General features: G+C 35.9%; 3 protein-coding genes across 3 annotated transcripts; all 3 read right to left on the reverse strand.

The window, feature by feature from the left end:
* Positions 1-26,944: 26,944 nt before the first annotated feature.
* LOC149553781 (2-alkenal reductase (NADP(+)-dependent)-like) lies at positions 26,945-102,645 on the reverse strand. The gene is made up of 6 exons (XM_089789136.1): positions 102,366-102,645; positions 89,797-90,039; positions 54,408-54,585; positions 53,213-53,379; positions 52,641-52,723; positions 26,945-27,677 (listed from the first exon to the last, which is right to left on the reverse strand). The coding sequence occupies exons 2-6, from the start codon at positions 90,022-90,024 to the stop codon at positions 27,296-27,298; spliced, it is 1,038 nt and encodes a 345-aa protein (XP_089645262.1). The 5' UTR covers positions 90,025-90,039; positions 102,366-102,645; the 3' UTR covers positions 26,945-27,295.
* Positions 70,126-71,089, reverse strand: LOC149553782 (uncharacterized). Its single transcript, XM_089789138.1, has 2 exons — positions 70,700-71,089; positions 70,126-70,557 (listed from the first exon to the last, which is right to left on the reverse strand). The coding sequence occupies exons 1-2, from the start codon at positions 71,087-71,089 to the stop codon at positions 70,141-70,143; spliced, it is 807 nt and encodes a 268-aa protein (XP_089645264.1). The 3' UTR covers positions 70,126-70,140.
* On the reverse strand, positions 70,967-72,795 carry LOC149553783 (uncharacterized). Its single transcript, XM_089789137.1, has 5 exons — positions 72,739-72,795; positions 71,881-72,553; positions 71,509-71,741; positions 71,242-71,393; positions 70,967-71,100 (listed from the first exon to the last, which is right to left on the reverse strand). The coding sequence occupies exons 2-4, from the start codon at positions 72,519-72,521 to the stop codon at positions 71,308-71,310; spliced, it is 960 nt and encodes a 319-aa protein (XP_089645263.1). The 5' UTR covers positions 72,522-72,553; positions 72,739-72,795; the 3' UTR covers positions 70,967-71,100; positions 71,242-71,307.
* Positions 102,646-144,179: the final 41,534 nt, after the last annotated feature.

The following is a 144,179-nucleotide window of genomic DNA, read 5'->3' on the forward strand; positions in this document are numbered from 1 at the left end:
AAAGAGCATGTGGCTGACATCAAGCATGATAGGGTGTACAAATCAGCTTTAGCTGAACACTCTTTCTCTTCCAAACATCACATATGTTTGGAGAATACACAAATCATTTCGAATGAGGACAACTATTTCAAAAGAAAGCTCAAAGAAGCCATCGAAATCAGCAACCACCCTATCAACCTTAATCGTGACCATGGTTGGGCCCTCAACCCCTCATGGCTTCCCTTGTTGTTCTCCAGGGATAGACACCCTCGTTGTATGGGTTAGTTCCCCGCTCCCTCCTTCCCTCCTGCTTGGCTGCTCTCCTTTTTGGTTCTTCCTTCCTGTTTGTGTCTTTTCTTTACTAATTTTTCGATTATCTGATGCTCTCTTTTTATTGTTCTTCCTTTCCGTTTATGTCTCTTCGTTCTTATTCCTAATTTCTTATTTCCTTTCTATTTTGTACTGGTTTCCTCCTTTCCTATATATATTCTTACTTAAATATTTCATTCTTGTTCTAGTTTATATTATTCTTGCTTGTTAGAGGCTTATCATATACTTTTTTGTGCTTAATTTTCACTAGTGCATTTCCCTGACATATTATTTATTCGTTGTTTAGTTTAGTCATTTAGCAGTTTAGTATATATATATATAACGTGTTTTAATTTGTGTCGATACCTCATATATTTCATAAAATTCCTATATATATGCAATATATATATTTCTATATAGATATATAGAAATATATATATATATATATATATATATATATATATATATATATTACATATATATTTATATGTAATATATATACATGTATATATATATTACATATATATTTATATGTAATATATATATTGATATGTTTAATATATATGTTCTCATCGCATATATCTATACATATATAGATATATAACGTATAGATTACATATATCTTCATATGTAATATAGATGTTTATAGGTTTAATATATATGTTTATATTACACGCGCACACACATTTACATATATATATATATATATATATATTAATGATAATGTAAATTTCAAATCTTAATATAACTTATATTATCTCTAAAAGAACAATATTACCTCCACATAATACCTAAAACTTATAATTCCTCAAAAGTGTAAAACAACATGACTTAATAACCAATAATTCAAACACTACTAAATTATTATTTTCTTGAAAACCCAATGATCTAGAAATTAACTAAGTTTGTTAACAATTAAGTTAAGCACTAAACTTTAACTAACATGATTTAATAATAAAAGATCAATACTAACAACCTAGGTTCCTTAAAAAATAGTTTCCATAACTCTAGGCGTTTCTTCCCAAATTACCAAGGTGAGGCGCTCAAGGGAGGGGGAATCTGACATGGAGTCAGAGGTACATCCCATTGAACTGCGCGAGGTGTCTTGTCTAGCGCTAGGCACAAGTTTTGTTTTATTTTTATAAAAATCTCCAACATGGGTCACCTAGTGATACAACTCCCAAGCACTTTATTTGATGGAAGTAGACATGGGCGACAGGTTTAGGTGGGTAGATGTGCCATCTTGCACTTTTAGGGAATCGCCCAAAGACAAGTAAGGGCTTTCTGACTTTGTCAGAATTAAGTCACATTTGAATAAAGTTTTAAACTATTAGCTTATATCGCCTAGGAAAAATTCCCAAGGCGACACATTTTAAGAGGGGAAGTTGTTATGCGTTTGGGAGGAGTTGGTGCATTAACTAAAGCCAAGGTCACATCAGCCTTTTTCATCAACTAATGCATTCAATCATATTAGTGACCTCTGCCTTATATGCGTTCTAGCCCTAATGAGAGTGCCTTAGGTAATTTTAGCGGGGCTCCCTCCCACGTGGGAGATGGGACATCACGGGTTAATACCAAGGTCATATCACCCTCGGGATAGGTTTGCAAGAGTGTAGACGTTTTGATTATTCTTTTGTTTATTTATATTTATATATATTTTACATGATAGGACATGTGGGTACTTTTCAACTAGATTAGGGAGTATATTATCATTATTGTTATATCTATATCTATATGTTTAGCTAGTATGCACTAATATAATTATTATTAATTCATCTCTTTTCAAGTATTATTGTTTTGATTATAGATTGTGACATGTAGTCAAGTCAGATGGCTGGCATTGTCATAACATTCTTTTATAACTTGTATATTCTTTTTTTTTTTTTTTAAATATTTGATGTACCTATTTAGTTCATGGGACATGGGGACCAGAGTTGATATCTTGAATATTTTATTGTCTGTAATATTGGGAAATCAATTTATTCCTCTCCTCGTACATTTTCCAGAGGCTTAATAAGCACCTACAGACTTGTCTCATTGTTACTAGACATTCACTCTTGAGCTATATTCCTTCATTCATACCATGGTATTGAGTATGTCAAAGATGTGATAGTGTTATCAACCTAGGGAATTATTAAATCTTGATAAATGAATGCTCTATCTTTCATAATTTTGATCTACCAAGATACATCAACTTCTTCTTATATATGCTTTTACAAACCAACCATCAATGTTGAACAAATTACTTTATTGGAAACATCTATATTCTCAACCATGATAGGGGTACACTAGTTTTCTCATTCCATAAATCCATTGAGAGAAAGTTCTAAAACATAATTCACAACTACTTTTGATTAGCTCCCTAAAATAATTTCAGGTACATCTCCAGTAATATTCATATTAAAGATTTTAGCTTGCAACCTCATTACATCCAAATGCATTCATTATAATGAAACCTTAATGAAAATTCATATCAACTAGCTTCTTCCATGAGCAATCACAATCGAATGCCTCTTAAATTTGTTATTCTAAAATATAATTATGACTATTTCTTAACATGAAACTATCTCATATATGACAGAGAAGATAATCAACTTCCTTTATTCCAGTAAAGCACATAAAGATAGAGTCTTACAATGTATTCAATATGAGAACTTCCAAATTCTTTTCTCTGCCCATGAACCCATACATCACAGTGGTATATACAAATGGAGATTTTCTTTTATAGCTCAACACACAAAGCAAAAAGGGTAGGAACTATAATTTTACAAATACAACATTTGATGCTGTGAGAAAACAATATCTCCTTCCAAAAAAAAGACATATCCCTTCTTCTCTACTATGCAATCATTCATTTCAACTACATGAACAATATGGAGAGTTCACCTTTACAATTACAAAGCAAAATGACAAGTTTTATCTTCATGCAACGTCCATAAGATGATCATTCCAAGCTTGTTCCATTGCTCCCTTGAGCACAAAATCTGTAAATGCATCACAAATAAAAAAACAAGGACCATGGGTGCTTTCCACCCAACCATAGGCCTCCATAGAGACCACCCCCGCGCTAGGGGAACAAGGCTCAAACTAGGTTACACACATACATCAAAAAAAATTGCACGAAGACACAACACAAAACACAATCAACACCCTTCGAAGGCTTGCACAATGATTCACCATTGGAATCATAAAATGTTGGGTGAAGGTGGGCTCTTCAAGGAGGAGAAATTCATAAATATCATATTGCCAATACATTTTTCCTCTCAAGGCCACCACAACATAAACAACATATTACCATTGCATTGCCTCTCAACGCCTTCAAAACAACCATCTTCTCCTCATCCACCAAACCTCCTTGTACCTCCCACACAACAAGATTCATGGCCATGAAGGAGCCCATGCTCCATAATAACAACCTCATCATGAGGTAAAAATAAAATTTTCTTTCTCACCTGCAATGTCAAGCCCAACTTATGCCCTTCACCCAAGGCTTCTCTACCCTCCCAAGGGTGAGTGAAGCCTTCACACCCATAATCACAATCAACACTCACATTCAAACAAGAACAACAACAAAACAAAACCAAGAAAGGATCTCCAAAAGAACAAAACACATTCACTTTCCATTCCAACAAAAACAAAACCAAGACGATGAACCAAGAAATTTACAAGAACATCACACATTCTCACATTGTCACAATACATAATCAATGCTCATAATGCAACAAGAACACCACACCTTCACACAATACTCAAAAATCCATATCACAAGTTTTACAATGCAAATGCATACTCTATTAATGAACTCTCACACTTGCAGATTTGTTTAACCATGCTAAAAGCAAGAAATGAGAAAGAAACAAGTTTTGAGACACCAACCTTGGTCCAAGCTATGGTAAGGATAGTTGTAGTAGAGCTCCCTTAATCTCCCTCCAAAACCTAACAGTCTCTAAAATTAGAGAGTGGGTAGACACCTCACTAGTTTGGCCAAGACCCTCTAATAAAGCTTTCTCACTAACTTATTTTAGCAAAAACACTAAGCCACTACTTCTTACAAACTTGTCTCCTCTAACTTTTCTATTTTTGACTAAGTGTGAACATGGATATGACAACTCCAAATTCGAATTGATGGAAGAATGCATGGGTAAAGGGGCCCTCTAGGTTGTCTAGGCACTCACATGGTCAAAAATAGGTTCCTAACTTGCTATACTATCATATGGGTAGCTTATTCTCTCATAAAAGACACTTTGGGACCACCTAATGACCCCTAAAAACCCTAGCCAAGTCCAAATTCGAATTTCCTTTGATTGAGACTCCTCGTGGCATTTTTTTCTATGTGAGGTTAACATGGGTTCTTCATTGGGGTTAGGTTACTTCTTGACCAACCTTGAATGACATGGCATCTCCACATGGACAACACAAGTGTCAAGTGACACACACAAAATATCAAATTACATTAAAAATGAGTTGTTTACAATAATGCATGAACTAGGCTATTACACACATATACAATTCACATATATGAAATAAAACACATCTCAATGAGGTTTGAATCTTTTCCTTTGATTCAACCTTGGCTATGTCATGTTTGTAGTAGTTTGAGCCTTAATTCCCCATTAATCCCATGGTCAAATTTCTGCATACTAAACTCAAGTATCAGTAGTCCAAGAAAATCATGTAAACAATAAGTACATAAGTGAAATAATCATTATCTCATTCAAAATTAGACTTGCATATATTTCATCATCTCAAATTAACTTTCCCTTTCTTAATCATTTCAAATATAACTTTCAAAATATTAAAATATCAAAACTTACATATCACATTCGACATTTGAGTTCCATACTTCATTCTTTTTAATTAAATTACTTTTTTTTCTAATAATTTCCATGTAAAATGCTCAAAATACTATAACATAAAACTTTACTTATCATAACATGGTCAATTTAATATTTTGAATAGCTTCATAGTCTATTTTTACCATTGCGACAAGATGTTGAATCCACAACTATTGAATCCCTAGGTATGCGGGTTAGGTCTCAATGCATAAAAAAATTTATCTTTTAACTCTAATTTCAACTTTAAACATTACATTCTTACATTACAAACATTTCTACCATTCAATTTCTATTAAAGCAATGTCAATAGCTTAAAACATGAATAGAATCATTAAATGCATCAATTAGGTCATAATATGCATAAGTAATTGTGAATCATCAAAATGTAGATATTAAAATGACATAACCCTACAGTCTAATGTATCAAAACATAGGATTAGAATCACCGTAATGCAGTTATCTCATTGGTACTATGACGGATCGGGTGAGGCCTCACACTAGAGATGCACCAACTGATGGCAAATCAATCAACCTTAAGGGATCAATATTTGGGTTTTTAACCCATGCATGGATAAATTCCATTTCTCTTTGAATGTTTGGTGGTCCTATTTCCATAGATGTGTAATTTTTATTTTCATCATCTTCCTCTATTTCAAGTTCTACTAACAAGATATCATTTGATTTTGAGTCAAACTCAACATGAACTATCTTTATCTTATTGAAAATATTGTTGTCTCTATCTTGTTCAACATCATCCAAAGAATGATCATCTACTTTGACATCAAAATAAAATTTATTATTACTAATCTTATACTTTAGTGCCTCATAAACTCGATCTCTATTGACTGTAAAGTCATAATTTGTACCTTGCTGATCCTTTTTCCAGACAATTATCATTGGCAAATCTTTAGTTGGATGTGGAAGAGTTTTATATATTCTTTCTATATCTTGGGGAAAGCTTATTGTGTGCCCTTTGTATTTATATTGTCCCCCTGTTTCATGTGTCACCTGCAATATTGGACCGACACGTGAAATCAACATCTCTTCTACTTGAATTAAATTTGCAAGTTCCTTTGGTTGCGAGCCTGGATCCATATTGTTTGATGCAGAGAATCTTTTATTTCCTTTTTCCTGTTGACATCTTGAACACATCATACCTTCTCTTGAACGTCTTACTTTTATGCCGGGATAGCATTCTTGACACATATAGCACATTTCTAGGTGTACCAAACTATCAAGTTGATGTCGAAAAAGTACTTGAAGGTTATGAAAACTATTCCCAAAGAATTCATGATAATTCTCATCCATTTCCACATTACAACTATGAATTGTTTCATTATTGTTTTGATGTTGGAGTGCTTGTACTATATTGTCTACCCTTCTTATATCACTTCTTTGTCTTTCTTGTTGGTTTCGGTTCAGCCTTTGACATTTCCTTTCTATATCATTCATTTTTTCATGGCGTCTCTTTCTATATTCCCTTTGATAATTTCTTCTATATTCTCTTTGCTTTGTGACATATTGAGTATTTATATTTCTAGTACAATTGTGTGTATCAGTTTCTATTTTAGGCACTATGTGTTGTTGTGGATTTATTGTATGATCCATTTCAATAAGATTTCTGTCTATTGAATTTTCATTATTCATTCCTCCAATATTCATTTCTTCACTTTCTTTGACAATTCGTTCACTAGGGTACAAACTTTGAATTTCTCCTTCAGTTTCATTACTTTGATCTTGTTCTCTTCTTTTATACTCTTCTTCACTTCTTTGTCTTTCTTGTTGGTCTCGGTTCAACCTTTGACATTCCCTTTCTGTATCATTCATTTGTTCATGGCATCTCTTTCTATATTCCCTTTGATAATTGCTTCTATATTCTCTTCCCTCTATGGCAGATTGAATATTTATATTTCTAGTACACTTGTGTTGGTCAATTTCCATTTCAGGTACTGTGTGTTGCTGTAGAATTTTTGTACAATCCATTTCACTCACATTTCCATCTACTAAATTATCATTATTCATTCCTACAACAGTTGTTTCTTTACTTTCTTTGTCAGTTCGTTGGCTAGGGTACAAACTTTGAATTTCACCTTCGATTTCCTTCCATTGTTCTTGTTCTCTTCTTTTATAATATCCTTCATATTCCCTAACACATTCGGTTTAGTGCCTATGAGAGTGAGAGTCATAACCTATTGTTTGGAGATGATTCCCATTTTCTCCTTCGATGGAAACCCATTTTTGTGGACATATATTATTAGGAATAGTATCTATATTTCCTTGAACATTGTTTGTATCATGTAATTCTTCATGCAGTCTTGCTATTTGTCTTCTAGCATATCTTTCCCTATCTTGTTCATTACGAATGAGACGTTAGTTTTCCCTTGCTATAGCACTCATTTGTTATTGTTTTCTTCGTCTATACTCTCTTTGATACTCGCTTCTATGTTGTCTTCATTCTTCATTAGTTTGAGATCCATGTGTCATTACTATGAACATCAAATAATTAAATAAGAATATTTCTAATATAAGATTAAATTATGTGATATATAATATAGATAATTTGGGGAAAAAGTGTTTTTAAAATACTATTAGATAGTTGTAGACAAATTTAGAACTTAGTTATTATCGACAACAATGAATGTGAAATAAGAACATAAAATCAAAGTGGATATATAATATATATTTTATCAAAATATAATTTACAAAATAGTACTAATTTTTCTAACTCTTGTGTCTCATAAATCATTTTAAAAGTTAGTATTCTATTAGTCATACAATTAATAAATAATGGTAATTTATTAACACCCAATTTCTTTAATTTAAAAAAAAAAACAACATAAAATTTAACATACAAAACTTGTTTCATTTATTCACGTGATATACAAAATTGTCACATAAGTATATAATGCACAGAAAACATTCTATTTTTCTTTAAATAAAAGAAATAATTACATTGCAAAAGACAAGCTTTGAATGAAATGTATTGCATTAGAAATTCTACATAAAGAAATAAAAATCATATAACACCACTATGTATATTGAATTTTAGCAAAAACTCTAGACAAGAATTACATTCTATGATTTTTGTGCAGTTTTAGCCTCATATGTCCTAATGACTTTCATTATTTCATCTTCTTCCAATCCTAGCTAACACTTCATCTTTACCTATATAAATACCAAAACTATTTTCATCTTTTTGGTTGTTTCGTCTATTTGTATGCAATCTTTTTCAAATTTATAGATAGTAAACTTCTTTTGCATCAAATTGCCAATGTTCTCTTTACATGAAAACTTTTGAATTGAGTTTGAAAATTGTTGAAAAATATGTTCTTCAGATTGAACATTCAATGGACATTCCCAAAAAGGACACCCGAGATCTTCTCCAAACATCTAAATTAGTGACAAACTATTTTTTGACATATCCTTAAATGCATCCATTTTCTTATTACAAGTTAAAAGTATCATTTTCCTCATGTTAAGTATTGTAAGCTACTCTGAAAGAATCTCTTTGCTATGTAGAATACCCAAATCTTGTAGCTAGACATGGGAGGAATCTTGTCAATGTTCTAAAAATTAGAAATTTTTATGTACAAACCAATAACTCTTTTTAAATTTTTTCATCTACATCCACCCCATCATTTGCAATCTCCATTATATTCTCATAATATTTTAACCCCCTATTTATGAATTGGCTACCCAAACATTGAAGTTCATATTTCCATTCTGTGAATGCAAAATATATTGCTTCTTTTTCTGGATTATGAGACAATGGCAAAGAATGTGAAGGAGAAGAGATAGTGCAACATTTGGACAACTTCAATTGAGCTACAACTTGGAGATTGTTCAAGTGAAATTTTGGAATGAGAATTAGAAGTCGAATGTATAAAAGATGATCCATGAGAAGTTGATTCTTGTAATTTTTCACAGTAACACATTCTTCCTCTAATCTTTTCCTTTTCAATAGATCTGCACCATTACTAGCATTTTTATGCATGCCATGCACATGTGTGTCCTTTGAAGAAACAAGATCAACCTTTTTTACTATCCTTGGAGTCATATGTTTATCATCATTGATCATAATCACATCAACTGGATTAGAGCCTCTATGATATGTAGTGCAACCTGATAATGTTAGGAACCTGTGTGTTCCTTCTGTTTATTTTGTTAGAGTAGTGTTGTTGGACGCATATGCTTTGTAAGTCCTCCCGTGAGTATATTTTATTATCCCACATGCATAGGTAGTATTACTTTTCTAGATCGTACTCAGTATATAAGAATAGGTTGAGGCCCTTGATGGGCACGGACGAATTTATTGTATTGAGCTTGCTCAAAGGAGGTTACCCCCTCGAAGTGGCCTGCGATCAGTAGATTCATTCTGAGTTCTGCTATCACTTTGTATTCTGTTATTTCGAGCATTCTCACGATATTGCTATAAGGAGGTTCATCACATCTGGTATCAGAGCACTCTCTTGGGCTCGCTGGGTGGAAATTACATCAAATTTTTTTTTCTGTCGTGGCCTTCAGGTTCCTCTCACTTCTAATATCTCTTGTTATTGCAATAACTCTTTTCAGTTACTCTGTCTGTGAGTAAAAATTTTTCTGTTTTTTAGTCGTAGCTTCCTTGTTTGCTTTCTGTTTCTGCTCATACTTCCGCAGAACGTCTGCAATATCATTTCGCACACTTCCTTCCTTGGCGACCCAACCTCAAATTTTACATATCAAAGCCCTAAATCCCTCATTTATCTAATTTTAGGGTTTGCCCTATCTTTTTCACCTCTCATCCAATCGCCACCAAACTGAGCCACAAGATTCAATTCCTCATTTTGCTCCCTTATCCCTCTTGGACTGTTCGCCTCATTTCGCCTCCCTACCCTTGAAACCCTCATTTTTCTGTTTCCCTTGTCCCCAGATAGTCTCCCACCACCCGTCGAACACCCATTTCCTATCTGAGTTTTACCCAAATCCAAGTTTGCCGTAACTAAAAAAGTTTTTGTTTCTCATCTTCTACCCATTCCAAAAAAAAAAAAAAAAAAAAAAAAAACCTTGCTTTATGGTTGTTACGCGTACAGGAGCAAAAATCATGGAAGAAGAAATGGCATCCCTCAAAACCAAACTTCAAGATCTGGATGACAAAATTCTGGGTCTTAACTTTCAGCAGTCAGCCATGAGCCGAAACCATTCAGGAGATACTGGGTCCTCTTCTGGCAATTTCCGTGGACCAAAGCTTGATTTTCCACGCTTCGATGGTTCTGATCCGATTGGATGGATCTATCGGGCAGAGCAGTATTTCAGCTTGCATAATACTTTGGATAACCACAAAGTCCCCCTTGCATCTTTTCATTTGGAACATGAAGCTCTTCAATGGTTCCGTTGGTACATCAAGGCTAATGTAGGCCCAACGTGGAGAGAATTGTGCACCCTCATTTTGGAGCGCTTTGGCCCTAGTTCCTTTGATGATTTCACAGGAGCACTCACTAAACTGCGTCAAACAGGCACTGTAAGAGAATACCAGACAGAGTTTGAAAAATTAGCTAATCACACAGAGGGCTTGTCTGATGAATTCTTCCGTAGTTGTTTTGTCAGTGGTCTGAAGGATGCACTTCGCTCAGAAGTCAAAATGTTTCGACCTACTACAATGATGGAAGCCCTTGGGTTGGCTAAGTTAGCGGAAGACAAGATTAGTGCTCTACAACGCTCCAGATCTAATTTTGTTCCATTCAGAAATACAGGTTCTCACAACCCTCCAGTCATACCAGCTCCCAGAACTACTCCGATCAAGCACTTGTCTGAAACAGAGATGCGAGTCAGGCGAGACAAAGGGCTTTGTTATAATTGTGATGAGAAATGGTCTCGGGGCCATAGATGTGTTCAGCAAAAGCTCTATCTCTTGGATGTGGATTCTCCACCGAAACTGGAAGAATATGTAGATGCTCAGGAAACAGTGGATGATGAGGTTGAGCCTCACCAGCCTGAACCTCCTTCACCAGAAGCTCCACCAGAGATATCTGTCCATGCTTTGGCAGGAGTCACTACTCCACAAACCATGCGGGTCCAGGGTTTCTTCAAGAAGATCCCTCTTACTATACTCATTGATTCTGGTAGCACTCATAACTTCATTGACCCACGAATAGCCAAACAGGCTGATTGCTTTATCCATCCCTGCTCTAGCTTTGAAGTCATGATTGCCAATGGGGGCACTTTACCTTGTAAAGGGAAATGTCGCAATGTGCGTCTCTCTATTGGCGATTATAACATGCGCTCTGACATGTTTGCCTTACCCTTAGGTGGCTGTGATGTGGTTTTGGGTGCCCAATGGTTACGCACTCTTGGCCCCATTCTCTGGGATTTTGCTGAACTTTGGATGCAGTTTTCAGCCGAGGGGCACCAACACACTTTGAAAGGCTTACAACCAGGGTCTCTCAGCATCATCAGTTCACACCGTATGGAAAAACTTCTTAAGAAGAATTCACATGGTGTCATCGCTCAGCTCCATTCCATTCAGATGCAGCCATCCGCAGTCTCTAGCACTCCTGCCGATCTCCAACACATTTTGGACAAGTATTCTGGTGTATTTGCTGAACCTGTGGGATTACCTCCTTCTCGTCCAGAGGACCACCGTATTCAGCTCCTTCCTGGCAGTGTTCCGCCCAACATCAGGCCCTACCGCTACCCATTTCATCAGAAGACCGAAATCGAGATACTTGTCCGTGACTTACTGAAGCAAGGTATTATTCACCCTAGTACCAGTTCCTTTTCTTCTCCAGTTCTGCTTGTTCGCAAAAAAGATGGGTCATGGCGACTCTGCATTGATTTCCGAGCACTTAATCATCTCACTATAAAGGACAAGTTTCCCATTCCAGTTGTTGATGAACTTCTTGATGAACTTCATGGGGCTCATTTTTTTTCCAAGTTAGATCTTCGTTCTGGGTATCATCAAATTCGGGTTAATGAGGAGGATATACCTAAAACTGCCTTCCGCACACATGATGGTCACTATGAATTTTTAGTCATGCCCTTTGGCCTCACGAATGCTCCTTCAACATTTCAGGCAGTGATGAATAACATATTTCGACCATACCTCCGGAAATTCATTCTGGTCTTCTTTGATGATATCCTCATATATAGCAAAACTTGGGCTGAGCATCTCCATCATCTGGAGCTTGTCTTGCAACTTCTCTCTGATCATCAACTCTGTGCAAAACTATCTAAATGTGTGTTTGGCCAGGAGGAAGTGGAGTATCTCGGGCATATTGTTGCACACCATGGAGTGCGGGTGGATCCTACAAAAATAGATGCCATGAAAACTTGGCCGCATCCTAAAACTCTCAAGAGCCTTCGGGGTTTTTTGGGGTTGACTGGCTACTACCGCAAGTTTGTCAAAGATTACGGGAAAATTGCAGCACCATTGACAACTCTGTTAAAAAAGGATGCCTTCTCCTGGACCCCTGTTGCTGAGACTGCATTTGAACAACTGAAACAGGCTATGTGCAGTACACCTGTTCTCGCGATGCCAGATTTTTCCAAACCCTTCACTATTGAGAGTGATGCTTGCGGCAATGGATTGGGTGCTGTTCTCCTGCAAGATGACCATCCTATTGCATTCACTAGCAAAGCCCTCTCTGGTAAGAATCTAGCCCTCTCTACTTATGAAAAAGAAATGATGGCTATTTTGCATGCTGTACAGAAGTGGCGGCCATACCTCTTAGGGAGTCATTTTTGCATCAGAACCGATCACCAAAGTCTGAAATACTTCCTGGAACAACGGGTATCCTCTCCTACACAACAGAAATGGGTCAGCAAACTCATGGGGTATGATTATGAGATCACCTACAAGAAGGGTAAGGAGAATATTGTGGCAGATGCTCTTTCTCGCACATTTGATAATCAAGCTTCCCTTTCCGCTATTTCTATGCCCATTCCCAATTGGTTAGCGTCTGTTCAGCAGGGCTATGACAGTGACTCTTCTTTATCTCAAATCATTCACCAGCTAGCCAATAATCCTTCTGCTATACCACATTACTCTTGGGATGGTGCTTCTCTTCGATACAAGGGTCGGCTAGTGCTTCCTCAGAACCCAGCTCTACATCAAGCTATTTTTTATGAACTCCATGCTTCTCCTTCAGCAGGGCACTCAGGCTTCCTCAAAACTTATGAGCGAGCAAGGAGAAACTTCTTTTGGAAAGGGATGAAACAGACGATTCAACAGATGGTGGCTGAATGTGATACTTGCCAACGCCACAAGGGTGAAACGACCCTCCTTCCTGGCTTGCTCGAACCATTGCCCATCCCTACACGGATTTGGACTGATATTTCTATGGATTTCATTGAAGGGCTTCCTAAATCCGGTGGCAAGACAGTGATCTTGGTTGTGGTTGATCGTCTCTCGAAATATAGTCATTTTTGTGCCCTCAGCCACCCCTATACTGCCTCCTCTGTTGCACAAATCTTCATGGACCAGATATTTCATCTTCATGGACTCCCTTCTTCCATTGTCTCTGATCGTGATGCAACTTTTACCAGTCATTTTTGGACTGAACTGTTTCAGAAAACTGGCACCAAACTGAAGATGAGTTCGGGCTATCACCCACAAACTGATGGTCAAACTGAAATTGTCAATAAATGCTTGGAAACTTATCTTCGTTGCTTCACTTCCGAACAGCAACATCAGTGGGCCAAGTGGCTCCCTTTAGCTGAATGGTGGTACAATACCTCTTACCACACTGCCTCTAAAATGACTCCATATGAAGCAGTCTATGGTCAGGCACCTCCAGTGCTCCTTCCCTACACTCCCAACAGCTCACCAGTCCAGGCAGTTGACATAGTTCTCCGCAGCAGGGATCAGATTCTTCGTACCTTACAGGATAATCTTCACATGGCCCGTAATCGGATGAAACAACAAGCAGATCAACACCGTTCTGAGCGCTCATTTCAAGTTGGGGATATGGTTTTTCTTCGTCTACAGCCATACAAACAATCCTCCCTAAAGCTGAAAGGGCGTCATAAGCTGGCCCCAAAATTTTATGGGCCTTATAAGGTTCTGCAGAAGATTGGTTCAGTTGCTTATAAACTGGAACTTCCTCCTTCTTCCCGCATTCATCCAGTCTTTCATGTTTCTTGTCTAAAGAAAGTTCTGGGTACCACTGTCAGAGCACAAACTACTCTCCCTGAAATGGATACGGAAGGATCCATTATCCTGGAGCCGGTGGCAATCATTGACCAGCGCACTCGCCAGCTTCGCTCTCGCTCCATCTCTGAGGTCTTGATTCAGTGGCATGGCATGCAACCAGAGGATGCTACCTGGGAACCCCTTCTTCAGATTCAACAACAATTTCCACACCTTAAGCTTTGAGGACAAAGCTTTTTTCTAAGGGAGAGGGGATGTTAGGAACCTGTGTGTTCCTTCTGTTTATTTTGTTAGAGTAGTGTTGTTGGACGCATATGCTTTGTAAGTCATCCCGTGAGTATATTTTATTATCCCACATGCATAGGTAGTATTACTTTTCTAGATCGTACTCAGTATATAAGAATAGGTTGAGGCCCTTGATGGGCACGGACGAATTTATTGTATTGAGCTTGCTCAAAGGAGGTTACCCCCTCGAAGTGGCCTGCGATCAGTAGATTCATTCTGAGTTCTGCTATCACTTTGTATTCTGTTATTTCGAGCATTCTCACGATATTGCTATAAGGAGGTTCATCACAGATAACTCAGCATAGGTATTGAAATTAAAGGATATGGCCTTTGTAAATTGATGTATCCTCAAGAATGTACCAATTAACTCTTGGGATATCTTTTGCTGAAATATTTCCTGTAGGAAATAGAGGATTTAATTGATTCCCATCCTCTTTCATCTCATCATCTATATTCTTAAATTTACATGCTCTCATCACATCAATGCTTAATCTACAATTTTCTCGAATTGAAATCTCCAAATCATTCTGACAGTTTGTCTAGTGGCCTTCCAAACATGGTCCCTAAACATAGACTGAATGTACCTACTGGGTCAAAATTACATCTTCCATTTCCAAATTTATAGATATGAAAAGGGGATAGATTTGTTTCTGCTATTTTAGCAACATCAATATCTGTACATGAATAACCACCAATTATAATTGGGAAATCAAAAAAATTGGTTACCTTTGCACCATAAGGTTTTATGGCATCCACAATCTATCTACACAATTCAAGTAACAAGATTCTATCTGAAGGATACCTCGTTAATTTTAATGGTATACCATGATAACTAGAAAACTCTTAGGTATGAAGAAGTTTGAAATTGAACATACCAATTTCCAAACTTTATTATTTCATTACATGCTTCTATTGATATCCTTTTTCCTGCATCATTTTCAAGTTTTCTTGTTATGCAATATAAGAATGCATCATTGACTCTGCAGAAACGTCTTTCACTTTCAATGAGTTCTAATTGTGGAAAACATTCATACACCCTTGGCTTTCTACCACTAATATGTCCAACCCTTGTAAGACCTGGGTATTTCCCCTGCAAAGCCAACATGTACACCAAATAGGAGGCCATGCAGAATTTGTTAGTTGATAACACATTCACTAACTACTTATCTAGGTTATCGCTGATTATTGTAGCCCAATCTATTTGTTTTCTTTTTATCATTTTCATGATAAATAGGCACATCCATGGTTCAAAATTCTTTGCCTCTATGTCCATGCACCTATGCAAGAGAGTGATGTAATCTTTTACCTCTTCCCTAAACTCATATTTATGTTGCCCTCTTGCCATCCTCTTGACATTGATATTTTGTTGAAGCAACAGTTTTTCATAAACAAAGCAAATAATTTTTTCTTTTTTTTTCATATAGTTCTCATTACGTCTTTCCAAATCCATGGTCTCATATTTAGAATGTTCTTGTATGGAGAAGATTTTTCATATCATGATAGGACTAATATCCAAAATGGTTTCTCCATTTGGAGTGAAGATCTTTCTATTCTCTTTATCATAACATTGTGCACATTGTAAAACCAAATCCACTAACTGCACAAAATTAGGGAATGCTCCCACTTCAACTAAACTAGAAGCTGCCAAGCCTTGCGACAAAATTGAAGTCTACTCCACATTTCTCATCCTTTCAACAAATTCGAATATGTCAACATGACCTAAGTCAGTACCCCATTACTCCTCAAACTTAGAAGAAAATAAAGAATGATAAATTATGTTGTTATATTTGAACTTCATGATATTATAATTTCCTGAAGAAAAGAGAAAATATTGGATTCATAAAAGAAAAAATTACTATAATGACAAACCAAACTAAAATGTAGAAAATAAGAAATAAATTTTTACTATATCAAAACTTTAAATAAAGTATTTAGGAAATAAGTAATTAAAGCATCTAATGATTTAGGTCAAGAAATGCAATTGTATTAGCTTCTATAAGAAAAATGGACAAAATCTCTAACCAATAACTCTTTTCTAATTTGTTCTATTTTTTTGTGAGTTACTAAAAGCTTACTCTTCAAATTTTAATTAAAGAAAGAACTTGTATCATTCAATTGTAAAATGACAAGATTGGAATAAAAACAAAATGAACAAGGAACTTGAATATATTAGTTGAGTTTGTCCTCTGTCTATTTCTATTGTGTCACAAGCGAATTTAATAAATAATTTAAATAAACTATTAACTAATCATTTTTTTCATGTTAGTAAAAACATTGAAGAGAATATAAAATAACAACAAGCATAAGAATTTTATAGTGTTGATCATTTCTTGTACACATTTTTAAAAATAACTAATCATAGTCAATTTCTATTTTAAAACATAAATTTCTATTACAAATATTCAAAATTATCCTCTCTAATCAGTTATAAGAAAAATCTAATTTTATTATCTTTATTCAAATATATGATTTTGAACTTTTTAAATTTTTTTTTTAAATTATCTTTATTTAAAACTATTTATTATCTTTAATCAAATATAAAATTTTGATAATAATCAAAATAAGAGGACTATCCCTATGTCCATTGATATTTTCCAAATTGATGTTTATAAGTAATATAACAATCTAATATTTAAATGCATACATATCATAACAATAATATGATTTTATTCTATATGTAATATAGCAGTCGAATCAAATGTTTTAATGCATACTTTACTCTTGAAGAATTTTTATTGATTCTTATTTATAATTAATATAAGAAGCTGTTCAAATGTTTTAATACATTCATATCATAATATCAATTATATGATTCACCTTCTATACTTTTTAAAATACCAAATTGCATTGATGTGATCCTACAAATATAACCTAATTTTCCCACATACTGAATTTTCTATATAAAAGAACATCCTAATTGGTAATTTAACATATTCAATTTTCTATGTAAAAGAAAACCACTAATTGATAATTTAACATACTGAATTTTCTATGTAAAAGATAACCCTAATTAGAAATTTAAAAGACATAAGCGAAGTCTTGCATAAGCGAAGTCTTGCAATGTGTAGACACGGACAGAAGTTTACAGCTCACCCAAGAAGAGTGTGAATTTGCCTCACATTACGTAAGAGGAATATGTATACATAAGTGTCTAGCAAATTTCTTTAGAATAGTGTCAGAAAGAATATTTATGAGAACGTAAAATCCACAGTACTCTATAATTCATGAAAATCACTAACCCTAATGCCTCCCAAGAAATGCACCATTTTATCTGTCGACCCATCCCACCCAAAAGGACATGCAACGTTTTCATCAATCACCGCGGAGCCAACATGAAAGAAACCCTAGCAAGCCTCATTTATCACAATATCCAAAACAAAGGGTATAGTGCTTTCTTAGACAAGAAGTCATTTCAAGTGGGAAAGAGAATACCCAAATCCACAAAGCAAGCAATCCGCACATCCTCTAAACCAAAATGGTAAATAAGACCTCTACAAATGGGAACCAATACCTTGGAACGAATCATGTTTACAGTTTAAATAAGATTGTGACCTCAGTTCAACACCAAACTATGCTACTCGTAGATTTTGTATTTCATTATGCATGGCTTAATATATAAAGAAGTGGATATTCCAATTTTATATCAAGTCCCCTAATGATCAACATGCACAAAACAATTGCAATATTTACATGAGCTACTACAATAGGCACCAAAGCCAAGAAAAACTTAATGGCCACAAGAACTTCATAGCAAACTCACAATCTATAATCCTTGTATTCTGTATTCATACGGGTTAAAAGTGTATTGTAAATGTGATCAATTTCAGGCTTCCAAAATTATAGTATCCAAAGAAGTATTATAAATAATTTGGAGTTAGCTTTTCCATTCACACATACAACAAGTAAAACACCCTATAGTTTATTTGTTAACTACTCCAATTCAGCCAGGCGGCACTAGTATTATCAATTGACAAAGAAGTCAGTCTTGTCTTGGCAGTCTGATTAGAAAATGTTGATAAAATGAATTCAACACTTCTTGTTTTACTCTCCTTTGCCAAATTTCTAATACAGAATGTATACAACTGTCTTCATAATCTGATCTTCACAAAACCTGTTTACCTCTCATGGAACAAATGGTGTTTTTATCATATGGCCTTCAGTTCTATTTATAACAGAAGCAAACTTCCCAAGTAAGGTTGTTCAAAAAAGTAGAGTCTTTTGCAAAATATAACTGACTCATGAGCTGAACACAAATATGCCCACTGCTATTGGTAAACATCAACTTGACAGGTTTAATTTGTAACGTGAACACAAATATGCCCAGTTCTACTATTGGTAAACATCAACAATCTGACATACTTATAATGCAACTGGTCTTAGCACAAAGAACTCAACATTGGATGATCGGTAGTACAAATAATTTGTCAAGCGGAGAGAACAAAAGACATCTGTAATTTAACATTCTCATAATCAAATGAACGACTTTATCTATAACTGTCCACACTCAACTTATAATTTTTGCTTGGAAGTTTTCAAATATAAATTTCGAGTCACACAAAATTTGGTAATCTAGAAACTATCAATGTTAACCTAGAAATAACATAATAGCTTATGAATTTAGGCTAATTAGAAAATTAGGTACTGTAATTTTGAAAGGCCCAACACATGAAAACAAGAATGTTAAAATAAAAATAAAGTACGATATCCATAAAATGAAACTAAGTTTCAGAAGCTTTTTTTATCGTAACATTAAAACTCAAAATAGTGTCAGAGAGGGAACCTGGTTCTCTTCAAATCTCTAAATCTTTCCAATTCTTTTCTCCAATCTATGTGTAGTTTCACACTCTGTAATTTTGCATCCACAATATGAAATTTGATGTGAGCAACTCATTTAAGTGTTCTCAATAAACTCAACAGACAACATTAAGAAAATGATTCAATAACATTATAACTCTAAATATAATTATAGAAAAATAGACTGTTGACAAGCACAAATAATGTGAGAGGGAACCTGGTTTCCTTCCAATCTTTGAATCTTTCGACAATGTGTGAAATTTAATGTTGATAGAGATTTTTTGTTTTGTGAAAGAAAAATAGAACACTGTTAAAGAATTATCAACGAAACAGTAGAAATTTGTTACTATTTAGTTATATGAGATCAGTTATATAACGTTGTTAACATATCTATTGTCTTTAATAATTAAAATACGTTTAAGACTATTGCCTGAATTTCACGGATTTCAGGTCCTTCATCAATTTCTGGTCCTTCACAGATTGGGGTCCTTTTAAAATACGTTTAAGACTATTGCCTGAATTTTACGGATTTCTGATCCTTCACCAATTTCCGGTCCTTCACCAGGAGCCTCTCGGCTAAAAAATTGTTTTAAATTCTTAAATTATATTTACAATATAAAAATCTAATTGAATTTTTAACAAATTTTGATTATAAAAAAATATTTTTATATTATATTTAAAACAAACAATGTAGATCTAAGTAGAAATTAAGGATAAAGTAGAAAAGAATATGGGGATTTTACTGTAACTCACAATGAAGTTTGTTAACAACTAATTTAATGACTTGAACTAGATAAAACATCTAAAACTTTAGAAGATCCCAACTCTAAGTTAGGAAAAGAATTTCAGGAACAACAAAACAATAAAGACATGACTTAGAATATCCAAGAACATGCTAATATACTTGTGGAAATGGAATCCCTTTATAATATATCAAGTTGTCCCCCAATTTTAGATAAAGAACAAATTATTGAAGGATATGGAGAAGTATTTTTGAACCAAATAGAAGGAGACAACTTTGAAAACATTTCAAAGGAAGATATAGACAATGAAATTGAACCAAATATGAACAATGCTAAAAAAAAAAAAAATTTAAAAATTGAAAAGTTTTCAATTGAACTAAATAAGGATCCTAGGAAGGAATTAGAAAATGAGAAGCAACAATCCAAAGAGATTAATTTGGAAGGGATTTTTTTTTATAATAATATAGAAAATAATGAAATGAATGAGAATGAGGAAAACTCAAACTGGAAAGTGGTAAAGTTTGATACTAAAAATTTATCTATTATTCTGGAAAAGTGAATTAGAAAAGAAATAGAACTAGATGCTAAACAAAATCAATAAATTTAGGAAATAATTAATTGCATGAACAATATACTAACTCACATACAAAACTAGTTCTTGCTTCCATTGTTGAATGGATAGAATATCCAATAATAAATTTAGGAAATAATTAATTGCATGAACAATATACTAACTCACATAGAAAACTAGTTCTTGCTTCCATTGTTGAATGGATAGAATATCCAATAATATCTAGAAGTCATAAGAAAAAGTGAAGGAAATCTCCAGCTGAATTATGAAATAAAGACATCTCAGCAGAAAACTAAACTAAATTCATTGATCTTTTTCATGCAAGGAAGGGGAAGGACCTTCTCAAGGACCAATGAAGATCACTACATGAAATAAATGCCACCAACAAACAATGACATATTAAACTATAATTTGAAACTTTTTTAATTTAGATATCATATTATTACAAGAAAATAAATTAAGTAAAGAAGAAGCAAAAAGATTCTCTCAAAAGTTGGGAATGTGGAAGTTAGATTGGGTAGAGTCAAACAGAGTGTTAGATGGCTTAGCCATTTTATGGGACCCAAGGAAAGCAGATTATGAAACTAAATTAGCAAAACAAAATTGGATGACTAGTATAATCATAAGTACAAACAATCAATCAAATTTTTGTATAACAATTGTGGTCTCATTAGCATTATTAGTAAAAAAGAAGTATAGTTAGACATAGAAAAGTATATAAATAAGAATTACCAAGCTACCCATATTTTAGGGGGAGATTTTAATGAAATCTTAGATTGTAGCGAAAAATATGGAGGCTCCTACTATATTTCTGAATCCTAGAAAGATTTTAATATTTGGGTTAATAACAATAATTTAATGAATTAAAAAATATGAAACAAAGTATATACATGGAATAATAGAAAAGCAAGTTTTATCCAAATAGCGCAAAGATTGGATATATTTCTATTCAAAGGAGATTTAGGCACATTTGATTCACATTTATAATAAAATAATGTTGGATTTGATCATTCCCAGTGACATTAGTGTTAAGAAGTAAAGTCCACACACAATTGAAAGGTGCATAAATCAATTGTGAACAAATATAATTAAATCCAAACTTATAAATCTTATCTCCAACCATTAAAACAATGATGCACAACAATAAGAAAGCATACATCATAACACAATGATTTGTTAATTAGGAAAACCTAAAACCCTGGTGGAGTTGGTACCTACAAGATAATATACTAATATATTAATTCCATGTGAAAGGATGTGGCCTTGTTAGGAGTCAAATACAACTCATTTAGTACAATAGTCCCTATTAAAGCATAGATCCATGTTAGGAGACCTTAAACCCTTTTTAGAAGGTTCTAACCATGTTAAAGGCTTATAAGAACAAGTAGACTCACTGTCCAAATGCTCCAACCAATTTGTGACTGATAATAATCTCATGACGACATATCCAAATAACCCAACCTAACTGCTTTGCAACTTACTTGCCAAAAATGTTCCTTTGGAGTCCACTTAAATCAACCAACATCATCTTTTCTCTGCTCTGATTATCCAACATGAAAGCTTGCATCATATGTACCAAGACATACAAATCTCACACATACTATCTCAATTTTTAATTAAGGAAACCAACTTTCCTTTATAACCTTTACAAATACTTAATTAGCTTGATATGTTAGAGCTTCCCCAATACACAATTAATTACATAGTATCGTACTAAGGAATAAATGCCTTCATAAATATTATTACAACCATTACATTAAGGTTCCCACACGTTACAAAAATGATATTACATTTTCAATGATAATTCATACACTTTCTTAACATAGTTGGTTGCGAGTAAATTATGTCATACATTTCACACTAGTTACCTTTCCAGAATAAACCAAATGAATTTCACTTCCAAACACACACACGCAAACAAGTGTTCTACCACCTTCTAAGCTCGCCAAGGCTAATTCTTGTTTTCCAATAAGACATAGTTGAAATGCTTGCAACTATCTCTATAATTATTTCTTGTGTACCAATTTGTTATCAATCTTCACCTAATAACTTGTAACTTAACCAAATCATCACATAAATCATAGTGAAAATAGATATGATATCTATACTCATTCTACTATACATGTGTAATATCACATGAATAATTTTGTCACCAACTTTGTTGAACTGATAAATATCATGTGATATACATAATTTGTGTGTGTCATGAACATAAGAATATATGTTGTTATCAGTGGAAAAACTTGTCATCAATACAACATCTCAACAACTCATCCAAGCTCCAACAAAAGCCTCAATTCCCAACAATAACCCTCTTCGGCATTGATGGCAACATATAGTGAAAAAACCATTAATCCAAAAGTAAACTCTCCTTTGGGGCGAGAGAGAGAGAGAGAGAGAGAGAGAGAGAGAGAGAGAGAGAGAGAGAGAGAGGAATATATGTTGTTATCAATGGAAAAACTTGTCATCAATACAACATCTCAACAACTCATCCAAGCTCCAACAAAAGCCTCAATTCCCAACAATATCCCTCTTTGGCATTGATGGAAACATATGGTGAAAAACCATTAATCCAAAAGTAAACTCTCCTTTGGGGGGTGGGGGGGGGAGAGAGAGAGAGAGAGAGAGAGAGAGAGAGAGAGAGAGAGAGAGTATTCTTCTGGAGAAGGCTATGTGTAAAGACAATGACCGAGTTGTTGAAGAGAGCATGATTAACATGAAGAATGACATAAATGATGTTATGGACCTTTGTAATGTGTTTGGATTGGACCTGCTAGGAAGTTATTAACATCAAGGGTAGGTAAAAGTCTTTTGGTAACAAGCTTGATTGTCTGGAAGCCATTGGTCGAGGCAATAATCTCTCTTTCCCATATGCTCTAACTAACCTCTCCAAATCCATCAATGATGTTAAGGCATTTGTTCTTACTCTACGATAACTAAGGAGGTTGAGTCGAGGCTCTTTCTTGTTGAGAACAAGATTGTTGGTGTTGAGGAGATCCTTAAGAAGATCAATTAAAAAAGCTACAAGATTTTGAAAGCCTTGGCTGGTCATCTTAGGATTCTTATTTCTAATTTTGAAGGTTTTCGTCGAGAGAAATCTATTGTGTAGTTTGATCATGATAATGACCTCAATGAAGCTTTTACTAGTTCGAGTAAAAGCACTGGGACAAGTACTAAGAAGATGAAGCAACGAGTAAACACAGATATTGAAGACTTAAATAATATTGTTGACACTGTGAGATTCTTGGAGCTTCAAGTTGCTAAGCTTCTTAAGAATGTGGCCTAGGACTTTGGTGGGTTGTTTGGGTTTTGTTGGTGGTGTGTTTATTTTCAATGGTCTTTTTTCTTCTCTCCATGGGTGTTGTCTCTATCTTGTCTTTTGTCTCTAGTTGCCAGTCTATTGGTTTTTTTGGTTTTTTTGTTTATATGGGGCCTTAAATGCTTTGTCTTTCTTATCTTTAATGTAAAAGATTTTAGGGTTCCCTTCAAAATCTATTTTTTACATAATAAAAAATAGTCCAATATCCATTTTTTCCCCAAATCTAAGTACATGCATCTTCAATTATTGTGCATATGAAACATTATTTGCAACCTCACAAATTTAATCCTACTAATCTCATAACAAAAGGGTGCTCATATGACCAACACTTTAATAATGCACCTATGATAATACCCTAGTTGTGATTATAGTATATATCATGATAAAGATGCACAATGACATATCACCCAAGAGTGCATTCCATTATACCACTACATGCTTGCAATCATAATTTTTATTCCATTAATAAAGACACACCCTTTCCATTTAAAGATGCAAAGACATTTTGATATCCAACGCCCATTGATGCCCATACACCCAACATCGTGTTGATTTAGCCATAATACCAAAATGCTTCAACCATTATTTCTTTCAATTTATTGGAAATAATCTAACATTTGAACAAGTAATCTTTGAATATGTTGTAACATAAAGATTGTTAAAACTTCAACCAATAAATGTGTGTTATGAAACCTTCCACAAGAGAGATCTAGATCTAGTATATTTAGAAGTGAGTAAATAAAAATCAAGCTAAAACAAAAAGCAAGATAATTCCAAGATAACACAACTAAAAAATCTCTCCACTACCACATCCAAATCTTATATAACCACCCATTTCTTACACATATATTGTTTGAAGTCTTTACCTTTGATGAGATTAGAATTATAAATAAAACTTTGTTAAAAAGAAAATATTGTTTGCCTAAAATCATGTACTATTTAGAAAATGTAATGATTTAAACCTCAAGAAATCCTATTTAAAGGAATTACTTGAAGAGGGTTAGAACAAACTCCCTTGAATAAAAAATTCTTTAGTTTAAAGTCAATACCTACAAAGGAGTCTCCTCTACACCTATAAAAATAATGAGGAAAAATCACTTTTATTTTAACTTTTGTGCCTTTTAGATAGAAATTCTCTAGTCTTATGTCAATACCTTCTATAGAATCTCCTCTACACCCATCAAAATGATGATAAGAAATCGCTTTTACTTCACCTTTTGAGGGGTCAAACAAATTCATTTAGAACTAATGCTTTGTAAGTATGTAGTCCTTATTATAAGCATTCAAAAATAATATTCTTCAACATAATTAATTTTATTACTATGTTTATTTTCTATTTCTTCTAAATGCAAATTTCTCATTGAATATTAAGGTCCGTGTCTAACAAATCCAAAAAATAATAGAAAATAAGGTTTAAAACATAATAAATAATATCTTTCTTAAGGTAGTGATATCCTAGTTTCGACACATAAAGAAGTTAATTCAAAACCATACTAAAAATATTGCACTGGATATATATTTGTGTTCAATTTGCAATTATTCCGAATTCAAAAGTTAGCTATAAATAACATGTGCCAAACTATAAAAATAAGTTATTAAAGGTTGATAAAAAAAAGCACAATATTTTTAGTCTTTAAAAATATATATATTTCAACCTCAAAAATCTCACAATATTTTAGCTTCTTTCTTCTTCAAATTTACAATAGAAAATTGCCGAAGAAGTATAAGCCACTATTATGAAATCACCCTACATTACTTATTTTTCATCTTACAAAACTATTCATGACATAGTAATATAACCAAATTGATGAAATGTGATAGTAAATAAGTTAATTGAAAATAATTATTAATTAATAATAATTACTATCTTTATTATGAAAATTTCATTGAAAATAAATATTAAATAATTTACTTTGTTTTAATAATGCTTTCTCTAAAGAAAGCATTATTAAAACAAAGTAAATTATTTAATATTATAATACAAGACTAACCCTTTCAAAGAATGCTCGTGTTAAAAAAGGTTACATAGCTCAAATTAGTCATTTACAATAATCTAAAGTATCTTTAACCGATAATGTTAAATATACATAAAAACATAATGAGATTCGAAGGACATATTTTAGTCTTATGTGATGCATAATAGCTTTCTTATTATGAGTTATATTCACCTAAATTTCTATTATTTAATAGCAAAGGGTAAAAATGATTGATAAACAAAAAGATAGAATTATCTTGCTCCATAAACATTTTGATTGCAAGGCTTGTTCAAGTTGTGTGTTTAGCTGGACAAAGATTATTTGTGAATCAAGGTTTCAAGTGGTGGTGACTTTGTTAGCACTTAGTTTTGGTAATCAAACATATTTTTTAGTTGTGTCGCTACTTGGAATCACTTCTAAAAGAGTGGAATAGAGTTGTAAATTGTTTGATCAAATCAGCTTCTCATCATGTGGAGGGCTCATATATAGTGGATAGAAGAATTATCTTTAGAAATGTTCCATTTATGCAAACGCTCAGCAGAAATCGGAAAGATTGTGTCATGTCATTTTCTCAAATAAAAACAAAACTTTTTTAAATAAAAAAATGTCCCATATACAATCCAACCAAGAGAACATTGTGCTAATATAATATCAATTTATGATACTTTACATATGTAAGAAACAATTTAATACATTGATTTGTATTTTGATTCTAATGATGAAATATATAATATATTTTAAAAATTGATTTAAAAAAATTACATAAGATATTTCAAAAATCCATTGAGTACACAATAGCTACTAAATATGATAATGATAAACAAAGCTTCCCTAAGCTAGGGACCATCTTGATGTCACCAGTGGATGGGTTGTTCCTCCTGAGTATGCAATCTATTGTAGAGTTATCTTGTATAGCTTTCTATAGCTTCTTTTACCAATATAACATATACTTTAATTAATACTTTCTCAGCTCAACAGTGATAATGCATACATCAATTGTATCACGAGATAGCTATAACTTAATTTTTAAGCATTCAACTTAATGTTTTCAATCAACATTGGGCATATTTGCAATAAATAAATAACTCCTAGTCGTCAATATTTGCAGTTGTTTTAGAAAACATCTCGCAACATTGTTTATTATAATCTAAAGCCCGCTTCACAGTTATAGATTTTGTACTTTACAAAGGTTATTCCAAAACCAGCCACATCAATAAAAAGCACCAACAGCCAAAGTAAATTTCATAGTTCATTCTCTCATCATTAATAACTCCTCGTATTATTTGCATTTAATGCCACACAGCTTAAAATCCTTTGGTACCAGACAACTGCATCCACAAGGCCTTTTTTTTCATTTCAATCATTTGTCATCACATATGCGCACAATCTGTTTTCCTATGTTTTTACCTTGAAAGAGACCAACAAAAGCAGCTGGTGCGTTCTCCAGACCATCAGTAATATCTTCGATGCAAACAATTTTCCCTTCTTTGATATAACCTCTTACCTTCTCAACAAACTCCGGATATGTCTTTGCAAAATCAGTTTCAATGAAACCTTCCATTCTAATGCGCTTGATAATTATTTGTGTCAGATTCCTTATACCTTTACCCTCCTCCAGATTATATTGTGAGATCATCCCACAAACAGCAATACGGCCAAAGGGGTTCATATTTTCAAGAACTGCTTCAAGCATATCACCACCCACATTCTCAAAGTAGATATCGATCCCATTTGGCAGGTACCTGAACATAAATGAAAATACATGTTTATCAATGCTTTCTACAACAGGAGAAATCATTAGCTATAAAAATCAAGTAAACCGTAAATGTTGTCAGAAATTGGTCAATGTCTATTTCAATGGGATGCAGAGCTCAAGGAAATAACATGTGTTTTGAACATGTCTAGCCTCCTTTATAATGAAAGTAAAATTAAATAGGAAACCAAATTGTAAAAGTTGAAACAAAAACCATAAGATCTGTGTGGAGGATCCTCATACCACCTATGATTTTATAATGCATCACCGAGTTTCAGAAATAGATAGCACAGGATGTTTTTGGTAAAGAAATTTTTTTTCCTGATTTTTGGGGACGCCAAGGAGATGCTGGGGTTGTCTATTAAATAATACAAAACAAAATACTGGTTGAAATTTAAATATACAAATCAATTAAAAGATCATATTGCCATCAGACTTTTCTTTAATAAGTCAAGCACTGGAATAATACCATAATATGTAAAGAAAGTGATTACAAAAGGTTAGAGCTGAAGTAGAGTTTGAGAGAGTGAAAGAGGTTGGTTTTGGTCTACATGCATTTGTCCCTTGTTTTGTCTCTTTTCATATCACTTTACAATTCTATTGCGGGTTTGTTAAAATCTTGGTTGCATTTACTATGGAAGCTTTTAAGGTTTGTCACCCTTAGGCAGCTGTCCCTTTTGTCTAAATGGTGCACAAGCCTTTTCTATAGGTATTCATGCTTAAGTGGTAGGAATTTGAGAGAGCAATGGTGTTGTTGGTTTCTGATTTGACAGAATTTCTACAACCTCTTATATGATCAGAAAACCTAGGAATTAGCTAAAAACCATAATGGGTGTTCTGATATGCAAACTAAAAGGACCAACTGACAAGACTCTGAGGTCTTCTCCACTTTGAATTCTGCAAGATTCAGGCGGGTTTACCCAGGAATTCTTTCTTATTTACTTTAAATTCAGACTTGCAATATGAATTCTGAAATAACAGATGATTTAGCCCTAATTCTTCTAACTCAAAGACAGTAAAGAGATGATAAATTGCTATTTTATTAGACCCTAAACTCCATGAATCAAGCACAGATTGACGTTTTCAAACTTCAATAACAGAACATTAAATGATTGATTTTATATGAATTTCTACATTATAAGGAATTCCAACTAGATCAACTTTCAGAGGATGACCAGTGCCATATCTATTGGGCTACAAACACATAGGAATTAGACATTTACTTCTAGAGCTCATCTTGACACTTTGTGAAAAGATTATCAATGTTCATTTTCAGATCTCATACTTATCAATATCTTCAATGAAAACCATAAAGTTCTTCCAATTTACATTAAGCAATTACATAACCCATTAGATTATTAGCAAAACCAAATTGAAAAATGAATTACAACTAAAATTTAATAAACTTTTCCATTAAATCTCAGAGAACAGAATGGAAATAAGAGGAGACAAGATCCAAGATGAACAACAAACTTTCTACATTTTGCCTTAATTTCTTTGAAATTGTGTACAATTCAATGACCATCCCTATCAAAAAAATAACTTAAATAGACCAGCAATTGTTAACTTTCTATTCAATTTTGGAACAAAATTACAGTATGCAGGGACTAACTCAAAACATGAACAATACTTAGTTTAGCCAAAATGAATCTCGGACCCTCACTCCACATCTTGGAAATCCTTTTATAGAAAACAAGGATTGAAACAAACTTCAGATGGGAGAACACATGTTTAAAATTGGGTTACAACAACTTTTTCACATGAGACAAAACAATTACAAAAAAGAAAATTGGAGACAGCCAAAAATTGAGCAGTTGTCAATTCTGATGTTCAGGATCAACTTTGTTAATTTGTAATGAGAGCACACCCACAGCAGGTGAACCGCAAAGATAAGCTGTCTCTATCAAATAGTTGTCCTCCCTCTTGATGTTCTTTGGCTTTTCTCATGCTTGGTCACTATCTCCAGATAGAATAGCCTTTATGTCAGCAATCACCTCCCAGATGGTAATATCAGACTCTTCATCTGGCTAGTTGGCTCCCCTTTGCATCAGTTAGAACTCTAACCTTTGCAATTGCTTTGCTCATGTCCGCTTCCAGCTTGTATAGAAGATCAACAATATCAAATACTATTGCAATGTCTATTTCTCCATTTGTGTAAGCAACAAACCTCTCATACTTCCAAATAACATCAAAAGAATCTGACCATTCTTGCCAATCCTTTATCTTATTCTTGTCATCAGTTATCTTCTGGATAAAACCAGGTGTACCATTGGCAATGGTCTTCATTTTGTTTCTTATTAACTGCAACTTTCCAGAAAAGAATGCATTCAATTATTTCACTCTATTTACCATTTTCCTTGTGGAAATAATGGTTTCTTTAGGCAATTCCTTCTTTTGAGGCAAAATTTGAACTAACTTATCAAAGAATGGTATATAAGGACCCCATTTACTGAACAAAGGGGAAAGAATGGATAGTGCCTTTGTACACTGGTATTTTGCTCCTTGTAGTGCAATATAACTCCTATGAACACCCGAAGAAACCTACTTAAGGACACTAATCTTATGTGAGAGCATGCTCTCCATTGTTCTGATCTCTATCTCCATTCCAGTATCCAACTCATCTACTTCCATTTGTTGCTCTATACCCACATCTATTGTATCAGCTTCAATTTGGGTATCTTGATCCTTGACCTCTATAATAGGCCTGGTTACATTTCTCATATTCCTCACCTCATCCTCGAGGGTAGCCATTCTCTGCTCCAACACATATGTCTTCTTAAGCTCTTCCTCATAATTCTTCCTTGCATCATTTGATATGTCGTATGTTTGGTACAGTTGTTCTTCAAGCATATCCATTTTGCTCTTCCCCATTAATGATGCAATATTTATTAAATTGTGAATCTGGTCACTTGAAACAGTACTGACATTCCAGAATATCAATTTGCCCTAGGGTGAATCTCTTACCTCCATCAAAGTTGGCTTATCTGACTCAGGGGCCATACTCCATACTACCATTGTCTTGGAGTTCACATTGAATCCTAACCCCTGCAACTCTCCTACAATGTTTGTCTCCTCAAATGAGACAGATTTGTCTCATCTTCTTATTTGGTCGAGCATGAAAAATGAGCTGAGCTCCCATCCTGGGAAATCATTAGGATCATATGTCTTAGCAGGAGCAGTGGGCAATAGGAATTCACTCATATATGCATCTATCTCTTCTGTGGCATCCTTCCCAATGACAAAATTTCCCATCTTTATATTTCTAGGGACAAAGGAACCCTTCTTTACTGTGGGACCTAGGTACTCCCTATTCATCATTATTAACTGCCAAAAGAATTCTATTTGCCCCAATCTTTCTGGAATATATCTAGGCAGAACATAAGGGGGTTGGGGGCATCCATAAACCCTTATCAAGGAAAAATTATCAAAAGGAACAATCTAGCCCAATCATGGCCTAGTCTTCTATCACCATTAGGGCATGCAGAAGGTCTTATTAGCATTTTAACCCCCCTAGGAACCCTCTCTATTATATCAGCAAGCGAATTGGAAATAGGAAAAACAAAATCATTGTAAAAAGCATCAGCATTGGCATAAGGGTAAAACCTTTTCCATAACCTTGTCCATAGCTGCACGAGCAAGTTTTATCCATTCTCCTCAGTCGCCTCAATGAAATCAGGACTGATGTGCCCTATGTTCTTGTAAAGGATAATGTGCATTAATAATGAGTAGTGGTGGAATTTGAAATTCCCCATCTCTCCTTTCTAAGCAGCAACAATTTCATTGTGCATCACATTAATTATGTGTCACAAAATCATACCCGGCATTGTGGTGTGAGTCCTGGATGTCTAGGGCCATAATGTAGATATAGCCAAGAGCATTCATCGTGTCATCTAGTCCAATCACCTTATCCACTCCAAACACAGTATACTGGAAGTATCTGTTGAAGAATTTCAAAGGCATGAAATCTCCTACCTTCTTTGGTAGCTCGCCCTTCTCCTTCTTGTCCTTAGGGATATGCCTTCGCATAACCTTCCTGCTGAAGAAAATTTTCTGAATTTTGAATGTCTCATTCATTTTCTCCTACTCTATGAGCCTTGTCATTGGTCCTCCAAGGTCGAAGACTTCAATGAAAGTTTCTCTATCCAATTTGCACAGTAGACTAACATCTTTCCTATGAAATCCATGAGTGGTAGGATTATAGGACTTTATCTAGGTCTACATCAACTATTACCTCTTGCATAATTAATTTTGCCAAGTTCCTGGTCCAAGGGTTGCATATGGGTGGTTTCTCCAACCTGTTATGTTGGATACAATTGATTAATTGTGTGTTGTCTTTGATGTTACACAAATGTCATATCAATTGATAGACAATGCTTACCAAAGCTCACTTGGTCAGTGAAGATAGTTTTTCTTGTCTACCGAGTGTTCACAAGTTTACTCTGAACAAATGACAGTGTCTACCGAGCTCACTCGAGCACTGAAGGAATTGAGGCAGAAAAGAGTGTTAACCGAGCTCACTTGGTTAACGAAGGAAAATATGGATAGAGTTAGTATTCACCAAGTACACTCGGTTGCCAAAGGATTTTTGCAAGTTCGCCCGAGCTTCTATTGGTTAACATAGAGAGTCGTTCCAAAGTTAGTTTCTACCGAGCAGGGTCGGCTTTCAAAGGATTTTTCTTGTTTTGGCATATGAAGCTTAATTACTTTATGTATTGATTGTAGCCGACTATGATGATGAATATTGGTTATTGTAATTTGAATTTGGGCCAACTTGACAATCTGGAAGGTATAAATAAAAGGTCAAGTTGAGATTTCTAGTGTGTGCAAGTGTGTTGATTGAATTGAAAAGAAAAGAGAGGGAGCAAACTTGAAAGATAAGCAGGTATCCTTGTGGAGCAGAAAAGTAATATTCGATCAGAAAGGATCAAGTTTAAGAAAAAAAGAGATCTGGATTCAGCAATTCAGTTGCATCACAATCAGGTCATTTCATTGTTACTCTCTAAGCATTGTAGTAGTGATCTAAAATCTTTTAACAGAGTTGGTTTAAGAATCAATTGTAAATCCTCTAACAAGGTAGCAATTCCATTGAATTTTTTTAAGACCTCTAGCAAGGCCACTCCTAGCAGCGTGATTAAATCCTCTAACAAGGTCACACCTAACAATGTGTTTTGTAACCTTTAACAGGCCTGGCTCTTAACAGGGCTCACTTCAAAAGAGTGAAAAACAATAACTAGTTACATTGGCTTTTCCCAAATTGGGTTTTCACGTTAAATCCTGGTGTCTCATGTGTTCATGTTATTTATCTTATGATTGCAAGTTAAAAACTGTTAATGTTTAAGATCTGCTAAAAGTAATTCACACTCTGCATTTACTGAGTGACAACATTTTCTGTCTGTTTACCGAGTAACAACAGTAATCAGTTCTCTCAGTCTAAAGTTTATTGTTGACATCTAATGGATCTGGGATTTAGTTTAGTAGTAACTGATTCACCCCCCCCCTTTCAGTTACTCCTATATTGCCAACAACTGGTGTCAAAGTTTTTGGTGCTTTTAGGAAAGGTTTCAAGGACCTAAGCTAAAGATCAGGATGTCTTACAAGAGAGAGATTCCAAAGTTAAACAGAGACAACTTTTCAACATGGCAAGGACTCATGAGACTTCATCTGGCCACCATTAGTGATTCAGGCTGCAAATACCTTGATGAAGAATACAAAACTCCTACTGGTACATTATTTGTTGGAGATCTTGCTGAGAAAAAGAACCGTAACATTATGATGATTGATATTAAATCTTCTCTCAGCTATGATGAATTTGATGAGATCAAAGACTGTAAAACTGCTTTTGATATATGGAACAAGCTAAAGGAAATCTATGGTGGTGATGACAATGTAAGGAGAGCCAAAGCAGAAAGCCTTAGAGGACAGTTTGATCAGATGAGAATGAGAGAAGATGAAAATGTTGCCAAATATGTGGAAAGAATCAAAGCTAGTGTCAATGCAATCAGAGCTTCTGGAGGAGAAATCAAAGAAGAAACGGTTGTAAGTAAAGTTCTCAGAACATTGCTTCCTATCTATGCAATTAGAGTATTTGCTATTCAAGAAAAGAGATGTGACCCAAATCACAAGTTAAGTTTGGATACCTTGGTAGGAAAATTGACAAATTTTGAGCTAGATAACTTTGGCAATTATGTTCCAGCTTCCAAAAATGTTGAGTCTGCATTGAAGCCAAACTTTCACTCAAAGAGAAAGGCAAGAAAATAAAGGACATTCAGTCAAAAAGTGTAGAGGAAACAGAGGAAAATTCTGATAGTGATCTTGAAGTTGTTGAAGCTTTACTTGCAAAAAAATATTCTAGAGGTAGAGGAAAGTACAAAGGTCAAGTTCATTTAATATTTTTTTCATGTGAAGAAATTGGTCATATTGTTGCCAAGTGCCCAAACAGAGAATGAAAGAATGAGAAGAAGAGCCACAAGGACAAAGGCAAGAAGGAATCCAAAAGTCACAAATCCCTCAAAGATAAAAGTAAGAAGACTTGCTTTATGGCTAAAGATTCTGATAACAATGAAGATGAAATAGTGTACATTGTTGTAAAAGATGAATCTGATGAAGAAGAAGATAAGGTGGCACTTATCTCTCATGTCAGCAAAAATGACACATGGATCATAGATAGCGGATGCTCACATCATATGACTGGAGACAAGACAAAATTTGAACACTTTGAACACTATGGTGGAGGTAGTGTAAGGTTTGGAAACAATGAACCTTGTTGTATAAAAGGGAAAGGCCGAATTTCATTAACCAATGAACTTGTATGTGAAAATGCCTATTGGGTTGAAGGGCTGAAACATAACCTACTAAGTGTGGCACAACTAATCAACATTGGACTCAAGGAAGAATTCATGCATGGCAAGGCAAGACTGTTGGATGACAAAGGAAATCTGATTGGATCAGGCAAACAAACAAGAGGTAACCTATTTTATCTTAATCTTGGTGATTGCTCATATTTTATTGCTCAAATGGAAGAAAGTTGGTTATGGCACAGAAGACTATGTCATGTAAACTTTGATAATATGGTCAAGATAAGCAAATTCAAAAAAGTAAGAGGTATTCCTAGTTTGAAAAAACCATATGTTGGATTATGCAAAAATTGTTAGATTGGCAAAATGGGAAAGACTAGTTTTAAGAGGAAAAACTATCAATCTGAAGATGGCTTGGAAGTTGTGCATACTGATTTGTGTGGACTCATTGGAATAGAAAGCTATAGTGGAGAAAAATTCTTTATTCTTTTTGTTGATGACTATTCTAGGATGATGACTGTCATGTATCTTAGAGAAAAGTCAGAGCATTTGAGAAATTCAAATGGTATCTAGAAAGAGTAGAAAAAGAAACAGGAAAAAGATTGAAATGCTTAAGATCAGACAAAGGTGGTGAATTCATCTCAAATGAATTCAACAATTTCTGCATTGAAAGAGGAATCAAAGGGCAAGTATCAGCCCCTGGTACTCCTGAGCACAAAAGAATAGCTAAAAGAAGAAACAGATGCATCATTCATTGTGTAAGGACTAATGATTGAAAAAATGTTGCTATCAAATACTGGAAGGAAGCCATCAACGCTGCAGTCCATACTTTGAACCAAGTATAGTTGAAGGACTCACATAAAACTCCCTATGAATTATGGTATGGCTACAAACCCAATGTAAGTTACCTGAAAGTATTTGGCAGTAAATGTTATGTCTTGAAAGAGTCTAGAAAAGGCAAATTTGATGTGAAAGGCGATGAAGGTATATTCTTAGGATATTCTTGCAGAAGTAAGGCATATAAATGTTTGAACTTGTCTACTCATAAAATCATGGAAAGTGCACATGTAAGAATTGATAAGTTTGTAGAGAAGACTGAAGAAGAAAGCAAAAGGGAACCAAAAGATTACAAAAGATTTGTTTACTTCAAACCTGATACATTGTCAGGCACATCTAACAATAAGGAGACTTCACCCCTAGAGTCTTCCTCAGCGACCGAGTTACAAGAAGTACAAACTAAGTTACAGGGACCTGAGTCACATTCTGAAGCTACCGAGTCAATACCTACCAAGTCTAAATGACCCGAGCCTGAAATTGAAATTCAAAATGAAGACAGTGCAATTCATTCAAAAAGCAAAGAACCTGTATTGGCCAAGTATGTCAGAAGGCATCATGCACCTAATTAGATCATTGGAGATAAATTAGAAGGTACTATGACAAGAAGCAAATTAAAAGGTACATGTTTACTTGCTGATTTTGAACCTAGAAGTGTTAAGGATGCTATAGAGAATAAAAGTTGGATTGAGGCAATGAACGAAGAAATAGAACAGATAGAAAAGAACAAAACTTGGACTCTTGTTCCTAGGCCTAAAGATAAAAATGTGATTGGAACAAAATGGGTATTCAAAAATAAGCTGAATGAAGATGGACAAGTATCAAGAAACAAAGTTAGATTAGTGTGTAAAGGCTATTCTCAAGAATAAAGAATTAATTATGGTGATACTTTTGCTCCTATTGCAAGATTAGAAGGTGTTAGGACCCTACTTGCATATACAGCTCACAGAGGATTCAAAGTATATCAAATGGATGTTAAATCTACATTCCTGAATGGAATTCTTGATGAAGAAGTCTACATTGAACAACCAGAAGGTTTTGTTGATTATGACAAAAGGGATATGGTCTGCAAATTACATAAAGCACTATATGGTCTCAAACAAGCTCCTAGAGCCTGGTATGAAAGACTACACAACTACTTGATACAGATTGGTTTTCAAAGAACAAATGATAATAGTAGTCTGTACATCAAGGAAGGACCAGATAACAAAATTGTGTTGGCAAAGATATTTGTGGATGACACTCTATTTACAGGAAATGATGATCTATGCAAAGCATTTTCAAAACAAATGAGCAAAGAGTTTGAAATGTCCATGTTTGGTGAAATAAATTTTTTTGTTGGATTGCAGATTTAGCAGAACAAAAATGGTATCTATATCACCCAATCCAAGTATGTAAAATAGATACTAAAGAAGTTTGGTACTGAAGATTCTAAACCAATTGGTACCCCTATGTGTATTGGACTCAAGCTTACCAAAGATGATGATTCCAAAGAAGTAGATCAGACCTTATACAAATCAAAGATTGGAAAATTACAATATGTAGTTCACACAAGGTTTGATATTGCCTTAGCAGTTGGGATAGTAGCAAGATTCTTAGCCAAACCCAGAGAAAATCACACGATGGCAATCAAAAGAATTTTGAGATATCTGAAAGGTACTGAAGACTATGGCTTATGTTACAAACTTGGAGGAAACCTAGACCTAAAGGTATTCACTTATGGTTATTGGGAGGAAATCTTGATGACAAAAAAAACACAAGTGGTGGAGCTTTCTTTCTTGGTAAAAGGTTGGTATCTTGGACAGGCAAGAAGCAAAACTGCACATCCCAATCTACAGCAAAAGCAGAATATGTAGCAGCAGCAGTGAATTGTTCTAACATTGTTTGGTTCAAACAATTGCTGGAAGGAATGAAGGCTGTAATCAAAGAGCCAGTAGTCATGTATTGTGATAACACCAGTGCAATTAACATATCAAAGAACCCAGTGATGCATTCCAAAACAAAGCACATTGCTATAAAATATCACTTTGTCAGAGAACTGGTGCAGGACAAAGAAATCAGATTGGAATATGTCCATACAAAAGAACAAATTTTTGACATATTCACCAAACCATTACCTAAGGATGCGTTCTTGTAGCTAAGAGGTAAGCTAGGGGTCATTCCCCTATTTGAAGCTCACTAAATAAAGTTTAGTGATGCATCAGTTGATGCAGCATAATCAAGAGAATATTGCATATGAATCAGTACTCAAGGTACATTGATACAAATTTGGCATGTGTTATCAAAGAGGGAGAAGTTTACTGTCATATATTTATCTTTTTGAAATTTTGTAGAGGGAGTCTTGTTCTCAAAAATTTCATTGTGCTATGACATGTTGTGTTGCCATCAATGCCAAAGAGGGAGATTGTTAGATACAATTGATTAATTGTGTGTTGTCTTTGATGTTACACAAATGTCATATCAATTGACAAACAATGCTTACCGAGCTCACTTGGTCAGTAAAGATAGTTTTCTTTGTCTACTGAGTGTTCATAGGTTTACTCTGAACGGATGACAGTGTCTACCAAGCTCACTCGGGCATCAAAGGAATTGAGGTAGAAAAGAGTGTTAACCAAGCTCACTCAGTTAATGAAAGAAAAGATGGACAGAGTTAGTATTCACCGAGTTCACTCGGTTGCCAAAGGATTTCTGTAAGTTCGCAGTGTTAACCGAGCTTCCGTTGGTTAACACAGAGAATCATTCCAAAGTTAGTTTTTACAGAGCAGGGTCGGCTTCCAAAGGATTTTTCTTGTTTTGGCATATGAAGCTTAATTACTTTATGTATTGATTATAGCCGACTATGATGATGAATATTGGTTATTGTAATTTGAATTTGGGCCGACTTGACAATGTGGAAGGTATAAGTAAAAGGTCAAGTTGAGATTTCTAGTGTGTGCAAGTGTGTTGATTGAATTGAAAAGAAAAGAGAGGGAGAGAACTTCAACGATAAGCAGGTATCCTTGTCGAGCAGAAAAGTAATATTCAATCAAGAAGGATCAAATTTAAGTAGAAAAGAGATCTAGATTCAGCAATTCAGTTGCATCTCAATCAGGTCATTTCATTGTTACTCTCTAACCATTGTAGTAGTGATCTAAAATCTTTTAACAAAGTTGGTTTAACAGCCAGTTGTAAATCCTCTAACAAGGTGGCAATTCCATTAAATTGTTTTAAGACCTCTAGCAAGGCCACTCCTAGCAGCATGATTAAATCCTCTAACAAGGTCACACCTAACAGTGTGTTTTGTAACCTTTAACAGGGTTGGCTCCTAACAGGGCTCACTTCAGAAGAGCGAAAAATAGCAACTAAGTTACATTGGTGGTTTTTCCCAAATTGGGTTTCCACGTTAAATATTGATGTCTCATGTGTTCATGTTATTTCTCTTAAGCTTGTAAGTTAATTACTGTTAATGTTTAAGATCTGCTAAAAATAATTCACACTCTGCATTTACCGAGTGACAAACATTTTCTGTGTATTTATCGAGTAACAGCAGTAATCAGTTTTCTTAGTCTAAAGTTTATTGTTGACATCTAAGGGATCTAGGATTTAGTTTAGTAGTAACTGATTCACCCCCTCCCCCCCCCCCCAGTTACTCCTATATTTCCAACATGTTATTGTATAAATACTAGAACAACTTGTTTCCATTGGTTTCTAGCACGGTGGCATCCCTACAGAAGTTGTATGTATCCTTGAAAATGCGGGAATTCATTGTCTGTGCATGTGAGGATCCTGGTAAGAAATAGACCCACTCCTCGGCATACAAGCTAGCCAGCTTTGTCTTTGGTTGCTCAACACCTTAAGAGGCTTCTCCCACATTGACTTGAGCGATTATTTTTCTTCTTCCTGCACCATTTCCTCTAAATTCAACTTCCTCAAACACTCTCTCTGCAACTATAAACTCTGAAAACTACGAAAGCAACTTCGCACTCAATCTTCTTTGCTTTGAATTATATGAATGTTGTAATTAGAAATCCGTTGCATCACCTTTTAATAGTAGTTGAGCAAAAGAATGACATTAATGGTGTCTTTAAGTCAGCATGCATGAGAAATTTCAAAAACTCAAAAAGCATAACTATCTAGCTTTATGACACTTGTACTGTCGGCTTTCAAAAAAAAATTGCGCTTTTTCAGATAGTACCTATCTTTTTTATAATCATGAGGTTTCAACAATTACTTTAATATTAAAGTCTTATGTTGCAACCATGCGAACACTATGCACTACTAGTTGTTCCCGGCTTCGCAAGGCTCATTTACCATTTTATATTTTTCCTTGAAAATGTGCAAATCCCTTGGTCATTGCTTCGCGGTTTATCTTCATGTTTAACCTCTTAACCTTGCGACCCAGCGATCACTATTTTAAAAGCCTTATCGCTACTACACAGCTTCCTTTCTACTTCATGTTCTTTATTGCGTGACCGAGCAACCACATAAAACTTAACATTTTCTAATTGTGTCGCATGATCGCAACTCAGTTTTGTTTTTAACTCTTAAGGCTTGCAACCATGCGAAACCTTTTAGGTTTGAGTGATCGCTTGGTTGCTGCCTTCAATTCCTTTTAGATTTTAACTGCACAACTGAACGACCAAGCAATTCTTAATGAGCTCTTAACTATTTCACAAAGTTGCACATTCCTTTTTCAACTCAGGGTTTTGACTACTCTTCTTAATGTTGCGACCGTGCAATCAAAAGATCCTTCAAAGGTTACCAACCCTTTTTGCCAATTTGAACTCTTTCATTTAACTGCAATTTGTAAATCTGCGGCTATGCGATCAAGGAGATCGCCAAGTCATAGCTTCATTTTTCCTTTTACCACTTAACTGTGCGACTGCGCGACTAAGCATCTTTTGTATCTGTTGTGAGGTTTTCACACCATCGCCCCAAAATTTTGGGGAATCCTGGTTTTTGGTTGCCTTAGCAATTTTTCAGTCCAAAGGTTTCAAATTTGAACATTTCACACCTTGGATGCTTTCAGGCGAGGAGGGATTTGATTTACTATGATTTCTCTTTTCACTCGGTGTTAACTTGATTTTCCGGAGCATGTAATTTTATCCTGAGGACAAATAAATTTTGAAAACAACATTTATTTTTTATAGTTAAAACTTAAAACGAATACTTGGCAAGATAAAATTGCAAATTTTTGGACTTAGATTTTTGGAAATTAGATGTAATTGTATAGACTTGAACATTTTCAAATGAAAATTTTAGATTTAATTGTTTTGGAAAATCTTGAATTTTTGGTGAAGAGGGAAATTTCGTGATAGTAAAATAAAAATTGAAAAATTGATTTTGGATGCTAGAAAATGATTTATTTTGGGTTAAAAAATTAAAATTGCTTTGCAAAATTGGAAGGGGACTTAATTGCAAAATTTACGTTAAATTGGTTGAAATATTGCCTAGAAGATTTTTAAATGTCAAAGAAATTGGTAAATTAAAATTGAAAATCGATTTTGGCTTGCTAGAGTTGATTTTAATGATATTTTAATTGTTAAAACGCTTTTAAATGATAATGTTGGCATCTCCTAGGCTTTCCTAATTTAATTTTGCAATTTTTTGTCCTAACCGGCAGTTAAATGTGCAAATTTCACAATAGGAAAATTAATTTAATGTTGCATTTAAAAATGGACCATTAATTGGGGGGATTTCGAAATTTTAAAAGGAAGTGAAATTGAAATTAAAATCATATTTTTGGGCTAAATGTTTGTAATTTGGAAATTTAATTTGGCCCCCTTTGTGTGTTAAATTCAATGTATTTTAAGGCCTAAGAGGTGTGAAATTCAAGGTAAATTATTGGGTCCACAATGGGGAAGGTTTAAAGCTATATTAGAGGCCTACATGACTTTTTTTTAATTTTCAATTTTAGGGCTTATGGTAATTTGAAATTTCGGATTTGGCTAATTTAATCCCCCTTATTTAATTTTATTTCCCTTCAATGCAGGTAAGCCCTATTCAAGGAGGGAAAGTGGTATAAGAGGGCTCCTCCCTCTCCCATTTTCTCATTCCATCACAAGCCTTCTCTTGCTTGGCGATTTTTTTGAGCAGCTTTCTTCTCTAACTTTGCAATTTTTCTCTTGGAGGATAATTTCAGACTTAATGATTTCTATTGGAGCAGATTTCCTGTGGCTTGGCATCATTTTTTTCTTCCAACTAGGGCTGCGAATTTCCAGCCTAGGCGATTTTGAGGCAAATTCAGATTTTTCTTGCTTGGGCGAATTTTGTAGAGCCCTGATTTTTGGGTGAATTTTGTGGAGGCCTGATTTTTGGGCAAATTGAGTGGAGGATTGATTTTTTTTTTCTTGCAAAGGGGCTGCGATTTTATATCAGATCTGTTCATGGGCAACGAGCTAGGGTTTTGAGGCATATGTTAGCATCCATTTTTGGCGATAGAGAGGATAATTTTGGCACTTCTTCTTTAGCACTCCATTTTAGCGATTTTTGGGCAGGCATATAGGGTTTTGGCGCCTCCATTGTGGACTGTTCTGGGCAGCATTTGTTTCATTTCCAGATCTGATCCTTTGGCATCAATTCCAGTCTTCATAAGGCAGCAAAATCCATCACATTTGAGCATCTTCATTTTGGGCAATTTGAATGTGCCTGTTAGGGTTTTATTGGCGGCAACTTCTAGGGCATTTTGGACAGAATTTGGATAGTGTTTTGTAGGTCTGATTTATATCATTTATGATAAATTTAAAGGCCTGATTTGACAAGTTCTATTGCAGCACTTCATGCCCTAGCTGGGTCATAATCAAACTCTAGCAATTTTCATTGACATCTTCTACTATTGGCAACTTTTTTGAAGGATATTGAAGGCAGATTTGAGGACATTGTTTTGTACCCTAGATTAAGTATTTCAATGACAATTTCCAGAATTTGATCAAGTCTGATTTGGACAACATAAGGGCAGATTTCCACACATTTTGGTGCCCTAGGCAAGGAGTTTTAATTACCATTTTCAGTATTTGCATAAGTTGGACAGAATTCTAAGGTCTTATTTCACTTGCCATGACTTCACATTCTCGCTTGGAGGACTAAATTTTCACGTGCATGGGCAATTTCAAGAGCACCAAATTCTGATTTTTCCAGCTTGGGCCTCGAGATTTGCAAGGGATTTGAAATTCTTAAATCTGATCCTAAATTTCAAAAGAAGACCTGACTATTGCTAAAAGTAATTTCAAATCATTTAGAGTTGAAAGGGGTCCTTAAGCGGATTTCTCTCTTTCGTTCTTGTCTAGACATTGTCTCCCTTGGTTCTTGCATTCATCATCCACCACTTCATCATCCCATCATAGGTTAAAGTTTGGAGATTGATAAGTGTAGAATCCATGATAGGACATTCGAAAAGGCAGAAATAAGTTAGACCACCCTAGGTATTGGAGAGGGAGATATAAGTGTAGTCTATCCTAAGGCAAGGTGAGGTGGAAATAAGTGGTAGTCCCACCCCTAGGAAGAAGATTGAAGATTGATAGGTGTAGTGATAGGGCATTTGGCGAGGCAGAAATAAGTGTAGAATCCATCAACAGAAAGAAGATTGGAGATCGATAAAGGTAGTCCATATCACTTAGAACGAAGGGGCAGAAATAAGTGTTTAGGATAGTAGATGTTAGTGCAAGCAAGAACCCTAAGGGAACAAACACTAAGAAAGACAAAAAGGATATGATGCCCAAAACAACTTTCTTTTCGAAAATGAGGCAAATAACCGATACCAATATCGGTACAATAAATATAATACAGGTAAAGGACAGACTAAAGGGAGGACAATTCTCCATGGCAAAGATCTACAAAGGCAGGATTGGCTAACGAAGGCAAGAGAGGAGTCACTAGGTCATCAAGGCTCATCGTGGCAAATTTCAAATCAGAGTATGGGAATCTCATTTCACTTCTCAGCCGAATCATGGGCCTAGCTCAAGGTATGCAATTCGAAAACTGGATGTACTTCTTTATTGATGGAATTGAAAAAGGAAAAGAAGATTTGATCGGGCTAGGATCATAAGCAAGAACCAAGAATTGCAACTTAGGACCGTACAAAATCAAAAGCAATTCTACATGGGGTCCTACCTCTTTTATTTGATTTAGAGGCGATGAAAATTGAAAAGTGAATCTCAAGGAAGAGTGAATTTCAAGGAGAGCAAATTTGGAGGAAGTGATTTGAAAATATTTGGGGCTAGAGGCCAAAGAGGTTAATTCAAGTGGACAAGAGGAGAATGTCAATGAGGCAAAATTTGGGTCAAGATTGGATGAGTTGGGGAAGGTTGCCATCAAGAAGAAACATTTGGGCACTCTTGCCTCCGTCAATGCCTTTATCGGATATGCAAAAGAATATGAGAAGGATCATGAGAAGACATTGCAAACAGCAAGCAACATGATGAATTCAGTTGAGGTCAAGATGAGGCACACGCTTTGCCCTCCCATGAAGGAAGTCAACAACAAGCTAGCCAAGTTCATTGCTTCGGCTAAAAAGATGAAAAAAAGGGGTAGAACTATATTATAAGATCATTTGATGTAAGCCCAAGTGGCAATTTCTCTTTCTTCTAGGGTAGGACAAGTGTCTAATTCTGATTGGCTACCATTTTGGTGCCTTCTCATTGGTTGTCACTTTTCCTTTTTTCATTGGTACATCGACAAGGTGGCATCTTCTCATTGGCCGATGAGGTGGCAACCCTAATTAGGGTTTCTAGGATTCAATCTGGATCGTCGATTTTGCCTCTTTATCTCTACCGTCGGTTGTACATTTTGGCCTCTATATAAGGCCATTTTGCTCTCATTTGTGAGAGAGTTATGTTGGAGAATTGTTGCCAAAATACTATCGAAATTGTTCTCTATTCATTGTTGTGGTTTGAATGGTGGATATACATGATCATTTTGGTGTATTGCATGGTTCTTCTCATCTCTCAAATTAAAGTAGGATTTCATTTCATGTTGTTAGAGTAGAAGTAGATGGCTAATTGTATGGTGATGTTAGTGAATGTTTGATAGGGATCTACAACTAGGCCACTAGCATCTTAGCCGCTGGTTAGGGAGTCTTGTGTGGTAAACTAGTTCTTTTTTCCTTTGAATCATTGCATCTATGGAGGTGGAGCCGCTGGTAAGCTTTCATTAGATTCGATCCTCGTCCATTTGCTAGTCTTTCCCTTCATAGGAGTAGGAGTAGAATAGCAAGTAGTTGAGTAGTCGAATTTCACTCTAAGAAAGTTAGGAAGGTAGAAGTCATTAGAACCATCATTGCCTCCTCGCGCAATCAACATTATCTGGCGCTACATCCTCCACCTTCACTGTCACCATCAAAATCATTTGGCATTCACACCAAATCACCATCACCATCATTCCACCAAAGCCCAAGTCATCCTTGAATGAACAATGCAAGGCCGCCTACGTGATTACCAGCAAATCACGTCGATAACTGAGTTAGTATCCACAGGTGTAAGGAACATTGGAGTTATTTCTTATGTCTTCATAAGTATTAACTTTTCAAGAGAGGAATTGTATGTTTGATACTCTGTATCAAGTGTTCAATTGCTAATATGTTATGTGGTATAAAAACTGACATCAACAGTATCCTTCTTAACAACTTTGCTAAGTCACGGCTTTGGTTTATTATATGCTTTCTAATAGCGGGACCGCGCGATCAAACAATTGCTTCACAAAGTCATAACTGTGTCACCCAGCCGCAACTCATACTCCTTGCGACTGTGCAATTAAGCACTTTAGTTCTCTGTATTGACAGTTTCGCATAGTCGTTGCTATCTCGAAACACTGTATCTCTTGGCCTCTAATTGTGCAATCACAGCTAGTCGCTAAGTCGCTCCATCATTTTAACCTTTTAAACTCTAGGTAGCGAAACAATGATTCGCACTTTTTTAAACCTTGGTCACACAGTCGCACCATAACTTGACTGTTATGACAAGTCAATTCTTCCTAGATGCCACCACATGTCAAATCTTTGAAATGCTAAGAGGGTTACGACTAGGCGATAACCCCTTTTCGCGCAGTCGCAGCTTGATACTCTAACCTCAGATTTAACTGCACGACCACGTGATTGTTGCCTTTTTAACAGTTTCGCTCATTCCCTATCTAGTATGACCTTTTGCAATAAACCACTGCAACCAAGTAATCAAAGAGTTTTTAACTCTTTCCCATAGTCGCACCATAAAAATGTTAAGAGCTTAACCACGTAACAACAATGCGATCACCTTGGTCGCATGGTCGCACCTAAAAAATTTCAAAGGTCTTTTATAGGCACGAAAACACATTTTAAAAGAGAGGGTTTCTAATGAACACAAAGCTACGGATTATGGACTAGGGTTTTCCTAGGGTAACTTTGCACATGAAATCGCAAACCCTAACTGCTTAGAATGAATACTGGATTTTCACACTGAGATTTCCAAGATTCAAAGCAAGGTGAAAATTCAGGCCAACAGGTGCCACTATAGAAGAAACTTTGTAAATTTGTTCCAGGATTTCCCATGATGTATAGCTTCTAACCTACTGAATATTGGTCTTTTGATTCCTAATTTTCATAATACTTGTAAATGGTTTGAACAATTTATGCATATTGGCTATTTTTTGGTTACATACCCTTATGCTTTATAGCAGTGTAGACTCTTCATGGGTCCCCCCCATGAGGTCAAGTTTGATGTATTCGAAACATAAGCGAAGGGCTTTTCCTCTGCTACTTTGTGAAAGGTAACCATACTAATACTGTCCTCTGCCATGGTCCCTATTATCTGTGTAGCTCTTTCCTAATTTTCTTTTCTGGGACGACGTCTTTCATCTTGTATAACCAACAAGATCTTACAGTACCTATATGAGTCAAGTTCCCTAGGTTTTCATTTCCTTATTTGTCATTCCTCAACCATATGCGTCCTTACTTGGGATGTTGGTATGGAAGGTCTAAATTTGATGACTGTATTTACCAATTTTGCTGTAAAATACAATTTAGATTTTGGGAAGACTATATCATATGAAAGGGAAACTTTTGGATGGACAGTCAAAAATTGTAAAATTAATATTTGATCTATATCTGTACCTTTGAAAATGAAATATATTTTCACATTTCAAAGGCAACTTTGAATGGATAGATGACGTAAAGTTTTGGCTTGATACACAGGGTTAATTGGTAAATTTGTGTGCTGGTGGTATGACTTGAGACTGAAATTTTAAATTCAGCTGGACTGCAGTTTCCTATGTGCACCTTCTCCAACTCGTCCACACTCATCCATACTTACACATGGTGTTGATTCTCGTTTGAACTCCAAAATAGATACGTCTCTTTCACATCTTTTGAAATAGTTCTCCCAATCTAGCATCGATTTCTAAGTGGTGTGCATAATATTTGGAAATATGGAAATAATCCCCAACTCATCTGTCAAGAAGGAATTTATTTTAAAGGACTCTTCCAATCCACCCTTCTATAGTTATTTCTTCCTCAATTAATCTTTGTATAAACAACTGTATTGAAGATTCCTTCTGGATATTTCCAATCACTTTCCTCATTTTTTTCCTCACCTTCCCCAACTATTCCACAATCAAGTAGTGTCTACCTGAGAGTCACCATCAAAGTTTGTAAGTGCGAGATCATCTCATTTTAGTAAAGATGTATTTAGACAAAATTATCAAATTCTTCAATCACCTTTTCCTTAGTTGCATGTTCCAGATCATATGCTATCACATTATATTCCTCTGGAGTAATCTGATCTTGGCTTTATCAACCATAAGCACTACATGTTGATTCTTGGACCCTGATTCATCCCTGGTGATCTTGGAAAATCTCTTTGCATTTACCTTTTTTGTTGGATTATTGATTCAATTTAGGATCTTTTACGATTCCAATGCGAGATCAATTTCCTCTTCAAGCTCACTCTACATCCATCCCTTCAACCAATCTGGAGCAGTTATATGTTGATCATGTACTCATAACTGTTCTTCTTCATGTACAATCTCTTCATTGACTTTTGTAATTGGAATTTTTGGCTCTACCAGATCTCTGCCTAATAGTGTCAAGGCACTCCTCTATGATAGGTTCTTGCTCCTAATTTCCTTGCTAGAAAAATTCCTAACAAGCATTGATGCTTTGTCAATCTTGTACCGATAGAGCAATCTGACCTTCCTATGACTGTCTTCTCCTACTGGCTCGAACCTCTTTCACTGTGAAAGGATCAATTTCTTGCAAGCTTGAGGTAACATTGGGTGATGCTGCTACTATATCTAGTCTTTGCCTATTTTGCAAAGGCTTTTCACTTGGCACATTAGGCCTTTCCTCAGTTGCACATACTAGACATCACTCTTCCCCTTTTCTTGCTCGATATTTTTTGTTGGTTTCTCTTCTATCTCAGGTTCTAAATTTTGATGACTACGCAGGTCTATCATCCTATATCTCTTGATGTCCCATCAAATCAATAGGTCAATCAGACATGTGTTTACTGTATGGGGTAAATAGATTAATGCATACAGACAATGAACAAGAACAACAGTACTCCTTTTATTATTTGCATATGCCAAAGACATTACATTATGCTTACAATGATGATTACAACCATCTCGGATGGTGTACATATACCTACCAAAGGGCCTTCCAGCAGTTTCTCGAAGGGACCCATCGGCTACATGTCAGCTACACCATATCTACTGACAACATCAACCTGTCGGCTACACAATATCTATTGACGATGTCAACCCATCGGTTACACAATATCTACCGACGACATCATCCCCCCAAAACAAAAAAAGTCATCTCCGGATGACAATTACAAAATATTCGAGACAGATTAACAAAATTGAATACATTAACTGACTAACTACAACAAGATAGATCTGTTTCTGTCACACCACTTTCACCTTCGTCCCGTGCCTGCACCAAACTGGTCTCCAAACCACGTTGCATCTGTAGCCTTTGCTAACACAATACTGTTTCCTTAATCAAGCTGACCTTGATAGCCACCCGTGCTGCTTTCTCTACTTTCAACTCTTCGGTACCCTGAGCCAAGTGTCGTTGTACTGCCTTCAACTGAATGATCAACTCCTCCCGAGCTCTCTATGCATCCACCAAGATAGCTTCACGCCCAACACCTCCTCAAAGCGTATCACCCCTCTCAAAAGGCTTGCTCTATCCTTCCCTCCACCTCTGGTACACAAACACTCCATGCCTACAGCAGCTCCAAGTCTCATCAACCGGTCACACTTCCCACGATTGATAACTGCACCGACTGGGGGTCTAGGGGGCATCGCCCCCAGCGAGGTCGAGGGGCAGCTCCCTATCGCAATACAGGGCGAGGTCGAGGGGCAGGGCCCCCATTGCCAAGACCAAAATAGCACTCTCAAAGCCACACAAAACTCCATGGAATACACCATTTTTGTGATTTTCTTCCAATTCCACACTCTTTCTGGCAACTGATTATGTTTTAACTACCTATTTATGTCTTTCCCTTCCCTTGGGCATCATGCGTTATTCATTCTGAACATTTTTTATTTATCGTCATTTTTTTTTTTTTAGTTGTAGATTCTTCCTCTAAGTTTTTCTTCCACTTTCTCTTTCCTACAGACTCCATTTGTTCTTCCGCTTACTTAGGTCAGTTATCCCTTAGGCGCACAAAAATTCTTCTCCTTCCCTGAATTCCGTACGGCCCTCCTTCAAGACTTCATGAACATCTTCTAGCTTCTGTTATCCTCCTGTATTCGTCCAGTAAATGATTTATGTGCTTCTAACTTCACTATACAGTGTCCATCAATTGCTTCATAATTGTCGTACGGCCCTTGGATTAATATTTGTTTTCCTTTGCCGTACTTGGTCTCCTGGTTCTCACTATGCAAATCTTGTGTCGACTCCTTGTCGTACGGTGGTCAAAATATACCAGGTAATTGCCGTATGGCAGTCTCTGCAGTCCCGAGCAATCAAATTCCTCCCGCTGTTCTTTCTAAGCGTACAGCCTTTAACTTTCTTTACTAGCATACGGACTGCCTGAGATGCTTTCCTAATCTCCTGAATCAAGTTGTACGGTGCCCATTATAACCATCTCAGATGGTGTACATATGCCTACTGAAGGGCCTTCCGAAAGGTTCCCGAAGGGACCCGTCGGCTACACAATATCTACCGACGACGTCAACCCATCGGCTACACAATATCTATCGACGACAACATGTCTCCAGTCTGTTGACTTGGTGCTCAACCCGCCATCTTGTGAATTTTAAAACTAGTCTAGATATCAAATCAAGATCTATTATTTCATGTCTAGACCAATAATGTGGGTGGATGATCATTGTTCTTTCTTTCTCAGACTCAGGTTGGATCATATTTGCATCTTCTTTTACTTGATCTAGTACTTGTAGGATCATGCATGCTCTAATCATTTTGGGAGACAACCTAGAGAAGATCCTCATTTTAATCTTATACTCATTTGCAACATTACACAAAAATCTTCAAGATGCATCTTGTCTTGGTACTTTCTGCTAGCTACCACACTTTTTTTATTATAAAGATCATTATCCATCCTTTCTATATGATATGCTAAATTGTGGAGCTGCAATTCAGCTGTTGACCTCCTACTGCTTGTAGACATGGACACATTTCATCCAAATCCCCACGGTAATTAGGAGTTGAAGTCCTCCTTTCTTCTTATTTTTCTGAATTTTTTCATAAGTAGTTAACTGCCCAGTGACTTCCAGCAGCACCATTTAGGTAGATGGATACTTTGGAAGTCTATATAACTTAGACAAGAATCACTGAAGCCCCTTATAAGACAATTTGGGAATTGGATAAACCAAGATCCGTTAATTTCAGTAAGGGACTTTAGAGTTGACAATTTTACTACGTGTTTCTTGTCTCAAGAAGATGTTAGGTCAACAAGTTATTCCTTGTCCAGAGTTAGTTCCCTTTGATGATGAAATCAAGTCCATTTTGGAACCTGATGCTATCCTTGATATGCAAGAGCAGAAATTAAGGAATAAGGTTATTCCAAAATATTTGGTTAAATGGAAGAATTTTTTAATGGAAGATGGCACTTTAGGAAGGAGAAAAAATATTTGATTGTCCTAATTCAAAACTGTTTATGGACAAGAAACCTTGGAAAGGGCAGGGTATCGGGCCTCTGCCCAGAAATCACAACCTATATTAATATATTTGCTAAGGCATAAGCATAGAATCATTGAGGGGCCAACTGGGAGACATAATAAATAAAATAACTCCCTAATCAATTATCAAAAGGGGCTGACTAATCAAAGGAGGCTGGATGAATTAAACTGTTTAAAGGAGCAATTACCCAATCATCACCTCTAGGCAATGCTTCATTAAGACTGATAACCATTACAAAATAAAGGATTATTGATCCCTCTAGTAAGGAAGATATAAAGGGGATAAATCTCATTTTTTAGAGGTTTTTAATCAAGAAAAATCAGAAAATAGAAAAATAAATGCATTCACAATAAAAGTAAGCAAAACAGAAGAACATATTATTGTCAATCAGAATTGCAGCAGAATTTATTAATTTAGATATTGAAATATTATTCAAAAGAGTCATGTATACTAGACCATCATATTTATATATCTTCATCCCAAACTATATTTATTTATTTATTTCTCCAAGAAAGTGATTTCAAAGAATAAAAAGGGCATTTATTATCCCATATTATAGCAGATTTTCCTTTAACAATATATTTTGAATATTTATGAATGATTTGCAAATAGAAAGGATGGCCAGCCTTCAGAGTTCATGAGACCCACACCCACCACCTCAAGATGAATGTTATACCCATGGACGAAAGGGCATTGAGTGCCCCTAGGCTCAAGGTCCCATCAAGTATGAGACTCAAGATGGTTGGAGCCATACTCGTGGGCTGAGGGTGTTTGATGCCCCTAGTTCTAAACAAGGACAACCTCCATGGTTGACTGAGGAACAAAAGGGATCTTACTCCTGCCATATTCATGGGCCTATCTAGCATTGAGTGCCCTTGGGCTTGAGAGTCTCATCATGTACCCTACCCCAAGATGGTTGGATCCACCATGCTCATGGGGCAGGGGGTGTTGAGTGCCTCTAGCTTGAGAGTCTTAAAAAGTATCCTGCCCTTGGATGGCTTATTATTCTCAAGTGATTACAGCATAATTCCTATTATGTTCTTCTCTTCAGCAAGTTGTTTCATTACATGTTCAAACATGGTCCCTAAAAGATTCACAGAAAAGTGATGATGCTACTCCTTTGGCTGAGTTTGTTGAGAGTGCCAAGGATTCGTTTGATGGTGGATGGGGAACCCTTGATTTGCACACACCCACTCCCCTCCACCCCCCTCAGAGGGTTTTCAATGAGATGGGGAAACCCTACTGAGCATGCCTAGAATTTGCATAGTATTGTTATTTCCTTTGTTGCTCTACTAAGCGGATAACTTGACATTTATTTCCTGGTGGGATATGCTCTCATTGAGTTGTGGTTGTTTCTATTTCTCAGAGTCAATTGTTTGTTTTTCCCTCGGCTTTGCCAGATTGACTTTGGGGTGTGATCCCATGCTGCTTGTATTTTTTAAGGATCTGAATGTGTGTTTTAACTTGCTTTTTATATGATATTCTCATTAAAAAGATGCTAGAGATTTTCACGTGTTGTCATTTGTGAGTGATACTTAAGGCATATTTCACAAGTACGAAACTGGACTGATTCATAGTCATAGTAGAACACTGATACTTTACAGCAGTACCTATACTATTTACTAGAAAAGATAAACTTCAAAGTACAATAATGATTCATTAGCATACAACTCAGCTGTAATAATTGACATTATCAACACTCACTAAGTGGCTCCATTGATATGACAAAGGCCTGACTTTACACAGTTTGCATGATGACTCCCACAGAGATAATTGACAAAGCATCATTTCTTCTCTATTTGATTGCTTTCACAGAGCTTTTGGAGGCAGCCCCATTACATTATGAGATTCATGTATAACCTCAAGCATCTTTTCTTTTAGCATTTCTCCAGGATTTAAAACTTTGAAGATAGAGTTTTGGGGAATACTTTGGTTTTAATATTTCAAGTCTATCCTTTACTTGACTAAAAGAATGAAGACTGGTGGCACAGCATAAACAGTTGAGGACCAAATTAGTGTGTAAAAGGAGGCTGTCTCTAATCTTTTTAGGTTTTTTGTAGGGGTGGAAGAGTGAAGTTTTATCCCATCTCTAAGTTCCAGAAATATCCCAAAGAAGAATTTGTATCAGTAGCCTTAGGGACATATCCTAAGGATTCGGGGAAGATGCAACTTTAACCAAATACATATTGGACAATGATTTTAACTCTAAAGCAACATTGACAATGTTCACCTCTTAAGAGCAGCATTTAAGTCTGGTTCCTCCTTGTAATTAAACGCATCATCAAAACCTAGCTTGTTTTTCAGTAAGTCCACCTGCATGACACAGAGATATAAGATCAGTATAATTAGGAATAGAATTCATATCTAAATACACCTCAAATGAACCGTACAGTTCTTGGGATGACATAATTGCCTGTGATTTCAAGGTGGTGAGACTCAAGGATAGAAGCAATTGGACACTTGTTGAGAATCAAAATCAGTGTGCTGTGGAATGTCCGTGAGGATCTAACTGTTCTATCCCTTATGGTTCAGGCGACCTATGTTATACTAGATTATAAAAGCCTACTTGTCCACTTATGTGTCCCACAGAATTAGCAGGCTTGACTATTTGGGCATTGATATCCATAATTTTTGCTGTGCTCTACCGTCGAGTAATCTATTAAATGAAATTGTGCGTATTTAAAATTCCGATTCCTACCATGTCATTTCAAATGGAATAGCTTTTCAATTTCAAATGATAGTAGACTTTAAAATTGAAAACATGGAAGAGACCAAAATCAACAGCAGGTAGCTCAATGTCACCTTTTCTTTGCTTCCAGCACTCCCAACAACATAACAACCATGCAACTTGGCAAATTGGCCAACAAGCTGACCAACTGCTCCAGCAGCTGCAGAGATATAGACTGTTTCCCCTGGCTTAGGGGAGCTCACATTAAAAAAACCAACATAAGCTGTGTGTCCAGGCATTCCTGCAAACAATCTGGAATTAGAAAGGAATTCTGAATAATAGTTCTTAATTGTCTGCATAAGAGAAAAAAGAGACTTTTACCTTCAGAATAAATTATCGATTTATTCAAGGGTTTCATTAAATCAAAATAAGCCTGGAAGTGATAACAGATGTTTCTAGTTCACACAATGCATGACAAGACCTGAGAGTTTTCATGTACGAAAACCTTAAGGACCATTGAAATTTGTCGATCGCAAAGAATTCAGATTGAATATCACAGCATGCAATACCTCAGTAATAACAAGACACCATTTGCTCATGCCTGATATAGTTTATGTATTCAACCAGCAGGAAAACTTAGAAATTAAAAGCACAGATACATAATTATGAGTATAAAACCGAATATTGGTACCATCTTACACTCAACTAATTTATTATAATTCATGTACAAGATTGCTACTAATGACCCAATTTCTTTTACTACAACTTCTTGATCATCCTGTCGCTGTTTTCTTCAATCCCTTTCGTCATAAAAAATTATGCATGGTACAAAAAGATTACACACAGCACATGAATAACAGCTTATATACCAATGGTATAACCTTTACACTGTACCAATACAAGAGCACATAAATTTGTTGTGGAGTTTCTGAAAAGAATTTGTCATTGCACACAAAGGTATAGATAGACCAGGGGAAACATTTAATTTTGTCAACAGAGGCAGCCATAATACTCACTCCTTTGTGACAATGCATTTGATTCATGATTCGTGTTCTTCAACACAATTTACTTAGAGAAATTTGTCCTATTCATAAAAGTTAAATTACACATGTTTGTATCTACTTTATAAAATGCATTTCAGGATTATGAATAGAGGAAACAAGAACGAAAAAGTTATTCATGCAATGTTATAAAAGCTTCTTTCTAGAATATATTTAATGGTAATAATGAAATAATCATGGGCCCAAAAACTAAATTCAGACATGACATACTCATTGCAATCTAATACACAGAGAATTTGAAAATTAGCAGATGCCTATAAACCCATACCTAAAGCACCTATATAATAGGAAATAGGTACATCTGTATGTATGATCTTTTGCATCATCCTGCCTTCTGGTATTATACTATACTCTTCCCATCCAGTAAAGCCAGATACCAAATCCCCCTGTTCAAATTCTGGGTGATTTGATATTACAACCTTGGAGATACCATAGCCATTGATAACCTGCACACATAGTCAAATTTTCTCAGTATTAAAAAAGAATCCCATGAGTTTCATCTTTGATTATTTGTCTTGTATTTACTATTCTAATGAAATTAATACCAAACAAAAGAAAGACAGAAAGGAGTTGAGCATGTTGCTGTTTTTAAATCAGCTTATACTTATAGAGATGAATTCTTACCTCATTTCAGTGATGATAGTTCAGATTTAGAAGGAAATTCTCAAACGTATAATGTGTATAGGTTTGACTTCCAAATAGAACCTATAGAAAAGAGTGTCCCTAATAGCTCCAGGCTATTTGATTTAGAAAGTGACTTGGTATGTAATGAGCCTGCATTTTCAGATCAGATCCATCAGCTCACAAGTCCATGGGATACAGGTGGAGTACACCCATGGGAGGTTAGGATACATGAAGACTTTTCCATCATGAAGATACCCCATTTGGTTGACTTGTGGCATGAAATTACGGTATGCAACATTTTGAGTTCAGCTATGGCATATTTTCATAATTGAGTTTGCTTGCAGCATCTTGGCATGTTGTTTAAACTTTCAAGTTTAAGCATACCTAGTAGAAGGAGACAACATCATTATGGGAAGTTGAGGAATTGTGTTTAAGTTTTAAGAACCTCTAGAAGATCTTTTCATGATGACCACATGAAAACCAAGGTAGCATAGTATAAGCATGATGAGATAACTTCATTACATGCTATGCATGTGATCTCCACCAAAGTATGTTGAAGGAAAATTATAAACAATGGTATGTTGCATTGCAGTTTATAGATCATATTTTTAGATTTGGCACCACAAATTTAATACTAATCAGCCACCGTGCATTAAAGTTAGTTAACAAATATTTTCTGGTATGGAATGGGAAAAATTTCAATTGATTATTGGAAGAGAAGAAATTTCAGATTTCTTGGTCATCTCAAAGTACTCCCTGCCTATTCTTAAGTAGATTTCAGTATTGCAGCTTCCATCCTTCTTTCAGCTCACTAGTTTTGGAAAAAAAAAAGACTGATATGGTTTTCAGTCTTGGACAACGATTGCACTCAGTTTGACAGAAAATATTCAAGAGGGAGTGTACGCAATTTTTATTTGAAAACAACAATTATCGCTGCCAATATTGATCACATTTGGGACGCAGTGCAAGAGAAATAGTTTAGATGTTTGCCAACAGCACTGATTTTAAGATGAAAAACTTGTTATGGCAACTTGTTGAGTTATCCTTATCCTTTCAATTTCAGGATATATGATATTACCGACGTTTGGGTTCCAGGAATTCATATTATTATAGTACAGCCACAAAGGATAATGCACAATAATATAGTTGCTGGTTTTAGTTGTATCGGAGTAGAATAATGAATTCATGGTAGATCATTCATAAGATTGATTTGGGATCCTGGTATTGATCTAGGCATACAGGTGCAGATAGGTTGGGACAAGCAATCTTTGGGATGGAAGATTCTAATGTCTCCAATTTCCGCCCAATAAAAATAATTTAATTAAGTTGTCTAACTCTAAATTAATATGTTCAGACAAATTGTATTTTATCAACTCATTATTAATAGTTCAAATAATTTATTTTAAAATAAAAAATGCCTTTGCTTGTGCCAAAATAAAAATAAATAAATATTGTAAAATCACTTGGTGGCTGAATAAGAATTATAAAGTGACTTTATTATCTAAGGTAAATATTATAGGTCACTCTATAAAAAGAGCTTTATTGTGATATTGCTATCAGGATTTAACTGTGTGATTTTTGAGTCAAACTCATTGACCCATGTTTCATGAGTAGTAATTCAACATGAATCCATCTCTCATGAGAATAAATGGAACACTTAGCACTCATTGGATCTAGGTGATGCACCGGGACTTCCTAGGAGGTCACGCATCCCAGTACTACTCCAGCCTGAGTGCGCTTAACTACGGAGTTTCACCCTTGTGAGCATCACCTAGATCCAATGAGTGCTAAGTGTTCCATTTATTCTCATGAGAGATGGATTCATGTTGAATCACTACTCATGAAACATGGGTCAATGAGTTTGACTCAAAAATCACACAATTAAATCCTGATAGCAATATCACAATTTGACTTGCTGTGGAAATTATCTCCTACTTATCAAGAGCTTTATTGATACTTTATGGAAGTTTATTACTGAAAGTGAAATTAATTATATGTATTTTGAAATTTTCTAGGGAGAAAATAGATAAGAGGATAAGGGGATCTATTGTTCATTCTAGATATTCAATATTTTCTAAAGAAACCATAGCTGAGGAGACTGAACAGGTTTGTTCAAGCACAGCTTAGGACAAAAACCTTATAGCAAAGATCATGTTCAATGGTGGAAGATCCTTCCTTGTCAATATTGTTAGATCCATCTATCATTAAAATTGCCACGGAAAAGATTTGTAGATGGAATCACATAGGTTTCATGTAGGGGCATAATGGGAAGAAGTTTTATATAATTTGTGAAGTCTTGCAGGCAAGACAAATTATTTAATTTTGGAGAAATTATAGATTTTCCAAGATAAAGAGAGTGGATGTCATGTTTAATATTCACAGCAAAGTGTAATTGTTTACAGAAAACTAGAACTTTATTGTGTGAAGCCAAAGTTACCAATTGACTAAGCTTGATTGATAGAGGAGTTTCAGTTGGTAGCCATTGCTTTAGCAAGCAAAGTCTGTGAGTCAAAGGTTAGTTCAAAGGCTTTCGACATTTAGATCTTATTCAAAGGAAGGCATTGAAGGGCTTATGTTGGGCATTTCACATTGTTTCTATGCTGGGTATTTGGCACTAATTCCATGCTGGTGTTTGAATTATGGTAGGTGTGAGACATTCTAGCTGCTATCCATAAGTGTTTCTGCTGATTTGTGGAGCCTTCATTGCTTATTAATAGGATATAATAGTAGGGCTACACATGACACCTCATGCTAAAGGCAAATAGAAGCTTTGGTTGGAAGTTTAACATAATAGTTCTGGCATGAGATCTAAAATAGCTATAGCAGGGTGCCAAGAGGGACAAAAGGCTTGTAATGAGCTAGTTTGGGCTAGGAATGGTTCAAGAAGTATCAATGAAGAGTGTAATACTATGCTCCACAGACTTTCTAGGATGGGGACGTTTTAGGGGACAAGGACGTGTTTCTAGTATGGGGATGGGTCAAAGCCAACATTTAGGGAACAGGACCTCAGGGGACGGTGATTAAAAACATAGGGGATTTTTTTTTGTAGTGAGGCAAAATTCAAATATGCATATCAAAACAATGATAAACCATTCACCATAGACATTTTAGAAGACCTATACATGGAAAATTATCAAATGACAAATACTAAATACTTCCATTATAACAATATTACATACATATAAATTGACAAATTCTTCCTACCCATGTGGGAATTCTATATTATTGTTCATATTACATTCCAATGGTGCAAGAGCGGAAGTACGAGTGACGCAGGTATGGAGGGCACATGTCTTGAGAGTTTGCAGGTCAATTCAGCGGCAAAAAGGCAAAAAGGTACTATCAGAGGGGCCCGTGGTGTCTCCTAAGACTAGGAGAAGCAAGTCAAGCGTCAAGTAGCAACATGCGTAAAGAGGATATCCCCAGAAAATGCCAAAACCAAGATCCTGTCAGTAACAAATGGGGATTTTCCATGAATTGCCATGGGAGAAATGGTGGTCTACACCAGGTGAAGAAAAAAGTGTGGTAACCAAGAGAGGCAACAACGAATGACTATCTCGGGTTGTGGAAATCCGAATCAAGTCAAATATATGGAAAGACTATGTAAGTTCATTGTGTTCAAGAGATTTTTTCATAAAATGCGGAGGAGGTTGGCCTGCCTTCCCAAGAATCAGAAAATGGGTTGATGAAGAATGGGGAAGCCATTTTTCCCAAAAACCCTTCCCAATGGGTTCTTCTTGGTGATCGCGGGTTTAGAGAGGGAGAAAACCTAAATCACGTTCAGTGGGCCCTTTTTGATGGAAGAAGTAGGGTTCTACATTAAAGACTGGGTTCCAAATTTTAACCCTAAGTAGGTGTGAGTCGAGGAGATTCCAATATGGATCTGCCTATACAATCTTCCCTATGAATATTGGAACGAGATCTTTCAAGCAATACGGAACAAACTAGGAAAACTCATTAAGGCAGATGAAGCAGTTACTAAAGAGGGTTTCTGCATGTATGTGCGAATATGCATCATGCGGAAACCGCATCCCCCTTTACCTAAAGCTATTGAGATCAAAACAGCGGAAGGATCTTGGTGGCAACATTTGGAGAAAACTTCCCACCACCCTTCTCAATCAAATGTATTATGGATCCAAAATTGTTTCTCGGTTTAACTTGATTTAATTGTTTCCTAACAGGGGACATTACACACAATTTCCTAGTTCCTATGTTATATGAAGAGGTATAGGTCTACCTAGAGTACAATCCACTTGATTAAGAGGAACATGCTTACTTCTAAACAAGCAAAGAAGATGGTTGCAATTCATTGTGCCTTGAGACTTCAAGACTGGAAAACCCCTAAGAGTCTTAATAGATTCTAACCACATGTTGGAATGCCGATCTTGAAGATGTTAAATTGATGATGAGAAATAGCTAAAATCGGTTAGGGTTCCACCAATTGAGACAACATTTGATACATGAAATGACCTATATTTAGAGGGCTCTTTTGATATTGATAACTATTAAGGCCTGAAATTTGCACCCAACCAGATTCAATGAAAAGAACTGGAAATTTCAGGTAACATTGAACCACTTATAGGCAGTGGGATTTTCCTACGAAACTGAGTGGATCTCCTAGTTATAGGTCGGCTCCTTGGGATAATCACCTATGCTCTTGTAGCTAAAATGAACTGAATTCGATAGGAAAAGGGAGAAAGATGCAGAAAGAAACCTAAAACTGAACTTATCTAATAGGTGATGCACCAAAAACTTAATGATACTGAAAATATGGCTGGTAACAAACAGTGAAAACTTCCCTTATTGATCAACACTTCGATCCTATACTAGCTTGCAACAATATTTTATAATAAGGTCCTGACAATGAGAGTTAAGGAAATTGGGGATATTCACATAAAAATCTCAAAAAATAGGAAGACATATTATAACTTGCAACAAAGTACAAACTACAGCTAGATGATGACTGAGGCAAAATGATAAGGAATCATAAAATCCACTTTACACTTCATCAATCAGATAGTCTCACACATAGAAACAGAAGGAAAGAAGGCTAAATTTCAAGAACCAAAATTGTTGCAAGATGATCAGTCCATATATTATCTTCCAAAAATGAATTACAAAATATGCAGAAAGTATATCAAGGACACAAAACTGTCACGAAATTATCCTCTGCATAATTAGAACTCTCATTACAATCATAGTCCAAAAGACTAAGTACAAATCCTTTGGGGTCGAATCCATGAAACAAGGCTCGAAAAAGGGAGTCAATCCTTATCAAAAATGATGACTCACTGCCTCATAACCCCACTAAGTCATAATAACATCAATGACTCACTCAAAATTCCCCAAAAACCACTCTAACTGATCATAAAGACACTTAAATTGCCTAGTCAAATTCCAAATTCGACCCAAACCAACCCCTGAAATTATTCCTTAATCCCAAGTCAAACTTACTACTTGGCAAAAATACAACTCAGTTACCTCCTTATTAGGAATTCATCCAACCAAAAGACCTTTTCTTACTCAAAACCACCCCCATATAACCCAAAGAATAAGTCATACTCTTATCACCCCTAATCTAGAAACATTAATATTAATTTTGCATTGGAATTTTAATATTACTTATTTGACTTATAAATTATCAAAATAAGTACTTATTTGACTTATAAATTATCAAAATAAGTAATATTAATTACAATAGAAAATGCAAAAATCAATAAAACAAAACACTAACGTTTAAAAATTTCTTATGATCACCTAAACACATTATCGATGGAAAGAAGTATTGCAAGGTAAAATGAATAAAACACCACTTGGCCAGGAAAAGGTTGTTTACCGTACTGAGGTAAATGAATCAATGCACACAGACAATAGACAAGAACATCAGAACTCCTTATGTTATTCGCATATGCCAAAGACATTACATTATGCTTATGATGATGATTACAATGATCTCAGAGGGTGTATAAATACTTTCCGAAGAACCTTCCCGAAGGGGTCCGTTGGCTACATAACAAGAACCTTCCCGAAGGGACTCGTCAACTGATACACAATTTTACCGACGACAAAGGCAATGTGGCAAATTTTACTCCAAGCATCAATGAGAAACTCTAAAGACAAAACACATTCTTTTCATTCTTTATTTGTATTTTGACTTGTGTTTTTTCAAATTATCCTGAAGAGCTAGGGTTTGCTAGAAGAAGTTTTGCCAGCCGACATGATGGAATGTTTCTGCTGGTCGTGAGCTTCATTTGGGTTCTCATATTGAAGTTTGACACGATTCTAGGCTTAGAATCTTTTTGAAGCAATCATCACTTGCTATTTTGTCATTGTTTGTTTGATCTAAGCTGCCATGGTGGAGATGTACGCAATTTACTACGTTTTCTGAGGGAATGCGTGATTTCTCTATGTTTCTTACACGCCATTAGAGAGCTTGTTTCTTATCTTTTGCGGCTTCTCACTTTGCTTCTTCTCCTTTATGTCGTGACCTACCTTTATCTCTGCTACAGTTGTAGAATCGTTGGTGAATTTAACTTGTGATTGTATTATCATATTTAGTGGTTAAGCTATCATATTTTTGTTGTTTAAAATGGAGATCTTTGTTGTTTGAGTTTCAGAGTTTCATTGTGTTTTACTCATTGTATGCCGTCATAAGTGAAGGCTTATCTATTTTGTTGTTGTCATTGTTTTTCCCTTTGCATACTCTTTGGTATTTAGGCAAATTTGGGCATTGAGGGTATTCTAGGGTTTGTATTTGAAGGTCTGTTGGAGGCCACTATAATATTCTCTACTGGAATGAACAATAATAGAACACTAGGACTGATGGAAATTTCATCAAACAATTGTTGTGTAACCAATATTTCTTTGAGAAAACATAATACAATATCAAGATGTTTTACTGTTTCATAGACTAACACCAAGGAATGTTTACTTCAATCAATGACACTAGTACTACCACAACTCGGAGCTAGAGGAATTAATTCAAAACTCAATACTAATGGCTTACAACCAGATAAAGAAGTAATAACCTTTTTAACTATAGTTTTGAGAGTGTAGTACAATTTCAACAATAACATCCAATATACACAATCAGCAGGAATAAGTGAGTAAATTTACACAGACCATACCGTTGGTGAACACCATTGAGAAATTGCAATTGCAAAAGAGTTTCGTTACTTCACTGCTCTAAGCAGCTTAACTAGTCAGCCGACTCCCACTCTAATCTACTCGCCCCCTTTTGTGATGCTAGAGAATATTGTCCCGTAGTAGAAGTAAGTCTTCTCTCACTATGGTGGCCCAGTACTGATGTCTTGAGTGCCTACTTCATCTTCTGACCAAATGCAGTGTCATACCTTGTGGACGACTATGATGCACGTGAGCTATTTGTGATTATCCAATGTTGTTACCTTTCTCTACATTACCAGTGCAACCCAGCCTATAGTAGTGGTTTTGGTGTGCACCCTACCCGTATGAAAATGTTCTCATAATTTTCACCGTATTTTGTCTTGAGGAGTTTATTTTCTTAAACTATCGCTTCACTATTTCATGGTCTTTGAAGGTGCTAACACTGGATTTCTGAATAGTTTCCTCACCACCATTATTCGAATAACAAACTGATAAATCTTCAACACTTACTCGAGTTCCAACTAGAATATAAATATCATATGAAGACTGGGGTTACATCCAGCTTCAGGTTCTCTAAAGGGTTTTCGTCCCTGAGTTTACTCAATCACATTCAAGCAACTAGAGTTTCTAAATATTTGAGTTCATAAAATCTTTTGTGTTCAAATCCCAAGGCAGATCCCTTATTTATGACCTCGGAGTGAGGGAAAAGTGTTGGAATAAGAGATGTGGGATAAAACAATAATTTCGTCCTGTAGTCACTTAAGTCACTTAATAAGTAAAAGACTTTTAAAACAAAAGTAACTTTATCAAAGAACTTTTGATTTATTAAAAGATGAACTCAAGATAAATCTCCCATGTGATTGGTAACCATCCTGACTGTTGAAGCCGTTAATCTATCCGGATGTGGAGATAGATTAACCTGGTGCCATAGAGCTAGTGCGGGGAAAGGGACACGACAGCCACACTTGATGTGATATCCATGACTGTTGCAAGTTTATTTGACCTTACTATATTTTGAATGATGTCACCATTCACAAGGGTTTTGAGCATATAACATTTTATCTACTGCACATTTGAAAGCCGAATCTGGGTTTTAACTGCTAGCCATTGCTCATTTGAATCTCTTAGAACTATGCCACCATAAATGAAGTGTTTGGATTTTCTATCATTAAGAGATTTCTGAAATTAAGGTATGACGGTGACCTTAACCGCTGTTTGCTCTTATCTAGCGTTGTTTGGACGTTGGAGGCATGGTATGATTCTAGGCACATTTTCCTTGCCTCGAGCCACCATTTTCTTCTAGGTTCCCTTGCGGATGTCTTTGAAAATAAATCTAAAGCCTCTCTGCAATTCTTATTATTGCGGTTATGTTCCACTGTAGCCACCCCATAGTTTTATGGTTTATGCACTGAAACTTGTGAGGGATTTCCATTGAGATAGAAGGGCTTCTACTCTGTTTCAGGATATTTCTCTAAAACCTTTTCAGATTTGTCCAACATCCCTAAATTCTTGAAAGTACTAGCAACTATAGTAATAGATAGATGGTCTGGCTTGACCTGGACAATGCTTTTATATTTTGAACAAGTTTTGCTGATTTTGATAAGGTACCTATCCTTTTCCTTGTTTCCCATACTCAAGGTTTCCTTAGCTTTGGCTTTTTTGCAAAACACACTTTACCGAAATCCTGAGATAATCTATCTCCTTCAATATAGCCTTTTGTCTTTCTTTCGGCTAAAACATCCACTAATATTGTCTTCCCGGCTCCACTAACACCTATTAAAGCCGTTAGAACACCTGGTCTAAAAGTTCCAATGACTTTTTCTCAACAACAGGAGTTTGCATCTTTTGTCCTAGATGTTATGAAGTGTGATTGAGGTTGTAATTTAATTGCTGCATTATAAAGCCAAAACTGTGGCTGATGACACCATTTCTTGAAACTTCATGGTTATTGTTAATAAATGTTGTGCTAAGTTTACAGCCATGATTTAATCTGTTGATGTTGCTGTTTCCAAAAACAAATCTGAAGCTTCAAGGATTTCAGGATTATTTCTTTGCTGCTTTTATATTTTTCAGATTTTCTTGTTTGACAAAAAAAGAAAACCTTGCTGCTCCTTGCAATCTGATCCATTTATATAGAATGTACTTATGAAAATACATTTTATTGCTGCAATTTCTACAATTTAGAATTCCTTTCCAGTACAAATATTGTGTAATAGCAACAACAATAAATTTGCATTTCATTTATGTTTGAAAATATACTGCAATATATAAGTCCTCTGCTTGTAGTATCCCTACTGTAGCATTTCTAGAGGCTCTGTGCTGCTCTCTCTCCTGTAGCTCACTTGAGTATTGCTGAAACACGCTTGCATATGTTGAAACAAAAGGTTTCAAAACTGTTAGTAATAATGTCCCTTTAATGTTCTTTTCTTCTGTTCTTTTGTTGCTTTGTTCTTGATCAGCTTCATAAGTCTTGTTTCTAGCGGGCACGCTGGGCTCAATAACCCTTGTGGGAGCCTACTCTTATATTCACGTACCCACTAGGAACAAGACTCTGCACAAGAAACAAACATGTTAGTAGTAAAGCATATTAGTGTGATAGTTTTCCTTGCTGATATATATATTTATTTTGTGAAATTGAATGGCATGATAGGAAAATGATTGAGATGAATGAGGCGCTCTGCATTCCTTAGATCCATTGGATCTAACAACTGCCTTATGAATGCAGGGCTTGGATGCGTGGATGGAACACGGCTCGAGGCAATGGATGGGTGAAAGTGGATGGATGGAAGCCAACCAATCATTACAGGGAATGACTGGTGCCCATGACTTCTACTCTTTCTTTTCCCTTTCATGTTTTTTACTTTTGCAGAGTAGGAATGTATATCAGCAGTCTAGGGACTACTCTCATGGTCACTTGTGTGAGAGAATTTACTTTCAGCATTCATAGCATTATTACAGTTCTTTTGTAAATATCAGTTGTATATTCAGAATGAATAATACAAGAACATTTGTTATTCTTTTGGCTCATAATGAACATGATTTTATCATGCATGAACTGAACTAAGATGTAAAAATGTTTATGAAATTGTACGAAACCTTTGAAATCAGAACTAAATTTCAGCATGTGTAGAAATTTAGTAACAATAACCTAGATGAAGCATGTCTGTATTTAGTATTATAATTTTTTGTACAACTATCTATCTTCTTACACATTGAACTTGAACAACAAAGTCAGAAATTTCTATTTCAATTTTTAATTGCTTCTATACTACTATTCTCTATCAGCAATATCAACTACATTCTGAATTTTGGTTACAATTTAATTCCATTTTTTATTTGACACATTATTCTTTAATTTATATAAATAAAATAATAAATATAATGACGATCCATCCATTTGTGGGGTTAGGCAGGTTAATTTGTCTTAAGGGGTAAGAGAGGATATAAAGTGGAAGCCTCAAGATGAGGGTTGGATAAAGATTAACATTGACAAGATGAACAAACATAATCCAGGATTGGAAGGCACAAGATGTGTTATCAAAGACCATGAAGGGAAAATCCTGAGACTACTAGAAAAGAAGTTAGGCAGAGCCACTAATAGCAAAGTAGAATTCCAAGCATCCCTAATGGGTGTGAAGGACATAAGAAGATTGAGTTTCTTGAAGATCTACTTAGAAGGTGTAAAAGTACTGGTAAATTTCATAAAGACTGCAGTTATCTTATTTACTGAATACTGATTTTGTTGTCCTTTTTTTGCAAGTTCAATCGATCAGTCATAAATTTGATATTTGGATTTAAGGAGTGTATTTTGGATCTAAGGCCTTTTTGTCTCTGATATTTGATGCAGATATAGAACGATTGCATGTTTCTTATCGTCTATCTCTTGCAATTATATCCCATATATATAACCCTTGAAAAGAGCACTCATGACTATTAATTAGGGAGGAGACACAATGTTTCACTCTAACTTGTGATTAGCCCCAATCCTTAATCAGAGGTTTGACAAACTAATTTATACAAGCAACGATTAGAGACAACTCATGCAGATGGATCAATTATAAAGGTTAATGCATGATCGAACTCAAGAGATAATAGAAGGGTTTCATACTTGGGAAAATGCTTTCCGTCATAGTGCTGTTGAAGAATTGATGATGGTAAATCTAGTATGCTCATTAGATTTAGCATTCTCTCCTCTTGACCGATGCTACCAATTTTAACAGCAAATGGTTACCAACGCTTTGAGTGGGAATCACCTCAAACTGAAAGTTGTCGTCGGTGGATATCATGTAGCCGACAGGTCCCTTTAGGAAGTTTATTGTTATGTAGCCGACAGGTCCCTTCAAGAAGGTTCTTGTTATGTAGCCGGTGGGTCCCTTTGGGTTATGTAGCCGACGGACCCCTTTGGAAAGGTTCTTCGGAAAGTATATGTACACCATCCAAAATCATTGTAATCATCATAAGCATAGTGTAATGTCTTTGGCATATGCAAATAATAAAAGGAGTATTGTTGTTACATGTTCTTGTTTATTGTTTGTATGCATTAATCTATTTACCCCATACGGTAAACATTTGGCGCCGTTGCCCGATGGACCTGGAACGAAGGCAAAGGAATGAAGACTAATGCCGAATCAGTTGAATAAAAATAAGAATAAGCTGAGAGAAAAAGATGAAATACGCACAACACAAGGGAATTTAATTTTGGCACAACAGGCCGAATGCAAACGAGGGTTTCAGCAGATTGCCAACAGACACCAAAGCACTGAGGAATTGTTGGAAGAGACTCGACAGCGCTTGGATTTGGTGGAAGAAGCAAGAAAGGAATTTCTTAACCTACATATGCCGAGGGAAGAGAATCCAGATGGAAGGGGATTAACTCGCACGGCTCGGAGTGCCAAGGGAGCACGAGCGTAGAGTGAACTCTTCGTCCGAGATACACTTCCAGAACACGAAAACCCTTCTTCACCAAATAGCAAGCCTGTTAGAAATAAAAGGATTGTCCGAAACAGCAGCGCAGGTGTTCAGAGCAACGCGGGTGTTCAAAGCAGTGTGGGTGTAAAGAGCAGCGCAGGTGTGCAGAACAGCGTCGGAGTGCAAAACAGCACGGGTACACAACAAACCCCTCAACCTTGACTACTAATGGCATGACCAAAGAAAAAGTTGCCAAAGTTTGATGGTGATGGAATAGCCGATCCAATTCGACACTGTAAAACATGCAAAACAATTTGGAGGGCAAATGGCATAACAGATACAAATGAATGGGTCCGACAATTTTCGGCAACCCTAAGGGGGGTAGCAATCGATTGGTTTGCCAATACGGATCCCCAAAAATTAACCAATTGGGACGACGTTAAAAAGAAGTTTATCACGGAATTTCAACTATTGCACGATGACAATGAGACCATAGCAGAGATATACAACACAAAGCAGGGGAAAAATGAAACAGTCCGAGTATATGCCAGGAAATTAAAAGACTTAATAAATAAAATGGAAAGTAAGCCGACAGATGGGCTACAAAAGAGATGGTTCATTGAACGACTACGCTCGAAGTTACGGAAGAAAATGAAGATTGTGTCGCCATTGTCATACAGTGAAGCATACAATCGGGCGAAGAATTTAGAAAATGAGCAAAAAACAAAGAAGAAAAGTAGCTCATCCGACTCAAATGACACATCTTCCGAAGAAGATAGCAGTGATGATGAAAAAGGCAGCAAAAAGGTCCGAGCTCTTCAGAAGGATATGCTCCAAATGATGAAGGAATTTGAGAATATGCAGAAGGAGACAAAGGGAAATGAGCTATGGTGCACAGACTACAAGACAGAAGGACACACAAAGGGATCCTGCCCGAAGAACCAATTCTGTGAGATCTGCCAAATTATGGGACATTCCTTAAAAGAATGCCCCTTCAATATGAAAACAGGGCCTCAACAGCAGGCTTCTGCGTCAGGAGCCAGCAAAAACATCAACAACGATGGTGCCACTTCGACTGGGTACAGAAATAATAACAGAGGGCAAAACAACAATACCAGCAATAATACCAACAATAATAATGGGGGCCACAACCGAATTCAATACGATGCAAATGGACGCCTGATGGTTCAATGCTGAGCATGCAATTTTTGGGGCCACTTTGCCCGAAACTGTACATCAGCAAATGCACCAAAGTTGTTATGCAGATGGTGCGGTCCAAGAGATCATGAAGATGCCAAGTGCTCGAAATCAAGAGTCAATTTGATTACCATCAGAACGGATGAAGAGTAGATTTTGGCAATCACACGGAGACAAGCAAAATTGTACCCTAACTCGACCAAATAAAAGAAGAGATTAGAGGAAGCACGGGTGGAAATTGAGAACGCAACGCAAGCAAAGAAAGCACACTTGAAGGACACTAGCGGTACCTCAGCAAGAAACTGTGCAGAACAAAACATCATACGACAGATATTACAAATTAAAGTACCAGTCAAAATAAATGATCTGCTGCTCACAATGCCTCAACTCCAATCTGCACTCACAAACATCGCTCCAGCTGCTAAACTACCAGGAGAACATGGAAGGGAGTAGGAAAGTGGAGCAAGTACAGTGGACGGAAGGGAAAAGGAAAGTGGAGCAAGTGCAGCGGACCCAATACTGCTAGCCCTCACATCCGGACGGCATCCGACGGTCGTCGAGATGGGAATTCTAGAAACTATTCTGACAAACACAATTGTGGACGAAGGTTCAAGGGTAAACGTCCTACCAGAAGATACCTAGAAGAAGTTGGGACAGCTGACGTTATGGCCACCTACCTTCCAGTTGCTCACAACAGACCAGCACGGGATCAAACCGTTGGGAGTCTTGATGGCACAACCAGTAACTATCGGAACACAGTCGTTCCTACTCGATTTCGTCGTCATCTCGCTGAAGAGGAGAGGATATGACGCCATTTTGGGCCAGGGATGGCTCGTACAAGCAAATGTTAAGCATGACCAAAAGAACAATACACTATCAATGGAAAGTAGGGGACAACTATTCATTATTGATTTACACACACAAATGGTGGGCGAAGAAGCCGTACCATCTGATTCTGAAGAAGAGGATGAAGGAAAACCAAAGAAACGTGAATCGAAATCGGATCAGAATCGGCAAGGCCGAATCGAATCATGAATCGGCAATGAATCGGCGATGAATCGACAAATTTGAAAAAACCCTTTAAATTTAAAGATTTTAACAATTTAAAACTTATTTCATGCACCCTTTATTGAATATAACTTAAGCACACTATAACATCATCAAATAGAAGTTAAAACTTAACATACATAAACATGGAACATAAAATCCATCACATACGTAACTATGTTATCTAAAATGTAAATTGTAGGCTAGCTGAAGTAAATAGAAATCAAATGATCATAATGATTTAAATCATAGAATGTATGTAAGATGATCCATAAGACATCAAATCATAAATTTATGTAAGAATCTAAGATGAAGATCCATGAAAGTTTGAAACATATGTCTATCAATGATTCGGTATCAATATCTGTAAACAAAATATAAAAACAAGGCTCCAGCTCAAGCCTCAGGCTCATAGTCATCATCATCCTCAACATCATCCTCAAGCTCGGCTACAGCCTCAGCCTCAGCCTCTGAGTATCCAGTCTACCTAGTAGCAAGGCGTCTAATGTAGGTCCTAGAGGACTGTCAAGCCATATCTCCCGCATATAAGATGGGCTCACAAATGTCGCTAGGGCCTGTGTCTATGCGTGCACGTGTGCGTCTACCAATGCCTGAAGAACGTGCTCTAGCTGCCTCAGCCTCTATATCCACCTGGTCAATCCACGCACGGTCTTCCTCAGTGAAGACTAGATCTACAACCTCTGTGAGCCACTCTGATTCTAGATCAATCTCCTCCAGAATGATCGGAGAGGAGTCAGTGCCCAAAATCTGTCTGATCCTAAGACGGAGGTTGTAATGAACGAAGACAAGATCATTCAACCTCTGCACTGTCAACCTTTTTCTCCTCTTCGAGTGGATGTGCTCGAACATGGACCAACTGCGCTCACATCCAGAAGCGCTGCTTGGTTGACTCAGAATACGAATGGCAATTTTTTGAAGTTTTGGGGTTGTGGCCCCAAACATTTGCCACCATCTATCTGAAATAAGGGAAAATAAAAATAATTAGTCTCATTTACAAATTACAAATTACAAGTTAACTCTAAAATTACATAATAAACTTTAAGTTTAGAATCTAGATTCATGAACATTGAATATATTATTTAATTTTTACTTGGCTGTATTGTTTCCCGAGCATCTATGGCTACCCTGCTAGAGAAAAGTGGCCCTTCTTTATTATTGAACTTATCAAACTCAATAATTGCAGCACTGCTATCCTCATCAGTACTCAACCTCTGGATCACTGTATATAATCCGGTGAGAACCTCCTCATCTGCCTTGAAGTCAGGACGGAAACGAAATGCCGAATTCAAAAAGTAAGCTGCTGCATGGATGGGTCTGTGGAGCTGATTCTGCCATCTCCTATCAATGATGTCCCAAATAGGGGCATACTTCTCCTGCACTCCTGCATACTGAGCTCTAATGGCCTCCTTGGCCCTATCCATGCCCTCATATATGTAGCCCATAGAGGGCTTCTCCCCATCAGCAGTTCGTAGGAGAGATACAAGGGGCTCAATGGCCTACATATAAAGTAAAACAAAAATTTGAGTCAAAACTTAAACATAGAATAATTCAATAATATAACTTAAGGTAAAACTAAATCATTAAACAATTAGCATAGTAAACTGTAAAATATTAAATGTTAAATTGCAATAAAATTACCTTAAGGATTTCTCTAGCAGGTTTCCAAAAACCATCATCATCAGATATGCAATCTACCACATCTATCCCTGCAGTGGTCGTAGCATAGGAAGATGAAATCCACTCCCGCCCAACAAACATGCTCCTCAAATCATCCCTTGATGTCAACAAGGACTGCAAGGTGATGAAATTCGAGGCAAACCTCGTGATCCCTAAACGAGCTAACTCTTTGTCTCTTGTGTACTTCCTCATTGTGCTAAGGACAAATGAATGATTATAAATAAACTTGCATATGTTTTTTGCCCTTTCCACACATGACTTAACCCACTCAAGTTTGTCAATTTCCTCCAACATGAGGTCAAGGCAGTGTGCTGCACAAGGGGACCAAAATATGGTGGGGTGCCTCTCCATCAAAAGTTTGCCTACAACAATTTTAAGATAATTAGAAATTCAAATTTCAAACATGTTAGAACTTAGGAAACTTAGAAATTCTAAGTTAGAATTAGAAAAAGTTCAAAATTCAAATAAATTTATTTTCAAAACTTCAAAAGTTAAAAGTTTACCTGCAGCAACATAACTTGCTGCATTATCCGTCACCACTTGCACCACATGTTGTTCCCCCACCTCTTCTATAACTTCCTCAATAACTCACATAAGTATGTGGCGTTTTTTACATGAGCAGAAGCATCAATGGATTTGAGGAACATGGTATATCCTACAAGTAACAAAACAACGAATTATAATTACTATTAGCAATCAAAAAATCAAAATTTGAAATAGTCAATCACGATTCAAAATTATGTATGTAGGAAAGTAGAATGATCAATCACCTCCACAGGATACAAGAAAATTGAGGAGTGTTCTTCCCCTCCTATCTGTCCAACCATCAGTTATGATGGTGCAACCCTTTTCGATCCACTCCTTTCGGTTGTCCTCAAGCTCATGCCTAATATCCTCAACCATTTCCTCCAAGAGGTATCCACTCAATTCAGCCTCAGTTGGGGCTTTAAACCCCGGACCACAAATGGTAACTGCATCTATCATGTTCTGCCAATAAGGAGTCCTGTCACAAATAGATAATGATATTGATTAGAAATTTAGATGTCAAAAACTAAAATCATAAAACAAGTAGATATAATTAAAGTTTTACTTTTACTTTTAACTTTAACTTTGAAGATAACAAAGAAAAAAGAATCAATTACCTGGCTGCAATAAATGGAATGTTGCAAAAGTACCAAAATTTGCAAATCTCTTTTCTGGCAGCATCATGAATCTCCTTGTTCAAACCCATGCCCTCAAGCGTGGGTTGGGAGCCAGGAGTAGTGCGGAGCACAAAGTAACTATCCATTCTGTTTTTCCGCACTCTAGGCCGCAATAGGTTGGTGTTGGACTCTGTCTCAGTATGAGACCGACTACCACTAATACTCACATGAGCACTAGCACTAGGATGAAAAGGAGGCCTAGAAGAACCCTCTCCAACACAACCTACGGATGCGGAAGCTGATGCAGATGCACTTGCAGATGCAGATGCACTTGCAGATGTAGATGCGGTTGCGGATGTGGGAGCACGGGAGCCAATACCTCTTAACCCTTCAAGTTGCATTTTCTTAGTCAACTTGTCTTGTTCAATTTTTTCTAATGCCACTAAACAAGAGCGTTTTGCCTCAGCGGTTTGATGAGTGCAAACTGTGACATCATGGCCAGGTATGCCAACAATGTGGTATTTCAATCTATAGATACCTCCCGAATTTATTTTTTCTTTGCAAAATATACATTTTGTTTGATATTTGGTTCTCCCAAGAAACTCTTCATTATATTTCCAGCATTCATCTTTTTTACCCATTGTGGAAATTGGAAAATGAAAGCAAAGGGCTGCTGCAATAAAAAAATTCATGTAAAAAATCAAAGTTTGCAACTAATAAACAAAAACTACAAAACAACAAACCCTAGTTTGCAATTTAGTAAAAATAAAAAACATTCAAGATTTGCAAATGAACACTAAAAAAATTTAATAAAAAATGCATACTACACTAACATGCAAAAAAAAAACCAACACTTACCTCTTGCAAATGAGTTGAGGAGTGTTGATATTGACTCCTTAATGCTCCCAATGCAATTTATGGCCTCCCCAGATGGACTTCTGATCTCTTTGGTGCTCTTCCTTCTTGTCGGTTGGAAACCTATGGATTCTCTTTTCTCTTCTTCTCTCTCACTCTTCCTCTCTTCTATTCATACTAAGCAAATAGAAGGCTCTTTAGGGTTATAACAAAGAGGAAAGTCAACTTAGAAAGCAAATAAAACATGTGTTTTTTTTTTTTAAATTGAACTTTCTATCCTTGTTGCCGCGGCCGAGTTCTGGAGATTCACGATGGCGATTTTGGCGATTTTTGCCATGAATCGCTAATTTTGGCGATTCAGGCGATTCACAGGAAAAAATCGCCACCAGCGATTTCCGATTCCAAAAAAATCGGGAGCCATGAATCTTATCGCGATTTCGGCGATTTCGGCGATTTCATGGCGATTTTTGGAACTATGAGGAAAACAACGATTGGAACCCAACAAGGAAAAAGTCCTACAGTTGGAAGGTGAATTGACAGACAATGATTTGGATTCGGTGAACGGCATTTTCCACTGGCAGATGGAGGATTACAAGCTCTTTCCGAGTTGTAATATGTTAAGGGTCAACAAAGATGAGAAAGAAGAGGAAAATGAATGTCTAAAGAAATACAAAGAAGCAGAAAAAGGAAAGGCCGTTACGACTGAAGCTGAAGGGCAAAACATACAATACGAACCAAGAAAAAGAAAAGATTCCACTGTACGGAACACAGTGAACGGACCGCACGGAAAGAAAAGGTTACAACGCACCATGAATTTACTAGAAGGTGTTGGCAGCAAGGAAAACGCATCATATGGTCTGCACAGGAAACAAAGAGGAAGGGTTTAATAAAAGCTTCAGCAGTACGGAGTGAAGGTTCTAAAATAAAAAATACAGTTATTGATGGCAAGGAGTGGCAGCCGACGAAATTCATGGTATTGAATTTCAAGAATAAACTGGGCGATATGGAAAACCTAAGGGAGAGATCGTGTAACTTAAATAAACTCGATGAGGGACGATTGCAGGTACAATGGGCCATAGAGGTGACACAGAACAGGTGCAAAGCATAGCATGATAAACACCTGAAACTGAACAAGTTCCAACCGGAACAACTGGTGTTGAAGTATGACGGACGGAACGAAATCAAACTAGGCAAGTTTAAAGTAAAATGGGTTAGGCCATACCAAATCCGGGAAGTAGGTGATAACGGACCAATAAAGCTATGGACATTGGACGACCAGGAAATTTCGGAAGCGGTGAATGGTTCCAAGTTGAAAATGTATCATGCGCGACCTGTTCCCTCGTCTACGAATATCGAGGACTAGTAAATTTCAAGGAAAAAAAATGAAAAAAGGAAGAGAATCACTATACGGTAACTTAAGACAAGCTAGAAGACACCGTATAGTAGCTTCAATTGTCGTATGCCCATTTTAAAACCCCCATGTCTGTACTAAAAACGCAGCAAAGATTGTATTGTACTATATGAACTGTAAAAAAAAAGAGTTGCATGGTCGTACAACTTATAACCTTAAAATATCACCATACGGGTTCCTAATTAATGCCACCGTACGACGGTCTCATGAATTAACTGTACGGCCAATTAACGCAGGGGATATATAATCGCCATACAACCATTCTATATGACATGTTGGACACCGTATGGCTTCTTTCAGGTGATTAGGAAAACATCTCAGGCATTTCGTACACTAGTTAGGAAAGTTCCAGGCCGTACATCCAGAAAGAACAGTGGGAGGAATTTGATTTCTTAGGATTGCAGAAGACCGCCGTACAGCAATTGCTGGTATATGTTGACCACCATACGGCAAGGAGTCGACATAGGATTTGCATAGTGAGAACCAGAAGACCACGTACGGCGAAGGCAAACAAATATTAATCCAAGGGTCGTACAACAATTATAAAGAAATTGATGGATACTGTACGGCAAAGTTAGAAGCAAAGAAACCACTGAGGAGAGTGAAAGTCAAAAGCCGTTCATGAAGTCTTGAAGGAGGGTCGTACGGACACCAAGGAGAGAAAATTGTAGAACAGTTGGTTTGTACGGAGAGATAAGTGACCTAATCCACCAAAGGAATAAATGGAGTCTGCAGGAAAGAGGAAGTGGAAGAAAAACTTGGAGGAAGAATCTCCAGCTAAAAAAAAAAATGACGACAAATCAAAAATGTTCAGAATGAATAACGCATGATGCCCAAGGGAAGGGAAAGACATAAACAGGTAGTAAAACATAAGCAGTTGCCAAAAAGAGTGTGGAATTGGAAGAAATCACAAAAATGGTGTATTCCATGGAGTTTTGTGTGGCTTTGAGAGTGTTATTTTGGTCTTGGCAATGGGGGCCCTGCCCCTCGACCCTGCCCTGTATCACGACAGGGAGCTGCCCCTCAACCCCGCTGGGGGCGATGACCCCTAGACCCCTAGTCGTTGCAGTTATCAGTCGTGGGAAGTGTGACCAGTTGATGAGACCTGGAGCTACTGCAGGCATAGACCGTCTATGTATCAGAGGTGGAAGGATCAACAGAGGGGTGATACGCTTTGAGGCACTTGGAGTAGGTGTTGGATGTGAAGCTGTCTTGGTGGATGCATAGAGAGCTCGGGAGGAGTTGATCATCCAGTTGAAGGTAGTACAACGACACTTGGCTCAGGGTACCCAGGAGTTGGAAGCAGAGAAAGTGGCACGGGTTGCTATCAAGGTCAGCTAAGGAAACAGTATTGTGTTAGCAAAGGCTGTAGATGCAAGGTATTTTGGAGACTAGTTTGGTGCAGGCACGGGACGAATGTGAAAGTGGTGTGACAGAAATAGATCCCTTTTGTTGTAGTAGTCAGTTAAAGTACTTTGTTTTGTTAATTTGTCTCGGATATTTTGTAATTGTCGTCTTGAGAGGATTTTTTTCTTTTGGGGGGATGATGTCGTCGATAGATATTGTGTAGCCGACGGCTCCCTTCGAGAAGGTTATTGTTATGTAGCCGACGAGTCCCTTCGAAAAGGTTCTTGTTATTTAGCCGACAAACCCCTTCGAGAAGGTTCTTCGGAAAGTATATGTACACCATCCAAGATCATTGTAATCATCACACCATCCAAGATCATTGTAAGCATAATGTAATGTCTTTGGCATATGCAAATAATAAAAAGAGTACTGCTATTACATGTTCTTGTTTATTGTCAATATGCATTAATCTATTTACCCCATACAGTAAACAGAAGTTGTCTAGTTGGCTGAGGCAAGTTTTGGAGATCCTAGCTCCCTTCAACTTCTTGTATCCCATACAATCCAAAAAGGAAACAATGTGGCCAATGAGGTGGCAAAGACCTTGGTTGATATGCCAATGACAGAGGTGGAGATCACATCACACATCAATTGGCATGAAGTTCACATTCATGTCAAGTGATATCGCTCATTGATTTATGCTCGTTCACATGTGAAAAGATGGATGCCAACATAGTGCAAGTCTTAAATAAATGAGTGTGAACATCAACTTACTAGGCAATCATACCGCTCAAACTTTAAAAGGAGAACAATGCAGAGCATCGCAATGTAGCAAGTAGCTCCAATCATGCATACCAACATATGTCTTAGCAAATGGAAAATGACACTTTTTTGGGGATGTATTTGAACAAAGGTTGGTGGAGTTTAAGACCAGAGCGAAGGTTGTCTTGCACATAGTGAGAATGGTGTTCAAGAATGATTCTCTGAACAAAAAAGGGTAGTATCGAGTGAATTTTGACCTCGTCTCAACATTCATGATGATTTTGTTGGACTCCAAGGAATCAAAGAATTCAATGGATATTTTCATTTACAGGCTAGCATGATCAAAATGGTATGGTGAAACAAAGGATTATTTGGAGAGTGGTCCTTGGTTTTGGTCTGATCCCTGGCGAAAGTAGATGATCTAAGCTGGACAATGGTGATGATGTCCACTACAAATTCTAGTTGCATGTGGTGTGAGAATGCAGGTGAAAGAAATGAGCCAAGATCGTGTGGGAATCAATTCCCTTAAAGGCTATGTGAAAGGGGTGGTGGCCTCACAAGCTATGTGGAAGGGGTGGCAGAAAGAGTGTAATTAGGTCTCTGCATTGGTGAAGGTGGTATGAAGAGAGAGAACGTGAAAGAAGATGAATAAACAAGGTCATTATTGTAGGCTACATTAGTGCCTTTCTATAATGTAATTTTTTTATTGGGCCTTGTCATTGGCTTCTGGTAATGTGTAAAATTCTATTCATAGTATGTAGTTTAAAGGGTAATGTTGGGGTGGGTCAATTTTGTAGTATGTGACCATTAAGCTAATAAATCGAAGTATCTGTCTAGGTGTTTGGATTAGGGGTAGTCTAGGTGAGCCAATTTAGCAGTTTTGACACACCATAGAATAAACTATTATATCTTCCCATAGAGGGTATTTATTGAAATTTTCATCCTTTGAATTTCAATAAATGGACAATGGCCCCAAAGTGCCATAGTTACCAATCAAATACAGACACACGTGCATGCACACACACACACACACATAATTTTACAATATAATATTAGATTATAAATATACGCAAAAATTAAGCAGAGAGGACACATGTACTTCTAAGCACCAAACTAACCAAATGGTCTATGGATATGTTCAATCAATGATTAGTCCTACTACATTCATAGTTATGGGTTGGGTTACTTCTTTTAAAAGTTGATTCCAAACCACATCCAATTAATAATAATTATGGATATTCTTTTTGTACAAGTGTCAAAATCTTGTGGGGACTTGAAGCCAATTAGGTGTAATGACTTGGAAAGAAAAAACCTTAGCCATATCTAGTAATTGTATGGGCAATGAGTGAAACTTAAAATAGGAACATCAAAGTCAAAAGGGTATCTCAAATAACCAGATTCTTTTTAGGATCCATGGAGAAGTGCACATATGACATGGAACAATTATTGGCAAATACTATGGTGAAAACCTCATCAAGGTGGTTCACCTTTTGGATATTTATATCAAAGAGAGGTCAATGCTCGGTAGGAACTTGAGAAATTGTTGGGACCTTAATGTCTCTTAAAAAAGTGTGCTAAGTCTATCTCATTGTTTAATACAATGTGATAGAGGATATAGATCCACCTAAAAGGATGTGAAAAGAGATTAATGGTATGTGTGTGTTAAAAAGAAAGACTAGTTGAATAAAAGTTTGCAAAGGAGGATTCAATCAGATTTCCCATGTCTAATGTCATCACTCTCTCTAGTAAGAAGACAAATGTTGCTACTACTTGACAATTCTAGCTAAAGATTGCTTTGTGTTTTTGTTGAATAAGAGGACTCTTAAATGAAAGCCCTCACGTCAACAATTACATAAATTCAATTCTCAGTTAAATCAAATTGCATGCAAGCCAGTGTATGCAACATGGACCAAAATTAAGCATGTTAGAAGACATATTCTAGCTCCAAATTCCCTTGGAAGATGCTAAATTTAAATGGAATTGTTTCTAGATAGCTATATCCAATTCAAATTTCCATTAGTTGATACAATTACATGGTGAATCTAACAATTGACATAGTGCAAGGTGGAGTGAACCTCCAATGGAGGTGACCAAGCCCCTACCAAACAACCACACAGTGGATACACAACACAAGATACAAGATCTGATAGAGCATTGTAATATCCCTTTCCAAATTTTTTTTACTAAAAACCCTTGATATAAATGTGCAGATTTAAAACCGAACAAAAAACCAATATTTGATATAAATTCTAGAACTTAAATCGAATTGTAACTAGCAGATATGCATACAAGAAAACTCCGAAAAGATTGTTTGATTCTTCCAATAATCAAAAGTGCATAAATAAACCAACAGTTAACACAAATAGCCACCAAGTATGTTACTGTATTATACAACAACAATACAATAACTCACAACAATCCAAAGAAAATCCAATCTTATAAACAGCAATAACAGTCAGATTGGCAAATGTAGATAAAACCTGTAAGAAGGCTAGGTTTGCGTCCAACCTCCGAAATCCAACCTCCAAAAGCTTCTTCAAGGGTTTGCGTCCTCAAAGAGATAATCAGTCACTATTTCCAGCTCCCAGATTAATATTTGTTTAAATATTATAATCTTCATACCTCCAATGTGGAGCCTATTGTACCTTTATCACTTTTTCCAATGTAATGCATGCCCTTTTAGGCAATGTGGGATAAAGTACCTTTTTTGTCCTTTAGTCACTTAAGTGAACATAGTACTTTTTAAATAAAGTGACAAGTTAAATGAACTTTAAAAGTCACTTAGTCAGTAAACCATATAATCATCAGGCATCAAAATAACCGACCAAATGAACTTGGATAAGCACATGCAATAGCTCGTTGGAAAGCTCTCGACGAAATGCTTCCAAACCAACACTGAGATACCAAGAATTTTGAGCTCTATTTACCTACTAAAAATAGTAAGCATCCGAACAACCTACCAAAACTGCTCTGATGGGTCTAAAGCTAGAAATGTCTAGGCCAAATCTCGAACTGAACCCCGTAAAGAGCTTTTTCACCCCCAAAACCTAGGTGAAGTGAGCTGGCAACGCAAATTTATAATATCCTAGAAAAAGGGGACATTACAAAGCCTCCCTTCTCAAATTGCTTGCCCTCAAGCAATCCACTCATACCTGCAGAAACCAAATGCCAGGATCCCATACTCGCCTCAGAAAAGAGGTTCTACTCCTCAGCCGATGTACCCCAGTATGCATCTTCCCAAACTCGGAATGATGAAACAGTACAAGAGGGATCAATGTGCCAAATAACTAAATGTTAGGATCCCAAGTCTCACCATAAAGGGACACCAACTACCATGTGTTGTTGTCCTGTGTGCCAATTCCCTTAGTTAGAATAAATGCCTCACTCCATGAGTGACCTTGCGAGTCTCTACTATCAAGTGAAGATAGGAGCTCAACAATATACCAATATCCACCCCAAGATGATAGCAACCAAACTCTCCACCTAGCTCCCTGAAAAAAGGCAATACATAGGGATGCTCCACCTGGATCCCAAATAAGAACTCGTACGATGTCTGAGATACCACTGACCAACTCCTGTAATACCTATACCACTGTACCACTGTACCACCCCTGTAATATCTGTATCGATGACACTGACAGATCCAGCCAATCTGACTCCACCACCATCATATCACCCTAGTGAAAACGGAGTAATCCCAATCTCTGGAACTCTGATGCATCAGAAGGCTGAAACACACAGATCATAATCCTGTGACTGTGTAACAACACAACATAAACCACTAGATGTAAGATACTATTAATACCTGGATCCCTGATCACCCAACCAACATGATCTTGGGTAAAGGAAAGAGTGGTTGGTGAATCACCAACATCATGAATGCTAACACTGTCTTCAATATACTACTAAATAAAAAATGTAGACACCTCATGTGGAACGTAGGGTAATGTATGTTCTCCCCACTCATCTACAATTAACTAATTGACCCTTGAAGGCCCGATAGAATCAACGAAAATACTACTAACATACACAGGCAAATCACTAATAGCTGGAATATACCAACAAGTAAAATCACCAATAAACAACTAGGCCGTGGCCATCTCATAAGAGCTAGGTGATAAATCTCTGGATAGGCTAAAAAATCCCTAAGAGCATGCTAAGGATAAATCTGAACTTCCTACTCCACCATAAGTATCCTCGCTTATGTCAAAGTCTTCATAAAAGGAAGGTTCACCATTAATTGAAATCTCTAAATTATCCTCACTTGTTATATCACTATGTGCTCATGTGAAGACGTACAGTTGTTGTCATAAAAATCAGAATTTGTAGACTCATCAACTTGCTGATCCATAGAATTTTTCTCATCATAGAAAGTCTCAGACGGGGAACACGTGATTGAATTACATTGCTTGCCTTCACATCTACCCTCTTTATGAATTCCTTCAATGATTTGTGTGATTTCTTGTGCCCTTGAACCATGGTTATCTTCTTCATAAGTGGCTACCCCACTCATTTGATTTTCAGCTTTGTGGATGGAGTAATGTGTTAAGCACAATTGAAGGTATAGCTCATCTACCTCACTCATCTTGTCCTTCCCAAATTTTATTGCTAGATCTCTATCCATTAATAGTTGCAGGTAATCATATTTTATCATTTTCAAAGTTTCAAAAATAGTATGTAAAAGAGGACTTGTGACACCACATACATTCCCTTGTCTCTCTTCTATCACAATCTTCCGCATGAGATCCTCAATCAATTTGGAAGAATCATCCATCCTTGTCAACACTTGGACAAGCTTGTCCTCTTTGACCAAAAGCATATCCAATAAGTCAAGGAGTGATAATAGTTTTTGACCGTCCCCTTCGAACACAAGTGGGCTATTCTCCATAGAATTTTCTGATTTTTCATCACCTAGAGGGACAACATTTTCAGATATGTCCTCTAACTCAACATGTGCTAGATCATCTATCCTGCCAACATTGCGGTCCATTTGCTACCCCTCAAAATTTGACATAATTTCCAGCCTAGTATCACCATAAAATTCATCCAAATTAATTTTCATATCACCAAATAAGATGCTAGTGTTTTCCATGTCTAAATAAGATGGGGAGTTGCCAATGTTGGCGGTTTGATCAACTCTTCTACATGGGCCATCAACATGCTCATCAAAAGGACTAGTGTAAACAACTCTGTAACATACTTCTGTCTCCCAATTACCTATTAGTATACTTGTGCCATTATTAGTATTTTGCATATTATCATGCGAAGGTTGTTCTTCCTTTTTAGTACTACTATCAAGTTGCTTGATATCTTCTCTATGCAACTTTTTGTAACTGTCCTCTGCAAGGAGATCTCAAGCCAAATCATAGCATTTGTTTCTTATCATATCCGTCTTGTTTGGCAACTCTAGCTGAAAGTCCACATAATCAATGAAAGGAAATTCTTTTTGAAGATTTGACAGGAATTTGCTATAATCATTGTACAGTCTCCTTACTTCAATTTACATTCGTAAGGATCTTTGACTTGCCCATCATGAATGTACCTTGAATTCTTTTTTTTTTGAAGGTCTGTTGTAGCCATGTTTTGTGTCTTCAACAACTTCCTGTCTTTCGATACTTGTTTTAAAAGACTGATCAAGATCTTCTTTTTACTGCTGCTTGTATGAAGTCCTTTCACAATCAGCAGCATACTACACATTTCTCTGTGAGGTAGCAGATGGTTTTGGATTCACTGCTTAAAAAGGCCTTTCCAAAACCATCCTCAATCCCTATACTCCGATCACCTACTGCCTTGCTACGTCCTTCTACTGTTGTTCCGGCTGAATGAGGAAGCCTTCTCAACCCGTGAAGTGAAATAAGACCACTACCCTGTTTACTGCGTATACAATGGAGACCATGAACCTTCCTTTACAAGTGATACGGTGAGAGAGAAATGAAGATCACTGTTTGCTACAAGTTGAAAGCCGTCTACTTATGTGACCAAGGTTTCTGTACTGTAATGTTCTCTACTTGAAATAATCAGAATATAGATATTATGAGGCAGAAATTTTGACAAACAATTGTCACACAACCACCCCTATTCGAATGTTTAATATTGTATTCATACAATAATTGCCCCATTGAATAATGTGATTATATCAACCCAAGACATCGTACATTTCCAAGAAAATGTCTCAACATATAATAGCAAACTTATAGTGTGAAATAATCACTTGAAATCCCCTATTAATATCTTTGGCGAATACATAAAACAATTAAATGTGTGGTCACGGACTAGGCTCTTCCACCTTGTTCATGTTTGTTTCCTTCATCAAATCAGGGACAGATTCTTCCAACTTTTTGTCTAATCCATGAATCATTGAGCCCATGTTTGTAGCATCATCCAACTTTTTCGCAGATCCTTGAACTCAGATTTCAGCTACTCTACTTCCAGGTTTAGAGTATTCTTCAAGTCCCCAAGCTCCTCTCTGTAAGTCTTCACTTGAGTGTCAAGTTTACCACGTCATTCTTGCAAATCCTTTTTCAGGTTGTGAATTCGACCAAGCAAATCTCCCCTTGAATCACAAAGATTCTGCAACTTCAAAAATGTGTAGGGAAGGAGTAATTACAAACCCGTATTGACTGGTGTTCCTTTAAGAATTCGACTTGTCGAAGAATAGTGTTACTGCACTCCTCCAAACGGCTTACACAGTCAGCCGGCTCTCATTCTAATTTGCTCTTCCCTTACGTGATACTGGAGAATACTGGCCTGCACTAGAAATAAGACTCCTTTCACTACGGTGGCCCAGAACTGATGTCGTGGGTGCCTACTTCATCTGTCAACCATATGTAGAACCATACCCTGTGGACGACTGTGATGCCCGTGAACTAACTGTGACCATCCACGTTGTTACCTTCCTCAATGTTACTAATGCACCCAACTAGTAGCAGTGATTTTGGAGTGCATGCTACCTGTATGAGACTGTTCTCCTGCCGCGGATGTCTAACTCTCATAACGTATTGTCGTTGTTTAAGAGAACAACTTGTTGCCAAATGCCACAGTCTGGAAAGAAGGATAGACTTACAGAATCATATTTTTCCTTGATGAGTTTATTATCTCAACTGTCGTTTCACTATTTCATGGCATCTAAAGTGCTACACCCATTTTCTGAATAGTTTCCTCACCCTTATTTGTATGCCAAGCTAATACCACTGTGATCCTTGCATATCACCTACTAGCAGAGATACCCGAGTCTACTTGAACGGCAGCAACTTGTCTTCATCTCCAACCCAAAATGATTGTCGTCGGTGTTCTGTGAGTTCCTGATCTCAACAGTATTAAAACACATTCTCCAAGACCTTTCCAGACTTCCCTCTACTGCTAATGTCTTGTTGGATATTGGGGAGGTCGTTCTTTACGCTGGATACAACCCATGACTCCTTGTGGACTTACAGCGACTGGCAACCAAGGGCCCTACTTCATTGCGGATACAACTATAACCTTCTCGACTGCAGTGGAACCTATACTACTGTCATTCCCTTTCTCATGTACAAGTGTCGGCTAACAATACTGTCAAAAGTCTAACCCTACTAAGACCCAAAAATCTATTATATCATCAAATCGAACTTGGTACTGAGTCTGTTGCTAGCCGAGTCACTCAAATTTCTAGGTATTTCGATTTCATGCAGCCATAGTAGCTGAACCAATCATGTGAACACTAGATTTTTTGTCTAGCTTCACTTGTTCCCAAAAGGTTTGTCATCTTTTGGAAATACTAGCCACATTAAAGCAACCAAAACTTTCAATATATTCAGTTCATAAATTCTTGTGTCAATTCCTTCTGCAATTTAATTGCTGATATAATTTCACAGGCTGGCAAGATGCATGGCTCTGATACCATTGTAATATCCCTTTCTAAGTTTTTTTACTAAAAACCCTTGATATAAACATCTAGATTTAAAACTGAACAGAAAACCAATATTTGATATAAATTACAGAACTTAAATCAAATTGTAACCAGTAGATATGCATACAAGAAAACTCAGAAAAGATTGTTTGATTCCTCCAATATTCAGAAGTACATAAATAAACCAGCAATTAATACAAATGGCCACCAAATATGTTACTGTATTATACAACAACAATACAATAACTCACAACAATCAAAAGAAAATCTAATCTTATAAACAACAATAACAGTCAGATTAGCAAATGTAGATAAAACCTGTAAGAAGGCTAGGTTTGTGTCCAACTTCCAAAAGCTTCTTCAAGGGTTTGCATCCTCAAAGAGATAACAGTCACTATTTCCAGCTCCTAGATTAATATTTGTTTAAATATTATAATCTTCATACCTTCCCATGTGGAGCTTGTTGTACCTTTATCACTTTTTCTAATGTGATGCACGCCCTTTTAGGCAATGTGGGATAAAGCACCTTTTTTGTCCTTTAGTCACTTAAGTGAACATAGTACCTTTTTAAATAAAGTGACAAGTTAAATGAACTTTAAAAGTCACTTGGTCAGTAAACCATATAATCATCAGGCATCAAAATAACCGACCAAATGAACTCGGATAAGCATATGCAATAGCTCGTTGGAAAGCTCTCGACGAGATGCTTCCAAACCAACACTGAGATACCAAGAATTTTGAGTTCTGTTTACTTACTAAAAATAGTAAACATCCGGACAACCTACCAAAACTACTTTGATGGGTCTGAAGCTAGAAATGTCTAGGCCAAATCTCGAACTAAACCCCGTAAAGAACTTTTTCGCCCCCGAAACCTAGCCGAAGTGAGCCAGCAACACAGATTTACAATGTCCCAGAAAAAGGGTACATTACAAGCACTTAACTCTTTATTCATCAAATAACTGATTACATGCAATGTGCCAAGTTGCAATGCCTTCTTAGTTATAGCCAAATACAAAGAAATTACAGTAATAGTTATGCAATATCTCGCAAGATCTAAATACCCCAACCCTAGCTAGCCCAGATCTATAACAACATAACAATTTGGTAGAAACTTCAAGCAAGACCTAAACTTGTGCTAGCAAGCCACCAAATAATCTCCTTGTTCCTAAGCCCATACTCAGTTACTAGCTCTGCCCTCAGTTCGCAACTCCAAATTCCTTCCTAGATCTCTACTACGCAATTGCCTTCCTACAACTCTACCCAAACCCTCCTTATATACTTGCATGGCCACAAGTTGACATGTTACAATAGAATTATCTAGAACCCAAATAAATATAATATGCCTTAGTCGGCTTACAAAATTTATTAAATGCACATAGTAGAAAGAACCAAGAGCCCAAATAGGTTCTCACACATCCCACGATCAATCCACGTCATGATCACATGCTACACATACTAAATGCACCAAGTCGACTGATCAAATCTCCTAAGAACATCCAATCAGTGAGCCAAACCACCGAGCAAGCCAAATATCATCGAGCATACCTAGCAAGCACGTCCACCAAGCTCCCACAAGCATCACTGAGTACAAGTTACATTGAGCAGAATATCAACCGAACACCACAAGAATCACCGAGCTCCTTCAGTCATCGAGTTCCTTGCGCAAAACTATACCCAAGAACTACCTCAATAGTGACCAAGCATCACCTCCTTTCAACCGAGTCCACCAAATCCAAGGTCAAAACCACTCCAACATATAGGATTACCAACTACCTCAGGATGCTCTTGAATCAAACACCCCAAGTGCGCAAAGATGTCCTTAGTGGCTAGAAGAACATCTTCTAGGATTCAACACATAAATCCCTAACTGGTTCTTTACATACATATCTTCCAAGTTATCAACTTGTACACTCTTTCCTATGTTCCACTTTTGCAAATCCTTTCCTCGATGTACCATATGTATGTTTCCCGCAGTGATCTCTAACCCCTAGAGAATCTTTCAACTCAACTCACCTACCAAAACATAGGTTCCTCCTACCGAGTTCTATATTTTGTAAAGGAATCGGAGAAAACTTCCCACCACCCTTCTCAATAGTAAATACATTCTTGATGCAGTCATGCATTACCCTACAATTATACTGCCAAGGTCTACCAAGTAATATGTGACAAGTACTCCTATCCACAATATCACACAATACCTATTCCATATACTGGCTAATCTGAAAATCAACAAGACATTGCTCCCTCACTTCCAAAGTATGTTCATCTTGCAACCAATTGAATCTATAAGGACAAAGATGTCTCACCCTCTTCAAACCAAGTTTCTGAACCATCTCCTCAGCAACTAGGTTATCGGTACTACTACTATCCACAATCACATTCCAACATTTACCTCCAGACATGCATCAAGTCTTGAACAAATTCCTCATCTAATAGTGTTAAAACACGTTTTTACCAAACAATACTTACTGAGCCAACAACTTATCTTCCACCTCAAGCTCATTCACCGAATCCTTACTTTCATTCACCACAGCAGCTCCTTTATAACCAGCCTTCCTATCAGCATTGGGACATTCAAAATATCTATGTCCTTCACCACATCTGAAGCAAGTACCTTTAAATCCACCTCTATCTTTTCTTCTCTGTTGCTCAATAGGTTTCAGTTCATCCTCAGCAACTGACTTATCCTTCATTAACTGATCTTGTTTCCCCTTCCCTCGAGAGTTACGTTGATGTCTTCTATTCAACTTATCTTCTACCTTCAGAGCATATTGATAAGCATCCTCAACTGAATCAATCTTCAACATGTCAATCTTATCCTAAATATTAAATCTCAAACCATTAATATATCTAGCCATCTTTTCCTTCGAAAGTTCTCTATGTCCAGACCGAATTGTTGGCTTGTAATAATCCTCGGTATAATCCTTCACAATCATATTCTTTTATTTCAGATTCTGGAACCTCTTAAACAACTCAAGTTCATAATCACCAGGAATGAACTTAACCTTCAATTTTGTTACCATCAATCTCCACCTAGTGATCTTCATTTCACCTTCTTCTCTATCTCTCTACAATTCTCTCTACCTGAAAGTAGCATGTCCATTCAGTTTAGTCTGTGCCAATCTCACTTTGAGAGAATCACCAATATCCTCTAGCTCAAAGTAGTCTTCCATTTCACCGATCCAATCAATCAGGCCCTCAAGATTCAAAGTACCTGAGAAATTAGAAACATCCATCTTATGCTTTAGTTTCAACTAAGCTCCAGATCTATCCAACCGACTAGTTCTATCTTCCACAAATCTCTTCGTCTGATCGGTCCTATAGTCTCTACTAGATCCAGCAACCTCAAAGTCTCTAGCAGCTTCCTCATAACCATCCTCTATACCCACTTTCCTCAGTACACCAGCTATAGCTCTCATGATCTCAGCGACCATATCATTCTTCATTAATTCCATCTCAGATTTGAAATCTAATCTAACCTTCTCTAAAATTTTAGTCTCTACAACATCAGAGATATTTGCAATTTCCCTAAGGTCCAATCTTCTTGGAGGAGTCTTCCAAGATCTTCGGAAACCCTCTACAAAAAATCCTCCCCGAGAATCTTGTGACAAACCCAAGTTGTTTGCAAGTCAAATTGCAACTTGCCACCTCGCACGAACAACAAGGGTGGGTTTCACATATCCAGGAACACAGATCTGCAATAAGAATCACGCTAAATCTCTACTACTCACGTTCTAACAATCACCAACCAAATCAAACCTTCACTCTGATACCACCTAACGTAGTGCAAGGCCGAGTGAACCTCCATTTCAAGTGACCAAAGCCCCAACAAACAACCACACAGCAAAAAACACAACACAAGATACAAGATCTGGTAGAGAACCCAACTCTTTATTCATCAAATAACTGATTCCATGCAATATGCTGACTTGTAAAGCCTTCCTGGTTATGGCCAAATACAAAGCAATTACAGTAATAGTTTTGCAATATCTCGCAAGATCCAAATACCCCAACCCTAGCTAGCTCGAATCTGTAACACTAACAATACACAATCTAGTAAAAACTTCAAGCAAGATCTAAACTTGTGCTCGCAAGCCACTAAGTAATCTCCTTGTTTCCTAAGCCCACACTTAGCTACTAGCTCTTCTCTCAATTAGAAACTCAAGATTCCTTCTTGAATCTTTGTTACTCAACTACCTTCCTACAACTCTACCCAAACCCTCATATACTTGCATTGCCACAAGTCAGCTTGTTGCAAATAGAAATATCTAGAACCCAAACAAACATAATATGCCTTAGTTGGCTTACAAAATTCATTAAATGCACATAGGAGAAAGAAACAAGACCCTAAATAGGTCCTCACACATCCCACGATCAATCTACGTCACGATCACATACTACACATATTAAATGCACCAAGTCAGCTGATCGAATCTCCCAAGAGCATCCCGTCAGTGAGCCAAACTACCAAGCATCAACAGCGTCCATCGAGCAAGCCAAGTATTATCCAGCATACCTAGCAAGAAGGTCCACCGAGCTCCCACAAGCATCACCGAGTACAAGTTCCATCGAGTAGAATAACAATCGAGCACCACATGCATCACTAGGCTCCTTCAGTCACTGAGTTCCTCGGGCAAAACTACACCCAGGAACTACCCCAATAGTGACCGAACATCACCTCCTTTCAACTGAGTCCACCAACTCAAAGGTCAAAACCACTCCAGCATACAAGAGTGCCAACTACCCCAAGATACTCTTGCATCAGAACCACAGGCTATGCTTTCTGTAATGGGCTACCTCAGCAAGATATTATGCTTAATGTTTTGTACTTTATTACAATCTTTGAATCCTACTTGAATCAAGTATCTTTAGCTTTATGAATTGAAACCCTATTTGAATTTGATGGTAAATTTGAATCACTTGGTGGATTTGGTAATTCTTTGATACATCATTTGTTTGATAGTTTGCCAATTTTTTTATTCAAGGTCTATTTTTTTATTGCCCTTATTTTAGAAAAAGGGGCTTAGAAGTAACTCCACAACATTACAAATTTCCGAAGTTTTTTAAAGGTCAACTTTCATTACCAACAATATTGAGTCAAGTTGGATATATGTTGACCCTATAACATGTAGAAACAAGCATATTATCTTCATTTGAAAGATTAATGGGTTAATCACTTTTGGCACATGTAGAAATTACAACATAATTTTTAGTTATTCATCTACTTAACTAATATATTTATTCACTCCCATGTAACGCTAAGATATATGAATGAGCAATTGTATTTATATGGGATGTTTCTCAGGCTGTAGAATCTTTTGATACTTTCCACTGCTTCCTAAAAGATGCACTAATGCATAAACATCCGTCCAGTTCATACATTCAAAGACTAATTGGTGTAGATGCTGGGATTATTAAGTGCCTATCAAGGCTTGTTTGAGTTTATCTAGGGATATTGAAAATAGGGCTAACAGTGCATGAAGTTGGCTCAAATACAAAGGAAGCAAATGAATTTCAGTGCAGATGTTGTGATATGGTTGTCTCTAGTAGAATCCAACAACATAAAACAGAAGAAAACATGCTACTACAGTTTTCATGTTTATGTTACTTGGCTTTATAAAGATAATGGTGTGAAATAAAACACAACAAATCTTACCAATCCAGGAGTAAAAGGAGCTGTGAAGTAAGAAGCAATATTTTTCATGCGGCCTCGCATGTATGGATCACATGACAAATACAAATTCTTTACAAGAATGTCTTGTGATCCATCTTTCAACTGCAATGGAAGCTTGGTACATTTTATCAACATATCAGACTCCTTTGGCATTCCAGTTACATAATCCTTCAAGATCACTTGCTTATTACTCATTTCAACACCTGCCATTTTAGTATAGATGCCCTGCAATAAAGTGATCAAGATCAATAAAAATGTTAGAAGTAAAACTCTTATGCCTCTGATGGCATCAACAATATAAACAGATGTCCTTGAGTCTTTTAAATAAACCATTATGTGAGTTTAAAAATCATGCTCCAATATCCTTATAAGAAATATATAAACACAAAAATACAAGAGTATGGTATTATTTTGGAGATGCTATGTTATGCAAAGCAATTGTCCACATGAGAAATAATATGTTATGACTCAATGAAGATCTACTCTAACCGCTCAGGCTGTCAACTGTGTCCTCATGGTTATAAATGAAAGTCATATAGAAATTTCAAGAGAGACGTAGTACTCTCAATCAGCATTTAAGTCATGAAAATTTAAATTCAAACAGTACGACACCACTCTTTCATCATCATATCATAACCATGCTTGCTAAATTAACATTCTCTCTGTGTGTGTGCATTTGTATGCTTATTTATTTAGTCTACCATCCTAGCATTTCAGGTAATTAAACTCTCTGACAAAGGGAGTCTTCTCTCTAGAAGTTTGGTATTTTTCTCGGCTTTTGTGTAAGATTGACTCTCTGCTCAGAGGATAGGATTCATCATGATTTTAAAATTAATTTGTTGATTGTGTTTTGAGTGTACGATACTCAGCAATCTGTTTCTGAGTGTAGACATGACTTGCAGTCTAAGATGCCGATCCTAGTTCTGATTCAGATTCAGATTTGGAATCAGGTTCCTGGATTTGGCAAAAAAAATTGGGCAATTCTGGTTCATACATACATACAGACACACACACACACATATGCATATATGTCTGTCTGTATGCATGTATGTGTGTAACATGTTCAATGTTCATTCATAATTGGTTTATAACTTCAAACTTATAAGTATTTATAAGAAGTTAGAAGCGTGATCCCCACAAATCCATAATTGCCAATACAACTATAAATAAAATACCTCATATATCTTTTCTTCTTTGCAAAAGTCATTACAACTATAAATGCTGTTACACATTGAAAATTTAAATTAGAAGCCGAATTTCATATTTAATATCCAAAGTCGCCTTCATTATCTGCATAGGAATCAAGGTTCACTTTCAAAAAAAAAGCTACAGCTGTAGAACAAAGCAAATATAGTGAAAGATGGTTGAAAGATGAATGAATGATCATCAAATGACCAAATGCATGCTTTACGGTTGAAATTAAGGTTTTAGATGCTATTTAGAATTTTAAAAATAGAAAAATGGCATGTGGGGCCCTTTTTGGGCACCCACAAACTTGGACGCCCATAGATTCCTTTGGATTCTGCCCAGATTGTTGTTTTGTTTAGGAGGATTACTGCAGATTGTAGTAGTACTGCCTCTTCGGTATGTGTGTTTCAAATGCATCAATCTCCTCTTATATATTACAAATGACACATGGAGAGACATGTCTCCCCATGAGACATGTCTATCCATTATAATCATAAATTAACAAATATATATATATCACACTTATATATGTAATATTTATGTGTATGTATATTTATACTAGTCTCATAGGTTTAACCAACTAAAGCTACCAAACATTAACACTCCCTCTTAGCTAGGGAGGATAAACATACAACCATATATTACCTCAATGTAATATATAGATATTGGGAGTAATGGCCTCTTGAATGTCAACTCATTTGACATTCACCACGTACTCTTTGAGCAATGGCCTCCTGAATGTCGAGTAGCAAGATATTCGCCAAGTACTATGAGTAATGGCCTCAAGAATGTCAACTCATTTGATATTCACCAAGTACTCCATGTAATGGCCTCCTGAACATCGATTTGCATAACATTCACCATGTACTCAAAATGTTCATAAGGTATGTGTACATGCATTCTCATAATGCTTACCATATGAACATCCACATGCAAGGTAAAATCTATCATGACTTGCATAGACATCGTAAGATATCCATCATAACAGATTAAGTTATTGAAAGATCGTCACCTTTCAATAACTTCAGCAAATACAAGTGATGATCATTTGGAAATCGTCACTTCCTCATGATATACACAAGTAGGCCCATATAGTTTAGATGGATATTTAGGAATCAGAATCCTCTTGATTGCTACACTTTACTGATTACTAGAGAATCCATCTTCAACATGGTCTACTTCCTCTTAATCAATAGCTCCAAGATCACCAAAGGTTAAGTGGATCATATCCTCTATCTGCTCCCTCTCTTTCAAGGTCGTCTCTAATGAAATGTCACTCCCTCTTTTTTCCTGCACGAACATTCTTGAAGGAAAAGATCAAGGCAAGTAGTTCTTATAGTAATAAAATAAGAAAAGAGATCTACTATAGAGTACATGAAAAATTTACTCAAAAGTGAATTTATCTTATGTAGTCAAAAGATAATCTCCTTCACATGATTTCTTTATTCATTACTAATTTTATTTTATTCAATAAAAATATTACTCAATTATATAATATAAGAAAACTTTGAATATATGTTACCTTGATATAATTAAGTCATGTGGTGGGGTACAATATCACTTCACCTCAAATGCTTTTATTACTTATTATGAATGCAAAATATTTGGACCCTTGCTTGTCTTTGTTTTAAATCTTTAGCTTTGGGCCCACCAGTTACATAGCACTATTCCCTTTTTAAAAATTTAAAAATAAATGAATCGATCATGACTAGGCTTGGGCCCCACAAACAATACCAAGGAGCATATGGAATCATCTACTGCACATGTAATTGAGGAAATGTCGAGGATCTCTATGAAATATGTTTTGTTCTTATCGCTCCCAGTAACTCTGGGTCAAGTTAAAGGGCCTACCAAGTGGTAGTGTATCTTTTTGTTGGTACTCATGAATGGGGAGACCATAAATATCGTTATGTTGTTGTTGTGAAAGATTGTTACATAATCAGAGTTTTCCCTATTTTTTGTTTCACCACAAATATCGTTACCTTGTTTGCCTCAATAGTCGCTCAACCAAGTAAGGATACAGGAATGAACGAGCTTAACCAAAAAAAATTATTTTGATGTGTTTGGTGCATTCTTTCAATCGCTTATGATTAAATGTTGGCAAAACAAGATCCTCAACATCGAATATGGCGGGAGAATCAATTCCACAAACCTAGAGACGAATATGACCTAGATTGTAAATGTTGGTCAAACAATAAATGTTTATGTACCAAATACACCTTTTCACATGTAATCCATGCATATTTTCCCAAAATATCTAAATAAGTCTTGTTATTGATTGCCTACAAATTTGAATGTCAACTATCTTTTAAGGCTTCTTATTCAAAAGGTTCAAACAAACTCTGCACGAGATATGGTGTGGACAAGACCAACTCAGCCGTTGGATGGACAGAGACAACGTCCACGTAATCATATTCACAGGGTATCGAGATGAACGTAATGAAATGATGTCTGTCCTAAATCGTCTTTGTAATCCACCAAGCTAGTGCCTCCTCCCACTTTCAATCTTCCTCCTAGGCTTTTGTTCTGATACCATGTTGTTTTGTTTAGGAGGATTGCTGCAGATTGTAGTAGCACTGCCTCTTCGGTATGTGTGTTTCAAATGCATCAATCTCCTCTTACATATTACAAATGACACATGGAGAGACATGTTTCCTCATGAGACATGTCTATCCATTATAATTATAAATTAACAAATATATAGAATATCTCATATATTAAATATATATACATATATATATCACACTTTTATATATATATGTATGTATGTATGTATGTATGTATGTACTAGTCTCATAGGTTTAACCAACTGAAGCTACCAAACATTAACAGATTCAAGATTCTTTGTGGGTTTGAAATACCCTTAGGGAGTCCGGATGCCTGGTTGGAATCCTGCCGAAATCCAAGTGGAATCCAGGAGGAATCAGTACCAGATTCAGGATCCTGGCCTATATGCAGGGATCCAGTAACTTTGCTTGCAGTATATGGGACTCCCCATACTTCTAGTATGGTCGCACCTAATTATGCATTTAATATAAGGTGTACACAGCCTACACCCTGCAAGATTTGAACTTTTAACCCACACATGTTTCTAAAAGTGCACTTCTTACTATATGGACAGTGTGAGGGATTTAAGGTACTGTATCCTAAATCTCAATATATAGATCTCATTCAATCTTTTAAGCTAAACATTACAATTTCAATGCAGAATTCAGATTGCTTTTTATCTGCTGACCCTCTTCTGCAAGTAACATTCACAATTCACTCCATCTTCAAGCTTTGGATATTCAAACCTCTAGTTCGAGGATAAGAGGTCACCTGGATCTTCTTTCTTTCTATATACAACAGATAAACCCATCTCATTTTTGCCTGAAGAGTTTTTCTTTTACTTGTCCCTTCTGTATAGTAACAGACCAACCAACATACTTACTTTGCTAAATAGTTTCAGGAAACATCCATCACAACCTTTCCCAGATCATCCTATTTCCAAAAAAATGATAACTTAAGAAAATCAATGCATCTCTTAGACTGGATCTTAAAATCCCAGTCATTTGCAAGTTTAATATTATTACTGTTTCAAGGCTTTCACAATACCAACCTAATAGTTCTCAAACTCAGATTCCTCAGGTCCCCCACAAGGCCACACCTAATGTGAGAATGTCACTCCATTTCCCAGAAACTGCAGCAGATATGTTAATACCAATTTGATCCCTTCATGTAGATATTAACTCATAATATGAATCATTTTCTTGAAATCTTTATTGATAAGCATGAGAGAGTGGTATATCCTCTTGGGTAGCACCTCAACGTAGGCCAGGACAGCTCATTTAAGATTAATATTCTAGAGGAACAGGAAAAACACAGCTAAGATAAAAAATATGAATTCATTATTCTCCTTTATAAAACACAGTCCTCCTTTCAGTTATTCAGGCACATCAACGGATACAGTATATGGAAAAGAGTTTCATCAGACAAGAATTGTTTAACACGTCATCTTAAAGTCTCAGTTGAAGAAGCTGATTGCCATAAGCTCATCTCGTAGTGACCAGTCATTTTCTTTTTCCATCAAGTTATCAACAATTAAGCTTTATCAGTGCGACGTAGGCAGAAAAAGGACTATGCTTCTCAAAGTTTTAAATCGTTAAAAGTTCACTCTAATGCTGTCATATTTTGAGACATGCATTTCCCTTCTAATTAATGGAATGATGCTGTTGTTTTAAGAGACAAGGTTTTTGGATTGAGATTCAACATTCTCCTTGTCATAATACTATGTGACTAATGCATCGTTCAGCTCTTGTCCCACAAACCAAGCTTGCTGTTTTATACTATTTAAACCAAGTAATATAAAAATGATTTTTCCAATTAAAAAGGAGATTGCTGTAGGTCAACCATCTTGGTATTTTATTGCTGAAGACACAAGTTTCCATCACTATTCTAGCCCACTACTGTATAGTACTTTGGCAGGTACGGAATGCATATTTTTCCCCACATATAATCCACTTTAAGGATATTAACTTCTCGCCAAGATCTGCAGTGATCTCTTTGGGAAAATACTATACTTCTCAATGGGTCTATAGTTATGTAGATATTGTTCTTGTAACAACCAGTTTTCCCGGGTCTTAATTAACAACTAACATACTGGAAGAAATATAGATATTACTTCATTTTCATAGGAAGACGGTTAAATCAATTTCGTTCATATGAAAGAGATTGACAGTTAAAATCAGTTAATCAAAATTTCTTAACTAAGAACTTAAAACACCATCAATAAATTACTATAGAAATTAAAATCCACATACCATGGAATTCAAAATCAGAAATCATTGTAGGGATGCTTCTGCAACCACCCAGGCTAGTCCACAAATACCACTATAAAAATATCAAATAACAACTACCATCCAATACCACTATATCAAAATCAAATGACGATTATCCTTAAATACCACTAAATAAAATTAGGGCATCACATACCACAGTATCAATTAGGGCTTCAGATACTACTAAATCAATTAGGGCTTCAGATTCCACTGAATCAATTAGGGTTTGAGATATCACTGTATCATTTGGGGCTCTAGATGTCACTATATCATTCATTTCCTTCCGATTGCTTAACTGTGGCAATAACTCAAGATTTGAAGCTATGCTCATATTCGATATTCATATAAATGAAAAACAATCAATAAATCTATCTCTCACATCTAGGTGTAAAATAACTGCAATGATAATATAACTCAATTAATCTTATCTTCTTGCATATACATCATAAAAGTGATAATACCTGTTTCCGACAAACTATTGAATGTATAGCTTATCTTTGTCTATTGTACGTCTGACAACTTGGGGAGAGGTGAAACATTGTTAAGGGCTTAACCACCCAACCTCGGACCCTAACTTATTCCCCTCACAATCTCTAACGAGAAAGGCCCTCTCTACCCAGAATTGGACTTGGAACATCTGTCATCTACTGAGCATCCTGGTATTTGAACATACCACTTAACTTGACAGCAGGAGGATACAATTAACAAGATCATGCATGAGCTATTAAATGATTCCTAAAAATGATAAACATTGTTATGTCCTATATGATTATGTTTCATGTTATTTCAGATTCCTTTCTCTCACCTTATCACCCATTTCCTAGGCTACACAGCCGAGTGAGTCCCAGGTGTTCGAAATTCTCAAAACAACTGGTTCTTTTGTTTGATTCCCAACTGTTTCATAATTAACATATCTTCCAACTTATCACAGTCTGTGATTACATGATTATGTTATTTAAAGATTTCAGATTTGATTGTTTAATTCTAATATCCAATGGCATAATGATTTATGGATCCATACTATGGTTACTTGGTTATCACTTACCATGATCTAATCTATTTTAAAGAGAATTAATTCTGTAATATCAACTAGATATCAAACAAGATATTATCATGATAAGTATTGTAGCATACTGCTATATAAATTGGAAATGCCGTAGCAAATTGGTAGAAGTTACATTGCAATGTTTGGTTTTGGGTTAATCACATAACCTAATATGTTCTGTAAGACGAATGGTGTTTATTGATAGTTCAACAACCTGCCTTAACACTAGTTCCCAATATAAATGTTGGTCTTGATTTGTGGTTGGTATCATGGAAAAGACAGGTGCTTGAAACATATAAAAGTCAGGTGTCTGGATCTTGCTAAACGATTTTGCATCTGCACTTCTTTTAAAGAAAGAGACTTGCATAAATATTTATCAATCGACTTTTGAAATTATTGGCAAATGGTTATGAATCCATGCTATAACACATCAATATGCTTATTGCTAAGCAACTCTTCTAAAGTATGAGTGATGGTAAATCATAGCTATAGTTATGGAAATCGCTTGTAAAAACAAATATCATGGAAATAACATGAACTGGAATGGTTTTACACATGACCAGTTATAAATTTGGGTCTATCCTGGAGTAATTGCAATTCGACTTGGTAAACAGCTCTCCTTCCATTGTTGTAGACGTATCCAAAATGCAGAGATACCTAATGTTCAATGATGATCAAATCACATATGGTAGAATTCTAAGGTGCTGCCAATGAATGGAAAGTGCAGAAATAACAGTGAATTTCGACACATGAGATATTTGGAAGTTGGGTGTTATGGAGGACGGAGAGAAGATTGGAAACGTAGCAGAAGAAATTTGGAAATGTGGAAAACATATGGAATACGCCCCTGTCTGACTCCTCTCACGGCTAAATTAAAAGGAAGGGCGTGCCTTCTTGGCTTTCGCCGGTTATATAACATATGTCAGTTCGAATACCAAGAATTAATACGATTTAACATGCCAAGTGCTAATCGGTTAAAAGCAAGAATATTAAAATGGAAGAATAGAGTTGGAAGATTATAATTCAAATATTATTATAATTCGAATGGTATTATAATCTTATATTTATATATGTACATGTAAATATTAATGGGGTGACATCACTTTATTAAATTATTATAATATAATGGTGTCATTTCATTTTTATATCTATATGTACGTATATAGATATATCTATTATAATAATAAAGTGAAAGATCATAATAAATCCTTTGAGGTACATTTTATATTTTAACTCAATTATTTATGTTTCTCAAATTATTTATTTAAATAGCTCATGCGGGTCCCACAGATGTATCTTGTTTCAAGTCGCTAGGTCTTTAACCCATCTGCCCAGTGATGGCGATGCTCCTGTGCCTAATTCTTTTCTGACAATGATTCCACCCTTTCGACGTGCTTCCATTTCGCAAGATTAAACTGCCAGCTGACTTCATGTGAACCTCAACGGCTATATTTTAAATTAGGTCAAAAATCGGGATGTAACAGTTCTTATGTAGCCATTCATGACCAAAATAATAAAATGGAAGGACTCTTCTAATAATTTCTTCCGATGCATAAAAGAAAAACTTTCCTCATAAGTCATGCCTTACTGAGGGCAGTGAGTCTTCCAACGGAAGAAGAGACCTTGAGGCTTCAGAAAGAACGATTTTTAAATTAAAATGTTACTGACGCAGATCAATTATTATTCCATGTTGAGCATGATATCATGATTGGGCCAGGACAGTGCCTCATCCCACTAAAGTACCAAACAATTTCTGTAGAATTTAGGAACCAATTAATTCATACAATGATGGCCTGCATTGAATATGAAACCACACATGCATAGTAAGGCCTGCACAGGGCTCCAGTTATGAACTGATGAGATGGAAGTGGGATACCAAGAAAGGAATAAAATAATTATTATTTCTATCCTAGAGCACATCAGAAGTAGTAGATCATCGAGATACCAGATTTGTTAAACTGTCTTTTTTAAATATTTATTCATAATGACTTGACTTTCAAGATAGCAACGAAGTAGAAGACATTTGTAGCCTCTTGTTTATAGGGGTTCGTTTCTTCTTATTTTGTAAAAAATTCAGTCTACTGTTGCAAATCTTGTTTTTATACATTTGCAAATCTGAAAGACGGCATTTACAGATGGAGTTTTGAAGTTTTGTTCATAGTGTTGTATATCTGGAAAAGTTTATGACCACAGCTGCATAGATTCTTTAGTTCTGTTTCTGTGAGAAAATAACCCCTGGAAATAAAGATTCACCCGTTCAAAGATCAATGATCTATCTTCGCCAGTATGCATTTTCCTGGGACATGTCACCTTTTGAACCTAGATTGGGTTTTGAACCTAGGTTATTGTTGTAGAAAATGCTCCACCTTAATTTAAAGGTTAAAATAGAACACGACTCCACACCTCACTTTCGTAGAATTTATCAGTATTTATAAGTCATTCTAATACAGTAATAGTTTTGTGGTATATTATTATGGCAGGTCCAGAACACATAGCATATGCATGTGCATGGAATGAAGCATGTACATGCGTACGGACTGAAACACATGCTAAGGATGATAATCAATCTTGGAAGCTCAATTCTAGGGCAACTGCAAATGAACTTTTGAGGATTGTCAAGGCATGAACATGATGACATGAATAATAATTGCAATATTACTAAAGCCTTATCTAGTCAAATAACACAATTTTGTTCCTGTTTGAGCTGTCAATTAGGTAGAGAAGATCTTCTTGCTAGGCATTCAAAGGTCAAAAAATTGGTATTTTACCCTTCGCAAAATTGAGATGATCTCTCCTGCAATAAGGTGTAATCTTTATATCACCTGCCTAAAGTGACTCATCTATATGCCCTGTTAAAAAGAATCTCCCCAATTGAGGTTTGAAGTTTGGCATCCTATGACATATGTTAGCCTCTAATCCCTGAGCCTCACCAGTTAACATTCAAGTAAGTCTGAACATTGAAGGGATTGCTTGACCATACTTATTGTATTATTTCATTTGTAATTTAAAAAACTATAATCATTGCTTCTAAAAGTTTCCTGCATGAAAAATTCATATTTTGTATTCCTAAGAACCCGTTTTACATGTCATTCATATTCTAAATCATCGAGAAATTCACGACAACATTCTAAGGTTTGAGCTGTCAATTAGGTAGAGAAGATCTTCTTGCTAAGCATTCAAAGGTCATACAATTGGTATTTTACCCTTTGCAAAACTGAGATGATCTCTCCTGCAATTAGGTGTAATCCTTATATCACCTACCTAGAGTGACTCATCTATATGCCCTGTTAAAAGAATCTCACATCCTATGACATATGTTAGCCTCTAATCCCTAAGCCTCACCAGTTAACATTCAAAGTTCTGAAAATTGAAGGGATTGCTTGACCATACTTATTGCATTATTTCATTTGTAATTTAAAAAAACTATAATCACTGCTTATAATAACACAACTTTTGTTTCTGTTTGAGCTGTCAATTAGGTAGAGAAGATCTTCTTTCTAAGCATTCAAAGGTCATACAATTGGTATTTTACCCTTCGCAAAACTGAGATGATCTCTTCTGCAATTAGGTGTGATCCTTATATCACCTGCCTAAAGTGACTCGTCTATATGCCTTGTTAAAAAGAATCTCCAAAATTGAGGTTTCAACTTTGGCATCCTATGACATACGTTAGCCTCTAATCCCTAAGCCTCGCTAGTTAACATTCAAAGTAAGTCTGAACATTGAAGCAATTGCTTGACCATACTCATTGCATTATTTCATTTGTAATTAAAAAAAACTATAATCATTGTTTCTAAAAGTTTCCTGCTTGAAAAAATCATATTTTGTATTCCTAAGAACCCGTTTTACATGTCATTCTTATTCTAAATCATCGAAAAATTCAGGACTACGTTCTAAGGCTTGATTTACTCACGTCTCCAATCTGCTGTTGATCACATGAATATATGAGCAGAATCATTTCCATTTACATTCTATAAATCAAAATCAATGGGTCTTTGCTCTGCTGGTGAAGTTGAAAGGTTCTTAAAGAGCTCACCGGAGATTGACTCTTTGGTCAGTCCAAGGCTTTGACGTCATAAGGGATGAAGCTAGTATTGGAGTGAATTTGGTGGAATAGATACTCAGGAAGGCTGTGAGATCATAAGGGATGAAGCCGGTACTGTGTTTGAGGTGAATTTGGTAAAATGGATACTCCTCAATCTTTGACTCTTAGCCAAAGAGGTTCAGTCTAAGGCTTGTGCTCCTGTATCGAATAGCTAAAACAACTTCGTGGATAACAAATGTTCCATCAAAAATAAAAAATAAAAATAAAGTATCGTTACCAAATGCATTATAAGACAAAATGGTTAAATTTGACACAAATTTTAAGTTAAGAGTTAACAGTAATTAAACCTCACTAGCAGTTGGCTACTTTGGCTTTCAATGCAGCTTTTAGTCGGTGGAAATCAGTGCAATTATATCACTTAAATTTATCAGTAAGCAAAGTTAGACATGAATATGATCATTATGTTAGATACAAATAGTCAGAGGCACCCTGCTAAAGCAACAAAGACACTATTCTGCTTCACTTCATATTTATTGAAATTTAAGTCTGTACCATTAACTGTTGGAAGAGCAAACCACAGTCTGAGCAACTAAGGATCCGATAGCTCGGTGGTAGAACATCGTAATAGGGATGTCTTAGGTTTTATACAGAATATAACAAACATTATATCAATCTCAAGCAGAAGCAATTTTAAAGCGAAAGTATTAAGGAACTACACAACGAGTCCTATTTCTAGTAGCTGAAAACCATGAAAATTATATCATAGTAGTTTACAGCCAACAAATTAATATATTCGACCATTCTTTAATTACATCTTTGACCAAAGTCCATCCACTTATGTGAACAAGGACGAAAGTAAATCGCTTAGTTCAATTACAATTATATAATAACAATTTACATGCATTAAATTATACGTGAGTTTGATGATTCTTTGGTTACAGCTTAGTAAGAAGGCCACCCGTTCATGGGAACAAGGGCATTTTTTCTCCCCTTCACTTATGCACATCAATCTTTAGTTTTGTACTCATAACCTATTGGAAGAACAATCCACCATCCTAACTGCAAAGGGACTGATTGTTGAGCAGTCAAGCACCAGAACAGAGAGGTCCTGGGTTCGATTTCTGGCAAGTCAATGAAAATACTATAAATTATCTTCATCTCGACCAGGGAGCCATTTTATACAGATTGCTAAAGGAAATGTATAAATGACTCAGATCGTGCTTCCCAATTCACGTTGCCATCCTGAGCTAATTGAACCAAATCCAGATGTGGCTTGGGAATATCTTAATGTAATTAAGCCAAACATAAAATCTCATCCTCAAAGATGAGTCTGAAGGCGTACTAAAACTATGATGCAATATAATGATGGAGGGCGAGTGCCATAATGTATCAGACAAAGTACAAATTACACTCATTTCAATCCCAAATATGAAAGTAAATGAAAATTATGACATACCTCAAATGTAACAAGAGCAGCTAATAGTGTTGTAGACAAGATTGACACCCTTCGAAAGAGAGATGAGATAGTATGCAATTGCAGGCTTCGATGATTTGTAAGCCAAAATTGGTGTGAAAATTGGGCAATTTAAATAATGGACAGCCTAATATTGGGTGGCCGGAAGAATTGCTTTGATTTCTCAGCCATGGTGTGAACGCGTGAAGAATTTTGATGGTTTGAAATTTCAAGACTTGTCGTATGGCCGACTGAATGTCCGGAAGAATTGCTTTGATTTCTCAGCCATGGTGTGAACGCGTGAAGAATTTTGATGGTTTGAAATTTCAAGACTTGTCGTATGGCCCACTGAATGTGTGGCCTCGGTTGAATGTTGTGAAACCGTTATAATCATGATTAATTTGCCGAAACTTCTCTAGATATTTTTTTGTTTTTTTTATGAATAGACCTTTCCAATGATTTGTGGATATAAAATGGGTTGAAGATTATATTTTATTTAAATTAAAATGATTTTTCAATTTTTATTATTAGAATATTTTTAAGTATCATATAACTATTAAACTTGAAAGTAATGGAGATTGAATATAGTTGTTTTTTTTCCAATGTTTATTTTTATTTTTAAGCCCTGCTTCATTAAAATAGGAGAAGACTTTATACTTATTTTCTTTTTTATGATTCTATTTTTTCATTTTTTCTTCATTTAAAGTATGATATAATAGAATTTAATGAGGCTAAAATTGGAGCGTTTTAGTTGTTTAAATTTGAGAAGTCGGATGAAAAATGAAGGTAGTTTTATTGTACAATATACTATTTTGGAATTATCTTATATCAATAATTTATTTTTTAAGTTAATATATTTTTATTTATTAAATTAACATATTATTCACATTATTAATGTGTAATGTGATTGGTTGTATTTGTTTTAGGATATATTATTTGGGTGTGTGAAAAAAAGACCTTGCACAAATATTTTCAAAAAGTAGAAATTAATAGTAGGGTTGTAGTTGTCAGCATGTATGTTTGTAAAAATTTAATTGTAATTGACAGTTTTATAATCAATTTATTTATTAAATTGATAATGATTTGCTAAGGAAACATGAAAAATTGAATAAAAAGATTACATTTATAAGTTAAATATGAAGATTACATCATATGTACATTTTAGTTTTAAGATTTTCAATTTTATTTTAGAATATAAATATAAAATAAAGTGTAAAAACATTCTATTTTTTATAAGTCTAAAATGATTAATGTGTAAAATAAAAAAATTAAATAGATATAAATTTTACATTTACATTTAAAATCATATTTATTTAGTTAATTAAATTGTATGCATAGTCATTAGTTTTCACTTTTTAAAAAATAATATAATATGAAATTTGTGGTAAGGAATTAATAAGATAGATGAACATATAGCTAAAGTATTCTCCCCCTCACCTAATCTGAAGGAAGCAGGGAAAGTAATACTTTTATGGAAAATACTAGAGGATTTGGAAAAGATGTTTGAAGTAATTTTTAAAACAGAGGCCAACTTGGATGCTTGCGAATGCTGGATTTATCAATGTGCTCCAAACTAGAGGACCTTTTTGGCGATTTTCTCTTGCTGACATCGCTTTTAATTCTAGACCTATCAAATTGTGAGAGGTTGGGTGAAAAATGGATGGACAATGCGGGGACTATTTAGAAGTTGTGGCGGCTAAATATTTCACGGAGTGAAAAGATGACCAGGCAGTGGATAGAAATGCAAAGGGAAAAAGAAGAATGGAATTTCATGGTTGTAACAAACTCACAGCTGGCAATGAGATAAGAGCGTTGGCCTGGATAAGATAGGTTATAAGCATCCATATTAATTTGCTGTCAGAAACCACAAGCATGGTATTTAATATTTTCTGATTTTCCTATTTACGAAAATAGACATTAACCCTAGCAAATTCGGTTAGACCAATCAAAAAATAGGAAATAGTCTTCTATATTTGATTTATTAAATCTTAGCGTTCGAAACTTTAGCCTTTCGAATTGATCTGCTAAAAAATGAATTGGAAGGGGGGGTAAACGATTACATAAGTTCCCTGCCTTTTACCAAGGCAGGGACTAATAAGTTCAATTTCAAATGTAGAAAAAAATATTTATATTATTTATATTATTTGCAATTTAAGATGAAATAATTCTTTAACTAATTAGAAAGTACATGTCAACATTTATATTATTTTTTATTTTTAAAATTCTTATTATTTAATTAATGTAATATGTCAACAAATCTTCTTTTGTATTATAACAAAATTGATGTAAAGCTAATAAAAGGAAATAAAATGGTGAGTTTATGTTAAAATTCTAAATTAATATTAGATAATTTGAATATTCTTTTTTTTTTTAATATTGAAATATTATTTGAATTATATCAAAATTTAGTATTAAAGAACTTGAATTTTGAGTTATTTGTTAGTATTAAAACATTATTTTATTTTATTTGTTGTATATAATTGTATAATTAATGATAAATTCTACAAGTTCAAGTAAAATAGTAATCAATATGATTACTACTCATGTTTTTTATTATTAAAAGTAGCAAGAGGGTGTTGGCCCATATAAAAAACAAGTATATTAATAGCACTAGCGACTTTTAGCACATAAACAACAACATTTATCAAAAACCAAAACCGTAAAGTTAAGAGTATCAACGGTATTGGTAATGTCATGCAATAAAATAATAATAATAGAGTATCTACGCCACACAAGGCGGGTAAAAGTTCTAAAGCCATCCAAGTTGAACAAAAAACTAGGAAACCCCATAAAGTAAAAAACTAAATTTTTTCCAACTGCTTAGACAGCAGTGTGGAGGTCCACTCTTCCTTGAGGAACTGGAAGACATCCTTGTAATCTTCACCAGGCTTCATCTTAGTTACAGTAAACTTCTCATGTAGGGCACAAAGGGTCATCGAACAAGCATGCATAACTTTAATAGCAAATTTATTGGAGTCATCAAGATAGTTGTTGAAGTTGTCAACCTCCCTTCTCAACTCCTAAATCTTGGAGGCCTGCTTGTCAATTTTGTCCTTCATTTTGCCTAATAGCTCACCAGCAGTAGAGCCACTAGCATACTTAGCCTCCTCTAGAACCTACACATCAAAGGGGTTGGGAGTGGGATTTGGGATAGGGTCTTTTCTCTAGGTCTCCGAGGGGGAGGGAATGGGGTTATTTTTGACATCAAAGGGATGGGGGATTCCAAGGAATTACTAGAGGAATGGCCAAAAAATTCCTCAACAATGCTAGCCACTAAACTACCAGAATTGGACCCACCAGCATTTTTCAAGGCTTGTTTACACTTCTCTTTGGCACAGTGGTTAGACCTATGGGCTCCAAGGATTTAAATACCATCACCCGACTCAACAATATAAACCTTACGCTTGCCTTTTTTGGTGAGCTCCTTAGATTTTTTGCTAAGTGGAGATTCCACTTTGGGTTTTTTCTTACCAGTCTGGGAAGGGTCGATATCAAGGGGACCAAAGGGGGTGGCATTGTGAGAGACAATGGGTTCGCTAATCGACTGACAGAGTGCACAGTGAAAGTTATAAAGCTTGAACAGTAACCCTTGATGCAAAATGACATTATCCTTGTCTTTTTTGTTAAAATCCATGTTGCACTCAATGGAATGAACTAGGTAAAATATAATGAAAATTAGGGATTTTTGGCGTAAATGGTTTAGAAAAGGAAAATGGTAGAAGTAGTAAATAGTAAACTTACCTTCAAGAATGAAGAACTTTATAATAATGTGGCAAATATATTTCCAAACACTCAGCAAATCTTCCTTACTGAACCCACCTTGCTTTTTTACTGATTCCTCCAAGGGATTGAAGAATTGGTTAAGGGCATTGTACTCATCTTTTTCCATTTCCTCCATCCATGGCCAGGCCCATGGCTTTTGAGATGACCTCAAACATTAGGCCTCCCACCATAACCTTCCTGTTATTCCAAGACAAAACAAACTACTTCAAAATTTTCTCATCATGCCCACCATACATGCATTCCATGAACTGTAATAGTCTTCCTTCGTAACACACAAACATGGCATTCACATTGTTCCTGAAGGAATTGTCAATCCTATTAGGCTCAATGTGGAGCTTATTGCTACCCATAGTCTCCAACTTGAAGAGTTTTGAGAAATGTTGAAACTGGTTTTTTTGCAGAATAACACAAATGAGTTTCAAAAAGCCTTTTTGAATGTGGTTTTAACCTTTCATTTCAATGTCATGATGATAGTGACAGCAATAATTGGTAAATAAGTCACCCCTATAACCATATTTTCTCTTTGGTCTAGAATAAAAAGAAAAATGAAACAGATTTTTGATTCCATTTTGTTCCTATCTTTCCATACATAACCAAAAAATGGAAAAGATTCTTCTAAAGTTTCGAGTCCAATTAAAGTGCGTGATAAATACCACTAAAGCCTAAAACTACAGAAGAAATTAAGTGAAGTGCCCCGAATACAAAATATTTGCTTGGCCATACTCATGCAAACCCTTAATATTGTGTAAATAATCAATACACTACTTGCCTTTATAATTTAAGGCAATGTTAGGGAAATAAATACTTAAAATCACCAAGATCTCACCATAATAATATGATATCATTAAAAAAATTTGCCTATTAATCTTGAAAGCAAGCCCAAAGTTGCCTTTTCGACTCATAATTGTAGCATACTACACAAAGGGTAGCCATTGTTCTCCTTATGCCACCGCCACATGGATTGATTGGTGGTGTTATGCATGGTTGTCTATACCCATATATTCCTCCCTCATTATAAGGTTCCTTATCTCATGTAGAAGTATATTTTCCTCCCTCTAGCACCTTGACACCTCCATTTGTAGCCCAGTGATAGCCATTAAGTCAGTAACTCCATTTCCCTCTCTGGAAATGTGACCATATTTGTGGTTTTGAAATCTCTACATTTGGGAATTGGCATCATCCAGGATAGTACTAACCCTCCACCCAACACTAGCCTTTCTGTGAATGACTTGTATAATAACTTTGGAATCACCCTCCACTTCAATATTAGTAATTCTTAAGGCCAAAACAATATTAAGGCCCTAAAGGAGTGTCATTCCCTCAACCCGGTTAACCGTGTTCTCTTTGAGAGGTCCTACATAGGTAGCCAAACATTTACCTTTACAATCCCTTAACATTCCACCTCTTGCATGTTTGTCTCCTCTAAAATTACTGCTCATGTTATTATATAAAAGAATTATAATTAACATTAGAAAGAATGACATATTGATGTTAGAGGTTATTTGTATTACAACATTATAATGGAGATACTCATGATAAAATTAAGTTACATAAGACTATTGGTGTAATTAAATATTACTAATTACATATTACTTAAATTTACTTAAGATAATGTATTTCCATATTAGTTGTGATGTAGACACATGAGTTTGCATTTTATTTTAGTGCATGGTGTTGGAGATTTCTACATTAGGTGGAGTTAGTTATTATCTCACACCTCTTTATTTGTGACATTCACCTTTTTGTTCTTATCAAATTATCATCCTCTCATTGTTGCACATACTTTTTTGTATAATGGAGGATGCTCCACCATAGGTAGACATGTGATTCCACTTGTCTAGGTAATAGGTTATTTGTTGTATCACTCATTGTTATCATACATTGCCTATATGTTCAAGCACATCTACATGTATTCTATCTATTATTATTTTGATCATTAATGATCATTGAATCCAAATATTTGAGGATCATATCATTTTGTCTCTTGTTGTGCTATGTATTGAGTTTCATTCTTTTCCATAGGCAAAATCTTACATGATATCAGAATCAAAGAAGATTCCATTAAATAGCTATTAGAGAATTTTATCTTTCAATTTTAGAGGGTCGCAATTCCAATCCAAAGGTGCAACAACTATTGAGAGTGTCTAAAACAATTTTTTACTTCACCATTGTATTTGGGTGTTGTCTTGACAAATTTTCCTACCACCTAAGTCAATTTTTTCTAGCAAAACAAACTTGGAAAGCCCAATTTGCAATTTGGTATGTTTTCTTTTTTTGCTATAAATTTTTAATTAACTTTTTTTTTCGATCTAGGCATTATTTTTAGGGTATCCCACCCAATGTATTATGCTAAATCGAGTTATTATAGACATCATTAAGGGTCTATTTGGTTCGTGGAATTGTAGAAATCAAGATTTCTACAAATCTCAATTTAGCAAAATCAAGGTTTTGCAAATCTTGGAAATGGTTTTTGCAATTTTAGTAGAACCGTTTGGTTCACCTGGAAGATGAGTGGAAAGATTCCATTTCTATGTTTGGTTCTTCAAATAAGTATTGGAACTAGGATTTTTGTTTGCATGAATGGGAAATGTAATCCAGGGATCAATCTCAATTCTCCAATTTTGACATTTGGTTGAGGTTAAGAGGGCTCCTAACAAGATACGAGCCCTAGAAAATGTCATCGATAATGATTTTGTTTTCCTTCTCAGAGGGATGGAAATTCTCCCAAAACAAATACACATTTGTTTAGACATAGATTTGAAACTACAGTGCAAAGGCTGACTCCATTGTAATTCCCTTGACCACAACATGCATTCGTCATACCTGTAAATCCTATAAATACTTACAAACATCATTTTAAACAATGCCCATCAAAAATAAGATAAGTAGGTGTATGTAAAAGAGCAGTAAGGTTGGATTTATCATATGTTGTAGGATTATTGTATAAGCCCATGTTCATTTGATAGATGTTATTGAAAGTGTAAACTTGAGCAAAAACTTCACTGTTGAGTTGATTTATAACAAATCTAAGTTGTGTTAAAAAGAAAAGCAGCCTGATGCACTTCTCTAGTGCATTCTCCATTATGAGATATGGTGGCCTGCACTCCTAGAGCATACCTCAATCCTATTAATGTTACCAGTTTCAAAAACTTTGATGTTGCTAGTTCGAGAAACCCTAAAAAGACATGAAAATTTAATAAAATGTAATTTTTACACTCCTCAAAAAAGTGTAACTAGGTTTTCATTTTCAATTCGTGGTAGCTAGTGGGAAATCTAATAAACTAGTTTTGAGGTAAAATTAGATTTCTACAATTGTAATTCCATTTTAAAAATTTGGACACAAATGCAAAATTTTCCAAATACAATTTTTGCAAAAGCCAATTCTCATCTAATTCCACAAACCAAATGAACCCTAAGAGATCGTCTTTAACACCTCATGCCAATGTCCACAAAAGTTAACCACACTAGTGGATTTTTTTAAAAGATGCGAGCTTATGAATAGAAAGAGCTTTTAGTTATTCCAACCCACCAATGAGGAACTCAGAAAGATTGAATCCAAGCTACAAGTAAAGAACATGCATGTGGATGAAAAACCTGTGATATGCGTATTTGACAACATATTGGAAATTTTTTTCCTATAATTTTGGTGGTGTAAGACACAAATCCTGCCTGTTTTGAGCAACAAGTAGATCCTTGGTACACTATCAGCAAATGACTTTGATCTGAGGTAGTAAACTTGTTAACTCTCAAGAATTAACATACACAGGCAAATCTAAAGCATCATTTGATCAAGTGAAGACTCCTAAGCAAAAGTTTCCTCTACACAAATGAACTCGTATATTTTGGCAATTATAACTAAGCAATTCTTATTTTTGCAACTTTAAAGACTTTATTTGGGCTCATTCGAACACATTTTTAGGTGCGATTTTTTTTAAGTGAATAAATTTTTTAATTACATTTTAGATTTTCTATCAAATTGCAATCTTATTTAGACAAAAATATCACTTTCAAAACTAGGTCATTTTTAGCATTGTATGATCATTGTAATGCTTGGATTTGATTTGATTATGAGAAATAATGATTTGGGTCTCTTTTGACCTCATTAAGATGGTTGTAAATATCAAAATCATAAGTCCACTCCAGCCCACTTTGGCAAGGGACAAGTGTACATGCACTATACAAAAAAGTGTCGAAAGCATCACTTTGGGGGGGGGGAAGGGATTATGTCTCTTTCTCTCTTGTGCTCTTTGATTTTACATCATGGTTTCACCTAAATTTTTAATTTTTATGCCACAAAATTATGCTTCATTGAAAGATATTTTATGGTGTAGATTATTAGAAAAAATGTTCAAATCTCTGCATAAATGGTGTAATTATAGAACTAGTTGATGTTGATGCATAAATTGAATGAAAAAATAAGGACAACATGACTTCAAGAATTATTAGAGTTTGTTTTCATAAAGATCTATCCTTCTACATTTTTAACATAGGAGCATCCTAGGCTTGCTTGTAATCCTGCATGTTGGCAAATTTTGGCTTTGGAATTGTGGACTCGATCACCAAAGGAGTGGTGCTCGGTCACTATTGGGCATAGTTTATGCCTGGGAGCTTGGCATACACTATGGAGATCGACATGCTCTATGATGCTCGACATGCTCTGGGAGCTCAACATACATTGTAGTGCTTGGCAAGGTCTTGGTGTTCGACAAGGTTTTGGAGCTTGGCATGGTCTTCGAGCTCAGCATGGTCTATGGTACTCAATTTGCACTACAAGCTTGACAATGCTTGGGAATTTACTAGTGCCTAGCTTGGTCTTGTTTATACTCAGCTTGATCTTGGTTTCTATTGGTGTTGAGTTGTTTGTGAGCTGACTTTTGGCATTTAATTTGTGTATGGGTATTTAATTTGTGTTGTATCCAACTTGTGGCTCAACATATATTTAATGTATGGGATTTAATTTAGTTTGTAATGAACTGGGCTGACTTGTGGCTTAGTTTGGTATAAGTAAGGGTTTTTGTGGAGTCTTTAGTCATTATGAGTGTGATCATCTAGCTTGGAGAAGAGGATGAAAAGTTGATGTAAATTTTGAAATGCTAGTAGCAGTAGCTTGGGAACTAGAGAATTGCTTGGTGGCCCTAAGGGTACAACTGTGGATTCTTCTTGGTTTTCTTATCCAATTATGGATTTGGACTAGCTAGGATTGATATTATAAGTTGGATCTTGCAAAAATGATATTGTAATTATTGTTTGTATTTAATGTATGGGATTTAGTTTAGTTTTTAATGAACTGGGCCGACTTGTGGCTTAGTTGGATTATGAGTGTGATCATTTCGCTTGAGAAGAGGATGAAAGGTAGATGCCAATTTTGAAAAGCTAGTAGTTGTAGCTTGGGAACCAAAGGATTGCTTGGTGGACCTGAGGGTACAAGTGTGGATTATTCTTGGTGTTCTTATCCAGTTGGGGATCTAGACTAGATGGGATTGAGAGTGTAAGTTGGATCTTACAGAACTGATATTGTAAGTGTTGTTTGTAATTGGCCCTAACCTAAAAGGCCTTGTAGTCAGGCATATTGTATGTAATTAGTTATTTATGAACAAAGAGCTATGATTTGGTATTAGATCTTGCATTTGTTGTTTCTTTGTTGTTTTGTTTCCACTATGTGGTTATTTTCTGGGGGCTAGGACATCTCCTTTTGGGATTCTCCTACCTTGCACCGCATCAGATGGTATCAAAGAAAAGGTTGTTCCTAAGTGTGGAGATAGATCATTGAAGCTAAGACACTTTGCACTAGGACTTGCAGAGAAGGTTGATCTAGTGAATCTGATTGATCTTTTGGTGGATCTATTGCTTTGGGTTTGCAAGAATTTTGGAAAATTCCTCTAAGAATATTGAACCCTAGGGAAATTGATGATCTTAGTGATGTTGTAGAAGAAAGGATCTCAGAAAAGATTAGAGCAGAATTTAGATCTAAGATAGCAGTGAGGAAGAGTTTCACGATTGTTGAAATTGTGAGTGCTTTAGGTGGTGTACCTAGACATGTGGATACTAAAGATGGTTATGAGGAAGTTGTTGAAGAATTTGAAATTATTGGATCTAGTGGTGAAGACAGAAATGATCATGTGGAGATACCTATTAGAACTAGGGTTGATAAGTTTGCTAGACCTAGATCTCGGTTGAAGCTAAAGCATAAGACGAAAGTTTCTAATTTCTTGGGTACTTTGACTCCTGAAGACCTAATTGATTGGATTGGTAAATTGGAAGACTACTTTGAGCTTAAGGATATTGAGGATCCACTGAGAGTGAGATTGGCACAAACTAAGTTGAAAGGACATAATGCTCTTTGGTGGAAAGAACTGCAAAGAGATAGAGAAGAAGAAGGTGAGATTAAGATCACTAGATGGAAGTTGATGGTGACTAAATTGAAGGCTAAGTTCATTCATGTTGATTATGAACTTGAGTTGTTTAAGAGGTTGCAGATTCTGAAGTAGAAAGATATGACCGTGAAAGATTATACTGAGGAGTTCTACAATTGACTATTTAGTTTGAGCATAGAGAATTGTCCAAGAAAAAGGTAGCTTGGTACATTAATGGTTTAAGATTCAATATTTAGGATGGGGTTGGTATGTTGAATATTTCTTCAATTGAGGATGCTTATCAATATGCTCTAAAGGCAGAAGATAAGTTGAAGAGGAAAGGTCAAGGTAATGCTAGAGGGAAGGAGAAGAAGGATAGCTCAACACAAGATAAACTGAGTGCAGAAGGTGAACCAAAACCTATTGATCAGAAAAGGAGGACAAGTGGAGGTTGGTTTAGAGGTGATTGTTCTAGATGTGGTCAAGAAGAGCATAGATCCTTTGAATGTTTGCATGGTAGGAAAATTGTTGTTGTGAATGAGGTTCCAATCCAGGATAGTTAACTTGAGCAAGGAGAGAGTTTGCTAGCTTAGTGAGTATTCATTGGTCAGAGGAAATTGGATTCTTGTCAAAGGACTAGTTTGTTCAGGACTTGTTGTAAGTCTAGTGGTAAAATATGTAAGGTGATTGTAGATGGTGGTAGTATTGATAACCTTGTTGTTGAGGAGATAGTTCAAAAACTTGGTTTGAAGAGAGTGAGACATCCTTATCCTTATAGGATTGGCTGGTTGCAAGGTGAGCATGCTTTGGAAGTGAGGGAGTAATGTCTTGTTGATTTCCAAATTGAGCGGTATAAGGATCAAGTAGTGTGTGATATTGTGGACATGAACAATTATCATGTGTTGCTTGGTAGACCTTGGAAATATAATTGCAGGGTTGTGCATGATTGTGTCAAGAATGTGTTTACTATTGAGAAAGGTGGTAGGAAGTTTTCCCTAATTCCTTTGTAGAATGAAGAGCTCAGTAGGAGGAACCTGAGTATCGGCAACCAAGTTGACTTGGTAGATTATGAGAAGGTTGGAGATTAGAATGGAAAGTAGACCTATGGAACACCAAGGATGGATGTGAAGAAGCAGAAGAAGAACAAGGAAAATACTGTACAAGTTGAAGACTTGGAAGACATGTATGTGAGGAACCAATTTAAGATTTATGTGATGAATCCCAGAAGATGTTCTTCAACTCCTAGAACATCTTTTCAAACTTGGGGTGTCTGATGAAGGAACATCCTATGCTTTCTTACAATCTTGCATGTTAGGGGAGATTGGCTTTGGAGTTATGGATTCAGTCACCAAAGGAGTGGTGTTTGGTCATTGCTGGGCATAGTTTATGCTTAGGAGCTTGGCATACTCTGAGAACTTGACATACACTATGGAGCTTGGCATGCTTTATGATTCTCAAAATGCTCTAGGAGCTCAGCATGCACTGTGGTGCTTGGTAAGGTCTTGGAGCTCGGCATGGTCTTGGAACTCGACATGGTTTGTGGTGCTCAGTTTGCACTGCAAGCTCAAAAATGCTTGGGGATTTACTAGTGCTCAGCTTGGTTTTTTTGACACTGAACTTGATCTTGGTTTTTGTTGGTGCCAAGTTGTTTGTGAGCTAACTTTTGGCATTTAATTTTTGCATGGGTATTCAATTTTTTTTGTAGCCGACTTGTGGCTTAACCTATGTGTAATGTATGTGATTTAATTTAGTTTGTAATGAACTAGGTTGACTTGTGGCTTAGTTGGGTATAATGGTTTTTGTGGAGTCTTTAGTTATTATGAGTGGGATCATCCATCTTGGAGAAGAGGATGACAGGTTGATGCAAACTTTGAAGAGCTAGTAGTTGTGACTTGGGAACCAGAGGATTGCTTAGTGAACCTGAGGGTACAAGTGTCAATTTTTCTTGGTGTTCTTATCTAGTTGTGGATCTGGACTAGCTAGGATTGAGATTGTAAGTTGGATCTTGTTGGATCTTGCAAAACTGATATTTTAATTTTTGTTTGTATTTAGCCCTAACTCATAAGGCCTTATAGCCAAGCATATTGCATGTAATCAGTTATTTATGAATAAAGAGTTGTGATCTGGTATAATATCTACCATTTGTTGTTGCTTTGTTGTGTTGTTTTCATTGTATGTATTTTCTAGGGGCTAGGACATCTCCTTTTGCGATTCTCTTGCCTTGCACTGCATCAATTTCAAGCTTTAAGGATGCCAAGTGTCCTTGGGAAAAACTTGAAGAATTATATGGTAAAGTGGATGAAGAAAAGAGATTCTTAATTGAGGATGATCTACTTCTCTTGGATCCTAGAGATTTTGACACAATTCAAGACTTTGTCAACAAAGCCAATGAGTTGGCAAAACTATTTAAGGATTGTAGAAATTCCATTAAGGATGATTGGTTGATTCATCAAATCTTAAAGAGTCTTCCTCAAATGTGAATCTTTTGTTTCAAGTTACAATACTCACAAGTTGACCATGGGGAGCACCTTCACTAAACCTCCATCTAATGCATTTGTGAAAAAATTAATATTGGAATGGTCAAAGTTGATGGATATGGGTGTTCTCAAGTCTTCAAACCATGACACTGATAGGTAATAATGAGAACCAAGAGAAAACAAGGTAGAGAAAATTTTAACAAAAAGAAGTGGAAGCCAAAATCACAATCAGAGGCACAACAATGTTCCTCCTCACAACAAGGCAAATTATCTTCAACCAAGAAGGATACACTATTTTGTGCATATTGCAAGAATCAAAATCATGACAAGCATCATTACAAGACAAATATAATAGATGAGTTGGAAAAATTACTTAAGTACAAAAATAATGTGCCAAATGTTTTGAACGATTCAACTTCATCCACTTTAAAGAGAAAAGGGTGAGTACTTATGGAAAATGCAAGTTCTTTTGAGGAATGATTCGTGACTTGGATGTCAAACATCATATGGGTACTTCAAAGGGAAATTCTCTTCATTAGAGCCATCTAAAGTACCTCCTATCTTTGTAAGGAATAATACACAAGTGACAGTTGAAGGGAAAGGACAAGTTGAGATTGAAAGTGGAGAGTTCAAAGGTGTTCTTATATCCCAACCTTATCAGTATTAGGATATTTAGACAAAAAGTGACAATTACATGCAAATATATCCAATGTTACAATGTAATGAAACATACATAAATGGAATACAAGACACACAAATTTAACACGGTTTGCCCCATCTTGGGCTAGTTCCACCAAATAGAGAGTCTAGTATTATTATCCAATAACTTCAACTTTTACAATATACAATCTCCCGTATAACTCAATATCGTTGCAAGAAGCTATGTATTATCTTTAGAAAACTCTAACCCTAAGTGATGGGGAGTCCTAACTAACTCTCAAGAGCCTTTCTAACTCTTCCTAAGACCTATTTCCTTGATCTTGATAGGGTACATCTCCTTACCCTATTTGGGGATTACTTCTAAGATCCCTATCTCTTTTAGAACTCTACACCAATTTCAAACATCAACCATACCTCAAACTCAACTATGCACTCATGGGCTCAATTCAAACATCTTTCTTCCCAAATGGCTCCTAGTGATAGGAATAGGTGTTCTTGTTATCCATGAATTTTATTCAATCCATTTTGATCCATTTTGATGTATTCTTTCTTGAGTTTCCTATCAAGTTCTAACCTTGCTAGGTTTTAGGCCTTATAGCCATTTTGCACCAATTAGGCCTCCTAGAAACTAGATTTCTTGAATTTATCACAAATTCCCTTAACAACCCCCTGAATCAACTATGGATTCTTTCTACCATCAAGAAAGACTCAAATATTTCTTGGGTCTTAGGTCCTGACACTATCCATATACTGGCTTTCTTAGAAACCCCTATTTTCAAGGGTTTTAGGAGCATGTATGTCAGTCAGTCTTCTATGCTTCCATTGGTTGCTCAAAATAACTCCAATTATCCTCTCCTTGCATACACACAATAAGGAAACACCCCTCTACATGCTTCCACCATTGATTGGTTCAGTCCAATCTATTTAGCAGGTCCTATTGCTACTATTCTACACAAAACACTAGCCACAATGCCATTGCACTCACCTAGAGCTTGGTAGTAAAAATAGTTCCCCTACAAGAAATGACTCCAAACCTCATGTATATACTATTTACATAGTTATTTACTTGATTCCAAGTGGCCATGAAGTTTGAACCACGAGAACTCAAGGTAAAGTCATTATTTATATGACTAGTTCAGAATTGGACAACGAATCAATGAAACTTGGATATTTTGCAACCTGACCAATAGATTTACCAAACTACTAAAATAATGCCACAAATATTTATTGCATAACAAGATTCAAATTATCAATGCATTAATTTAGTTCCTTCAATCCATTCAATGTCTAAATCAAGGTTGTATTAGAAAAACTCTATTCAAAATCTTGGTTCTTAGTCCACAATCTGTGCAATAACTTCACTAACTGTCATATTAGGGTTTAATTGGTATTAAATATCCTATTCTTTCATGTCTAGACCCTTAGTTCAAGATTAAGTTGCAAAGTTGTCATGAGCAACTTTTACATCTTTTGTAATTTTGTCAAACCACTAACCTCCATGGTTCAACTCAAATTCAAAGCATTACATATGACCTTCAAACATCTAAAAAACTAGAAATCTCAAAAGCCACTCCATTTTGGAGTCTTGGTCAAAGTTTGACCCATTTTTGGCTTTCAAGGACTTAAACACCTAGATCCTAAATGCCCACCCAAAACACTTGACTCAACTCAACCCTATAACTATCCACACACACAAAACAAATTGGGACTGCATAATTTAGTCCTTATTATTTGGTGGTTGGCTAAACCAAACTATAAGCCAAAATATTTCAAAGATCTTCAAAAGACCTTAGGGTGCTCTTGCACCAATCTTCCCTGCAACAAACAAGTTAGGGAACTTGTGGTGTTAAAAACTCTTTACTGATGTCTTGCTTCTTAAAGTCACTCTCAACTATCCAAGTAGCCTCTGACTCTAGTTGATGTCTCCATTTCACTAAGTGTTCCATGTATATCTTATGCCTAGTCTTCTTCTTCAATCTTGAATCCAAAATATTATCAACCTATGGTTTGATCTTCTCAGGTACCTTGAGTTCTTCCACATCCTTACTCACCTCAATACTATGTTGTTCATCATTCCTTTTCTAGTCCTTTGTATTTTATCAAGTCCTTTACATTGAATATAGGAGAGATGGACATCTCCTTGGGTAATTGCATTTGGCCCATATTTAGCCAACACTTTGCATGACCTAGTCTTTTTCATCTATAACTTACTTAGTATAATGCCCTTCTATAATCTACCATTGTTCAAGAATATCATCACCAAATATCCTACTTCAAATTGTAGGTCTCTTCTCCCTTCATCTCTCTTAGCTTTCAACTTTTGATTTTCCTCCATTAGTGTCTTCTTTACTTGCTTAGGAACCTCTCTCATTGACTGAGAAAAGTCATCAGCATGACCATTGATTCCTTCATAATGCTTCAAGTCTTTGAGCTCAAGAACACCTCTTGGATGTATCCCATATGCCAATTCAAATGGACTTCTACCAATAGTCCTATTTGTACTGTCATTATAAGAAAATTTTGCTTGAGGAATTACTTGCTCCCATTCTTGTCCATACTCAGTTAAACACCTCAACAAGTTACCAAGTACCTTATTAACTACCTCTATCTGGCCATCCATTTGGGGATGATAGGTAGAGCTATGAGGCAAGTTGGTTCCTAGTCTCTTCCAAAGGGTCTTCTATAAATGGCCCATGAATTTTACATCTTCATATACCACTATGTTCATGGGTAAGCCATGTATTTTGAGTATCTCCTTGAGGAAAAGGTGGGCAATGTGACTAGCATCATGTGTTATTTTGCATAGAATAAAATGACTATCTTACTAAACCTATCCACCACCACAAATACACTATCCAAACCAGATGGAGTTGTAGGTAACCTTACTACAAATTCCATGCTAATGCACTCCCAAGGCCTATTTGGGATGGGAAGTGGTTGGTAGAGACCTACATTTGATGATGTCTCCTTTGCCTTCTAATACACTCCACACTACTCTGCATATCTCCTTACATCTTTTTATCTTGGGTCAATAATAGAACCTCTCTACTAAGTCTAGGGTCTTGTTCAATGCAAAATGTCTACTCAAACTCCCATTGTGTTTCTCTTGAATAAGGTTCTCCCTCATAAAGCCTCTTGGGACACACAACTACTTACCCTTAAATAGTAAATCATTTTTTAATGTATAGTCAAAAATATTCACTATGAAAGTGGTTATCAAATTCAGTGCATACCTTGTGAATCTTTGAGAAGTTTGCATCTCCTTTGTAGAGGTCTTTGTATTCCTCAACTCCAATGCTTGGAAACTAGATCTCTTGAATAGTGAGAAACCTCCTACTAAGTTAATTTGCAACCTTATTATTAACTCCCTTCTTTTTCTTAATGGTGAAGATGTAGGGCTACAATAGTTCCATCTACTTGATATGTGTCAAACTCAATTTTTCTTGAGTGTAATGTCACTTAGGGCTTGGTTATCAATGTAAACCACAAAATCCTTAGGCAATAGGTAATTCCTCCACTTTTTAAGGGCTTGTACTAAAGCATATAGTTATAAGTCATAGGATGAATACCTAGAGTTGGCCTCAATTAGTCTTTTGCTAAAGAATGCCACTGGCCTACCCTCTTGGCTTAGGAATGCACCTACTGCAATGTTACTTACATCACATTCTACTATGAATGGCTTATCAAAACTTGGTAACACCAATATAGACTGGGTAGCCACTTCCTTCTTCAACCTTTCAAAGCCTTTGTTGGCTTCCTTGGTCTACATAAACTTTTGTCTTGAGTCCTCCTTTTATGGTGTCAAGGACTGGTACACAAATCTCACTAAATTTTCTTATAAACTTCCTATAAAACTGAGCCAACCCATGAAAACTTCTAACTTTAGTCCCTGTCCTAGGAGTAGGCCTACTCAAAATAGCCTCAACCTTTCTCTTGTCCATCTTAAAGTTACCTTGTGATACTACAAACCCAAGGTAGACTAGCTCTTGCTTCATGAACTTACTCTTTTCAAGGTTTATGGTGAGCTTTTCTTCTTGGAGTTTCCTCAACCTAGGTAGAGTACCAAAAAGACTCCTATATAGTACTTTAGAACCTCTTTCATCACCTCATAAAGGTACTAGGTGCATTTGTAAGCCCAAATGACATTACTAGCCATTCATGTAACCCCTTTGTGGTTTTAAAGGCTAGCTTCCACTCATATCCCTCTTTCATTCTAATATGATAGTAGCCACTTTTTAAATCAATCTTGGAGAAGTATTTACATTTCCTACAAAATCCATTAAATCTTCTATTCTAAGAATAGGAAACCTATATCGAATGATTATCCTATTTATTTCCCTAGAATCATTACACATTCTCCACCTACCTCCCTTTTTAGGAGCCAACACCATTGGGACAATACATGGGCTTATAGACTTCTTGATTAGACCTTGATCCAAAAGTTCTTGGACTTGCCTTGCTATCTCTTTGTTATGCTCTGGTGTCATCTTGTATGCAACCTTGTTAGGTATCGATGCCCCTGGCACAAAATCAATTTCATGGTTGATTTCTCTCTTTGAGGGAAGTGTAGCTAGTGTACCTTTACAAATGATGTCTTTGAACTGATCTAACAATTGTTTCACCTCTTTTGACATAAGTGATTATTTAGGTGCCTCCTCCTCCCTTGGTTTCACTAGTATGGCATAGCCAACTCTTTCTTCCTTATTCATATATTTTAGGAATTCCTTCTCACTTCATCAATAGTGCATTGGATCCTTCCTTCTCCATTGTATCTTCTTCTATCAAACTTCTTTAGGTACACAGATCAATGTTGCCTTGTGCTCTATCTTTGTGAAGCCATACAACTTTGCAACCACACTTTGCAACTATCTTCCCCCATGGGACAGATCAGGGTACAACTTATCATGACTTTCTGCTTGCCCTTATCTCCTGCTTGGGGTATGAAGTGACCATATAGTTTACCTAACACTAGCCACTCTAGATCAATGAGATCCCATAATACTCCTCCTCTTCCCCAAAGACATAGCCCTTGGTTACCCCCGTCCATCTCATTCAATTTTTTTCCTTCTTCCCTTTGAGGAAGAATCCCTAATCCTATTTGGGGTGACATGTGCTCTCTTCTTCTTCTTCTTTGTTAGGTTTTTGCTTTCTCTTTTATTGGTACCATTTGGTATTCCATTTAGTGCTATCTTATTGGTTGTAAGCTTCTAGTCCCATAGACCCATGTTGTGGTCTCTCATTGGACATTAATATATTTATCTTATCAAAGACTAAATCTTAAGTTACTCCATTCTTCTTGAATGAGTGCTTGTTCTCCTTACCATGGTGTACTGCCTCCCTATCATATTGCCATGGTTTGCCAAGAAAAAGATAACATGCATCCATTGGTAGCACATCACAAAGTATTCTATCTTGATACTTTCCTATGGTGAACTCAACCCACATTTTCTCATTAACTAGTATGTTTTTCCCCTTATTCAACCATGTGAATTTATATGGACATTCATGGGGTATCTTGGTGAGTTTTAACTTCTGGACCACCTCCTCTAAAATGACATTATTAGTAGATCCTGAATCAATTATGACCCCGCATACCCTACCTAATATCTTGCACTTGACCCTAAAAAGAGCCCTCATTTGCTTGTGCTCATCCTTGGTAGGTTCTTTGATCAGTATCCTTCTCAACATCATATTTTCACCTTTCTATGAATCTATATTCATCTCTAAGTGTTTAGGACAATCCTTCTCTTGCGCATATGCTATCTTTTTCTCCCCTTGTGAAGATGGTGGTTTGTCAAGGCACCTATAAGTTGGGTGACCCAATTGCCCACAATTGTAACACTTCATGGAAGCAAAGTGGGAACTTCTTCCAAATCCACCTAATCTTCCTCTTCCACCACTGGGAAAACTCCTTCCTCTTCCATAACCACCTTTTTTATTAAGTTCATGTTCTTGTTCAACAAACTTGGAGTCTCCTTGTCCTCTATTATCATTATTTCTTCCACTAGAGCCTCCTTTGTGTCCACCTCTAGAGTATCTACCTCTTCCTCTACCCTTTGTACTTGAGTCTTATTTCTTTTTCAAAATTTCTTCCACTTTGATAGCCATCTGATAACAACTATGGAGGATAGTGAGTGTGAAGAGACCAACCTTGATGCTTTCACTTTCTTACACTTTAGACCTAAGGCTTAGTTTTTGAAACTCCTTAGTATAGGCAGCCACTTCTAGGTCTCTTTGTCTAAGATTTTTTCTTTTCTTGTGTAATTAGATGTCATAATCATCTAGTAGATAATTTTCTTTTACCTTAACCACCATAGTCTTTCAATTGACAATTGTCTTTTTTCCTTCCTTCTCTCTTTCTTCCTATGATAACTTCCACAAGTTAATGCTTGTCCTCTTAACCTTGTTTTGACTATCTTCACCATTTGTGCCTTTGTTATTCCATCACATTCAAAGTGATTTTCCATACCCTTAGGCCATTCCATAACTATATAGGCATCCATTCTTCTAGTAAAGATGGGAATGCCTTATAGTAATTTGAACATAATGCCTTTAACGCTTTGAGAAAAGGTTCCTCTACTATTGGAGGGTCTATTTTTGGTTCTATTTCCTCTTTTAATTGATTCTTTCCCTTGTCCTTATCCACTTCTAATTACTCTTTCGTCTTGCCTACAATTTCAACAACTTCCTCTCTCTTTTTTTGTCATCTCTTCCATAAATTCATCAAGGAGCTTCTTCTTCTCTTATTATTCTGTCAAATCTCTTTCCAACTCTGCATTGGTCACCATGATTCTTTCTCCTATAGATTCACTTACCTCTAACATGCACTTTGCACCACCCAAGCCTTTTAATGGCTCTGATACTAGTTTGATGGGAGTCCTAATTAACTCTCAAGAGCCTTTCTAGCTCTTCCTAAGAACTATTTCCTTGATCTTTCTAGGGTACTTCGCCTTACCCTATTTGAGGATCACTTCTAAGATCCATATCTCTTTTAGAACTCTCCACCAATTTCAAAAATCAAGCACATTTGAAACTCATCTATGCACTCATGGGTTCAATTCAACCACCTTTATTCCCAAAGGACTCCTAGTGCTAGGAATATGTGTTATTGCTATCCCTGACTTGTCTTCAATCCATTTTGATGAATTCTTTCTTTAGTTTCCTATTGAGTTCCAAACTTCCTAGGTTTTAGGCCTTGTACCCTTTTTACTCCAACTAGGCCTCCTAGAAACTAGGTTTCTTGAATTTCTCACAAATTCCCTTAACAACCCCCTGAATCAACTATGGATTCTTTCTAGCATCAATAAACACTCAAATATTTCTTGGGTCTTAGGTCTTGACACTATCTATATGATAGGTTTCCACAATAGGTCAATATAATCATGCCACTATTCCTCTCATAAGGATACTATATCCATTTTAAGGACTATCTATTCAATTAAGAAAATACACGTGAATTGTCAACCCAGGGATGTAAGACTTGAAATGGGTCAGCATAGTATGTGCACTAAGTTCCTTTAAGAGTCTTAGCACCTATGCTGCAGGAAAGTAAAATGCATGAAAGGAATATATAATACTGACATAGAATAGTAAACATACTTAGATATCTACAGAGAACTATGGAAACTAATTAACAATTCAAACATCCACTATGATTATTTTCCACAAGTGTTGCAGGAACTTTCATAGTAATTATGTTGCAAGACTAATACAGTAAATCTATCTTAAATAGTAAATTGCAATAAATGAATCTACTCTACCTAAATCTATTCCACCTCCCAAGTGGGCCCCCTTGGTTGGCTTTGTTAGGATTAAACCTTAGACAAAAATAACAATTACATGCAAATATAACCAAGGATCACATAGAAAAGAAAAGAACACAAGCCACCAAGATTTAATGTGGTTCACCTAAACCCTAGGCTACATCCACCAAATAGCAAGTCTAATATATATATGATCTAGTGATTACAACCTGATTACAATCCATAATCCCTTACAACTCAATACTGCTACAAGAACCAATTTTTGCATCACCCTATCAAACAATCCCTAACCCTAAACCATTTTATACAAGTATTTTTACCGCTTTAGGTTTATAATTAATAATTACATGTCAGCCCAAAATCTTGATAATAAAGGGCCCAAATTTTTTTATGAAGTATGTACAGTACTTTCCTGATCAGTCACCATAAACTAACAATCTCCCACTTGGGGACTAATCAAGCTCCATACTAAACAACAATCTCCCACTTGGAGACTGATCCTATAGCTATGCTGCTACTCCATGAGGCTCCCAATGGATCAAACCACCCTAGACTCTATTGTTCTTTAATTCATGTTTAGTCTAGAAGACCAACCAAAGCTAAAGAGGAGTTCAACTTCTCCCTTGTTATTACCTTTGTAATCATATCTACTGGATTGTCATTTGTATGTATCTTGTCCATCTTTAATTGTCCATCCTCCAAAACTAATCGAATGAAATGGTACTACAACTATATGTGTTTGGTCTTTGAATGCAAAGCTGAATTCTTTGCAAGATGAATGGTGCTTTAACTATCTGTAAACAAATAATTATCCTTCTTAGGGTGTCCCAATTCTTCCAAGAAGAACTAAAGCTATATCATCTGCTTGGTTGCCTCTATAGAAACAACATACTCTACCTCTATAGTGGATAGAGCATTAACCTTCTTTAATCTAGAAACTCAGCTCACAACTGCCCCACCAACAATAAAGACATCACTTATAGTACTCCGCCTAGTATCAATATCCCTTGTCAAATTTGAGTCAACATAGCCTTGTAAATTATTAGTAGAGCTCTCAAAGTGTGGACACTTATTGGATGTTCCTCTCAGATGTATGAGAATCCATTTAACTGCATTCCAATGCTCAATTCCTAGATGACTCATATACTTGCTAACAACTCCCATTGCATGTGCAATATCTAGCCTGGTACATACCATAGCATACATCAAGGTTCCTACAGCTGAAGCATAGGGTACCTTGGACATCTTATCCTCCTCTTCTTGTGTCTTGGGACACATCTACTTAGTCAACTTCAAATGACTAGGTAAAGGTGTGCTGACAGCTTTAGCATTCTCCATAGAGAAACGTTGCAACACCTTCTCAACATAATCAGTGTGAGATAGCATCAATTTTTTGTTCTTCCTATCTCTGCAAATCTTTATACCAAGGATTTGTTTTGCTGCCCCCAAATCCTTCATAGCAAATGCATGTGTTAACTAGCATTTCAGTCCCTTAATATGATCCATGTTAGACCTAGCTACAAGCATATCATCAACATATAAACATAAAATAATGTAGCTATCATCATCCAACCTCTTAAAATAAACACAATGATCTAAATGACACCTATTGTATCCATGCTCATGCATAAAACTGTCAAATTTTAGATACCATTGCCAAGGTGCTTGCTTCAAGCCATATAAACTTTTCTTCAACTTGCACACTAAGTTCTCCTTACCTTTGACCTCAAATCTTGATTTCTAAGCCATATATATCTCTTCATCCAAATCACCATGAAGGAAGGTTGTTTTAACATCAAGCTACTCTAGATGCAAAACTTCAGTAGCCATAAGACTTAAAATAGTATAGATAGAAGTCGTTTTAACAACAGGAGAAAATATCTCATCAAAATCAATTCTTTTTTTCTGTGCAAATCCTTTTACAGCTAACTTGGATTTAAATATTTTCTTACCTCCTTCCTCTTCTTTTAACCTATAAACCCACTTATTTTGTAAAGCTCTTTTACCTATAGGAAACTTGCATAGATCACATGTCTTATTCTTCATCAAAGAGTCCATTTCATATTTCATTGCAGACTCCCACTCAATCTTAGTATCCACCTACACAGCCTCATCATAACATTCAGGTTCACCAGCATCAATAAGTAAAATAGAATACAAAGAGGGAGAAAATCTTTCTGGAGGTCTATTTGCCTTGTTGACTATCTAGCATTCACTAGTGTATGTGGTATTTATTGTTGTGGTTGTTGCACATCATGAGGAATGGTTGGAACATCATCTTTTGGAGTATCATCCAACACTACATAACCGTCTTCTTTCTTCTCATGTTGCTGCAATAGATCTTTGTACACCACTTTCTCATTGAATATGACATCCTTGCTTCTTACAATTTTATGATTTTCAAAATCTCAAAGCCTATAACCAAATTCATTAATGTCATATCCAACAAATACACATTTCTTTGACTTAGCTTCCAGCTTGGTTCTATTTTTAGAATCTATGTGAGCAAAAGCTTCACAACTGAAGGTTTTGAGAAAAGAATAACTCACCTTCTTGCCAGTCCATGCTTCTTCTAAAATACCACAACCCAAAGGAGTAGAGGGACCTTTATTAATCAAATATACAGTAGTATTGACAACCTCTACCCACATGTGTAAGGGCAACCTAGCATGCAACCTTATGCTCCTTGCATGCTCCGTTGTAGTCCTGTTCATGCATTTAGCCACTCCATTTTCCTATGGAGTCCTTGGAATAGTTTTCTATCTAAAAATACCATTAGTGGAGCAATAATCTTCAAACTGATGACTACAATGCTCACCACCATTATTAGATCTGAGACATTTTAATTTTTTACCAGTCTCATTTTCAACGAAACATTTCCATTTCTTAAAAGTTTAAAATACATCAGATTTCTATTTCTAGTTGCATCATCAATGAATGCAACATAGTAATGAGAGCCAGCAAGGGAAGATACCTGAGTTGGTCCCCATACATCTGTATGCACAAGCTCTAATTTGTCCTTTTTATTTTCCTTCTCGATCTTCACAAAGCTCACTTTCTTTTGTTTTCCATACACACAACTTTCACATAAATCCATATTAACAAATTTTAGACCTTGTAAAACTTTCTTTGAATGAAGTACTTTCATACCTTTGTCACTCATGTGCCCAAGTCTATTGTGCCACAACGTTGTATCAGAATCTACAACATTTATTTGTTATCCCTGCTCAACTGCAGCAATTGTTCCTAAACATTCATTTTTCTCTGAAACAATTAAAGTAGAAGGAACAATATTACTTTCACACCTTTTTCTACTATAAGGGAACCTTTTGAAACCTTCCAATTTTTATCACTAAAAATAACTACATAACCCTCATCATCGAGTTGCCCGACTGAAATCAAATTCCTACTCAGCCTTGGAACACGTCTTACCTCATGTAGTAGCCAATGATTCCCATTTTGCAACTTAATCTTAATTTTTCCCTTTCCAACAATTTGATAGGGTTCATTATTCCCCAAATAAACAAGTCCAAAATCCCCTTGGACATAATCAATGAAATAACCTCTACGAGATGTAGCATGAAATGAAGCACCAGAATCTAAAACCCATGAATCATCAACACTTTCTAAAGACAGAAGCAAAGCATCCTATTTGAATTCATTACTTACCACATTTGCCTCCTTGTCTCCATCTGGTTTATCTCCTTCATTTTTCTTTTGATTCTAACAATCTTTCTTTTTATGCCTTGGTTTTCCACAATACCGTCAATCATTTGGTCCTCTCGATTGAGACCTCCTCCCTTTTGACTTTCCTCTTGATTTCCCGCAATTTCTGAAATTACTTCCTCTCTTAGTCATTTTGCCTCTGCTTTGTGTGTTCAAAGAACTTCCTGATGTAGATTCACTTGAGGTTTTTTCTATGAGTTTTCTCACTCAAAATAACATCGATCACATCATCATATTTTAGGGTACTAGATCCAGGAACAAAATTACTCACAACCATTACCAAACCATTTTAGCTTTTAGGCAAAGAACACAAAATCAAGAGAGCCCTAATTTCTTCATCAAAATTAATTCTCACAAAAGAGAACTAACTAGTAATAGTATTAAACTCATTTAAATGATCTGCAACAAATCCACCTTCTGCTATTTTCTTATTAAATAAACCCTTCATGAGAAATACCTTGTTTAAAGTGGAGGGCTTTTCATACAGTGTCACTAGGGTTTTCATCAACTCTTCTGTTGTCTTCACTTTTGTAATATTAAATGCCATCAATGGTGCCAGGCATAATCAAATGCTTCCAACTGCCTTTCTGTCTAAAAGATCCCATTTGTCATTTTACATAGATCCTTCATTCTTGGTTTTTCCTTCCAACGGCTTCCATAAATCCTTCTGATACAGATAGTCTTCCATAACTGAAAGTTCTACCCATTAAACCTATCAACCCTCAGCTTACCCTCATCTACCATCACTCCAACTCAATCATGAAACTTTCCTATAGAGGATAACTAAAAAACAACCTTGCTCTGACACCACTTGTTAGGATTAAACCATGCACATAAATAACAATTACATGCAAATATAACCAATATCAAAAAATAATAGATTAGACAAAAAAGAAAAGAACACAAAACACCAAGATTTAACATGGTTCACCCAAACCTTGGGCTATGTCCACCGAATAGTAAGTCCAATATATATATGATCCAATGATTACAACCTGATTACAATCTGTAATCCCTTACAACTCAATACCATTGCATGAACCAATTTTTACATCACCTTATCAAACAATCCCTAACCCTAAGCCCTTTTATACAAGTATTTTTACCACTTTAGGGTTATAATTAATAATTACATGTTGGCCCAAAATCTTGATAAAATAGGGCCCAAAAAAATTATGAAGTATTATAGTACTTTCCTGATCAATCACCACAAACTAACAGGCTTCAACTAACTAAGAACACAACAGGTAGTCCAAAATCACTCTTTCATTAAAATTCTTCTTTTGGTACATAACTAAATAATATGTAAAGAATAGAAAAAAAAACTTTAGAATCCTTTTTTTCAACTTCCTCCAACTTATTCCTTTTCTCTCATATATATTGAGGATTGGAACTTATTATAAACATAACATAAAAGAAATCGAGAGCAAACATTGTCACAAGAAAAAGGTGGAATGTCAACCATGACTTTAGAACATTCATTAAGCAATAGAATAATGATCTGCAGATAATGTAACAAGTTGGGTCTCCTGGAATAACTCCCCTCGTAGACGTGGCTTATCACCCAAAACTGACCTGCGCTTCTCATGTTATGATTGATCTTCATTACTCCTTTTTAATATGGTTCTCTCCACTCTTTCTGTCACTTCTCCATTTCCTGAAGATTAGAACATTTGAACCATATCCACAACAACATTTCTACTCTCATTCAAATATTAAAACATAGCTTAAAATATTTATATGAAATACTGCACTTTATATATAATATTAGGCAAGGTATGTTATATCCACTATCCATAGGTTTAATAGGTTCTAGTTGCATTCAGCATAAGTTCACAAGACATTTAAAACATATATATTGGAAATGTTTAGCTCAAAGAGTAAGTTTAGACTATGTAAAAACTATATCAAATTTGAGACATTAATATGCCACATCATCTACCCCCCACTATGCAAATGCTTGTCCTCAAGCATTATACTTCTTTTCCATTGCTCTGAAATCTTCTACTATTGTCTTCCCTTATTTCCCACTTCTAAAGTTGTAGAAATATCCTATGGATCATCTCCAATGCTCACCCAAGTGTTCTTCAACTAATGGATCTAACCTGGTAGCATTGCTTTCATACAAGGGCCAGAGAAGGGTAGGAGGTTGGAAGGTTAGTGGCATCCATATCTCTTTCCTGACTTGCCTTCCTAATTGCATATGTTTAGCCACTCTATTTACTGCTGCCTCGAAATTAATAGGGTTGTGTGGTTTAGCCTTCTTGAAAGATTCTGGCAATTGGCTCCATCTATTTCTAAGCCTTGCAATTGCTCTCTTATGTGTGAAATTAGGAAGTGTCTGATACTCTTTGTAAAAATTTTCCCTTTCTTCAAACACTTTTTCTCTGATTTCTAGTTTTGGCCTTCCACAATTTAATTTGAACCAATCTCTCAAGAAGTCATAAGGCTTATGGGATTTAACTCAGAGTGGTAGTGGTTTATACTTTTCAAGGTCTCTATAGGTATCCAACTATCTATCATAATTTGTTTCATTGTGCATCCATGACATTAGGGCTCTCAAGTGAACATCTCCTATGTAAAGAAGGAGATTCCACTCCAATTCTTGTGGAATTATGAAATTATGCAAATAGAGTTCACACAACAAGTTCTTTTGTCATGAGAGCAAAGTTTGATATACATTATAAAAATCTCGAGCATTCTTAAATTCACAATCAATATTTCTCATTGTCATCATCAACTAGAATAATAGAAATTGTTCTTTTAAACACATGCCATACACCCTTGGGGGTGGTCTACAGGCCATAGCCTGATCAACTAGCTTCAAAGCTTTATTCATTTGTTGCTTCTAGTTTTCTAGTTGCTCTTTTATTGACTCAATTTCCTCATCTCTGTCAAATATTTCCTTTTTCATCTGGTCTCTTTCTTGCTTCCGTAAGGCTTTCTAAAAAATAAATTGATTGTATAGACCAAACAATATTGACTGAATTGTTGATGATGAAAATTCTCGAGTTTTAGATTTCATCTTTTTCTCTCTGGAAACTTGTTGGAAATGTTGGGTGTACCAAGAAGATTTATAAGGCATAAGAGAGACATTGGAATATTCAGGGACTGATGGAACAATGGGTTGATAATTTCTAGGTGTTTTTTCTGGAATAGCAGTAGGATTCAATTTGCATATTTCCTGATTCTCTTGCGGTGTCAGCTTGACAGGCTCATTTTCATGTGTTTCTACATTTTGGGGCTATAATTGCATAGGAGAATCATCTGGGACATTTTCAATTATTGACTCTATATGAGACTTCGGAATTGGGGCAATTGGTTTTTCAATAGAAGCTGGAGATATATGACCTTGCATACGAGGGCTTCTACATACAAGAACTCCTTCAGCTTCAACCACTTTGTGGGTCCATTTTGGTTTAGGCATGACTAGAGTAGATGCTGTAGGATTGGTTGCTGCAGGAACAAACCTCTTTCTTTCTGTTACCTTAATAGAGGGATTTTGTACTTCCTTTTCAAGGTTAGGGCTAACCTTACACTTTCCTTTGCCCCTAGAAGAGCTTGGCATATCATCCTCTAAATTGGGCTTGGCAAACTTACCAGGAGAGGGTTCTTTTTCCATCTTAGCTGGATTTATAATTGGCTCTATGGTTTCTTCCTCATTTTCTAGGTTTTGAGGAACAGGGTTGGCTTGTGGTTGTAAGGTCTTGGCTTCAACAAATTCTACCCATGAAATAAGGGAGCAGTCTCTAAGAGATCTTTCAACTAGAAGCTTAATGAGGGCATGGTGGGAAACAAAATTTTCCTTTCCTTTTTGAGTTTCCTCAACACTTATACACAACATATTGTAAAGAAAGTTGGGAATATTAATTTGCATGTTATGCCTTATGCAACTAAGAAATTTAAAATGATGAGCATGCAAGTTCGAAAACTTAACTTCACAAGTTAAATATCTGATAATGTGGGTTGCTAACTCTATCTATGGAAGTGGAAGAGAAAGTCTCTTACATCCTTGTTTTGTAATATCTAGTGGAGGGTCACCTTGCTGAGTGAATTGTGCCCTTGAAGACCTGGCATCATGTTCATTTGGATAATGTTCCCCAATTATCGATAATCCTATGACCTCTGTTATCCTTTCCTTGGTAGCAACCACTCTTAATCCCCAAACTAAGGCTTCCCCTTCATCAAATGTCATCTTGAACTCCATTGCCACTTCTTCATTGAATTTTGTTAGTTGTAAGAAGTAACCGAGCCATCCACAAGCATGAAATTGCCAAACTACTTCAATGTCCGCAAGTAAAACATTACGAACGACTAGCTCATACCTCTTTAGCTACCCTCCCATCTTCAAAATGTCTGGCTTCCACTCTTGCTATTGTGATAAATTTTTGCCCCTCTTACCTCTGAACTTCAAAACTAATCTTTATGAAAAATGACAAAAATAAATGTCCTATGTTGTTACCATTTCTCATAATCAAGACCCCTTTGTTTCTGGCATGTAGAATAATCATACATTATTGATAAAGGAAATTGAGACTAACTGAAGGTGTTCCCATAATAACTCTTAGTCTTTTCAATCATGCCTATTACAAGAGATTTTTTCCCAAAAATCACAATAAAAGGTATGGCAGGTACAGAAGGGTTTTAAAAATTAAAGAAATGAAAACTATCAGACTACCGCCAAAGTACATCCTTTAATGTAGACATGACTAGGATAACGAAGAGAGATGACATTTGGAAATTACTACACTTTCCTTGCCCCCCACTAAAATTTGACGAGTGTCCTCACTTTTAGCATTGGAAGGAGAAACTAGCTTAAGTCTTATATGATATATATAATGTAGTATTAGATATAAATATTGAAACCTATATTCTAAAAATGAGTAAAGAGTAAAAGAAATTTTTATACCTATAAAATTGAGAGTGTACATCCGCATGCAAGTTGATAAGGTGGAAAAGTTGGATGACCATAGCAAGTGTTGACAGTTTCATTTATTGAAAGTGGGAAAAATAGTGTGTGGGTGACGTGGATTGTGGGTGGCTGGTAGATAGAGAAATGAGATGGGTTGATATGAAGAAAGAGAAGAGTTAATGGAAGAATCAGGCCTCATATTTAAATGAGGTTTTATTATGACAGTTCCTAAAATTTTGATCATTGCATCTTTCATCTTCTGCTACGGGAACTATGTTCAAAAGAGCTAGTGCACCAATTGGTTGGAATTGTTGTAGGAACTATGCTTTAGTCTATGGCTTATGATAGAGATGTAGCCTGTGGCCATTTACAAGTAGCTTAAATTGAATAGGATTAATGGTTGTTAATTGCACTGTGCCATTGTCAAATACATGCTTGATTTCATAAGGCCCTAACCATCGAGTCTACAATTTCCCTAGATTCTCTTTGAAGCGAGAATCATAGAGGAGGGCCCAATCTCCTATTTGGAATTTTTTATTCCTGATATGTGCATCATGCCACTACTTTCACTATTGTTGATTATTTTCTGTTCTTTCTAAAGCTCTCTTTCATATTTCATCTAGTGAATTCAAGTGGAGGAGTCTCTCTTGTTGTTTTGCAAGAAGACCGATGTTCAACTCTAAAGCAATGCCTAGTGTCTTGTGTTCAAATTCAATGGGCAACATTACTGCCTTACCATAGACAAGCTCAAATGGAGTGAATCCAGTTGTTGACTTCCATGTGGTCCGATATGCCCAAACAACTTTAGTTAATCTGCTTGTCCAATCCTTCTCGCGTATGTGCACTGTTTTAGTGAGAATGGCTTCTAGTTCTTTATTAGTAACCTCTGCTTGTCCATTTTCTTGAGGGTGATAAAGACTAGATTTATAGTGCCTTATGTTGTATTCCTTCATAACATTAGTGATCAAGTTTGATGTAAACTAAGCTCCTTGATTTGTGACAAGTTCTCTAGGCACCCCATAACGGGTGAATATTTCTTCATACAGGAACTTAGCTACTTTCTCATCTTTGGCATTTTTCATTGCTCTAACTTCTACTCATTTAGTTATATAATCCATACATACTAAGATGTAGGATTTTCCACTTGATGGTGGATCAATTTGACCTATGAAATCGATGCCCCACTTATCAAAAGGTGTGACTACAATCTATGGAGTGAGTGGTATCTCATCAGTTTTGGTTGGTCGGCCCATCCTCTAGCATTTTTCACAATTAGTTGTATATGTCACTGCATCCTTATGTAACATTGGCCAATAATATCCTATTGTAAGTATCTTCAGTGCTATTCTTTTCCCTACAAAATGGCCTCCACATGGTTCACCATGAAAAGCATGTAGTATATCATATATCTCATCTTACCTGACACATCTCCTCATAACTTGATCTGGTCCTACATAGAAGATATTGTTATCTATCCAAGAATATTGAAAACTTTTCTCTGCTAACTTTCTCTTTTGTTTATGAGAGAAGTGTGGGGGCATTCTATTTGCAACAAGATAATTTGCAATGTCTGTATACCATGGTGTATGATTTTTTATATGGAACAAATGCTCATTTGGAAAGGTGTCTTCAATTAGAGTTGGATCTTCATCAACAATGGTCAATCTAGACAAATAATCTACAACTATGTTGGATTTTCTTGGCTTATCAATAATAGTAATATCAAATTCTTGTAACAACAAGAGACATATTACCAATCTACTAGTGATAGATGGTTTGTTCATTAATTACCTTATAGCTAAGTGATTAGTATGAACAAAATTAGGATATTTAGTCACATAATGTGTAAATTTGTTCAATGCATAGACTACAACTAAAAGTTGTTTTTTAGTTACTGTGTATTTTAGCTAGGGTCCATGCAGGTTTTTACTAATATAGTAGATAGCATTCTTAAGATTAGCAAGCTTTTGTCCTAATACGACTCCTATGACATAGTTTGATGCATCAATATGAATATGAATTGGAATTGACCAATTTGGTCCCTGTAAAATTGGTGCCATGGTGAGGAGTTTCTTAAGCTACATGAAGGCTTCATTACATTTAGGTGTCCAAATAAATTCAGCTTCCTTAGTCAACAATCTGTGCAAAGGACTAACTATTTTCTTGAAGTCTTTTATGAAACACTTATAATATCCAGTATGACCTAAACAAAATCTTACATCTTTTGGTTTTGTAGGTATGGGCAATATTAAAATTACCTCTATCTTAGCTGGATCCACTTGTATTCCTGCAGTTGATATGAAATGACCAAGTACCAATCCTTCCTGCATGAACATGAAACACTTTTCACTATTAAGTGCTAGATTATGTTCCTTACATCTAATGATAACCTTTTCAAGATTCATCATGGCTCCTTCAGAGGTGACTCTGAATGTTGTGAAGTCATCCATATATATTTCCATAAAATATGTGATATAGTAGCAAAGATGTTGATTACAACTCATTGGAATGTTGTAGGGGCATTACATAGGCCAAATGGAAAAATAGAATATGAAAAAGTACCTTGTGGGCATGTAAATGTGGTTTTCTCATGATCTTCAAGAGTAATACTTATTTGATTATAACCACTGTACCCATCTAGAAAAGAAAAACACTTCTTTCTAGCTAGAGTGTCCAAAACTTGATCAATGAATGGTAAAGGAAAGTGATCCTTTTTGGTTGTCTTATTCAGTTCTCTGCAATCTACACAAATCCACTATTTCCCTCCCTTTTTAGGTACTATGACCAGGGGTGACACCCATCTACTATCAGATATAGGATAAATAAAACCAACATCAAGCATTTTTTGCAATTTAGTTTTAACTATTTCTCTAAGGGTTGGATTAGTCCTTCTCTGGGGTTGATGGAGTGGTAGGAACCCTTTATTGATGTATATTCTATGAGTACATAGTGTAGGACTCAACCCTTTCATATCCCCATAATCCCATGCCAAAGCATTTTCATGTTTTTGAAGCAGCTCTATTAATTGTTTCATTTCTGTGGAAGATAATTTGGGATTGATGTGGAGATTATGACCTTTTGACAGCTCAACAATAGTTGTAGACTCAATTACAGCAGCTTCAGAGATTGGACTTGTATCTAATTCACATGGTACGAGTTGATGAATAATGTTTGGCTCCATGAGAAGAATACAATTATCATTACATTCCTCATATGTGGTTAATTTTAACACAAAACTATCAGATACATCTTTTTCTACCACACAAATGTTAGTAAGAATACTCTGAATTACTAAATCCTCTTCATGTAGCTTTAGAAAAGATTGTCTATGTAACATCATAAGTTGTGCTATAGAGTTTAACTCTTCTTCTCCATCCCCTAAATCTAGCCAGATAGATGTGCTTAAATTTGGTTGTGGTTGTGCTGGAGGATATAAATCAAAATTCTTTGTTGCTTGACCATTAGATCTGGTCATATTCCCTGACCTACAACTTATATTTGCATCAGCTGTAGCTAACCATGGTCATCCTAAAATGATAGGGTAACCAGATAAATTGACTTTGGGAGAGAGAATCATGAAATTTGTAGGGTACTTTAGAGAGTCTAGGGTTACAACTATGTCTTCTATCATTCCATTAGGAGTGATAGTAGAACTATCTGTAAGTTGCAGAATTGTTGGAGTAGCCCTCAATCCCTCTATTTTCAACTTCTTCATAGTATCCTTAGTTATGATATTTATAGTAGCACCAAGATTAATTAAAGCATTTTTAATAGACTAACCATTTATAATCACATTCACAATTGGACTTCCTAGATCAGAGTATTTAAGAATGATTAGTTTTCCTAACATAATGTCAGCCAATTGTCCTACAACATGGACTATAACTGGGTCCTTTTTCTTTCTCCTAGGCTTTTTTAGGCAGGCTTCTCTGAGGGCTTTGCCATAGATTGGAACATCTTTAATAGCTTAGAATAGTGGTATTTGGACATGCATGTTCTTTAATTGATCAATAATATCAAAAGGTTGTTCCTTTATTTGTGCAAGTTTACTTTGTATGAGCTTCTCTGGAAAAGGAGGGTCAACTGCTAGCTAGGCTTGAGCTGAGCTAGTGACATTAGTTGGGTCAACCTCTTTAGAAACTGTTAGTTTTTATGCTACAAGAGTATCTGGTATTTCAATTTAGGTGTTGGTAGGGTTGTACTAGATCTCAAATGTATATTTGCAACATTCAGAGCATAAGTAGGATATTGTTGAGCATCAACAAAGTACATGGGTTGTTATGATTGCTGGTTATTTGGATTTGGTTAAGGTTGTGCAGGTAACTAGGTTTGGTTTTGAGGTCTAGGACTTGTAGGTGGTGGCATCAGTGTAGGTTTTTGGATTGGAGGTGGTAATTGTGGTAATTGTGGATTACCAGTATTTTTGTTAGGTCACTATTGAGGTCCTCTCCATTGATTTGTAGACTGCCAATTCCCCTATGGTGGTTGCCATTGGTTCTACTGATTCTGCCATTGATTATTCTGTTGGTTTGGCGAAGGTTGGGAATTTTGAGGCCATTGAGGCTATTGTGGATTATTTTTCCAAGCATATTCCAATTAGGTTGACTATATTGTGGAGGGCCTTGGGTATTATAGTTTTTCCATTGATTACCATATAGATTTGAATTTTGTAAAGGGTCCTAAGGTATACCTTGATGTTGGGCCCATGGTTGGCATTGAGCAAAAAAGAAACTTCCTCATTATCCCCATCTATCTTAATGTACTCAGTTGGAAGATGTTGGTTTTCCATGCTAGTGACCAATTTGCATTGGCAATCTTTCCTTTGCTTCCAACAATGTGGGTAGTACTCAACTAATTGTGCCTTAGCTTTTACATGTTTCTTCTTTGCAGTCATTGTGTCAAGATGTGTAGCGACATCATTTATAATGTCCTGTTTGAAATCTGAGAACAGATTAGATATCTCAAGCTTTGAAATACCTTGATTGATTCCTTTAGTAGCTGTAGTCTGATTTCCTTTTCCTTTCTTAATTGTTGATCTTGAGTAATTAAGACAAATTTTCTTGAGATCATCCCAAGAAGATTGATATACATCTCCTCTAGCCATCAAGTCTAATGCTTCTAGACAACTATCATTCATGCTTCTCAAAAAGACTAGCTTTTGTGAATCCTCAGACAACACATGCTGAGGGTTCTTCTACAGTGTATACAAGAAACATGAAACATAGTCTTCCAATGTTTCTTCCTCCTTTTGTGATATTCTAAAGATATCATCTCCTCTTGAATCATTTTCTTTGCAATACTCTTTCTATTTGTCTAGAAATAGAGTTTGCATTTCATCCTAATTACCTACTACATTGGCTCCTAAATGCATGAACCATCATAAAGCTAACTCTTTTAGTGTTGCTGGAAATAATTTGAGCTTATGGGCATCAATGTTGTAGTCAAAGCTATGATAGATTATGTCAAACTCAAATAAGAAGGTATCAAGATATTTAGTTGCAAGGCCATAAACTTTGGAAGAGCATTTGGAGGTATATTTTTAAGATTAGCATTGGTTACAAGACTGGGAGAGAAAATGAAAAAGTAGGTTGTGCCATTACTGGAGGTATTTGATTATGAGGTTATTGTTGAAAAGGAACATTGGGCACTTAATTGTTAACAACTAGTGGATTTGGAGTAGTACTAAGAAAACTGGCCAAAATTTTAGCAAAATTTTGAAGACCACTTGTATCCAAAGGTTTTGCTCTTGAGGACGATTTTGTAGGAAAAATAGGGCTTGTGTCTAAAAAAGGAAACTCAGCTTCTTCTTCAATTTCTTCGTTCAGATTAAAAAGTTCCTGTGGAAGAAATCTCCCATATTCATCTCATTATCTACCTCTTCGATGCATGCAATAGAATTGGTGACTTGTGAATTAAGCACTGAATCTTGTGGTTTCTAACTAACACACTAATCTAAAAATAGAGGACTCATGAAGGTTCCTAGTTTGACACCATCCCCGACAACGGTGCCAAAAATGGTAGGTTTCCATAATAGGTCAAGATAATCACACTACTATTCCTCTCACAAGGATACTATATCCATTTTAAGGACTATCTATTCCATTATGAAAATACATTTGAATTGTCAACCCAGGGAGGTAAGACTTGAAATAGGTCAGCACAGTATGTGCACTAAGTTCCTTTAAGTCTTAACACCTATGCTGTAGGAAAGTAAAATGCATGAAAGGAATCTATATTACTAACACATAATAGTAAACACAATTAGACTATCTATAGAGAATTGTGGAAACTACAGAAAAGAAAATTCTCAACTAATTAACAATTCAAACATCCACTATGACTGTTTTCCACAAGTGCTATAGGAACTTTCATAGTAATTATGCTACAGGACTAATATAGTAAATCTATCTTAAATAGGAAATTGCAATAAATGAATCTACTCTACATAAATATATTCCACCTCCCAAGTGGGCCCCCTTGGTTGGCTTCAACTAACTAAGAACACAACACGTAGTCCAAAATCACTCTTTCATTAAAATTCTTCTTTTGCTACATAACTGAATAATTTGTAGAGAATTAAAAATAAATAAATAAATTTAGAATTCTTTTTTTCAACTCCCTCCAACTTTTTCCTTTTCTCTCATATATATAGAAGATTGGAACTTATTACAAACATAACAAAAAAGAAATCGGGAGCAAACATTGTTAGAAGAAAAAGGTGAATGGTCAACCAAGACTTTAGAACATTGATTAAGAAATAGAATAACAATTTGTAGATAATGTAACAAGTTGGGTTTCCTAGAATAACTCCCCTCGCAGACTCGACTTATCACCCAAAATTGACTTGCACTTTTCATGCTATGACCAGTCTTCATTACTCCTTTTTAATATGGTGCTCTCCACTCTTTGCACCACTTCTCCATTTCCTGAAGATTAGAAGCATTCAAACCATATGCATAACAACATTTCTACTCTCATTCAAATATTAAAACATAGCTTAAAACATTTATATGAAATACTGTACTTTATATATAATATTAAGCAAGGTATGTTATATCCACTATCCATAGGTTTAATAGGTTCTAGCTGCATTCAACATAAGTTCATAAGACATTTAAAATAGATATATTAGAAATGTTTGGCTCAAAGAGTAAGTTTATACTATGTAAAAACTATATCAAATTTGAGACATTAATATGCCTCATCACCGTACACTAGCTTTCTTAGAAATCCCTATTTTCAAGGGTTTTAGGAGCATGTATACTAGTCTATCTTCTATGATTCCATTGGTTTCTCAAAACAACTCCACTAATCCTCTCTTTGTATACACACAAAAAGGACACACCCCTCTACATGCTCCCACCATTGATTGGTTTAGTCCAATCCATTTAGTAAGTCCTCTTGCTACTATTCTGCACAGACCACTAGCCAAAATGCCATTGCACTCACTTTGTGCTTGGTAGAATAAATTATTACACTAAAATAAATGAATGCACACCTCATATATATACTATTTACATAGTTCTTTACTTGATTCCAAGTGGCCATGAAGTTTGAACTATAGGAACTCAAGGTAAAGTCATTATTTACGTAACTGGTTTAGAATTGGACAATGAACTAATAAAACTTGGATAATTTACAAAATGACCAATAAATGTACCAAACTACTAAACTAATTACACAAAGATTTAATGCATAACTAGAGTCAAAGTATAAATGCATTAATTTAGTTTTTTCAATCCACTTAATGTCTGGATCAAGGCTCTGTTACAAAAACTCAGTTTAGAATCATGGTTCTCAGTCCACAATCCATACAATAACTTCACTAATTGTTATATTAGGGTGGATTGGTCTTAAATATCCTATTCTCACATGTCTAGACCCTTAGATCGAGATTTTGGGTACCATCAAAGCCCTTTCCTAGTTTTTAGGAAATGTTGTCATGAGCAACTTTTACATCTTTTGCAATTTTGTCAAATCACTAACCTTCATGGTTCAACTTAACTTCAAAGAATTACATGTGACCTTAAAACAAGTAAATACCTCAAAATCTCAAAAGCCACTCCATTTTAGAGTCTTGGTCAAAGTTTGACATTTTCTTGACTTTTGAGGACTTAAACACCTAGATCCTACATGACCACTCAAAACACTTAAATCAACCCTATAACTATCCACACACACAAAAAAACTTGGGACTTCATAACTTGGTACTTATTATTTGGTTGTTGGTTAAACCAACCTACAAGCCAAAAAAATTTAAAGATCTTCAAAAGACCTTAGGGTGCTCTTGCACCACTAAGCCAAGATTATATGACTTATGTTATCTTAACATGTTAATGCAAAAAATACTTTTTGTTTCAATCTTGAGAAATTCTTGATGAGTCAACTGAAAAATGCTTGACTAGTTACCCCCTCCCCCCAACCAATTTTTTTTATAAAAATTTAAAAAATGGGATGTTGCCTTGAACTCCACGCCTTATGAAAAGTTTATAGTACTTTCCTGATTAATCACCAAAAACCAGCAATCACCAATCTCATTTTAAATTACCAAATCACTTGCTATGAAGGTGGAAAGAAAGTTGAGTTCCTTCTTGATTTAGTAATGGTGTGAAATCTTAAGGATGATTCATTGATTGTAGTAGATAAACATAATGGTGACTCAAGGATTTAGTCTTTCTCTTACTTTGTGCCTAAGCATCCTTCACATGCCTTGTTTCAATACATACATAGGACATATGCACCAAGATTGTGTACAAAAAAGTGGACACCATGGAAAAATTTAAAAGTACACATTACACAATCATGTTATATGTATTTTTAATCAAATTTAAAATAGGTCTTGGCTCATTAAAAAGCCAATAAAAAACATTAATTTTTTTGAAATTGGATATAATAGGATCGCATTATTCTTAACCAAACATGATCGTGTTATTAAGAACAAGAAGCATTTCTTCTAGTTCTCCATAACACCATCAAGTTATGAAGAACCAAAAGCAATGCAAGTGAGATATATAGAGAGAAGGGGGGTGAAGGAGATGTAAGGGAGGAGTGTGTGTGTGTGTGTGTGTGTGTGTGTGTGTGAGAGAGAGAGAGAGAGAGAGAGAGAGAGAGAGAGAGAGAGTTCATATTTCTCTATGGAAAATTCCATGGCACTTGTCACTTCTCTATCTAATTTTTTTTTTTGAGTGCATGTGCATTGAAGACCTTCTATCACTACTTGAGATACTAGTAGATGATGAGTATTCATCATCATCATCATCATCATATGACATAGGCTCACATGCATATCTTACTTCTTTCTTTGTTTCTTTCCTCTTTCTAGCTCTTGAGGTGCTTATCTATAATTTTTGTCATGGGTCCAAGAAGCTCGTCCCACTCTTTTCTATTAACTAGATGGGATTTGTCTATTATTTCTGAGTAATTCCTTAAGAGTTTCATTCTGAATAGAATTCATAAATAGATTCTTCATAGCTATTTTTCTTCTTGATCACAATATTTTTTACTCAATTGAACATTTTGTAATTAGTTGATATACAATCACAGTTTTCTTTTGGCCAATCCTTTAAGCTCGTGATTGAGCCTATAGATCCACAAAAGGGTTGAAATATAGATCTAGTGGAAGAATGGTATTAGATATATCAAGTGTTCCCTACGAGGTTTTAAGATCCCTTAAGGAACACTTGATGGTTGTAATGTGTCTCAAGGGTTCATATGGGGTCATAAGGGGTTAGCTAATGTCCCTTTTGAGATGTTCTATGACCCCTTATGGCCCCTTTTGACACATTATATCCATCAAGTGTGTCTTAAGTGAATCTAATACTATTTTTCTACTAGATCTAAATTTCAAATCTTTTGTGGATCTATAGGCTCAATCACATGCCTAAAGGATTGGCCAAGAGAAAACGATGACTATATATCAACTGATTATGAAATGTTCAATTGAGAATAAAATATTGCAGAAATCAAGAAGATAAGTGACTATGTAGAATTTGGTTATGAATTCTATTAAGAATTAAACTATTAATGAACTACTCGGGATTAAGACACAAAACCCACTTGGTGAATGGGAAAGAGTGGGAAGATTTTCTTGGACCCATGAAAAAGGTTATAGATAAGAACCTAAAGAGCTAGGGAGGGGAAAGTAGCAAAGGAAAGAAGTAAGATAAGCATGTGAGCCTATGTCAGAGGATGACAATGATGACAACGACGACAATGATGAAGATGATCACAATCTACTAGTAGCTCAAGTAGTGATAGACCTTATATTTGTCAATAGCAGAGATACACCCATTGGATCTGCAATAATCTTATATATCTCACCTTAATTGATGTCACTGGTTTTCAAGTTTTTTTCCAACTAGATCTCCTTGTCCTTTTATATTACCTACATGAAAATAGAAATATGAAGTTCAATGATAAGCTCTACAGATACCTTGAATAAGTAGGTGTAATGAAATAAAACTTAAAATGATCTTATACAAAGATATAGGAGGGATGACAACATATAAAGCATTCCAATTTTTAAAAACCATATCAAACCCAACTTGATTCAAAAATTTTATATGTATGTTGATTTGATACCTCTATCCATCTCTAGGTTAGTCTTCTCTTATTGTTGCTCTTGCCATTCTAGAGAATTTTGTGAATTAGGATTCAATGGTTGTATGAAAGCTTCATGAGAATTCCAAAAGAAATATTTGTTCCATAGAAACCACAATATTAATAGCGAATTGGAGCTAATGACAAAACTATATACATACCCCATTAACATGTAGAGTCATAAGTACATACTTAAACCCAAATACTTATACAAATATTTGTTATAATGGAAGCAATCTCATGCACATACAAGTGAAAAAATTATTGCAACATATAAAATTAAGTGTACCACATAGGATAATGATGATTGCATGATACATGAGCATCTTGGGTTAATGAGCAATCTTGCATCAACCAAAAACATTTATTGTTTTTTGTTCCTATCTTCTATTCACAAAGTAGTGTTTCTTCTTTTGGATTCACATGGTGTGTGATTTACATCATGTTGAGGACCTATCCTATATTCTTGTCCTGAGTGTATGCATTTTAATGTTTCATATTTTTTGAGTTCTCTGTTGTTCTTTGTAGTCTTTGTTTCCAGTAGTTTTCCTAGTGAGGCATGATGTTTCTATTTGCATAGTTTTTAGTGATGAAGAGGCATCTTGCACAGTTTAGAGTTGACTCCTAACCCCCATGTGGACCTATCCTTAAGTGTGCGTTACCTCGTATTGTCTTTTTCTTGGGTTTTGATGTACTCTTACAAGATTGGCCTATAATATAATTAAATGCTTAACTACCCAACTTGTGGCTTAACTGGCTATATAAGAAGCTTGGATAGATGTAGGAAAGAAGATTTAGATATCAAAATGTAGTAGAAGATAGATGATGCAAGCTTGGACTCTGAATTTTAAATTCTTATTCTGTATAAGGCCTCTCATCTGGGCATGTTGTTGTTTTATTATGTGAAGTTAAATAATTACACCTATTGAGTTGTTGCATATGGCCTCATGTTCCTTTTTGTATATTTGATCAAGCTTCCATGTATAACTCTTAGAAAGGGTAGCTTGGGGTTTCTCATTGATTTCCTTCAGCCTTGCATCGGGTGGTATCAGAACAAAGATCTTTCTTGAGGCTTGGATCCTAGAGAACCTTGTTGAATTTGATTGTAGGGTGATAGATTTGAAATCTAACCTATAACATGCAAAAGGTTATGATCTTGTAGGAACTATTATGAAGATGGTTCATGGTAGAGGTAATAATAATAATTCTATCATGGACATGTTGAGGTATATTGCAATGAGACCTAAAGCTATTGAGACAATGCAAAGAAGAGGTGTACAACTTGAAGATGTTGGTGATGATGAAGAGGTAGCATCAAATCTTAATCCTAAACTTGAGGTTGAACAAGATGAAGAAAGGATCTTGAGAGTTTTATCTAGGGTGAATGCTAGACCTATTGTTAAAGTTTCTTACTATGATGGAAGACTTGAGACTATTGTTTAATTGGATTGGATCTCTAAGGTGGATAAATGCTTTGTTTATGAAGGTACTCCTGATAATAAAAAGGTTAAGATAGTAGTCATAAAGTTGAAAGGTCATGCTTC

This window comes from Cupressus sempervirens, chromosome 6, assembly GCF_028749045.1.
Source record: "Cupressus sempervirens isolate cs-2001-9-10 chromosome 6, ASM2874904v1, whole genome shotgun sequence".
Taxonomy (NCBI): Eukaryota; Viridiplantae; Streptophyta; class Pinopsida; order Cupressales; family Cupressaceae; genus Cupressus; species Cupressus sempervirens.

Bases quoted from the DNA above. Each gene is read 5' to 3' on its own strand.
- LOC149553782 (XM_089789138.1), bottom strand. From the start codon at position 71,089: ATGGAGAGGCACCCCACCATATTTTGGTCCCCTTGTGCAGCACACTGC. The intron at 70,558-70,699 runs GTAATTTTATTG...CTTTATATGTAG, and splicing joins CTGCTAGAGAAATCCTTAAG to GCCATTGAGCCCCTTGTATC.
- LOC149553783 (XM_089789137.1), bottom strand. From the start codon at position 72,521: ATGGGTAAAAAAGATGAATGCTGGAAATATAATGAAGAGTTTCTTGGG. The intron at 71,742-71,880 runs GTAATTGATTCT...TATTTGTGACAG, and splicing joins ATTCCATTTATTGCAGCCAG to GACTCCTTATTGGCAGAACA. The intron at 71,394-71,508 runs GTGATTGATCAT...TGTTACTTGTAG, and splicing joins TTTTCTTGTATCCTGTGGAG to GATATACCATGTTCCTCAAA.
- LOC149553781 (XM_089789136.1), bottom strand. From the start codon at position 90,024: ATGGCAGGTGTTGAAATGAGTAATAAGCAAGTGATCTTGAAGGATTAT. The intron at 53,380-54,407 runs GTATGGGTTTAT...GATTGTTTGCAG, and splicing joins CTATTATATAGGTGCTTTAG to GAATGCCTGGACACACAGCT. The intron at 52,724-53,212 runs GTGACATTGAGC...TGTGTCATGCAG, and splicing joins GTGCTGGAAGCAAAGAAAAG to GTGGACTTACTGAAAAACAA.